Source organism: Callorhinchus milii, unplaced genomic scaffold (genome assembly GCF_018977255.1).
Source record: "Callorhinchus milii isolate IMCB2004 unplaced genomic scaffold, IMCB_Cmil_1.0 Scaffold3, whole genome shotgun sequence".
NCBI classification, from domain to species: Eukaryota; Metazoa; Chordata; class Chondrichthyes; order Chimaeriformes; family Callorhinchidae; genus Callorhinchus; species Callorhinchus milii.
This window is the reverse complement of record NW_024704744.1, coordinates 26,744,862-26,889,040: the sequence shown is the minus strand read 5'-3', so window position 1 is coordinate 26,889,040 and position 144,179 is coordinate 26,744,862. Positions and strand designations below refer to the sequence as shown.

Sequence of the window (144,179 nt, the reverse complement as noted above, 5' to 3'; positions counted from 1 at the left end):
GTTGTTCAGCTCTGACCTCCTTCCTTTAATGTTATTGAGACTGTATAACTTGCAAAAGTAAAAGACAGAGCAACTTCAGGGAATAATTTCAGGCCACCAGTTCACATTACATGTGAGCAGAAATTAATTTGGTCTGGCACTTACTAATAAAATTACAATTGTTAAAAAGAACAAGGGCTGTCTATATTCTTGTGATTTACCAGAGACTTTCTAGTAGAACTTTTCTACGAGACACTAGTCGCTTTCCAGTAAAACCTTTTTTTTTCGAGAGCAACTAACTCACAAAACATTGCACAATAATCACGTTTGTCTATGAGGATGAAACTTCAGTGCTTTCAAGTGCAATGAGTGTACTTGTAGCCAACTGTGACAACCATTGCAAGGTCCCACAAACAGGTACGAATGAATGACCAATTTATCGGAAAAATTGTTGACCAGGATATTGAGGAAAACTCCCTTCTCCTTTTCAAATAATGTCATGGCATCTTTAAGTTCACCTTTACAGACCTCAGTTAACATATCATTCATGAGATACAACCTCCAAAAACACAACACTCCCCCACCACTGTAATGGAGGGTCATCTTGGACTATGTCTTCAAATTCAGTTAACGTGGCTTGAACCCACACCCTTCTGACCTGGAAGGGAGAGATGGTGGGAACTCTGCCCTCAATTGCCCTCAATGAGTCAATTGCTTCAGAAGAAGTAAAAACTGGAGGGAGAACACAAACTTTGCTTGAGATAATAATAGAATACCTTTATCAAACTTTGCATAGACCATAAAACCGTTTGTATCCATCTCTTCTCATCACTATAGGGAAATAAAATGTCATCCTACCTACACTTTATAAAGTATTTTCCTCCTGACAATAAGACAACTCTGGTGCACTGAAATGAAAAGAACTGTAGAATTACTCGACATTTTAAAGAATATTACTTCAGTGGTTTGCGCTACCTCATAAGAAGCAATTTGTTGATTTAATAGATGCTTAAAACTAATTAAATTCATATGGCTCTTAAAAATGTAATGAGGCACAGCACTATGCATCCTATCGAATGTCTGTCTACCTACCTGAAAACAGTCTTTTCACCTTATATGGTCAAGGCATCACTACAGCTCTGAAGATCTAAAAATAAGACCCCTGTTTCACAAAATCATCTTTAAACGATTGTACTGAGCAACACCCCAGGTTGTGTTATGCAGCTGAGGCTTTTGGTTGATTCCTATGTTCAATTGTACTTGTAAATAATGTAGAAAGGAATGCCACTTATTTAAAAAGATATAAGCATCTTACCATAGTCCAGCTTTGTGGTTGAGAAACCAGTTTGTGTAAATTTACATTATTTTTCTTTTAGATTTGTATAATTATTTTGAAGATTACTTTAATGGTGTTTGATTATAAACTGGAAGACCCAACGCTTGCCTAGGGCTTATGTTATATCACAGGGGAGAGGTTTAGCAATCTAGCAGGGTCCTCCGAGGAAAGGGATAACAAGACCTGATACAAGCACAATGTCCGAAGACAAGGCATAATATCCGAGGACTCATTGGTTATGGGATTGTTTGCAGATCAGACACACCACCTCCTGGAAAGGTAACATCCTGTAGATGGGAGGATTTTTTTTTGGTCAGCTAGGTGTCTGACACATGCAGAAACCCATCAACATGCTTAAGAATATTCAAACCAAGTTACGTTTTCCATGCATCCCACCTACACATGGAAATCCCAGAGATAGATTGTTGGAATGGAATGTGCAATCTCCCTGAAGGGACACATCCTGTTTACCTAATTCTGGAAAATAAATTAGGGGCAGGTTGGCAAGAGACAAGGCTTGGGGTCCCAGAGTGTGCATTGGGGTACTGTTGGAGTCTAACTAGGTAAAACATTCCCACTTCTTGTCCAGCTAAGACCACCTTATCCATTAGGGCTTTGGCTTGTGGGGTTAAAGGGGAACTGAATGGAAGAATCCCTACCCTTTGTAACTGGTCTGCCCTTCCAGGTCCTGCTGATGAACCAGGCTGATTTTTCTATCATGAGAAGTGCCCTGAAATACTACGGACCTGTTTGGCTCAGGAACCGGACTACCGAGACTGCCACAAAGGACTGACTCAATTCTGATATTCCATTGCCAAACATGTGATGGAAACATAGAAGCAGTAGTAGGCCATTCAGGCCCTCAAGCCTGTTCTGCCATTCTATACAATCATAGCTGATCTGCACCTCAACTCCAATTACCCACCCTTGCCCCATATTCCTTAATACTCTGACCTAACAAATGTCTCTCCAGCTCAGTCTTGAAAATTTGAATGGGTCCAGCATCCACAGCCTTTTGGAGGAGAGAGTTCCAGCTTTCCAATACCTTTGGGTGAAAAACTGCCTCCTGAATTCATTCCTAAATGGCCTAGCTCTAATTTTTAGATTATAGCCCTTTGCTCTGGTTTTCCTTACAGAGGAAATAGTTTCCCTGTAGACTATTGAATCCCTTTATTATTTTAAAAACCTCAATGAGATCAACAACAACAAAATTACGTTTCTATAGCGCCTTTCACATCAGGGGGACGTCCCAAGGCTTTGAAATCACCCCTCAACCTTTTAAACTCAAGGGAATAGAGACTAAGTTTATGCAACTTGTCCTCATAATTTAACCCTTTAAGTTCTGGTATCATTTTGATGAATCTGCACTGAGCCAATATATCCTTCCTGAGGTCCAATGCCTAAAACTAAAGCAGTACTCCAAAGGGGTCTGACCAAGGCACTATATAGTTGAAGTATCACCATTTAGAAAATTTCTTTAGAAATATTTTTTAGAAATGTTTCTAACTATTTAGAAAATATTCTGTTTTGATATTTGAACATATTGGAGCCAGGTCAACTGCCCTAATTATCTACTATCCCACCCACCCCCAGAGGATAAAACATAATAATAACAATGCAACACCCCCCAGCACTGCATTGGAATGTCATCTTAGACTATGTGATTCCTAGTCCTGATGTGGGGCTTGAACCAGAGGTGAGAGTACTACTACTGCTCCAGGCTGTCACTAGTTGGTCATTTGGCATGGATTTGAGCCCTCACTAGGTTGATGGCTGGTACAAGATATGAGGAGGGCAAATATAAAGAGAAAAAAATGAAGTGGATCATTTCATTTTTGAAAACATCCTGGTGTGCATTTTTTTAATGCATTTTTTTTATCCTGCTTCTATCTAGTGCTCTAGGGATATATCCATACAGTTCAAAAATAATTTTACCTCAAATGGTGTTTCTTCTGAGAGATTGAGATGCAAATTCAATACTTTACTCTGCTAATGTGAAGTTCTTTCTGGTATATTACCTTTCAGACCAAAGGAAGATGTAATCAAGACCACAGGGAGTGTGCAAAACACTTTGCTCACACAGAAAATAAAGCAATCCATATAACCGTACTCCCCCTTAAATGGAAAGATATGAGTCTAGGGACACAAGGGATTTGGTATGGGCGAAAATAACAAAAAGAGTTTTGTCAGTTTTATCTCCAGTGGATGTTAAACATGACTAGGCAGTTTTAAACAACACAAACAATAGCTTCAACAACAAATTGTATTTATAGAGTGCCTTTCACGTCAGGAGGATGTCCCAAGGTGCTGGACAGTAAAGGGTTTTCAATTGAACTGGGTGTGGAATCAAGGTGGGAAGGTGATCAAATGCACAAAGTGGAAGAACTTGAGATGGGCCTTGAAGGAGGTAAGGGAAGGGCCGAGGTGGAATGCCATCCCAGAGGGTGGGGCAAAAAGGTTTAAAAGACAGTTAACCACATCTGTTGGATCATTTCAATCAAACAACGTGAACAAACTAGGCCTGAAACTAAATTGCAATCTGACCCAATCTGAAGGTGTAGTAAGATGTTGCTCCTGAGGATCACGATAGTTCAATACTTTGTGTCGTACACATGCTTAGATGTGAAGGAGTAAAAACACATTTAAAATCATTACTCTGAGGAGCAAGTTTATATTGTTAATAAATAAAATTTGAAGTGAAATCAGAAACCATTTCTTATCACGTGGAGAGCTGTGAGAAGGTCAAATGTACTCCCCAGAAGCCCAGAGAAGCAGAATCAATTGGTATGGAAAAAAGGAAGATAAAATAGAAAGTTAGAAAGTAAGGGGAAATGTGATTAATGGATCTGTCATGATCTAATAAACAGTCAAAAAAGGCTTAACAGTAATGAGAGAAAAATAATGTAACTGGAGCTCAATTTGGCCTGAGGTACTGGTAACTGAGGAAAATCTGTAGGTGTAATAAGATGCGGTTCTTTCATGTAGTGTGGAAGCTTGAGTATTGCCCTCCTTTTACATTAAACCTGGGCTTTACACTTCAATTAACAGTCTCACGTATAGTATTTGGGTGGAAATTTCTGATGTATGATAATTTGTGATAATTTCCGGAGGATTTCTGCAATGCAGGAAAGATGTTAAAAAAGTTATATAATTTAAATCACGAGTAAAGTAAAGGACAGAGTTTTTTTATTAAAACCATTTAACTTTGTACATTACATAAAGCTGGTGTCAGATTGGTCACGTTGAATGTTTATCTTACCCTATGTCGTCAGCTGGTAATCAAAGAGCACAAATACTATTGAAGGGGTTCCTTTTATCTACGTTTAATATTAAAGAACATAACAAATCTCTGGGCCTCACCCTTACCTGGTATATACAATCTAGAAAAGATGATTGTCAATTGGAACTTGGGATTGGCAGTAGAAACCCTATTATAAAGAAAAATCTCCACCTTCGGTCTGGATTCAGGAGCTCAGTTGAATGGAGTTAAATAAGAGAATAATATTAAGTGCCAAGCAGATCCTGATTTCACCATTGTCACAGCTTGCTCGCCACCCGTATTCTTACCCACACTAAACTCCGTAACCCTTCACACCAGTCCTCGCCAGTGGCTCTCTATTGCAGATTGGATCGATTTCAAGGTCCTCTCACTCGTCCATAAATCCCTTCATGCCCTGGCACCTCCTTACCTTTCTGACCTGTTTTCTCCCCACTTCACTACTTGCTGCCTCCGCTCAGCTGGTTCCAGCCTCCTGATTGTCCCTCGTCCCTTCCGCCCCACCATCGATGGCTGTGCTTTCAGCTGCTACTTCCCGAAACTTTGGAACTCTCTCCCCCAGACCCTCCACCTTCCCACTTCCCCTCTTTTAGATCACAACTGAAGACCTTCTTCTTCAATAGTGCTTACAGTCACCTCCTCCCACCCCTGGCCCGCGTGTAAGACGCTATATAAATGCAAGGTGTTGTTGTTGTAGAAAGTTGAAATTCCAGGTTGTTCCTCATAGCCTGGGCCAATAGAAAAGTGCGGCCACAAGTTTTCCATGGAATCCCCTACATACGCCCTCCTCCGCTACAAATTTGTCCACAGTTTGCTGGCCCCCAAGCCTCTCATGCTGTTTGCTCGACACTGCTACTGTGGTCCGAGCGACTCCGGTTGTGTATGCGCGGTGCGGGGAGTGTTTGGATCGTGGAAGCGGCGTGAGCGGGAAATTGGCTTCACCCAGCGCCCACATGAACTGAGCTCCTGCGACCAATTCTTGGTAAGTGCTGTACTAATAAATTTAACATTTTTAGTATTTTAAACATAATTACATTTTCAGGAAATATATGCCTATAGTTTTAATCCGGGCTGTTTCACAAAATGAGTCTCTCAATAGCACCAATCAGACCTCCGCAATTTTCTGCAGCGCCAAGCAAAAAGCCCCACAATATTTGGCAAATATACCCACAATTTTCTATTGGCCCAGCTCACAGCACAACCCTCTATAATAGTAGATTTGTGAAATTTTTATAGGCAAGGTGATATATCACAAGAGGCTGCATACGATGTGGGTTTGTGGTGCCGTGGGAGGAATAATCATTGTCTTTAATGAAAGTGTTTCATCAAATAGAAATGTTATAAACAGAAATGCGCATGTATAGGTGGCATGCATCTGTGGAACTCTCAGACTGATTTGGATAAGCATGGGTTTCTGCATGTGTCAGACACCCGGCAAACCAAAAAAAGATGTTGGTAGGGTTAACAACAACAACAACAAAATTACATCTGTATAGCGCCTTTCACGTCGGGAGGACGTTCCAAGGTGCTGGACAGACAGAGTTACGGACCCGAGCTGGGGGTTGGGGTGGTGGAGGGTGGAGGGCAGGGGGGGAAGCAGGGAGATCGAAAGCACGGTCGAAGAAGAGGGTCTTGAAGTGGGTCTTCAAGGTGGCAAGGGAGGGGGCAAGATGGAGGGACTGTGGGATGGAGTTCCAGAAGGTGGGTACGGAGTGGCGGAAGGCCCGCCCGTCAATGGTGGGGCTAGCAAGGCGGAGGCCATGAAGCAGGCCGGAGCCCGCTGAGCGGAGGGAACGAATGGGGTGGTTCAGGAGGTTGGAGAGGTAGGAGGGAGCAAGACCATGGAGGGCTTTGAAGGTGAGGACCAGGTTCTTGAACTGTATCCTCTGTGTGATGGGAAGCCAGTTGAGTTGGAAAAGAATAGGGGTGATATGGTCGCAGAGCCTAGTGTGGGAGAGGACACGGGCTGCAGAGTTCTGGATGATCTGCAGCCTGTGGAGGGAGGAGTTGGGGAGGCCGACAAGCAGTGAGTTTGCGCAGTTGAGCCTCGATGTAATGAAAGCATGTATGAGGGTTTCGGCGACCTGTGGGGTGAGACAGTGTCGGAGCCAGGGTAAGTTGCGGAGGTGGGGGAAGGCAGAACGGGTCATGGCACAGGTGTGGGGTAGAAAGGATAGTTGAGGGTCAAACAAGACCCCAAGGTTCCGGACTGGCTTAGCAAGGTGGAGTGTGCAACCATGGATGGTGATGCTGTCAGCGCCTGAGGTGAGGAGGTGCTGACGGGAGTCAATCAGGAGAGCCTCGGTCTTGTTGACGTTCAACTGAAGAAAGTTAGCTCTCATCCAGGACTTGATGTCTGACAGACATTCTGTTGGGACAGCAGTGGTCCTGGAGTCGAGGGTAGAGGCAGAGAGGTAGAGTTGGGTGTTATCTGCACACATGTGGAAATTGACCCCATATCTGCGGATGATGTCGCCAAGAGGGAGCATATAGATATTGAAGAGGAGGGAACCAAGGACAGAGCCCTGAGGAACGTCGCACGAGACGGTGCGGGGCCTAGAGAGGTACAATCTGAACCAATCAAGGACAGCGCCGTGGAGGTTGAGGTGAGAGAAGAGGCGGTGGATGAGGATAGAGTGGTCGACTGTGCCGAAAGCAGCAGAGAGGTCAAGGAGGATGAGGAGGCAGAGGGAGCCCAGGTCGCAGATGGACAGAATGCCATTTGTCACTTTGACCAGGGCGGTTTCTGTGCTGTGGTCGGCACAGAAACCCGATTGGAGGGGTTTGAGAGGGAGTAGTGGGAGAGGAAGGAGCAAATCTGAGAAGCAACAATTCATTCCAGGACCTTGGAGAAGAAAGGGAGGTTGGAAATGGGGCGGTAGTTAGGGAGTAGAGAAGGGTCCAGGGAGCGTTTCTTAAGGATAGGAATGATGACAGCGTTTTTTAAATGGATGGGAACAGTAGCAACAACAACAACAACAACAACAAGATTCCATTTATAAAGCGCCTTTCACGTCAGGAGGACGTCCCAAGGCGCTGCACAGTTGGGTCATGACCCGAGCAGGGGGGAAATGGTCAGGGTGAGGGGAGGGGAGGGAGCGAGGAGGGGGGAAATGGTCAGGGTGAGGGGAGGCATGGGAGGGAGCGAGAAGGGGGAAGAGAGTTGAGAGGGGAGCTGAAGGCTCGGTCAAAGAGAAAGGTTTTGAGACCGGCCTTGAAGGAGGAGAGGGAGGAAGCAAGGCGAAGGCACTGGGGGATAGAGTTCCAGAGCCTCGGGGCTGAGAGGCTGAAGGCCCGGCCACCGATGGTAGGGCGATTGGGGCGGGGTACGTGGAGCAGACTGGAGCCGGAGGAACGGAGGGTACGGGCAGGTAGGTAGGGGGATAGTAGGTTGGAGAGGTAGGAGGGAGCAAGGCCGTGAATGGCCTTGTAGGTGAGGATGAGGATCTTGAAATCAATCCTCTGGGGGATGGGGAGCCAGTGGAGGCGAGCGAGGGTGGGAGTGATGTGGTCCCGAAGCCTGGTGCGGGACAGTACACGAGCTGCAGAGTTCTGAATGACCTGCAGCTTGTGGAGGGAGGTGGCGGGAAGGCCGGCGAGGAGAGAGTTCCCATAGTCCAGCCTTGAGGTGACAAAGGCGTGAACCAGGGTTTCAGCAGCGTGAGGGGTGAGGTAATGGCGTAGTCTGGCGATGTTCCGGAGGTGATGGAAGGCGGTGCCAGTTGTGGTGCGGATGTGAGGGAGAAAGGACAGCTCAGGGTCGAACAAAACGCCGAGGTTCCTGACTGGCTTTGAGAGGTGGAGAGTGCAGCCTTGGATGCTGATGGTGTCGGCGCCTGAGGTGCGGAGGCGCTAAAGCGAACCAATCAGGAGGGCCTCGGTTTTTCGCACGTTGAGCTGAAGAAAGTTGTCTCTCGTCCAGGACTCGATGTCGGACAGGCAGTCTGTCAGGACATCGGTGGTCGTGGAGTTGAGAGTAGAGGAGGAAAGGTAGAGTTGGGTGTCATCCGCATACATGTGGAAGTTAACTCCATGTCTGCGGATGATGTCACCAAGGGGGAGCATGTAGAGGGTGAAGAGGAGGGGACCGAGGACAGAGCCCTGAGGGACACCACATGAGACAGTACGGGGGGTGGAGGAGAAGCCATTCGTCGAGACAAAGTGAAGACGGTGAGAAAGGTACGACCTAAACCATTCAAGGACAGTGCCTTGAAGGTTGAGGTGGGAGGACAAGCGGTGGAGTAGGATAGCGTGGTCGACCGTATCGAATGCTGCCGATAGGTCGAGGAGGACGAGGAGGCAGAGGGAGCTCTGGTCACAGATGGTCAGGATATCATTGGTGACCTTGACCAGGGCAGTTTCTGTGCTATGGGCAGCACGGAAACCTGACTGAAGGGGTTCGAAAAGAGAATGGGTGGAAAGGAAAGAGCGCAGTTGGGAGGCGACAACTCTTTCCAGGACCTTGGAGAGAAAGGGGAGGTTGGAGATGGGCCGGTAGCTTGATAGCTGCGACGCATCAAGGGAGGGTTTTTTCAGGGTGGGCGTGATGGTGGCAGTTTTTAATGGAATGGGGACAGAGCCAGAGGAGAGGGACAGGTTGATGATGTCGGTGATATGTGGGGCAAGAAAGTGGAGCTGGGAGATAAGGAGTGGAGTGGGGATGGGGTCAAGGGAGCAGGTGGTTGGTTTTAGGGATAGGATGAGTTTCGTGACAGAGGGTGGGGAAACGGGTACAAAGTGAGTAGGGGAGGATGGGTAGCAGTCGGAGTGTGGGAGTGAGGGGGTGGGGGTTGGTGGATGTTGGAGGGGAAGTGACCGCGGAGCGAATTCCCTTGATTTTGGATTCAAGGAAATCCAGCATTTCCTCGCAGTGAAGGTTGGAGGAGATGACCTGCGCGGGGTGGCGGGGGGGACGGAGGAGTCGGGTTGTGGTGGAAAAGAGTAGCCTGGGGTTGTTCTTCGCCTCCAGGATTATCCTGGAGTAGAAGGACTACTTGGCCGAGGCTAGAGTGGAGCGGTAAATTTTGAGGAGGTCCAGCCAGATTTGTCGGTGGACCGTTAGGCCAGATTTGACACAGGTGCGTTCAGCAGCCCGCACCTGGCTTTTCAGTGAGCAGAGGTGAGCGGAGCAGAGGACAGGGAGAGGTTTACGATGTCAGTGAGTAGAGGGGCAATGAGGTGGAGCTGGGAGATAAGGAGAGAGGTAGGAATGGGGTTGAGGGAGCAGGTGATGGGTTTCATGGGATTTATTTCTAAGTACAAATAATGAGAGTATTGGAACTGGATTGCATGCCGGTCTATTAAAAACAATAGCAGTGGTAAGCTTTCCTTGTTTCATTAATTCAAAGCCTGTCTTTGAAATGTGAATATTTTGTTTTACTGCTAGAAGTAGTAATTAAACTGACTATGGGGTAGACCAATGGTCGCCAACTTTTATGGTCGGCCAACAGAATAAATTTTCTTGATTGAATATTTCTTGAAGTATGCCATACATCAAGAAATATTCAGTCAAGTAAAACATGAAAACACACTACCGATTGAACATGCACTTACCTAGACTGGTGCGTCATCAACTAATAACCCTGAATCTTTTTTAATTTAAAAAAAATTTGGTCACTCAATCCATGACTTTTTGTAGGACACTGCTGTGCCCAATTGGCCTCCGTGTTTCGTCCACAAAATATGCACAAAACAATCGATTCACTTTACAGTATATTCTATGAAGCGCCTTGAGACGTCTCAAAGATGTAATAAGTTGCTATATCAAATGCAAGGATTATTATTATTATTTGGAATCATCTAAACTTCTAAAGTTGAAACTGCACTGTGGCTAAATTCCAATAGCACAGATTGGATCTTAAATATACATTAAGCACTCCAGGACACTACCCGAGTTAAGGGTGCTATATAAATACAAGTCGTTGTTCTTGTACATAATTGCATACAAGGTGTCAGCCTGGTAGCTTTAGTGCCTCTAAGTCATAAAATTGTGGGTTCACAACCCACGTGAGGACTTTGAACTCATAGTCTAAATTGACACATCAATGGAATGCTGGAGTGGAGGTGTTTTGCTTTGAATGAGACAGTAAATTAAGGTCCTGTCTGCCTGTTCATGTTGTCATCAACTATCTCATGACACTATTTGAAAGAGAAGGCAGTTTCTCCCAGTGTTTTGACTAGCAGTCCCCAACGTAAGATTGATCATTCACTTCATGGCGGTCTATGAAAATCTGGCAGATTCTTAAATCTATCCTTAATCTGGGAGCACATTGGCTGAAATGTTTGCCTACAAATACATAGTCACTACACTGGAACTCTATCCTGCAATCTCTCCACCTCACCCCCTTTCTTGCCTTTTTCAAGTTCCATCTCAAGACCTTCCTCTACAATCGTGCTTTTGGCCACCCTCCTACTCCCACCTGCCCCCTCCACACACCCCCACCCCGCCATCCACCCACCCTCCACCCTCCTGATCCCAACTCCCAGCTCGGGTCTAAAAAACCTTGACTGTCCAGCACCCTGGGATGTCTTTCGGATGCGAAGGGCACTATACAAGGATAATTTGTTATTTAAAGGAAACTGACAAACTTGAGACATTTCAACATGATAAGGCACAATATCAAATGCAAGATTGTTTATTATTATATAAAAATCTAATTATAACATGCAGATTACCACTGTTAGAAAAAGAAAACTTGAACTATCCCCTGGATAAGCTTGGACAGTCTATTTTGATGCTCCAAAATGATCTCCGGGCTTTTCAGACAGGTCTGAGTCCTACCATTATATCCTTATTCAGAATTTATGAAAAGGAGTGGTTCAAAAGACACAATGTTTCTTAAATAGCAAACTGGAATGTATTTAAGAATGCCAAGAAATTAACAGGATGATATTGAAATCTAATAGCACAATGCAGCTTGGAATAGGGTCAACTGGTAACATAAAAAAATCAATTGTTTTTTGTTTAGCAACATAAAGCACTAGGCCAAAAAGTCGGACACAGGTTACTTTGGATTCAATTGTTGGCCTGATTGACGGCTCTATAGCTGAAGTCTGGAATGCTAATTAAAGGCAGCGGCAGGATGAAAAGAAGCTGACAGGAGGGGGCACAGTGCAGCAACTGATCTGATTCATTGGACATGATAATGCCATTTTAGTCTGAAATCAGCTCACAGCAATTTCTATAAGATTTAGTGATATCAGCTACTAGTCGGAACTCTGTAAAGTAACAACTGAAAGATGAAAGTGACATTGTGAACAGCCTGAATCAGGATGGATTTTTTGAATTGAGAAAATCTTGCTATAGGGGTGTCATTGAGAGTGCAGAGGTAGCACAATAAGCAGAAAAGTGGAGTATTATATATTACAGTGTGAGTTGACCTTGTAGCGTTATTGTAACTGATCTCTTGGCATTTATAATTGTACATTGTACAGACACTGTGTAATTACCTCCAAATATCCATCTGAAATGCATGTTGCACTGATCGCATTTCCTGTTACACATAACACTTAATAATTACCTTTGTCAACCTTTGTAATTCTGGTTCATAAAGCATGTCGTGTGACGATCAGCCAACACTAAGTACTCCTATAGCTTGAAAGGCTCTCGAGTCATGAGGAGTGGCTACAGAGACAAGGAACGTTCACACTAAAGCACAGGAAGCTCGGGATGTTCTTATTCAAATCCTAAAAGTACACAAATAAACTCAACGCCGCCAGTGGGGTGAAAATTCAGACTTTTCCTAAAAGATTTGGAACCTGAAATTCAAGGTTGTGTTTGATATAGCTCCTAGAATGTCAAATATTTTAAAGTGTTTTTTCACATTCATCACTATTATTGTATATTTTTCAGGTGAACATGGCAGCTGATTTATTATAGCAATGACACACAAACAACTATGAAGGGAATGATCAATTTATCTGGAAGATTGCTAATCAGAACGCCAGCAGAAACTCCCCTCTCTTTTTAGAGAATGTCATGTGTTCCTTAATGTCATTAAGGACCCAATGGACAACATCTCTTACAAACTTGCACTCTCCCAGTATTGCATTGGAGTGCCAGACTGTGAGCTAAAAGTTCTCAAAGTGGGTCTTAAAACCACAACCTTCTAATCTATTTGTGAGACTGCTACCAAATGAGCTCAGCTGACACTAAATTAAGACTGAATGGAAGACTCTTATTCAAAATGTTACAATTTTTCTTGGCAAATGCAGCAGCAACTTTGTGCACAAAACGTTCCCATAAAGAGCCACAGGGTGAATGATCTGTTTGCCCTGAATACCAGGAGAAACTCTCTTTTTTCGAATAGTGACATTGGATTTTTAACATCCAACTGAACAACATCTCATTATGTGCTGAATCAATTTATTTTGGTTTGAAACACTATCAGCTAGTCCAGCTTGTGTTGTTCTCCAGGGCTTTACTTTAGCTGCTTGTCTTCCTTACGCAATTTATCTCATCTTCACTCTGAGGCCCCCATGGTGTCAGAGTTGTAAAACAAAAAAAAATTGCGTTACTTGTGGTCACGGGACAAAGGGGTGCATCATCATATGGCAGAGGTATGCTTTGTAATAAATGCTAAAGAAGGCAATCCAACCTTGTGCCTTTTTGAGAAACCAGAATCTCCTTGAAGGAACAGAACCAATTTATTTTTAAATTGCTGAGCAAGCTGCTCAAAATGAAACCATTAAAAAAGTGAATGCTCCTTGCGGACTAATGGAATTACCTTGGCCTATAATATATTGCTGTGCAGCACTAGGAAATGTGCCATGATGCACTGGGAAAGCTGTAAAAAGCATCTACTTAAAACAACTAGTTGGCAAGGTACTCATCTGTTAGTCTGGCTGAGGGTTCTCCAAGCACAAGGCTCCTAGTTGCACAAAATATATTTTATTTTTGAACAACTGCATTGTCAATAATGTTAGCACTGAATATTTAGATCGTGATTTATTGATTATTAAATGCCTTATAATTTAGATAAAATGGCCATATATCACAAGGCATGTTGCATTTAACAACCATTCATTTATTGTAGATCTCAGATACGGGAGAGCGCCAATGGTCTTGTTAGGCATTCTTATAAACAAGGAAGATCATTTCTTTCTTACAATTGCTAATCAAATTTATTTCTAAATTCCACACAGAATAGGGGATATAGATGATGACATAGGAAAGTGGAATTCGTGGTTTATGGGACATCTGTTTAGACTGAGGTTTCCTGTAATTGTCCCAAAGAGAGATTTCTGCTCTGTTCATTCACTGTAATTTTTTTTTTTGTATGGGGTCTGGGCTATTGGGCTCCATTTGGTAAGTCTAATGAATTTGCTGCTTGTGCAAATTTATGTTATAAATAAAATATCAATTATGTACATGTATCTTCCAGCCCCATAGGTGAGACTAAAACTGAGTTGGGAAGTAGATTTGCAGTGAAAAGGGAAATCAGCTGCAGGGAGGGAGAGCAGTGACCTGTATTTCACTGACATTCTGCACCCCAGAAGCTGAGTTGGCCTCACAATGTTTTTTTCTCTCTCCAAACCCCCTAACTTAAAAGTGACATTGGATTTGAATCTCTACAATTTCAAGGTTAATGGCAAATTGTCCGTTTCCCATGCAGATGGTAGATATTAGTCACAACACTCATAAGGAAACTCTGCCAGATTCCCAGATATGCTATTTAGCTGTACAGCACAACTGTTAAACAGCAGGGAAAATGTACTATTTCATTAAGATTTGTTTATGGGTACTGTAGTGCTTAGGATTACAGACAATCCTACAAGCAGAGTGAGAGATAGAGAAAGTGACAGTCAGAGAGAGATAATCAGAGAGAGAAAGACATGGAATGATAAAGACTCAGCAAGAAAAAGATTCAAAGGCATAGATATTATAGAGACACCATAACTCCTGTTATAATAAGTTTTTGTGAGCTCTGTGATCAATTTAGTGATGACAACAGGTTTTTTACTGTACTTGTCCAGTGAGAGCTCAAACCTATATTTATCAGATGTCTAATGAGCGACATAATATTATCCTTTTGGGAGGATGAGGTGTATACGGTGTATATCTGAGGTCGCGTGGGGAGGAGCTGGGTGTTTGGGTCCGAAGAGAAATTCCTAACATAGGAAGTGTGCGCCTGTGTTAACATTCAAAGCTGGGCTCAGTCATCCCTTCCTGAACCTCATGGAACCTTTTACTGGACCCAGTGCCTCCTTCCATTTGGCCCTTTGTATTAGATGTTAAACCGAGGTCTAAATTGCCTGCTCAGGTAAATATTAAAGATCCCATACAACCATTCGAAAAGAGAAAAATAATAATCCTTGCATTTGATACAGCACCTAATCACATTGTAAGGACATCTCAAAGTGCTTCACAGGATATACTGTAAAGGGTGTTGACTGTATTTTGTGGGTGAAACGTAGCAGCCAATTTGGGCACTGCAATGTCCCCCAAACAGCCATGGAGCGGGTGACCTATTTTTTATCTGGGGGATTGTTGACTAACATAGGACACCGGAAGAAACTCCCTTCTCTTTTTGAATAGTACCATGGGATCGTTAACATCCCCTGAATAGCAGATAGGACCTAGGTTTAACATCTCATCCGAAGGACAGCACCTCCAACAATACAACACACCCCCAGGACTGCATTGCACTATCAGTTGTGATCACTATGTGATTTCATGTCCCAACGTGGAGGTTGAACCTAAAATCTTCTGACTTATAGGTAAGAGTGCTACCATGCACCAGGCTGATACACAAGAGAGTTTTTTCCAGTGTTCCTGGACAATCCCCCCAAAAAATGATCAGTCACTTCATTGCTGTTTGTAGGGCATTGCTGTGTCCAAACTGGCTGTCATAATCTTCTACAAAGCACACTTTACAGTAACTCCTGTGAAGTAATTTGCAATGTCTTCCCAAAGAAAAGATGTTTTATCAAGTGCAAGGAGTATTATTATAACGTATGGAGATTTAAGGATTTATTTGGCTAAATTCCAACAGCAACCTCAACATAAATTCTACCAATCTATTCCTATGCATTGTGACGATAGCAAAATGTTGGACAAATTTTCTTACTCCACACACCTTTGTTTACTTAGCAGTAAGTAGGAACACAGTTATTAGTCGATTGGCAGATCACTTTTCAGGGTAATAATGCCTTAAAAAATTATATATATAAATAAATAATTTGATCACTCAATCTACGACTGTTTGTGGGACACTGCTGTGCGTAATTGGCTGGCATGTTTTGCCCACAAAATATACAGTCAATTCACTTTGAGATGTCTCGAAGAAGTGATAAGACCCTATATCAAATGCAAGGATTATTATTATTATTGTTATTATTATTATTATTATAGGCAAGTGACTTTGTCATTTCCATCCTCCCCATGGTATACTCTTTTTTAAACTCAAATAACACAGCATCAAACATTTTTGCCTGGAATCTGTTCCGCATATGCACTCTGTTGCAAAATCCTTTCCAGCCTATCAACAATGCATCTACCTCAATGCATCAAATAGTAATTTATGAAGAAGGCCATAACTCAATGCTAAAAAGTGATAACAACTCTCTCGTTTTGGCATTCAGCACATTATTTCACACGGATATGGATTTTTTTTCATCATCCATGTTGACGTGAGCAGCAGAGTAATTTATAGATTCCTGTAAGTGAGAGTGAAATTAAGTTTAGTGCCAAGCAAATATACAAATAAAAAGTGAAGTTTTATTATGACATGTCGTTGAGCCGCTGACAAGAAAATACCACCATTATCTTGTGTTGTTTGGTTTAACGTCTAATGGGTAACATGGGTCAAGCGCTCCGAGACGCTACCCCTGTGAAGGGCGCTACATAAATGTAAGTTGTTGTTGTTAAGACAATAATGGCTAAATATAGGAACAAATTGGCTGGGCGAATTTCAATGGTTAATCCTGCTTTAAGATGTATTTCTTTGATTGCAATTTCTATGATTTCCCCCACCCCCTCACTCCTCAGCTCATACCTTCTCTCCTAGCTTGGGTGCCCTGCCAGCTGTGTGAATTTGGGACTCAGAGACTACATTTGCCCGCAAAACACATATAGTCACATCACTTTACAGTATATCCTATGAAGCGCTTTGAGACGTCTCAAGGACATGATAAGATGCTATATCAAATACAAGAATTATTATTATTGTATTATTACAATAATAATGGGACAAATGTCCTGGACAAATGTCCTGGCAACATGAATAAATAGGGAGGTAGACAGGGCTTTAAACTACTAAGGGGGGGGGGGGTAAATTCAATTCAATCACATGTAATCCATAACAATTAAAATTAGGACTGATGAAAGTGGGAGAGCAGATTAACCAGGGAGATGAGCAAAGGGTGTCAAACGGGGAAAGGAAGCCCAGGGATAGGGTACTGGTGAATAGGACTAATAGCCCGAAGTCAGAATTAAAGGTGCTATATCTGAATGCGCGAAGCATTCAAAACAAGATAGATGAGCTAAATGCACAAGTAGAAACAAACAGGTATGATCTGGTCGCCATCACCGAGACGTGGTTACAGGGAGATCAAGGGTGGGAGCTAAATATTCCAGGGTACGTGGTGTATAGGAATGATAGGCAATGTGGTAAACGAGGAGGGATGTGGCCCTGCTAATAAAGGATGGGATAAAAACAGTAGAGAGAAAAGATTTTAAATCAGAAAAGCAGGAAGTCGAGTCAGTATGGGTAGAGGTACGAAACAACAAGGGGCAGAAAACTCTAGTGGGAGTAGTTTATAGACCCCCGAATAGCAATCACAGTATCTCTCAAGGTATAAATCATGAAATTAGCAGAGCATGTAGTAAAGGAAAAACATTAATTGTGGGTGATTTTAATCTGCACATAGATTGGGACAACCAAATTGGGAAAAGTATGATAGAACAAGAGTTTATAGAATATATTAGGGATAACTATCTAGATCAGTATGCCGAGGAGCCAACCAGGGAACAGGCCATTTTAGACCTTGTTTTGTGCAATGAAGCAGGGCTGGTCAGGAAACTGGAAATTAAGGCTCCTCCAGGGCAAAGTGATCATAATATGATGGCATTTAGCATTAAGTTAGAGAGAGAAATAGTTAAGTTCGAAGCAAAAGTTTCAAATTTAAGTAGAGCCAATTTTGCTGGTATGAGAGAGGATTTAGCCAAAATAAACTGGGAAATTAGACTTAAGGATTTGACAGTAGACCAGCAATGGCAGACGTTTAAGGAGATAGTGCAAAATTCCCAGCGAGCACGTATTCCTTTGAGGAATAAGAATGCCACGGGAAAGGTGGCCCAACCGTGGCTAACTAGAGCAGTTAGGGAAAGTATAAAGTTAAAGGAAGAAGCCTATAAAACAGCTAAGATGAGTAGTAAACCCGAGGATTGGGAGAACTTTAGGGATCAACAAAGGAGAACCAAAAAAGTGATTAGGAGGGAGAAAATGGAATATGAGGGCAAACTAGCAAAGAACATAAAGACAGACTGTAAGAGTTTTTATAAATATATAAAGAGGAAGAGGCTGTCAAGGGTAAATGTGGGTCCGCTACAGGCAGAGACGGGGGGAATTATAGTAGGGGACAAAGACATGGCAGAGTCATTAAACAAGTACTTTGCTACTGTCTTCACCTTAGAAGACACTGAAAACCTACCAAGAATAGAGGGGAACCAAGAAGAAAATGTTAGCGAGCAACTTGGAGGAATTAATATTAGTAAAGAAATGGTTTTAGGTAAATTATCGGGTCTTAAAACTGATAAATCTCCTGGACCTGATGGCCTACATCCTAGGGTTTTAAAAGAGATGGCTGCTGAGATAGTGGATGGCTTTTCTTTGATCTTCCAAAATTCTCTGAATTCTGGAACGGTTCCCATTGATTGGAAGATTGCAAACGTGACACCACTATTTAAGAAGGGTGGGAGAGAAAAGATGGGAACTATAGACCAGTTAGTCTGACATCAGTGGTAGGGAAAATTCTTGAGTCCTTAATTAAGGATGTCGTTATGGGATTCCTGGAAGACCATAACAAGATTAGGCAGAGTCAACATGGCTTTACAAAAGGGAAGTCATGCTTAACTAATCTTTTAGAGTTTTTTGAAGATGTATCTAGCAGGTTAGATAGGGGGAACCAGTAGATGTAGTATATTTAGATTTTAAAAAGGCAATTGAAAAGTGCCACACAAAAGGCACAAGGTTAAGGCCCACAGGATTAATGGGAACATATTAGCATAGATTGAAGAGTGGCTAACGGGTAGAAAACAGAGAGTAGGGATAAACGGGTCATTCTCGAATTGGCAGGATGTGACTAGTGGAGTGCCACAAGGATCAGTGCTTGGGCCTCAGCTATTTACAATTTACATCAATGATCTAGACGAGGACATTGAATGTAACATATCTAAATTCGCGGATGACACTGAACTAGGTAGGAGAGTAAACTCTGAGGATGATGCAAAAAGATTGCAACGGGATATAGATAGGCCAGGGGAGTGGGCGAGTAGGTGGCAGATGGAATTTAATGTGGGGAAGTGTGAAGTTATTCACCTAGGTAGAAAAATAGAAAAACAGATTATTTTCTAGAGGGGGAGAGATTAGATAGTGTTAGTGTGCAGAGGGATTTGGGTGTTCTTGTACACCAGTCTCAAAAAGTTAGTTTGCTGGTGCAGCAAGCAACTAAGAAGGTGAACGGCATGTTAGCGTTCATTGCAAAAGGTTTAGAGTACAAGAATAGGGAAGTCTTGCTGCAACTGTACAGGGCCTTGGTGAGACCACACCTCGAGGGGGTGCAGTGTAGATTCACTCGGTTAGTTCCTGGGATGAGAGGACTAAACTAATAGGATAGGCTGAATAAACTAGGGCTATATTCTCTGGAGTACAGAAGAATTAGGGGAGATCTTATTGAAACATATAAGATTCTTAAAGGGCTGGATAAAGTAGACATTGAGGGTCTGTTTCCCTGGTAGGAGAATCTATAACCAGGGGTCACAGTCTTAAAATTAAGGGTTAGCCTTTTAGAACATAGTTGAGAAAACATTTCTTCACTCAGAATTTATTAAATTCACTACCCAGAAGGCTGTAGATGCTCAGTCCTTGAACATCTTCAAGGCTGAGACTGATAGATTTTTTAAAAACAGAGGAATTAGGGGACATGGGGATAGGGCAGGTAATTAGAGTTAGGTCAGAAGATCAGCCATGATCTTATCGAATGGCGGGGCAGGCTCGAGGGGCCGAATGGCCTACTCCTGCTCCTAATTCGTATGTTCTTATGTTCTTATATTATATTGAGGAATCCCATTATGAAATGCCATTCATTCATTGAATTTAATTGAATTTCAGCCATCTATCAGATCAGAGACATAGGAAGGTGCTAGGGCACGAAGGGATTTCTGTGTGATGACGAGAACCTTGAAGTCAATATGTTCAGGGAGCCAGTGGAGCCTGGCAAGAATTGGATGGGTGTGCGGAGTTTGGTTTGGGAGCCCCTCTGACAATAGACAAATGCAGCTGTGGGAGTGAATTATATGAGGGCAAATAGTACACCAAAACCAGACCACATGTGTGTATTAGTGAGGCAGCCATGTATGTCGTAGAGGACATTTGTGAAACAATGGCTGTCAGTCAGCTCCTGTCATTGCAGGAAATGTTATCTCGGAAGCGGTGCCTGAGTGTGTACACACGGTTCAAGCCGTGTGAAGGTCATGGGAAGAGATATGAAAAATTATATGATTTTATTTATATTTTGATATATATACGTGGAAGATAGTATTTAAGTGTAATTTATATTGTATAAGATTGACAGAAAAGTACCAAGCTCAATTACCATCTTCATAGAAGCAATTAATTGTCCCAAATAACTGTAATACTTATAAATTGTCTATAAAGTACAATAACCTGTTGTTTGGCCGATGATACGAAGCATGCCTCCACTACAGAATTCAAAGCAACAGCGGGGGTAGCTCTTATGGGAGAGGCATTCAAACTAAGAGCTCAGTAACCGATTGATTATTTAATCAGCTAAAGTGGCACATAATGATAATGTGTGTAGGAAAACTGAAACAGGTCACTCGAGGAATAGATGGCTGACTTCTTTACTTTATGCCATATTGCCCAGTAATCATGTGGTCAGTGCTCTTGGCCCAGTGAATATGTATGGGACTCCAGCTTCAAAATAAAGGGATCATGCATTAAATTGGCTACTTGCCATTCCCATGCATATGAGATTTTAATTGTAACCACAAAGAATTTGGGTTATTAATAGAGTGACGGCCTTCACAATGATAAAATGACAGGAGGTCACATAGAGGACAACCAGCCGTCACATGGGAATAATTTATTACACCTTATCATTCAACAAGCAGTAACAAGGCCAGTGGGTTTAAAAGAAACATTTACAAACGTGTTTAGAAGTTTTTTTATACTAGCTCCAGAATATTGATCATGATATAAAAAAAAATTACAAATAAGTATGTGCAAATAAATATCAGTTAAAAAGTGCCTCATCATTATCGTTGAGACATCCCGAAGCGCTTAATGGGATTTTTTAGTGAAGTGCAGTAATTGTGCATTTGCGGCCAAATGTGGCAGCCAGTTTGCACACAACAATATCCCACAAATGGCCATGAAATGAGTGACCAAAATACAATAAATCAAGGGAAGTATTTTTATAATTATTTGAGGTATGGTAGTATGCACTTAGACATAATCACAAAAGTATAATCATAGGTGCTAGTTTTTCATGCTTACAGTATAATAATATATCTTCCTGCCCTTTCACTCATTCCCTAACCATTTCTATTCAATCTATGGCAGCTGATCTCCAATGTGATTCACTTCCAGATTGCTCAACTCAAATTCCATTTACACTGTAAAGTCACGAATGAGCCAATCAGTTAAGGTACACGTCATTTTTGAAAGCAGTGTTACACGACTTGAGAGGAAAAGAAAGTGGGTAGATATAAAATGATCCATTATTTCCAGGGGTGGGAAAAATTCAAAAGGAATCTAACCATGAAACTGATCCAAGGGAGTCATTAATATTGTCTGAAGGGAACAATTTGAACTTGTGAGACAGAACCACTGGAGCAATATAGAAGTAGCTGGATTTTTAAGAGTATTCTAGGGATCAGTGTCTGTAGTTAGTGGTGTAATCACTGAGAGTACCCTGGGGAGTGGTGAGGACGTGGGTGGAATTAGTGAAACTGATTCTCTTATAAATTAGCAAAACATGATCCTTTGTACTTATCTTTTAAAGTTGGCAGTACAGTTGCCAATGGTTACTAAATTTAGGCAGTGCGCCATTCGTGAGGCTGCTCACTGCAATGGGAGTTTTATCTCTCAATCTCAAAAGTGTTTTTAATTTCAGAAGATGAAGGGAATTGCAGGCTGAGAACTGCAGAACGTTAAATGCAGAGAGAGCAAAAATCCAGGAAAGAAAGAAATAAAGGCAATGGAAAGGAAATAAAATCGTCACTGACCAACCAAGGAAATGAGAAAAGAAATTGATAGGAGAGTGAATTAAGACTGGAAGATGAATTAAATTGAATGAATGAAAGGGAGAAAAAAATACAGGACAGCATACAGCATGGCATAAAATAAAAAGAGTGAACGTGGATCCAATATGTGGCATTTTTTTAATGGGGTTCCTTATAATAATAATCCTTGCATTTGATATAGCACCTCATCACATCTTCTAGACATCGCAAAGCACCTCACAGAATATACTGTAAAGTGAATTGACTGTATATTTCGTGGGCGAAACAAGATATATTCTTTAATAAAGTCGCAGAGTCCCAAATAGATAATCCTTCCGGTAACTAGAAATGTGCTACTCTGATCCAGGGGAATGTCACTCTGAAATACCTTGAAGTAGATCAGGGTGGCTTAATTACCATAATTGACAGATTGCTAGGATTATTTTCTTTGGAACAGAGAAGGTTAAGAGGAGACATTATAGAAGTTTTCAAAATTATGAGGGGATTCGATAGGGTGAACAAGGAGAAACTATTTCCTCTGGCGGGTGAGTTGATAACTCGAGTGCACCGATTTAAAATAGTTGTTAAAAGAAACAGAAGGGAGCCGAGGAGAATGTTTTTCACACAGCGAATTGTTCAGATCTGGAATGCATTGCCTAAAAGTGTGGTGAAAGCCAATTCGATAACAACTTTTAAAAGAGGAATACAACAACAACAACAAAATTACATTTATAGAGCACCTTTCATGTCGGGAGGACATCCCAAAGCGCTGAACAGTCAGGTGTTGGGGCCCAAGCATGGGGGAGGGGTGGTGTAGGGGTGAGGGAAGGCAGAGAGGTGAGAGGGCGACCAAAAGGCACGGTTGAAGAGAAGAATCTTGAGATCGATCTTGAAGGAGGTAAGGGAGAAACGGTAACGGAGGGAGCGGGCAGGTTGGTAGGGAGTCAGCGGGTCAGAGAGGTAGGAGGGGGCAAGGCCATGGATGGCCTTGAAAGTGAGGACGAGGATCTTGAATTCGATCCTCTGGGAATGGGGAGCCAATGGAGTCGGGCGAGGGTCGGAGTGATGGGGTCACGGAGCCTGGTGCGCAAAAGTACACGAGTTGCAGAGCTTTGGACGATCTGCAGCTTGTGAAGGGAAGAGTTGGGAAGGCCGATGAGGAAGGAGTTTCCGTAATCGAGCCTTGATGTGATGAATGCATGGATAAGGTTTCGGCAGCTTGAGGGGTGAGGCAGTAGTGGAGTCTGGCAATGTTGCGGAGTTGGTGGTAGGCAGTGCTGGTCATGGTGTGGATGTGGGGGAGAAAGGACAGTTCAGGGTCAAACAAGACACTCCTGACTGGCTTAGTGAGGTTGAAGGTGCAACCGTGGAGGCTGATGCTGCCAGCGCCTGAGGTGCAGAGGTGCTCGAGGTGCGGAGGCGCTGGTGCGAGCCACTCAGGAGGGCCTCGGTCTTTCTGACTTTGAGTTGGAGAAAGTTATCCCTCAGCCAGGAAGGACTTGATGTTGGACAAGCAGTCGGTCAGGATGCCAGTAATCCTGGAGTTGAGGGTGGAGGCAGAGAGGTAGAGTTGGGTGTCATCCACATGGAAATTTACCCCATGTCTGCAGATGATGTCACCGAGGGGGAGCATGTAGAGGGTGAAGAGGATGAGACTGAGGACAGAGCCCTGAGGAACACCGTACGAGATGGTGCGGGGGCTGGAGGAGAAGCCGTTTGCTGCGACGAAGTAGAGACGGTGTTAAAGGTAGGAACTGAACCAGTCAAGGACAGAACCTTGAAGGTTGAGGTGGGAGGAGAGGCGGTGGAGGAGGATTGAGTGGTGCATAGTGTCAAAGGCAGCGGAGAGATCGAGGAGGACGAGGAAACAGAGGGATCCCTGGTCACACAAGGTCAGGATGTCTTTTGTGACCTTGACCAGAGCAGATTCTGGGCTGTAGATAATTATTTAGGGAGGACAAATTTGCAGGGCTATAGGGTGGGAGAAGGAAATGGGATTGATTTGTATAGCTCTTTTCAAAGAGTCGACACAGACACGATGGACCGAATGGCCTTCTTCTGTGCTGTATAATTCTATGATTCTATGATAATGCACTTTCTCTTACTGGTCAGATCTCTATCTGGGACTTGGAGTTTGGGAGGTGAATTATGTGATGAGATAGTTATCACAGATAATAATTATTGGAATAGATAATGGGAAAGACATTATATGAATGTAAAAGTAAATTGTAATGTGTAATTATCACATCACTGAAAAGCATGATTTAAATTTGTTATTGAGGAGTAAATTCCCAACTTTAACACAAAGGGATGTCCCTAAGCCGGTTGAATTCTTCTCTGGTCATCGTCTGTGCTGTTACCATGATCACTACATCACTAAGATGTATCCATCATGGACAACGTCATGTTGTTTAATTGTGCAAACATTCATAGATCAATTTGCTGGGTGTATGATAATGATATTCACCTCATTCCAACTAATAACATCCGATTTGCAGTTCAACTCCCCTTTCCTGCCTAAACAAGTAAAGGTTTAAAGTATGAGTTATCAATATTTAAAGGAACATCACTACGTGGAAAAAACTATCACTCCACATAGTTTATAAGTTTAGGACCTTCAGAAAATATAAACAGCTCTCAAAAATCTACTGCTTGTCGTTCATAGACAAATTAAGCATATTATACCCATAGACTCTAAAGAAGATGAATGAGAATAATAATGATAATTCTTATATTTGATATAGCGGCTTTCACGTCAGGACCTCTCCAAGTGCTTCATATGATATACTATACTGTAAAGTGCAACAACAACAACAAGATTCCATTTATAAAGCGCCTTTCACGTCAGGAGGACGTCCCAAGGCGCTGCACAGTTGGGTCATGACCCGAGCAGGGGGGAAATGGTCAGGGTGAGGGGAGGGGAGGGAGCGAGGAGTGGGGAAATGGTCAGGGTGAGGGGAGGGATGGGAGGGAGCGAGAAGGGGGAAGAGAGTCGAGAGGGGAGCTGAAGGCTCGGTCAAAGAGAAAGGTTTTGAGACCGGCCTTGAAGGAGGAGAGGCAGGAAGCAAGGCGAAGGCACTGGGGGATAGAGTTCCAGAGCCTCGGGGCTGAGAGGCTGAAGGCCCGACCACCAATGGTAGGGCGATTGGGGCGGGGGACATGGAGCAGACCGGAGCCGGAGGAACGGAGGGTACGGGCAGGTAGGTAGGGGGATAGTAGGTTGGAGAGGTAGGAGGGAGCAAGGCCGTGAATGGCCTTGTAGGTGAGGATGAGGATCTTGAAATCAATCCTCTGGGGGATGGGGAGCCAGTGGAGGCGAGCGAGGGTGGGAGTGATGTGGTCCCGAAGCCTGGTGCGGGACAGTACACGAGCTGCAGAGTTCTGAATGACCTGCAGCTTGTGGAGGGAGGTGGCGGGAAGGCCGGCGAGGAGAGAGTTCCCATAGTCCAGCCTTGAGGTGACAAAGGCGTGGACCAGGGTTTCAGCAGCGTGAGGGGTGAGGTAATGGCGTAGTCTGGCGATGTTCCGGAGGTGATGGAAGGCGGTGCCAGTTGTGGTGCGGATGTGAGGGAGAAAGGACAGCTCAGGGTCGAACAAAACGCCGAGGTTCCTGACTGGCTTTGAGAGGTGGAGAGTGCAGCCTTGGATGCTGATGGTGTCGGCGCCTGAGGTGCGGAGGCGCTGACGCGAACCAATCAGGAGGGCCTCGGTTTTTCGCACGTTGAGCTGAAGAAAGTTGTCTCTCGTCCAGGACTCGATGTCGGACAGGCAGGCTGTCAGGACATCGGTGGTCGTGGAGTTGAGAGTAGAGGAGGAAAGGTAGAGTTGGGTGTCATCCGCATACATGTGGAAGTTAACTCCATGTCTGCGGATGATGTCACCACAGGGGGAGCATATAGAGGGTGAAGAGGAGGGGACCGAGGACAGAGCCCTGAGGGACTCCACATGAGACAGTACGGGGGGTGGAGGAGAAGCCATTCGTCGAGACAAAGTGAAGACGGTGAGAAAGGTACGAACTAAACCACTCAAGGACAGTGCCTTGAAGGTTGAGGTGGGAGGACAAGCAGTGGAGGAGGATAGTGTGGTCGACCGTATCGAATGCTGCCGATAGGTCGAGGAGAACGAGGAGACAGAGGGAGCCCTGGTCACAGATGGTCAGGATATCATTGGTGATCTTGACCAGGGCAGTTTCTGTGCTATGGGCAGCACGGAAACCTGACTGAAGGGATTCGAAAAGAGAATGGGTGGAAAGGAAAGAGCGCAGTTGGGAGGCGACAACTCTTTCCAGGACCTTGGAGAGAAAGGGGAGGTTGGAGATGGGCCGGTAGCTTGATAGCTGCGACGCATCAAGGGAGGGTTTTTTCAGGGTGGGCGTGATGGTGGCAGTTTTTAAGGGAATGGGGACAGAGCCAGAGGAGAGGGACAGGTTGATGATGTCGGTGATATGTGGGGCAAGAAAGTGGAGCTGGGAGATAAGGAGTGGAGTGGGGATGGGGTCAAGGGAGCAGGTGGTTGGTTTTAGGGATAGGATGAGTTTCGTGACAGAGGGTGGGGAAACGGGTACAAAAGTGAGTAGGGGAGGATGGGTAGCAGTCGGAGTGTGGGAGTGAGGGGGTGGGGGGTTGGTGGATGTTGGAGGGGAAGTGACCGCGGAGCGAATTTCCTTGATCTTGGATTCAAGGAAATCCAGCATCTCCTCGCAGTGAAGGTTGACTATGTGAAGGTGAAGGTGCAGTGACTATGTGTTTAATGGGCAAATATGGCGGTCAATTTGCACACAGCAATATCCCACAAAATGACTACTACCTTCAGAGCAAGCCTAGATTTGATACAGTGGGAACTAGATATTGACCCAAACAATCCAGACAACCATGAGATGGTATCAAGATCCATGGCTAACTTATCCATATCATTGGGATACCAACTATTGTACTGGACTACTGAGTATTGGTGCATGGAAGAGTTCCTATACACTGATTCAACTGTTAAGTATCTCAAAGTGATTCGCAGGATTTTACTGTACAGTATTTGTAAGCAAATTAATTTGTAGGCTAATGTTCCAGCAAAGAACAGCCTAACATTTGGGGCTTTGGTTTACAGGGTAAACAGTGAAAAAAAATCCCTGTCCCAGTGATTTGCTTCTAGATATCTTGCTAAAGAACAGGCTGGCTGGTCGGTCATCAACAGGGGAATTCTCTTAAAACTGTAACATTTCTTTAAAATTGGAAAATAGTGATTTCACTTCATAAATGTCAATGTTCTCCACTGACTGCTTGTGTCTATCTGAAAGATGTCAAGCTGAAATTTTTGTCAGTCCATCCTGCAGGCTGATTGACCTCTACACTATTTTCCAGTCACTAATAATATCCATCATCAGTTGTTTTTTCTGCACTGAGGTTGTCTAATTAAGCTGAAAGGTCAAATAAGGTTTGCCATTTTGTCTGAGATTTCAGTGCTACAAGGCTCATCAAGTGCATAATATTTCATATAGACCTTTGTATTCGTTGAATTTATAACTGGAGTAGGAGGGAATTATTTTCAAGTACTATCTGCTATTACCATTGCCTTGATCATTCTACAAAGATACGATGTGTGTATATAACTGGATTTATACTATATAATGGATTTCTCATTAATGGCACAAAGCATCAAAATAGCTACAACTAGCTGCAATAGTAATTTTACCCGTCCTGCGGTCTCATATACAGACCTACTATTGTTTTTCATGACACATTAAGCCACATCAGAATTTCACTATATCATTTTCAATAAACCCCCACATACAAATCACCATAACCTTCCCTTTTAACAAGAATGCAAAAATGTTCATAGTGAAAAGGTATTAATTGTATCAGGTACAATAGTAATGACATAAAAGCAGCAGGCAGCAAAGCGCCAGTAAAGGCATTTGGCTCATTAACCCACTTCTTTCGCAAATGCACAAAACTAAATTTCAGCCCACCATCTCAATCGCTTCAGCAAAAGTTCTGGATAGGTTTCTATGGAAATTTCCTCCTTCTTCTCTTGCCACCTCCTAATCATGGGCGATTTAAGCCTGGATTGTTACCCATGTTGCCAATTGCCTCTGATTCCTCATCCAACTCCCATTTCCTCAGTGTTATCCTTCTCATTAACTCTCTCGCCTATATTCATTGCACAGCCTCTTCATTCTGTCCTCTTGTGCAATTCGATGACATCTGCGGCGATCTCACATCACAGAAACACTGACTATCAACCGTTCTATAACACAATGATAATGAAAGATAAAGGCTTGAAGGGGATAAGATAGGGGAGGAGGATTGAATGAACAGTTTTCTCTGAGAGCCGGTGCAGATTTCATTGGCCGGAGGGACTCCTTTTGTACTGTAAATTTCTAGGATTCTTTGATTCTAACCCAATACAATAAGGCTGTAATTTAATGGACTCAAACCACTGCATTATAACAGTGTGTGCACTCTCATTATGCTTTCATGCTCCCTCGCTATCACACTTTTGACTTTTGACTGCAATCTGAGAATTTAATTTATAAAACCAAAGTAACAAAAGTTTATTAAAGAATGCATATCATTGCGCCTTTATCCACTCTGTAATTTTATGCTCAGAATTACATTTAAGTACTATTGTTTCCTTTGTGAGGCGCCTTTGTAAAACCTGACATTATTGCCACTGTTTATCCTCTGTAATCATAGTTGGTTCCCTTTGTGTTCATCTCTGAAGGCGGAATAATTCATTGTTTTCCACACCAATTATAATGAAAATCCTCACTGTCTGTTTTTTTACATTGAACTGAAGACGAGAGCCTAGGGAAGGATGCATTCAGGTTCTTGAATTGAGCTATTGAAAACTCTAAGACTACAGGATACCACATGGAGATGGAATCTATTGTTTTGTGGATGTGCTGCCTTGATACACTCTAATTATGAATGACAATGCTTTGATGCACAGAATGCTGTATACTGTATTATCTGGTCTGGTCGACGTGCTCTTTCATGCTGGTGCATAAATATGAATGAGATATAATATATTTTCAAAAAATTTTTTGGTTGTGGGATACAGAACTTGGTTATAATAATAATTGGTTAGATAATAATGATATCATAACTTGGTTCAAGGTCTCCAGACAAAATGGACTAAGACTTGATGGTTTTTGGAGCACTGCTGCCAACTAATAGATTAACGACAGGCAGCAGTAATTTTAACACTTTTGCAGCAATTCTGCAGCAAAGCAGAAAGTGTGAAGGCAGTATTCTGTTGACCTGCAAGTAGACTATTTTAGTGCAAAAGTTGGGCAGCTGGAAGAGAGTGGCAGCTGCACAAAATAGACGGTGAATGGGGTCAACAACAACAACAACAACAACATGATTGCATTTATAGAGCGCCTTTCACGTTGGGAGGACGTCCCAAGGAGCTGGACAGTTGGGTTGGGACCCGAGCAGGGGGGAAATGGTCAGGGTGAGGGGAGAAAAGGGAGGGAGCGAGGAGGGGGTAGAGGGTCGAGAGGGGAGCTGAAGGCACGGTTGAAGAGTCCTGTAGCTCAGTGGTTAGAGCACTCGCTTTGCAAGTGAGAGACCTGAGTTCAATTCCAGGCAGAGGGCGAAACCTTGGGCAAGTTTCCTTACTCCACACGCCTAATAATAATCCCTCCCAAACCAAAAACAATAATAAATTGGTCATTTTCAATCTACGATTGTTTGTGGGACATTGCTGTGCGCAATTGGCTGCCGCGTTCGCCCACAAATATATACAGTCAATTCACTTTACAGTGTGTTCTGTGAAGCGCTTTGGGACGTCCTCCCGACGTGAAAAACGCTATATCAAATGCAAGGATTATTATTATTATTATTAAGAGTCCACAGTGCAACTGTGTTATAATCTGAATTTGTCCTATGACGAAACTGTGCTGCATTAATGATATATTAATAATAAGCCTTGCATTTGATGTAGCACCTTATCACATTGTTGACACAACTCAAAGCGCTTCACAAAATATATTGTAAAGTGAATTGACTTTGTATTTTGTGGACGAAACACGGCAGCCAACTAAGCACAGCAATGTCCCACAAACTGTCATGGATTGAGTGACCATTTTTTTGAGGGATTATTATCCCTGGAAAGCAATCTGCCAATTGATTAAGAAATAGATTCCTGTTTACTGCTGGGTAAACAGAGGCTTATAGAGTAAGGAAATGTCCCGCCTGGGTCCTCGCGCTTGTGAGGCAAGTGCGTTAATCACTATTCTACAGGACTCCAATATAACAGATGCTCCACAGTGTGTCACTCACAACTTGCCACCTCCTGGGACACTGATCCAGGGAAGCCCTCCCCAAAAGGAACGCTGGCCAAGCATCATCAGCTTTCTGGTTTCTTGATTAAAAATTCTCATTACTTAATCCTACAAAATTTCCACTGATATTTCTAATCAATCTTACGTCTGTTCATTTTGAAAGTTGGTAACACATTTTGTTAAAAAACATTTTTTTTTGCCTTAAAAGTGATACAAACGCTAAAAATGGGATCTGGAAGAAAATGAACAGACTGAATATGTGGAGCCTTCCTTGGGATGAGGTTAGCAATTCTCAAATGAGACTGGACTCATTGAAGAGGTATGGAGTGTTAGGATTATGGGTTAATGAGATATGCCAGTCTTACTTAAGTAAATCAGGTACATGGTTTTACTGTCTTGTAAATGACCAACACATTATTCTATCCATTGGTTTTCATTCTTTAAAATACAAAGAGAAAATATCAACTATCAAGGAAAAAATAAAGAATGTACAGTCTTAAGAGAAGTCTTGGCCCTTCACTGTTAAGTTGAATTCCTGCATTTTGTTTACTGTTACAAATCACGGAAATCTCTCAGTGATAACAAATAAACAGCAGATAAATCATATATTCATGTTTACCTCCCATCGTAAAAATAGATTCACCTTAAACAGACTTGAAAGATTATTTTAGCTCAAAATGATTCTGATTTTATACCAGACATTTTTATGAATTTGATTTGAAAACATTTGAAAGTCAAAATAGGACAAATGCATAAAATGTAATTGTGCATTTTATACCATATGTTTGAATAAGCTATTTTAAACAATATATTTAAATCTGAATATAAAGTGCACAAATAGTTAAGACCATTTCTTAGTGATTTGGTCCTGTTTTTATTTGATTTGTGCAACTCATTGATTTCATTTTACTCCTTGTTTAAGTACTGACATCTCATTTAATTGAAAGTTAATGATTCTGGCAGAAATTAATTATAACTCCCAGAATTTGCTTAACTCTGAGAGTGTTGTATATAGTTGCTTCACTGTGCGACCTGGAACCTTGAAGCCAACTATTGATGTGCTTTTGTAGAGTTTGTTACAAGGGAACTACATAACACTGATGACTTTAACTCAGAACCTGTTCATGTCAATAACAATTGGTCTATATTATAATACATAAATAAATATTTGTGAGTAACTGCGCAATGCATAAAGAAAAGATTAATACAACACAACGGTAAATCTTAAAACGACTCATACATTGTACTGACATTTTAAATCACCTTCTTCAGCTGAGTTCTTGCCATATTTAGACAATTTAACCAAGAACCTTATCTGGTACAAAGGGTTAGAATGCTGTCGTTTTACCTTTCAGACTTGGCTGCACATTTGTGATGAAGCCTCTGTTCCTTGGCAGTCTGAAGTGAGACACTATAAATCTATATTTAAATTTGATCGAAATTCAGACAGGCACTTTGAGAAATGGAAACGCCACACTTCTGAGGTATACAGCCAGCATTCTGAAGGTTGATGTTAGGCACAAAACAATCTTATTTATAGGGGGCAGCTTGAAATTAAATCTAGTTTCGCTGTTCCTGACCTGGGACTGGGCAATGCTATCGATGAATGTATACTAGGAAAATATCCCATTTCCCATTGCTGTCATCACCAATCATATCAATGAAGAGAAATTTTCACTCTCTCAAACTTCAGAAAAAGGGCAGAGAAATTGAAGTTAAAAGTCTTTCATTGTTAGGTGAAGTTTATTCCACCTACAACAAACTTTTTTTGTAGTTCTTTCCTGAACATTGTGACAAAAACCATAAGCCTTATTTTTAGATTATTACAAGAGGTAACAAACCCTAGATTTCTGTCAAAAAGCCATCAAACATGTTATGATACTATATTGTAATTTTTCTTCTTTTTTTAACGGATAAGCATTCCTTAAGTTTATCTACCTCAATTTTCTAGACTGAATAAACAAGACTGACCTTGAAATAGATTATTGGCTGTATAAAGGAAAATTCAACAAATGCCAGAGTAATTGAATAAAATTTTAGATCCTTGTGCTCCTATGAGTCATACAACATTGCACACACTCATTCAAATACAGTTGATGGTATAATGTATCCCTTAACCTTCATTAAGGGATGGTGGTGGCTTAGTTCATATTATTAATACCCAGTGTGAAACTAAGCCACACAGAGCTGGAAGAATTTGAGTTCGATCCAAGGTCTCTGCTGAGCTAACTGATCAGCAGAAGAAATTGCATAACTGATCTCAGCACCACTGGATTAGGGCTGGGAAAAATCACCTAGGTTCCTCTCAGCACTATCCAGAACATCTGCTGGAAAGATGCATATGAGGATATCAAGCAAGGATACTGTTGTGCTCACCTATGATTCCTTCCACAATTGAAAAACCTGCCAACATTCACTGTCTAAATCCAGAGAGAGTACATTAAAAGGAATCTTCTATATGCATTAATAGAAATACATTAGATGTTTCTTACATGGGCTCTACAGCACTGAAACAGGCCAATTGGTCTAATTATTCCATACCGGTGTTTAAACTCCACCTATGTCTCCATGCCTTACCCAGGTGTCTCCTTCCCCAACCAGACTCCATACGCCTTCAGTCCCCCCTCTCTCTCTTGTATGCAAGAGTAATTCCATTTATATAAAAGTGGTGTTGCACCATGTGTGGCTTGTCTCTTGAAGTATTAAACTCAGGAGTGATTCTCCAAGAATAATAATAATAATCCTTGCATTTGATATAGCGCTTTTCACGTCGGGTGGACGTTCCAAAGCGCTTCACAGAACACACTGTAAAGTGAATTGACTGTATATTTGTGGGCGAACGCGGCAGCCAATTGTGCACAGCAATGTCCCACAAACAGTCGTAGATTGAAAATGACCAATTTATTATTATTTGGGGTTTTTGGTAATCAAAAAGGTGATTGGAATGTTGGCCTTTACCTGAAGGGGCCTGGAATATAAAGGGGAGGAAATGATGCTTCAGCTGTAGAGAGCGTTAGTTTGGAGACTGCGTTCAGTTTTGGGCACCACACCTCAGGGAAGATATATTGGCCCTGGAGGGGGTGCAGCGCAGGTTCACCAGAATGTTACCAGGTCTAAAAGGGTTAAGTTACGAGGAAAGGCTGTGTAAACTTGGATTGTAATCCCTTGTGTTTAGAAGATTGAGGGATGATTTGATTGAGGTATTTAAGATGATAAAGGGATTTGATAGGGTAGATACAGAGAAACCATTTTCTCTGGTGGGGGAATCCAAATCAAGGGGCATAGTCTTAAAATTAGAACCAGGCCATTTAAGAGTGAAATCAGGAAGCATTTTTTCACTCAAAGTGTGGTAGAAATCTGGAATTCTCTCCTTCAAAAGGCCGTGGATGCTGGATCCATCCACATCTTCAAGAGTGAGGTTGATAGGTTTTTGGTAAGTTAGGGTATTAAGGGATATGGGGAGAAAGCAGGAAATTGGAATTGAAAGCATTAGTTGAGGTACAGATCAGCCATGATCTAATTAAATGGCGGAACAGGCTCGAAAGGCTGAACTGCCTCCTTCTGTTCCTATGTTCCTAGGAGTACAGTGCTGTTATGGCTAGTATTTATATCTATTGAAACACAAGCTACTTGCTCTTCTGCGCAAGTGACTTCCTAGGAATTCAATTGTATTTGATAAAGATTATATTTATACAAGGAGACAAGAGAGATTTGGAAGGAAAAAGGCTCTGCAACCTATTTGATCTCATTCATGTACACTAATAACCTTACACCCTCCCATTACAACATTTTAAAGTGTCTTAAATGATTCCGGTGCCTTGGTATCTATTTCCCTTCCTGGTAACTAATTCCCATTGTTAATCTTTTTTTTGAGTTGTCAGTTGGGCTCAGTTGATAGCACTGTCTCTCCTGGGTCACAAGGTTTGTGGTTTCATGTCTAAGGTAACACTCCAGTGTAGTGCTGTGGGAGTACTGCATTGTCGGAGACGCAATCGTTAGATGAGCTGCTAACCCAAGGCTCTATCTACCTTCTCAGATGGAAGTTAAATATCCAATGACATCATTTGAAAAAAGATGGAAGTTTCTTTCAGTATCCTGGTGAACAATCCTCAAATTAAATTTATGTAATAATTAATACTTTGATTATTTGATACAGTGCCTTTCACGTTGAGAGGATGTATCAAATCGCTTCACAGTATTTACTGTAAAGTGTAGTGACTGTGCATTTTGTAGTACACATAAAAATTAAACTCCAAAATTCTTTTAAAATGTACATTTTATTAAGTTTGTAAAGCTGTATAAAACAATTTGAAATGAATACTTATGATATGTTTTAGTTACAATAGTTGCACATTGTCCTCACCTCAGGTGCTTACAATCCCTCCAATGTATACCACAATTTACATTTATATGCACCTTTACATCGGGAGTACACCTCAAAGCACTTCACACAACTGACTAGCAACCTGAGCTGAGGTGGGGGACAACTGAGGAGTGAATGGGGTAAGATGGCTGATAATAAATATTAATTTGCTATATAATGGTAACAATATTACATGTACTAATTTTAATATTAAAATCATTTTAACACATAAAGAAGTGTCTCTAGAGAAGATCCTTCTGAAATACCTTATTTAATTTCACTTCATGACAGTGTTCTGCTAGAACTGACTTGTCAAGATCAATACGTGTTATAGATTTGAACATTGAAGCAATTTACTATAGGGATTAAGTTTATTTTGGGAATAAGTTTGCTGATAAGATGCAATGTTACTACACTTTAGGGTAAATTCTGTCAAGCGCATGAAGAAGTCCTCCTGAACTGAAAGGTGTTATAATCTAATAATGCTTCATTATCTGCCAGCTAATTTAGTGTCTTTTTATCAACATTATTGAGGGCATTTGAAATATTTTCCTATTTAAGGTATCTTATGACTGGAGTAAACACTCCCAGGATAGGCGTAGAACAAGCTCAGTGCTGAGCATAGCTCTCTTTTCACCGTCCCTAACAACCTCAACCTTACAACCCGCAGGACTTGTGTGATAATTCTCAAACCAATATGAAAGTGCCTGCACCAGTTGGAATGTGTCTATTTCCAAATTAGGCATAGCTTTGGTCTGTATACCTATACCAATGAGAAGCAGGGTAAGATAGTCCAAATCCATTTCATAAAATTGCTTTGCAACCACCAGAAATGTTCTTGACACCACTGCTCTGGGTTCATTTCAGAACAATCTCTCTGACTCCACCCCTCCCCTTGTCCAAGGTACGTTTAAAAATATATGGGTTTCACTACTCTTTTTATCATCTTTCCCTCACACATCTCCTCTCAACTCCCACCTCCAACTCAGGTGCCCATCCAGCATTGTTAAGCGCTTTGAGCTTTCATGTCCTCCTGAATGTAAACTGTATTGTATTGTAATCATAGAGGTGGAAAGGATGCATGCTAACTCACTGCTAGCAAATTTGGAAGAGTGAGTAAACAAGGGTAAGTAATGGATTACTTTTGTTTGATTTCTATAACAAAACATTCTGGTCTCGATAATTTATTACATATTTTACTCAATATCAGAAAATATAAATAGTTTGTTGTGCCTGTGATACAGGCAAATCCTTTGAATGCTCAGAAAATAAATTAAAGCCCCATTTGTACAATTTCTATTAATGCATTTTATTGTACTATTCCATGCCACACTGCGATATATACATGCTTAGACTACATAACTCAGCAACCATTAAATTCTATATTCAAGCTGTAATTTGCTGCATCTATTAAAACTGCAGGTTTATGAACCTGAGAAAATAGACTTTTCTTTGGATGAAGACCCACAATATTGGATTTGCTCTATTCTAATTTTTTGGAAAAAATTAGATGGGAAATTTCACAAAACAATATTACATTATTTCATCATGACTATCCATGCCTGTTGTTACAGAACAGAAAGCCATTACCTTCTGCTCAATTGTATCCAAATTATTCATTAGTCATGCCTGTAGGTTTCTCACACGATCATCAGTTACCTTCATTCTCATTTAAAAAAAATAATTTTCACTTCACTGGGAGTATATCATATATTTTTATTTAATATGTATTTATTTGAAAAACAGAAAAAGACAAAAAATGTGAGCTACCCAAGCTTCAGATGATAAACAGATTTAATCCCCATCTTCCAAATTACAACTTTTAATCTTTCTTATCAAAATGTCTCTGTTGTTATGAAATTATTTCACAGTCCTGCCTGTGATTTGGGATTAGTAAATACATGAAACAGATGCCCAACAAATTAATTGTACTAACTGGCCTAATTTCTTTGAAAAATGGGATACATATTGTGAGAAAGGTATTGAAGAATATAAGGATAAGGTACAGGTTGAGACTAACACCTACCCCAAGGGACATAACAGGTCCTGTGCTGTTGGCAAAGGAATGGTTGGGGCAAGGTGTCTTTGTAGAGAAGAAAATCGGTGTTTAAAGCCCTAATGGATGAATATTCTGGAGTTTTTGATTGATCCAGGAAGTGTCCACACATAAGATTCCTACAGAAGTAAAGTGAAGCCTTTGCAAGCAAAGGGAGAAGATCATCTCTCTGGAGGCATCAGGTTTAGTTTCAACAAAAAATAAAGTTTTAAAAAGCATCTGATGCAGTGTAAACCAAAACATGTCACAACTGCTGACATGGAAGCATGGGAACCCAGTCTTTTATAGCGAGCTATTCAAGGAAATTGAGCTTGTCAAAAAACTCCCTAGTGAAGCAATAGTGCCTCTAAATAGTTGGAGTCAACAGGAGCCTAGATTCTAACGACACCTGCCTATTAATATTTCATAAACATGTTGAAGTACAAAAAAGTAATACAAGGATTCCCACAGGCTCCAACACTAAATACATTTTTGCCCGATTGTATTGCTATCTCAAGAATATTTTTCCTCACTCTTTCTGTGATGAAAGCATTGTTTACTCCTTTTTGCAATTTACAAGGGGACATTTCCACAGATGTTAGTCTCTTTCCACATATTTGAACTCAGTAGGATTTATCTAGTGGAGCTTATCCTGTCCTCACCTAGAATCCACTCACCTGCACTCACAGCAGATCTTTCTGAATGTGCCAGAGTGACTTCCCTGTTTCTTCAGTTCCTCCTGGGATGGGATTGAGTGGCCGACAAAAATAGTTGCGGTAACAAAAGTAACAAGAGTAGTCAGAGCCTGGGCCTAGGGTGAAATCAGGGAGATGCTCCAGGAGTGAACTCAATTAACTTTTTTCACTCTTTCCTTTCCATGTTTGAGACTACGTATCACTAGATAGTAATCAGGAGCAGGATCTCATTTATTTTCTCCACTAACTTAAAGCCAATTCTAGCGTTCTTATTGCCACACTAATTAACTCAGCACACGCAGGGACTCTTCCAGGCTACACAGCTCAGCTGCTCACTGGATAAATTCATCAGTGGAGTGATCATACTGGTTTGAGCATTATACACATTTCCTATTTTTTTTTAAAAATCAACATATTGCAAAGAAACCATCAAAATAAATTTTGCATCATGTCAGAGTGATTCCTTATGACAGGAATAATAATAATAATAATAATAATAATAATCCTTGTATTTTATATAGGGCCTTATCACGTCTTCGAGACATCTCAAAGCGCTTCACGAAATATACTGTAAAGTGAATTGACTGTATATTTTCTTAGCAAAACGGGGCAGACAATTGTGTACAGCAGTGTCCCGCAAACAGTCGTGGATTGAGTGACCAATTTTGTTTTAAGAAATCATTAACCCCAGAAAAGTGATCCGCCAATCAACTAGCAACCGGGTTCCTACTTACTGCTAGGTAAACAGAAGCATGTGGAGTAAGGAAACATTTTGCTCTGCTGGGAAACGAATCATGGTCTCTCGCTTGCAAAGCGAGTGCTCTAACCACTGAGCTACAGGACTCCACATACTTGTAGATTAGCACTGGTTCACGCATGCATACCCAAAATAAAAATGAAAAGCTTCCCTAAGTATTCGCCTGCAAAATATACAGTGAAACCACTTTACAGTATATCATGTGAAGCACTTGGAGATGTCTTAACAATGTGATAAGATGCTATATCAAATACAAGCCTTATTGTTGTTATGTAGCCCAAACTCCCAGAAAGCCATAGGAAGTATCCAATGTGTGTCCCATTAGATCAATTTCATCGCTTATCTGAGAGAGTTTAAAATTCACTGCTGTATTTTAGTGGAATCTTAGAAAAGGCAGAGTTCAAATTGTTCTGGATTTCATCAAATCATTCCATTCACTAGTGCAACTTCTACCTTTGCTGAACAAATCTTTCATTAAAAAATTTTCTCCAATTTTCTCCCCCTGTCCCTCTCCCTGCAGTTTTGAAGTTGACAAAGCCACAATCCCAAAGGAATGGCACTCACCATCCACTAACCCACTGTCTGGTATTCACTGTCTCAAGTACTCTTCAAATGTGAGACTTTAAGAGTGACTGTGAATGGGCTATCTGACTGAGGAGGACATCGAAACTCAGTTCAATTCACATTTGGCTTTTATTTGATAACCATTCACAAACATATACCGTCCAGTGAAAAGGGGTGAGAGAATCTTGTCCACCTTTTTCCTTTTCTTAGTCTGCAAACAATGAAGCCAATTGTCCTCCTACCAGTTGCTTTGTTATTGGCTTATCAAAGATCAGGGACCAAACTTGAGCTCTTCCTGGACTCAGTGCATTTAACCACATCATGAGGATTATATTCATTCTCAGTAAGAATAGCAATTTTGTTCACTTATGATGTTGGAATGATAGCTTACTAAAACAACTTCCTGACCTAAACAAGGCTTCTTCTCACTCTTCAGCCAGCTCACAATTTGCTTTTCAAATTGTTTATTTCTGAGGCATTGTCATAGCTGATGTGGTGCTGTAACCTTGCTGTGCAACATTTGAAATACTAAGCTTCTGCATTTCTTGTCACTGTGCAAAAAAACACATCTGCTTGGGGTCTAAATTTCTGGTTGGGCTACCTTTCCAGGTTTGGGAATAATTGAAAATTGAGATTATCGTAGAATTATACAGCACTGAAGGAGGCCATTCGACCCACTGTGTCTGTGCCGGACAACTCCATGTTTTGGCACTGAACCTCTGTACAGTCACCTACAATAAGTATTTGTATGGTGTTGTAAGCAAGATATATTTTGAACATATTGAAGAATATGAACAATGTACAAAATATAATGGAAAATATTCATTTTGATAAGCATTGCTTATGGAAGATAAACAAGGTATTTGGGTGCTTAAACTTCATTGGAAAAATAAAGCACATTTTTGTGTGTTTGATCCAAGTTGAAATATAATTGGGATATCTGTGTTTAATTAATGAAATATTGCAAGTGGGGTATTCTTAAATTGTGGGTAAAAATTCCATTTAGAGTTAACTGCATTGCTTTTGGTAATGTCGTCCACTAAAAGAATTTTAAAAAGATTTTTGAAAGGGGGTATTAAATAAATGAATAATTTGTTCACTCAATCCATGATGGTTGTGGGGCATTGCTGTGCGCAATTGGCTGCCACGTTTCGTCCAGAAAATATCTTGGGTCAATTCACTGTACAGTATATTCTGTGAAGCACTTTGAGACGTCTCGAAGACATGGTAAAGTGCTATATCAAATACAAGGATTATTATTATTATTTGCCATTATAATTATTCATTGCTTTTGATCTGTGCATTACACTGAATGGAACTTTAGATGAATGGGACTTTGACTTTCAGCATTCTGAAAAAGGAGGCCTGTTATACAATAGAAAAATACAAAGGAAGTACATCAGACACGTGTGAGATCTAATGACTGTACATAGACAGATAAAATAAACTACACTTTAATTCAGTTTGAAGATGGTACATGCATCTAGGAGTCTATTCAGCCCTTTTATGAACCTGCCACCTCCAAAGTACACTGCTCTCTTGGTTGACCTTACTATCATTTTATAATCAAAAAATACATTTCAAAAGGCACAATACATTCACCATAACTTTTTCAAAACAGATTATTGTTAAAATATGGAAGACTGGAGACATTTGATATGCACTATTCAAAGCAATCTTCAATAATAAAGATCTCCATTTAAACAAAAAAAATTAATATCACGTAAGCTACGATCACATGTAGTTGATCAGATGAGAGAATGGAGAATGCTACAGATTTCAGAGTGGGATATGGTACACGCTTTAAATGTGTGGCATCTAGAGGAAATTCATGTCACTCACAGACGCATGTTTTCGTTATGCCTCACTAACATGTGGCACTCCATTTACACCAGGTTAATTGTTCCAACAGATGTCAACTCAGGCAGAGAAACTCCTTTATGAAGCAATGAGCCCAGTTCTAGTGAGCTTCTGGTATTCAATGGAGTGTGGATATCTGACAGACGGACTGGGATTGGGGGGAGGGCATCTCTGGTTACTATATTCAGGAGAATTTCTGTGAAAATTAGTCAGAGAGAAACTTTGTCTCAATTTACTAAGTAAGGGAAGAAATAATCATAAAGGGGCATCACATGGTGGCAAAGCCCCTGTGGGATTGCAAATGCACAATGCAGTGTGGTGAATTGTGTGAAGTCCACTGTGCCACTTGCACATGGTATCATTGAGAGGAAATCTACACTGTTTACTCTTCTCCTGCCGCAAACAGTAAAGCAGATTCGTCAAATCATTTTTCACGATGGCAGTATGTTTTTACCAAACGATTGGTAGAAATCTTTTATCAGTAAACCTATGTGTAGAGGAAAACACACAGTGCTTACGTTGGTTACCGAAGACACAGATGAAGCATTATTTTTCATTGCGAAACCTAAGCAAAGGGCCAAGATCCGGTGTGAAGGATGCTATAATGGTTAGGAATGGAGATTAGATCAATTGAGGTTTGGAAAGTTGCTTCCAAGCTTGAGTTCAAGGTATGCTGATCATACTGGTGGGGTGCTTCTGTCGTTAGTTACAGTAATGGGTCAATGACTCATAGTTCATGGTTGAAGGAAACTAGTTTGCATGTGATTTCAATAACAAAGTAGTCTTCACAACAAGGAAAAGTATTTTAGGGGAGCCATGCTAGGTGAAACTGTTTATTTGTGGAGTCCTGTAGCTCAGTGGATAAAGCACTCGCTTTGCAAGTGAGAGACCTGAGTTCAATTCCAGGCAGGGCGAAACCTTGGGCAAGTTTCCTTACTCCACACGCCTAATAATAATCCCTCCAAAACCAAAAACAATAATAAAATTGGTCATTTTCAATCTACAACTGTTTGTGGGACATTGCTGTGCGCAATTGGCTGCCGCGTTCGCCCACACATATACAGTCAATTCACTTTACTGTGTGTTCTGTGAAGCGCTTTGGGACGTCGTCCTGATGTGAAAAGCGCTATATCAAATGCAAGGATTATTATTATTATTATTATTTATCAGCCTATAGGACCATTTCATCTTAAAATGTACAATCGTGCAAAATTGGGGAATATTCTTAAATGTAATCTTATTTTGGAAGTCAGTCTTCCACAATTCTCAAAAGTGAACCGATTCCAAAATTAAAATTGAATTTTAGAAGTCTTCACAATTTTGCATGATTTTAATTTTAAATTTTAAGACAAGATAGTTTTAAGATTAAGACTAGATGAAATTTGGTGTTTAGAAAGACTAGTGTCTAGTTGTCAAATGTCACCAGCAGAAGCCTGAGAGCCTCCTTGGTCAGAGAGTGATGCAAAGTGCAAGCAAACCTGAGAGAAAGGAAAGAGAGAGAAGTGTTTAATCTTCTATTATCTTCTATAGGAATAAAACAACAATGTCTGTCTACGCTTCAAGAAGGATCTCAATAACCGATTGACGTAGAGGCATGATTTATACCTCATCGGAAAGGTCTTGCAACTGGGAGTGACATGGGCATATTTGTTTTTGTGTATCTCTTATTGTTCATGAGTTATTTTCAGTTTTGCATTTTTCACTGCAGTGACATCTGATGGCCGCTGAGTCAAAGTGGCGCTGTGGCATTGTGCATCATAGCGCACCTACTGAAGTTACACAACTGCAGTTGTACCTAGTGGCCGCGCCAGCTAACCATGGTACTGTGGCATCCTGCGTCACAGAGCACGTACATAACCAAGTGGCGGGAACAAAATAAAGAACACAGACAAAACTAAGTTGCAGCAACAACAACAAAATTACATTTTCAAAGCGCCGAGTCCTCCCACTCAGTCCTTCCAAAAGGAATCCTCCCAGGTGAGCGTAAAGATGAAATGTCTGTCTGTGTACCAATCTACATTCCATATTGGATCCTACAGGTACAGCTAGCAACTTATAATAATAAAAAAAATGTGCCAATTCCCACTCAACATTGCTCTTGACCACAAACACAGCGTTTCATGAAATGATTTGGCAGACAATGTATTTCACACATCCTGTCCCTCTCTCTCCACCCCCCTCCCCCCCCTCACCGCTTACTTTGCAAGTAAATGAAACACAAATAAATTCATTCTCTACTACTTCTGCTTAGAACAGCATTTGATCATTTAAAAAACTTCATTGACTTTTCTCTAAAACCAAAAATTCAGAAGGAAATAACATTGTTCCCAGTCAATTCTGCTGTTTACAGTCATGTTATTAAGCAGTTTTATAATGAATATGTAAATAAGGGGTAGTGAGTACACATGAAATCAGGAACATTAAATCTCTGAATAAAGACTCTGATTGCTCAGTATTACCACTCGGTCAGGAATAGTATCACAAGTCAATACAACGGGATAAGCATAATTGTAATTCAAACCTTATTTTATTTGGACTGAACTGATAGTTATGAAACTGACATTTTTAGAGTAGAAATTAAATTCTATGTACATGTGTTGAAATGTCGATAACAATTGAAAAGGAAGCTGGAATACTGAGCCATGTCAGTATCAGGCAAACATGGTTTATTCGATGGGGTTTGGCATATTAGTATGTCCTCTGAACAGTTTGTTACAAATCAGACAATTGCAATGTGATTCCTTGGAGTAATACTGACATCTTTGTGAAATCTCCTCTTGATCATCCCCCTAATGCTCACTTGGTTAACTAGTTCACAAGTTCACTGCAAAGTCCCAATGTTGGAATTAGAACTGATTTATCAGCTGAGATTTTTTTCATTTTTCTTTCAAATGTTGAGCCCTAAGAGAGACCCTCCTGCTTGTTGCACTTTGGCGAAGCAAAGGACAGATCCAAGCACGGGAGCACCAACAAATGGTAACTTGACCTAAATGGAGTGGATTGCCCTTAAATGTGCCTCTGATTAAGGCCCTCACCAAAGCCACACGTTGAGTCCAAGTACTTCTCCATCCTTGGACTTGGGATAGAATCTGCACTGGTCATCTGTGATGGCCCTTTTTGTGCCAAATAATGAATCCTTACATGCACGACTTCAGACTCCATGCAGATGCCTCTTGGGGAGAAAGCCTTGACAATGACATGCTTTCAGGCATAAAGAACTGACGTTGGTAATGCAAAGTATGGATCCATCCAGTTTAAACAATGTTCTTTCGGTCTGCTGAATTCTTCTTCCATCTACAGCCGGCTTACTGCATCAGTCAAACTTCAATGATATTAATGGCTGGTGTGTTATTTTGGAACTGAAAATAAAAAACATAACATTTAAATCAAACCACCAAAAGGAGCTAACAAATCACAGCTAATCATCATTATTTGTCAGTGAAATTATCTTGATCAAAATGTGCAGTAAGATATCAGCTAAACTTTAAGGGAATCCTGTGTTTGTGAGCCTCTGAGTGTATGGGTCACTCAATCTATGACTGTTTGTGGGACGCTGCTGCGCCAATTGGTTCCCGCTTTCCGCTCACAAAATATACAGTCACTACATTTCACAGTAGATTTTGTGTATCTATGTCTCTGTGCTACCATTTTCATTCTAACACCTTGCACAAAGTACAGATGATGAATGATTGAGAGGTGACACACTCAAATAATCTGATTCTGATCTGAACAAAGTAGGAAAAAGTAAATGTAATTTAAGTAGTTGGCCCAATTTGGTTTCCCAAACTTAAGATCAATAGTGCTCAGACTAGCACAGAATGGTTCAGTAATAACCTTTAATAGGCATAACCGACTCTTCAGTCTCTGGTAGCATCAACCTCCATGGTTGCACACTACAACTCACCAAGCCAGTTAGGAACCTAGATGTCTTGTTCGACCCTCAACTGTCTTTTCTTCCCCACATCCAAGCCATGACCCGCTCTGCCTTCCCTCACCTCCGTAACATCGCCTGACTACGCCACTACCTCACCCCTCAGGCCGCTGAAACTCTTGTTCATGCCTTCATCACCTCCAGGCTCGACTATGCAAATGCCCTGCTTGTCGGCCTTCCCAACTCCTCCCTCCACAGGCTGCAGATAATCCAGAACTCTGCAGCCCGTGTTCTCTCCCGCACCAAACTCCATGACCCCATCTCCCCCATTCTCGCCCGACTCCATTGGCTCCCTATCCTTCGGAGGATCCAGTTCAAGATCCTGGTCCTCACCTACAAAGCTCTCCATGGCTTTGTCCCACCCTACTTCTGTGAACTCCTAACCCCCTACCAACCCACCCGCTCCTTCCGCTCAGCCAGGTCCAGCCTGCTACATGTCCCCCGACCCACCCGCCCCACCATTTCCGGGAGAGCCTTCAGCCACTCTGCCCGCAAACTTTGGAATTCCATTCCCCAATCACTCTATCTCGCCCCCTCCTTAGCCTCCTTCAAGTCCTGCCTCAAAACCCTCCTCTTTGACCATGCCATCGGTCACCCCCCTTCCCCTCCCTTCCTTTCTCCCCCACTGACCCCAGCTCAGGTCTGAAATGCTGTACACTGTCCAGCGCCTTGGGACGTCCTCCCGACGTGAAAGGCGCTATACAAATGTAATCTTGTTGTTGTTCAATACACTCGGGTAGTTCCTGAATCAGAAAACGTCTCCTGCATCAAGTATTCTATTTGACTACCATAAAGGGTCTATCATTAGAAGATGACACAGAATGGTAAGTTGCAGAGCATTTGCTTTGGGGGGGTCTGATCCAAATGTAATTGTTCAATGAGCTTTGAACAAGAAGTAAAAGGCTAGCAAATTTAGTGTTTGGGGATAAGTGAGGCCTATATTACTTGTTGGAACCACATTGAGTGGGTGGTAAAGGTGAGCAATTTGTTATTAACCTAGTGATAACTCATTGAATTTGGAACTGATTTGCAACCCCTTTTTAATCCAGTGACAATGCCAAACTATTTATGATTAGCATTTATATGGATCAGATTTTAAATGAGACCAGTAACCTGGCCATATAAATTACCCTTTCCTTAACCCTGAGGATTTCAGAATTAAATTATGCCATGATTTCTTTAATTCTAAAACACAAAGTGCATATTGTTATTCAGTAGTTAATGTTGATTTGAACTTTCTCTGGCCTTCTCTGACCATATTGAACTAAAGGGAAAACGCACATTTTTCCTCACCATAGTCTTTTCCTTTTTGTTTATACAAGTCTTATGCACATTCTTGTACATAACTATAGTTGCTTTAACCCTCAGCTCCCACTCTCCACGCCAATGCCGAGCCAGAATCATCAAGCGCTTTGGGATATTCTCCCGATGTGAAAGGCGCTGTATAAGTATAAATTGTATTGTATTGTGTCACCTCAGAAGTATCACTCTTGCTCTTTACAGCAACAACAACTTGCACTTATGTTGTGGCTTTCATTTAGGTTAACTTATCAAATAATATTTTAATCTATAAGTACAACCTACAATAATAATTCTCACATTTGATATAGTGCCTTATCATGGCATCAAAATGCTTTACAGATTTTACCCAAAGTGATTGTGTATTTGCAGGCAAACACAGCAGCCAATTTGCACACAAAGGTACAGCAAACAGCCATAAAGTGAATGACCCATTTTATCTGGGGGATTATTGGCCAGGACAGTGGGAGAAACTCTATATTCTGTTTTCAAATGGTATCATGGGACTTTTAATCTTCCCTTGAACAGGTAGATGGAATTCAGTTTAATGTTTCTTCTGAAGGATGGCATCTCCAGTAATACAGCACTCAGAGTCTGACCCAGAGGCAAGAGTACTACTAAGTGATTCAGGCTGACATACATTTTCAAGCAATGAAAAACAGCTTTACTGCTCAGGGGCATATCTCAATCTGAGCTAGGCCAGTACAGGATGAATAAATCTAGAGATATTGTATTTATCAGTTGCAAATAGCAAAAGAGGAATTATTCAATCTTTTATATAGAAGTGTTGATGGTGAAACCTTATGGGATACAATATATATTTTGGGACATGACATGTGCCTGCCAAGATGGTGGAAGGTAAACTGGATGACATTGGTCTTCTTTCTCCTAGAATATTCTTATGTTCTTATGTAACCTAGTTTTTTGAAACGCAGTTAAGTACATTGATAAAACTGCATGGCTTATGTTAACCTCTGGGATTTGCTTGCTCACCTTACTGCGCAGTAGTCCTCCGGTTGGACGCTCAGGAGTGCTGTGTTCTGACGACGGCTTGGCCTTCTCTTTGTTGTTGTTTGAATCATTATCTTTAATTATATCATACTGTCTACAGAAGAGAGCTATGACTGCTGAAATATACAAAGAGAGAACACCTTCAGTGATTTGTGCCAACAAAGCATTTGTAAACCAAACATTTGTAAGCCAACAGGAATATGAATAATCATCATCATCTGTGTCTGGAATACAATGCCTATAACATCAAACTGTCTCAAAGGACTTCACAGGTAATTGTTTTTCAGTGTAGTGACTGTATTTATAACTAAATGTAGCAGCCAATTTCTGCACAGTAATGTCCTACAAACAACAAATTGCATATATCTAGTGCCTTTCAGATCGGGATGACGTCCCAAGGCAAACAGCCAGGAGGTAAATGATTAACATAATCCCACTTTCAATGAAATCAATAAAGTTTATAAATTTAATTTAGAATTTTTAAAATGGTCTAATGATCATCTGGTGACATTGGATCCATATTAATATCTTTCGATAGGCATGAATATGTCAACTAGAACCAAATACGTTTACCGACCAAAAAAGTCCATTTGGCCCATCACGTCTGTGCTGGCTCTTTGAATGGACAATCCATTCAGTCCCATTTACCTCCCTTTTTCCCATACCCCTACAAATTATTCCTTATTAGATGTCTATCTAATTCCTCCTTTACAAGATCACAGATTGTTTTGAATGAAGAAGATCCTTCATCCCATCCAATCTCAGCAAGAACACCCACTCTACTGTTCCCCCATTACAGCATCAAGCTGCTTTTTTATAAGCCAAGTAACCCGGCCTCAACCATCTTTCTTGGCAACCTGTTCCAGTCATTGATTACGTTCTGAGTAAAGAAAAATGTCTGGGTATCTATCCTGAAATTGCCCTTAAACCTATGGCGTCTTGTTCTACTGTGTTGGTGCATCCTAAAGGATTGATCTGAGTTTATTTTTTCAATCCTATTTACAATGTTATACACCTCTCTCCTTTGAGTCACCTTCTCTCAACACAGAAGAGCCCCAGCTTGTCTAATCAGAGCTCTGAGATGCTACTTTGCATGAAGGGCATAACCAGTGTCTGGCTAGTGGGGCCTCAGCTCCCCCCAAATCCAACTTTTTCTCCAGTTTTGGCTGATAGGATGTTGAAGCCATAGCGGGGCGCTGCTCTCTGTGATGTGTAACGGAACGTCAATGAGTGGGAGTTGGATCCATTGCTGGGACACACACACACATATACAAACAGATAGTCACACACTCCACAGTCTTCAGGGAAAATGTCAGGATGTATGAGGAGTTTGCGTCTCAGCTCAGCCTTCCCCACCCACCAAAGAGAATATTTTCACCCGCTGCTTATGGTGAAGGGTAATGCAAGTTGTTGTAATGGTTGCTTATGACTCGCACTGGCACCAAAGGGCACAGTAACACATTCCCTTTCACCGAATGATCTAGCTTTGTATAGTGGAGATTGTATGGTGGAGATACTTGAAGATAGGCTTTAATTACGATGCCCCTCAGCCCTGCTCTCTACCAATACTTTCTCACTGATTGGCAAATTGGAATTGGTCAGTGACTTCTCTAAACAAAACAGCCAATGAAGGATCCTGATCTCAGTTACACAAATCTTCAACATGGACCATGTTTCCAATTAGACTATGTTAGCCCATAGACATTGGTGCTTTTACTGAATGAGGATTTCTAAAAGTAGTTACACAACAAGAAAAAGATTAAACAATTGAAATTTTGCAGGCAGGAGAGGTGACAGGTTATTAAATAATAATCCTTTATTCTATTTCACAGGATTTACTGTGAAATAGAATGACTGTGAATTTTAGGCGAATGTGGGAGTCCAATTTTGCACAGCAGTATCCCACAAAAGGCAAGGAAGTGAATGACCAATTTTACTTAGGAGATTGTTGACCAGGACACTGGGAGAAACTCCCTTCTCTTTTCGTATGGTTGCATGGGATCTTTAATAGCCACTTGAGCAGGCAGATTAGACCTCGGTTTAACGTCTCATCCAAAGGATTGATGAGATTATCAGCATCAAACACTTGCAAAAATCCTGCTACTACGATCACACATTAAATATTGGCTTGCAAGGTTTTCAGGGGCTAAATGGAAAGAATCACTGCTTCCAGTGAGTTTCTGTGAGGTTCAGGAAAGGATGACTAGCATTGAAAGGTATCTTTAACGTCCACTTGTACAGCAGACAGGATTTTGGTTTAATGTCTCATTTGAAGGATGGCACCTCTGTCAACGCAACACACCCTCAGTGCTTCATTGAAGTGTCAACTTAGACAATGTCCTGATGTGGGGCTTCAACCCATAACCTTCTAACTCGGAGGCAAGAGTGCTACCAACTGACCCCGGTTGACACATAGGAGGGAATATGACGTTTTTAAAATTACAAATTATCTTCATAGGGTAAAGATAGAAAGTATAATTTGCCCTGATTGACATGTTAGTAATTACAGAGAATAAATTGAAAATTATCAGGAGGAGAAAAAGGGAGGGTTGGAAGAATCTTTTTTACACAGAGGGTTGTAGTTTGTGCCTTACTACAAATGGCCGCTGATACTGGATCCATAGCAACATTTAAAAGATAAAAGAATAAATTTGCTAGGGAAATATTAATGGGAATGGGAATAAAACAGGGGAATAGGATTAGAGCAGACAGCTCCATTGGGGGAGGTAATATCAGCATGGGCACAGCAAGACGAATGGCTTCCTTCTGTGCTATAGACTCTCTTTGGTTCTAAATTACTAATTGAGTCATGGAATACAGAACTTTCAAATTATAACCTGGAGGGGGAATTCTTTTTTAAAAAGGATATGATTCTGCTGACGAACGGTGATAGCATCATACATTTTGAATTTATGTGCTAATTCATGGTCTGTCAAACAACTGTTTCTCAGCTATACCTCATCTAATGGAAACTGACAGAATGAAAGAAACAGCCATGTTACCTATCTGGCAGGAGTAAGAAAACAGCCTTAGGTCCTCTCACTCAATTTACAGGGACAGCTTCTACTGAAATCAAAGGGACCTTCTGGCAAGTTGTACCATGGCAGCCTTATTAAGTGTACTAAGTCGACACCTTTATCAATTTGTGGATCTGGAATGAGGTTGTACTGTACCTATTGCATTACTTGCTTTTTGCTCTGGGTTAAAACAGCTTGTTTCCAAGTGCAAAAACATTTGATTGTTAGGTGGGATGTTTGTTTAAAATCATTGGTTAAGATAAACAATTGGATTACAATCCTGTACATTCCACATCTGCCCCATGAGTTGTGGGCCCTTATACAGCCTCTCAGGATGATTAGGCAAAGGGGTGACTTTGTATAACAATTGGCAGCAAAAACACTGATCACTATCTCTTCCTTAGTCAAAGAACCCGAGCCTTGAAATTTCACTTGGACTTTGTCTAGAAATTTTAAATTACGCAGAATTGTACAAAATGCTCCAACTCAGTTTTAATTTGAAAGCTAGAACTGAGAACACCTAGCTTCCAAATTATTACCAGTTATGATTGCATTTGATATAGCACCTTATCACACTGTCAAAATATTTCAAAGTGCTTCACAGGTGTTACTGTAAAGTGGTGTGAATGCACATTTTTTAGTCAATTTGCATACAGCAATGTCCCACAAACAGCTATGAAGCAAATGATCAATTTTATTTGGGGAATTGTTATCCAGGATACCTAGCAAAACTCCCTTCACTTCTTGAATAGTGCCATGGGACCTTTAACATCAGCTGAAATGGCAGACAGGGCCTCAGCTTAAGGTCGTATCTGAAGGACAGTACCTCCACCAATACAGCAGTCCCCCAGTCCAGACTGGTGAGCTCAAAGTCAAGATATGGGGCTTGAACCCATAACCTTCTGACTCAGAGACAAGAGTGCTACCAACTAAGCCAACTGTATCTAGATTTCCTATATTTTTTTAGTATTTTCACAGTGCTCAGAATTTGGCAGATTATTAAAAAATTTTAAGCCAATTCTCTGAAAGTTTTTTTTAATAATTACAGGTAACTGAATTCAGCAATTTGCCAATTTCTAGACACTTTGAAATGCTAAGAAAATAGTAAATAAATCTAGATCTAGGGTGGAATTAATCCCTGTCATAACTTCTAACGTTATAATTTTGGTCCTCAATATATTTCACCATTCCTTTATTTTATGCTACTGTTATTTCTTTATTTTATGCTACCTTGCATTATTTATATTTCTGATATGCAAATTATGTGGAAGAAGATTTAACTGTCCAGAAGCACTGACATGAATGTAACATTTGTGAGAGAATTTACATTGTTTGGTAAAGTTGCCAAACATTGTGATGTGGACTTACAAAGGAATTTGTATACAAATATGTTATACAACATGTTCTATCTAACTTAACCAACCAGTGATATTTCATCTCTGATGATCAGGTAACCAGACAACCAAATATAGCACAAAGACACAAGAGAGGTGTAAAGAAATCCACTAGGCCCATTTGATTTCCTATTTGCAGAATCCCACTCTTCAATCTTCCAGTTACAGCATCAAGCTGATTCTTAAATGAATTCAAGGTCCTGGAACAGAACAGGTTGTATGCTGAATAGGTTACCAAGAAGGATGGCCTCAACCATCCTTCTTGGTAACCTATTCAGCATACAACCTGTTCTACGTACAGGCAATTGACAAGTTGTGAGGGTCACATAGGTGGGTGTAAAGTATGTGTTGTTGGCAAGTATTAGTGAATGGTGTGTTCCACATTATTAATGCGAACTATAAAAGGAAATGTGCTCACGAAGAAAGTACGATTCACTGCAACAACAACAATCTTTTTTCAGATAAACAAATGTCCTTCTTTCTGCTTCTCATCTCATTTCTTCATGATCATAAAAGCTTTGGTAGCGATAAAAACAACTGTTATCTAAGAGTCAGCTGAACAAAACCCATCGCGAGCACCAGAGCATACCTTTGTGAGAATGGATGACTCAGCCCTGCTGATTAAAATTAAGTATTGTGTATTGTTATTCAAAACATCTACTGACCAAGAAAAAAGATGAAAGGTACCATTTCTAGTACTAAAAAAGGAATTTGGTATCATAAGCACAATTTGTCAAAATGGCAAAAGCAATATCAGTCCCATTCTGTACAAATTATTAATTTTGGAGTGATTGTTCAGTATAGTTGGGCAGACAAATGACATTAATTCAAAGAATATTTTAAGATTAATTACTTAAAATATATATATTCTTAGCAGCAAGAAACCTGATTTATACTCTCCATTGTACATCACATCACTGCTTAGTGCCTTTGCAGAACACCCAAAGGGCATGAATTCAGAAGATAGTTTCACCATTAGTTTTTAATGTCTCTATACTGCTTCAATAATAATAACAATATCTAGCATTTCAGAACATCAAGAATTCAGCAAATTATTAAAATCAGTCGTAACTTTGAAACTGGTTTTGTAGACTTCTTCAAATAAACTTACTGAAAAACAGCTTCAAAATGAAGGCACAAATAGCACAAAACTACACTCAGGTGGAATTTCTCTCCAGGGATGCATTTAGGAATACCACAATTTTGACTTGTACACTAAAAATGCAATTTGTTTTTTAAATGACGTTTTTATTCTGCAGTCTCTCCATTTTCTTGTTCTCTGCCCTATTATTTTAATTCACATTAATTTTCCCTATATATATAAAACATTTCTTGCATTCGATATAGTGCCTTATTAGGTCGTTGAAATGTCTCAGAGCACTTCACAGAATTTACCGTAAAGTAAACTATCACTATCTATTTTGAAAGCATACACCTATATTAGTTTTCCTGTTAGTTTTATAATTCTATCCAATCTTTCCTAATATTTTCCCCCAAAACTATTACCTCTGAACTCTTTTATTTTATTTTGTCGGAAAAATTGTCACCATTCTGCATTATTCTGGTTTGATAAACTGATTGTCAGCAATTTTATTTTGATCAGTCTGATCAGTCTGGCACATGCGGAAACCCATCAGCATGTTTAAGAGTATCCAAACAAGACTGAGAATTGACATAGATATGTCAACTACACATGAAAATTCCCCTGTGTCTTGAATGGAATGCCAGCTCTCTCCTTGGAGGGATGCATCTTGCATTCCTAACCTGGAAAGTATTAGGTGGTAGTTGTCAAGAGCCAAGGCTTGGGGACTTCAGGGTATGTGTTTAGGTACTGTTGGAGTTTAAGTAGCTAAAACTAGGTAGCTTGCCAGTGAAAGCACTGTCTGGCCAGCCTCCGACTTCCAGTGAGCACTCACTGGCCCATTGAACTTGCTGTCCTGGGCATTGAAGCATTTCAGTATTGCTTCCTGGCCTAAGTCTCAAAAGAAATTCTGACAGTATGAATGTAATGCCTGATGCCACATTTTCCACCCGGAGAAGTCCTGTCTTATCTCTCATGTTCAGAAAGGCATTTGTGTTGTTGCAAACTGTCATTGGTTTATATCTGTACTCACTGCTATGGGAATAACCCAGGATTTAGCAGCCATTCCAACCAAACATTGCAGTGCAAAACCACAAATTAATGTTTACCAGGTCTACGAACACCAATGCACAATATTCCTATTAGCTTTGAGCTAATGCACACAACAAAAGTAATCATCAAATTCTGTTTGTATATTTAAACCTGAGTTAGGAGTGTATTATAACCAGTTGACTTTGATGTGATTAAGATTGACCTGCTAAAATTTCATTGCCATATGCAGTTTACTCAGTAAAAGACCAAGGGGTCAAATATGGATTGAGTAACCAGTGCTTGCTCATGTTGCCTGCAGAAGGATCTTATGAAGAATTAAATGGGATATCAGATTTATCAGTTTAATTTACGAAGCATAAAATCAGAAGGGAAATAAGGTTCAAAATTGACTGCTATAAATGTAATCAATAGCATACTGCAATTTTATGAGTTCCAATCAGCTCAAATGCTTATCATTTATTTTTAATATTTTCCCATCTTTAAGAATCATTTTTATAAAATAACCTTTATCATCTTGTAGTTTTACGATTAAGGAATCAATCACTTAATCCAGCTGATTCAGTCTCACTCCACCTAGACACCAATCAAATGGAGTGATGTGTCTGTCACCAATCCGCCCCTAATGCATAAATCGAGCCCTAGTGGGCTAGGCAGAAATAAGCTCCACTTGAAAAAAATCAATGTAAGATTTTCTAAAGAGATGTTTTTATATTTTGATTTACCGTCTTCATTTTGTTTCCACAAACGGCTTTTCCTCCAGCCCCCACACTGTCTCGTGTGGTGTGCCTCAGGGCTCTGTCCTCGGTCCCCTCCTCTTCACCCTCTACATGCTCCCCCTTGGTGACATCAACCGCAGACATGGGGTTAACTTCCACATGTATGCGGATGACACACAACTCTTCCTTTCCTCCTCTACCCTCAACTCCACGACCACCGATGTCCTGACAGACTGCCTGTCCGACATCGAGTCCTGGATGAGAGACAACTTTCTTCAGCTCAACGTGCGCAAAACCGAGGCCCTCCTGATTGGCTCACGTCAGCGCCTCCGCACCTCAGGCGCTGACAGCATCAGCATCCAAGGCTGCACTCTCCACCTCTCAAAGCCAGTCAGGAACCTCGGCGTTCTGTTCGACCCTGAGCTGTCCTTTCTTCCTCATATCCGCACCACAACTGGCACCGCCTTCCATCACCTCCGAAACATCGCCAGACTACGGCACTACCTCACCCCTCACACTGCTGAAACTCTGGTCCACGCCTTTATCACTTCAAGGCTAGACTATGGGAACTCTCTCCTCGTCGGCCTTCCAGGCACCTCCCTCCACAAGCTGCAGGTCATTCAGAACTCTGCAGCTCGTGTACTGTCCCACACCAGGCTTCGGGACCACATCACTCCCACCCTCGCTCGCCTCCACTGGCTCCCCATCCCCCAGAGGATCGAATTCAAGATCCTCAGTCTCACCTACAAGGCCATTCACGGCCTTGCTCCCTCCAACCTCTCTGACCTACTATCCCCCTACTTACCTGCTCGTACCCTCCGTTCTTCTGGCTCCGGTCTGCTCCACATCCCCCGCCCCAACCGCCCTACCATCGATGGCCGGGCCTTCAGCCTCTCAACCCCTAGGCTCTGGAACTCCATTCCCCCAGTACCTTTGCCTTGCTTCCTCCCTTTCCTCCTTCAAGGCCGGTCTCAAGACCTTTCTCTTTGACCGTGCCTTCAGCTCCCCTCTCGAGTCTCTACCCCTCCTCGCTCCCTCCCTTCCCTCCCCTCACCCTGACCATTTCCCCCTTGCTCGGGTCCTGACCCAACTGTCCAGCGCCTTGGGACGTCCTCCCGACATGAAAGTCGCTCTATAAATGGAATCTTGTTGTTGTTGTAGGTTTAATACCAGCAAAAATGCCAAATAGATCAAAGAGCAAAACAAAAAATGACAAGATTCCTGTGTTAAAATACTAGGGTGAAACATCGCTGTGGATGTGACAATTATCATGAATGGGAATTTTAACATGTCACAAATTGCACCGCACCTTGGGATAAAATAAACTATTAGAAAAATACTGAAGATGCGGGTGTGATGCCTCATTTGCACCCTCAGTGGGACTTCTTTAATCCTTTATGGTACTGGCTGTCAGCCAAGCAGACCTTTGAAATATCCTAGATTGAAACTATTGCATCACAACTCGTAAATACAAGAATACTACTCTACATAGATTACTAATACAAAAACATTGGAAAAATAGGAAAGCTGGAAAAATAAATACAGTTAAAGGTGAGAACTTGAAAAAGCCAAACAATTCTGATGTTTTATATGTTGTAGAAATTCTATTCATTCATGGATGCAAACAATTACTCACATAGAATATATTTGCATTATTTTTAGAAGAATTCAGAAATTATTCCATATAAACAAACAACATGAATCACATTCTTCTGTCTCTAAAACAAATGGAAATTAAATTCTAGTCTTAATTTACAGGGGCAATAATTTTTTTTTATGATTAGCCTGGTGTCTGACACGCCAAAACCCATCACCATGATTAATCTCAAAGTGCTTCAACATTTTTTTATTGTGAAGTGTAGTGACTGTGTACATTGTAGATGAACGGGGCAGCCAATTTGCACACACAGCCATAAACTGATCAATTTTATTTAGGTGGTTGTTAGGCTCCAGGAGGACTCCAGGAGAAATCCCTTTCTCTTTTCAAATAGCGCCCTGGGATTTTTAACGTCCACCTGAACAGGTAGACGGGACCTCAATTTAATGTCTCATCTTTAGGTCGGCATCTCCAACAATGCAGCACACCCCTGAAATTGCTTTACATTGCCAACCTAGACTTTGTGAATTCAAATTCCTGACATGGGATTTGAACCCACAACTTTCTGACTCTGAGGTGCAAATACTACCAACTGAACCAGGCTTTCTATGAAAATGAACGGCCACAAAATTGTTCCAGCAGTTGAACTGAATAAACAGCCTGCTGTACGATTCTGTCCTGGAATAGAAACGTTTCCCTCCAAATCTCGAGTGTCTCCATGAAAAATTAAATGTAATAATAATAATAATAATCCTTGCATTCGATATAGCAAATGATATAAATATAATATAATTTGATATAAATGTAATGATCATAATCACATTTTTAATCACAGCTCCCTAAATAAAATGTTTACACTCAGCATTCAATTAACTCACTCCAGCTGCATAATTCACTGAAACAAGCCCTGAGTGGGGATTGACAGGGCCACACACAAATTAATACTTAATCCCTTTTCTAAGACATGTTCTAGATTGTGGCAGGCGACCTCTGGGGAGATGAGATACAAAACCTGTGAAATAATGAGGAACATTAAAGGGCATTCAGACATTTATTACTCCTCTGAATTATATAATAGAAACTTTCCGAGATACATTACATAAATGAAATTCAGCAGGAGAAAGGCCACTGAAGATGACTCATTAGATCCATCTTCATTCAGTAACCCAGCTATTAGACGGTTCCCCCCATGCTCATCCTCAGTGTATTTAGATCTTTGTACAGAGATACCCCTGCTCAAGAGCTTCCTTCCTTGGTGCTATTTATACTATATTTTTGGTAAAGAATCCAAAGTCGGTTCTTTAGACCAGAGACTCTTATTTTTTTCCCCCCCTGAGATTCCCTAATATGATTGTGCAGAAGCCGTTCATATCTTTTAATAGATCTTGCAATAATGGCTCCAAAACTTTATTACGTGTATTAGCCCAGACCCACATTTTGCTTTATTGTGGTGTCCAGCATTATTCCATTAAAAAGCATTACTAATGGGAATGGGATGAATTTAACACAATAACCCCACCTCTTCCCATACAAATTAGCAGTGTTTAATAGAGCATTGAATGGTCCAAACCAAGCTCTTTCATACATTTTATTTTTCACTGACGCCCACACAAGAATGAGGTTCACCTCTCTTGTTTCATTAAAATTCAGCACACTGTAACCATTACGCACCAGTGTTGACTATTGACTGATTCTTTTTTTAAAAAAACAAGAGGATGAGGGCAATGGAATGTACATTCTCATCTTGTCCAGCTAAGACTGGACTAGTCGGGGTAGCAGAAGCTGAGTAGGAAGGATCCCAGCTCCCAGATTCTGGTGTGCTCTTCCAAGTCTGGTTGATGCTGGCTGGTCTGATATGCGCAATGCCTTGGAGTACTGCAGATCTGCCTAGCTCAGAAATCAGGCTGCCACACCAACAGACTGTCAAAGAGAATGGATTCAATTTCAGCTATTGTATTACCATTACAACAACAACTTGCATTTATATAGAGTCCCTCACACAGGGTAGCGTCCCAGAACGCTTGACGGTAGGGGATCACGATGACGAGCCGGGAGTAGGGAGAGGTGACCGTAGGCACGGTCAAAGTGGAAGGGTCTTCAGGCGTGACCTGAAGATGTGGAAAGAAGGGCACGGCGGAAAGATAGAGAGGAAAAGAGTTCCAAAGTTTTGGGGCATAGTGGCTGAAAGTGCGGCCACCAATTCGCAAAGGAAACATTGAATTTCTACAAATTTTCAGCTAACAGAACCAACCCTGGGATAATTCACTGAATAGGTATAACTTAATGTGAGCCAAGATTCTTCTTATAGCATTCCACCCACCGTTATTAAGTCCGAAGGTTTGAATAAGAACTGTAGCACCCGTATAATCTATGGTCCTACACTGAAATGCACAGATTTTTTATTTTACCTGTATTTAATAAAATCGGGCTAGGTTCTGATAAGCAACTGTAAACATTTTCCATCATAGAAATTCAGTTTACTTGTAAACATTTTTTGTATTGTGAAAGTATTCTGAAATTATTCTTTATGTTGTTTTTGTCTTTGATTTCGTACTAATTAGCAGATACTGAAAAAAAGACAAATATATTTCATAGTTAGGTAGTTCAATATGCCTTGCAAACATTACTTGACAAGGTCTGCTGAGATCTGTTTGTCCCTTAAGTCAAAAATGCAGTATTCAGAACTTGGATTTTCAAATTGTGACTGCTGCAGGTAACTGGATGTGTTGTCCTGGAGAAACTTTGCTCTGACTCAATCATCTTTCAAGAACACATTTGAGCAAAGTTCCCAAGATTTGTCATGGCACATATTTGTTTACCTGCAGAAGAATCTATTAGTGACTATGAGTCACTATTTGCAGCTCCATGGAACAAACACTCTATTTGCAATCCTTGTGTTTCAAGCATAAACGACACATTGACTTTGTGCGTTGGTTCTTCAGCACTGGATATAGGATGCACCAAGAGTTTTCCTAACATTGACTATGCCTTCAGGAACAAGACAAAGTGTGGAAGCCAGTGGTTCTCACTGAGAGAAGGATGGAGGGGGGTGGGAGGGAGAGAAAATAAGAGAAGAAAAAACATCAACAATTCAGTTTGTGGCTCTCTCACACCACACAAAGGCATGGCTTAAGAGTACCATTTGTAGAGTCCTGCCAGCAAAGCACCAGAATATTCTCAATAAGTACAGACTGAGAAAGATAGCTTCAAAATGAGACTCGAAAAAGAATAGATGCTTGTGTCCTTTTCTATAAAACGTTACAGGTACAAAAATTGATCACAAAACATCACTGGTTATTTGTAGGAAATTTGCCTGACAGCAAACATAAGTTATAAAGTTTCAAACTATATGTTTTCTTTTTTGAAGTAAATGAAAAATGAAAGCCTTTAAACTTAAAGATGTTGGTCAGGTTGACAGCGTCTTGACCCAAAGGACACACGCCAGCATGCCAGTAAACAAAAGACAGAAGTAATAGTTTGAGATATTATGTGTGTAACTGACAGCACACAGCAGCTACTCACCTGCCCACATGATCAGAACCACCACGATAATGATCATCTCTCCTGTCTGCAGCGGCATATTCCTGTTCATTTCCTGCACCGTTGGGTCATCTGCAGCAAAGACAAAGGCAAATTACTTAGCAGCCATTCAATGAGAGGAGGAATGAGGAAGACATGTTTTTCATTCATTTCAACCAGTGGTAACACTAAAAGGGTGGAAAATATGACACTTGATATGATAATTGATATTGGTATTGCGGTATTAACACAGCAATGGAATTTCGTTCCTGATATTCGCCCATTCGATAACTGGCCAATGAACACCTCACCCTTGAATTTATCAAAAAGGTTGGGCTTAAAGACACTTGTGGAAGACAATGACAGGTCTGCAGCTTCATTGACCTGCTGTGTGTGTGCTGAGACAAAGTAGAACAGGCTACCAAATACTGGCTTCACTCCTGTTAAATAATGGCATTCTGTGAAACCAGAGGTGAAGTGATGTGATAGTACATATATGACCTGGACACTGTTGATAGCTCAGTCAGTAAGAAGAGGAGAGGTACAGATTAGAGACTCAGTTTTGATGTGTGTCATTGCTGAGTTAGCAGGGGTTCTAAGTTGGCATTAGGATCTCTGGGGTAGAGGGGAAATGATTAGGGAATGTTCCCTACTCCTGATTACTTCTTGGTGTCTGTGCTGGAAATTGTGCAGATGTGAACATCCAGATTTGGGCTGACTGTGATGACTCCATAATCAAAACACCTGCTAACAAAAGGTATCTGCCTTTTAAACATAACTTCCTTCAGCCTTCTCTCTTCTACCTCCCTGGTTCTTACCAAGCTTAGATATCCACTCTATTTCTGTAAAGCGTTTGAGAGGTTACCTGAAGTAAAAGGCACTATATCAGTGCAGGTTTTATTTCAAAGATTCATGGGGAAACAACATGGAAAACAAGTCTCTCAAATGGTTACAATTTATGCAGAGTAATTTCTGGCTTGCAAGCAGACCACACATTTCTAATGGAACAACTTTAAGTCTCGAATGAAACAGCAAATCAACCTAAAAGGCTGTTAATTGCTGAGTTAATGCCCTTTAATCCCTCGATGTTATCAGAAAAAAAACATCCTTTTTACAAAGGGCTGTTCCTATGGTGACAGTGTGCCTTTTGAAGCCAACGATTTCTGATGGAAACAATCTTACTTTTATTTAATTGTGTGCGTGGTACAAAAGATGACTCGTTTGATGAGAGCGCCCAATTGTAACCCTCTTGCCAGAATAGCTAGTTCATGCCCACGTTGACACTTAATGCCCACACTTAACCCATCATGTCAATTTTTCTGATGAGAATTCCTCCTGGTTCCAGAACAGTACCATTTTTAGTTCCATGACTCACTGCAAACTAAATTTATATCCAATAACATTCCAAAGTAAACTGAATTGAAAATCTTTGCCATGTGTAATACTTACTTTGTAATAACCAATTTGGAATAATGTCCCTTTGCAGTTCTAAATGTTAGTTTGGCTCAGTTAGTAGCACTCTTGTTTCTGTGCAAAAGTTTGTGGTTTTGCATGTTGGAGAAGCTGCCCATCAGGTGAGCTGCTAAACTGGTCAGTCTGACGGTTCTGGTGAATATTTTGGATCTGCTTTTTTGAAGAAATACAGGAACCTCTGTCCACAGAACCATAATTAATGATTTCATCGAGCTCTCAGGAAGGGTGGTTGAGGCTTGGACACTAGATTTATTTAAAAAAAAGCTCAATATTGTGCTAGGAGATGGTAGGGTGCGAATTCTGGACATCAGATGGACCAATGGGCCACCTACATCCGAATGACTCTTTTGCTCACTATTTCTCGGACATCAAAAATGACCTCAATAGAGATTACCTAGTTATTCATCTATCTCATTTCTGTTTTTGAAATGTTGTTACTAGAAATAATCGGCCAGGCTTGACTGCATATCAACTGTCACTGGTTAATTATTTATGTCAAGTACATAAATAATTATTTGAGATGTTCCATTGTGATAATGCGCCACATCACATGTACACTATTGCCATTAATAATGGGAACCATTTTGTCATATTAAAGAGACATTAGGGTCTACATGGTGCTCTACCTGGGTCTCACCTCTGTGCCGATCGGCAAAACCACCTCAGTCAAAGTATTTTTCTCCATGGAAAGCCCTGTATGTCCCACAGACTCGCAAGACATCAATGGGTAGAATTTCCACCTGCGCCTGGATTTACTCTATTAACGTAGCATTTTAGAGTTCAATGGATTTGTCAAATTCTTAAATACATTGTTTAATTTTGAAGTGTTTTTACTGTACATTACTAACAGAATCTAACCTTTCTGTAACTTTTAACTTTAAGAACTTAATGGGTAAAACTGAATTCTGCCAAAACCAAATTCTGCACACTCCGAAATGCTATGTTAAATCTAGATCCAAATGGAATTTTACCCTGCAGTTGCAAGCCTAAACCTTGCAAGTCTGCATGATCTTGCAGGACCTTTTCAGTAGCAGACACAAAACACAGGAAACAGCAAGACAATTGTGGAGGATAAGGAATTATACTTTTCAGAGGAGTCACGGGTCAAACGTGTTACATTTATATCTGAGCAACTCAGCATAATGAGCACTATTACCAATCTTATGGTCAATAGCTGCTTTTGGACACTCAATGGAAAGTGTCCACCTACGTGCTCCTCAGCATGTAGATTGGTCTCAAGAATAGAAGAATTCCATCAGTATCTTCTCCAGATTTTCTACCAAAATGGACATTTCAGCAAAGGAACTTATATAGCACCAAATTGCACTTATATAGTGCCCTCCATGCAGGGGAGCATCTCAGAGCACCTGACTCCGAGCCAGGGGTGGGGGGGAGGTGGCCGTAAGCATGGTCGAAAAGGAAGGTTTTCAGGGGGGACTTGAAAAAGGGGAGAGGGGGGGCAAGGCAGAGGGATTGAGGGAGAGTGTTCCAGAGTTTTGGGGCATAGTAGTTGAATGCACGACCTCCAATGGTGGAGCGGAGGGCACGAGGGACAAGCAAAAGGCTGGTGCCAGTCGAGCGGACGCGCTGTGTGGTGGATTGTGGAGTGAGGAGGTCGGAGATGCAGGGAGGTGCCAGGAAGTGAATGGATTTAAACACGAGAGTGAGGATCTTCATAGAATCATAGAATTATACAGCACAGAAGGAGTTCATACGGCCCATCGTGTCTGTGCCATTTCTTTCAAAAGAGCTATACAATTCAATCTCACTCTCCCACTCTCTCCCCATAGCCCTGCAAACTTAAAATAAAAGAACTTGACCATTGCTTTTGAGGCAATAACCATGGAACATCTTAATCTAAAGTCATTCACACTTCAGCATGAAAAACAATAATCTTCTAGATGCACACGGTGCCACTTATGTTGCAAACTGTGACTTGTTCTCTTTTTGATTTAAATACTGTCACAATAATATTGTGCTGTTAGTACGACCATGGGGCAACTTATGAGGATCATAGACACCTAATTCCAAGTAAGATAGGTAAAACTTGGAAATGTCTTTTCATTTCATGTTTTAACTTACCATTGGTGTTACATTAATATGCAGGAAACAAAAAATTATTAATTTCATGGTTCAACCTGTACTATAGAGATCAAAAGAGAATTTTTTTTTATATAGATCAAACAACAACAAGATTCCATTTACAGAGCGCCTTTCACGTCGGGAGGACGACCCAAGGCGCTGGACAGTTGGGTCAGGACCCGAGCAGGGGGGAAATGGTCAGGGTCAGGGAGGGAAGGGAGGGAGCGAGGAGGGGGTAGAGAGTCGAGAGGGGAGCTGAAGGCACGGTCAAAGAGAAAGGTCTTGAGACCGGCCTTGAAGGAGGAAAGGGAGGAGGCGGCAAAGGCACTGGGGGATGGAGTTCCAGAGCCTAGGGGCTGAGAGGCTGAAGGCCCGGCCACCGATGGTAGGGCGGTTGGGGCGGAGGATGTGGAACAGACCGGAGCCAGAGGAACAGGTACGGGCAGGTAGGTAGGGGTATAGTAGGTCAGAGAGGTAGGAGGGAGCGAGGCCGTGAATGGCTTTGTAGGTGAGGATGAGGATCTTGAATTCAAAATGTTCCAAATTGTTTTTACTCTATTTTTCTCAAATATATTCAACAATTTTCCAGGAAAACTCAGGAACCATTTTACACATCTAAAGTTTTTTTTTAAAAAATAGAGTGAGGTACTGATCAGCCATTATCTAATAAAATGGCAGAACAGGCTTGAGGTCCTGAACGACCTTCTCCTATTCCTTTGTTCCTATATATATGTCTTAAAAACAGCTGTAAAGTGAATGAACAGTTGATCTGGAGAATAATAATCCTTTCATTTGATATAGCGCTTTTCATGTCTTCTCGAAATCTCAAAGCGCTTCACAGAATAGACTGTAAAGTGAATTGACTGTATATTTGTGGGCGAAACACGGCAGCCAATTGCGCGCAGCAGTGTCCCACAAACAGTCGTGGATTGAAAATGACCAATTTATTATTGTTTTGTTTTGGAGGGATTATTATTAGGCGTGTGGAGTAAGGATACTTGCCCAAGGTGTCGCCCTGCCAGGAATTGAATCCAGGTGTCTCGCTTGGAAGGCAAGTGCTCTAACCACTGAGCTACAGGACTCCACAGAAATAATAGAAGTAACTTCCTCCCAAGTTAACTGTATGAATTACAAAAAGTGATCCAACAAACTTCAAAACTTAAAACTTAGCTTATTGAAAGTTCTCTATAATTATTCCTTTGTAACAGAAAATTGATCAGGACAACAATAGTTGATTTTACTTTCTGTGACTGGCTATTATTTATTTAAAGGCATAATGATACACTGCACTAGCAGGTCATTTCTGGTTATCCAGTTAATGTGGAAAGTCAAACAAGAAAAAAATGACTTCCTGAGTTGATTCAGGCCATGACAGATCGGTATCCTTAATCTGATTCTGCTGGCATAGCCGGTTCCATTTTATTTCCACAGATCTATTATTAAGCGTAGAAAACTAAGCACAGAGCTCCCTGGCTTCTATTAATCTTCCCAACTTTCTGTTAAATATTGACATATTTTCCAGAGGTGATTCGTGTTCAGTTTCCTCTTATATCATGGATCCGACTGAGAATCTATTTCTATTAACGTTTCTATTTCTATTAATGTATCAAATCTATTTTTATTAATATTTTCTGAAAGAAAATAGCTGCTGTTAACACTGAGTCTGTAAGGCTTCAGTATAGTTAAATCCATGATGTAGAAAGTCAAAAGGCGATGTTTGTTTTAGAAGGTATGGTGGTGACACAAAATGGACCTGCATATGATGGCAAAGCATTGCTACTTAAAACAACCCAACAAAAATACATTTGTATACCACCTTTCACGTCAGCAGCACATCCCAAGGCGCCTGGACAGTCAGTGTTTTGGATCCGAGCTGGGGATCGGGATTGAGACAGGTGGAAGGCAGGGGGGGAAGGAGGGTGATTGAAAGCACGGTTGAAGAGGAGGGACTTGAGATGGGTCTTGAAGGAGGCAAGGGAGGGGACGAGGTGGAGGGACTGCGAGATGCAGTTCCAGTGGGTGGGGGCAGAGTGGTAGAAGGCCCGTCCACCAATGGTGGGGAAGGCAAGACAGGGGATGTGAAGCAGGCCAGAGCATGCTGAGCGGAGGGGGCGGGTTGGATGGTAGGGGGATAGGAGGTTGCAGCAGTAGGGAGGAGCAAGGCCATGGAGCACTTTGAAGATGAGGACCTGGATCTTGAACTATATCCTCTGTGTGATGGGAAGCCAATGGAGTCGGGTGAGGATGGGGGTGATAGGGTCACGGAGCCTGGTGTGGGAGAGGACATAGGCTGCAGAGTTCTGGATCATCTACAGCCTTTGGAGGGAAGAGTTGGGGAAGCCGACAAGCAAGAAATTTGCAATAGTCAAGCCTAGATGTTATGAATGCGCGTATGAGGGATTCAGCGGACTGCAGTATAAGAAAGTGGTGGAGCAGGGTGACGTTCCGGAGGTGGGGGAAGACAGAGCGGATCATGGCACAAATGTGGGGTAGAAAGGATAGTTGAGAGTCAAACAAGACCTGGATGGCCTTGAAAGTGAAGACGGGGATCGTAAATTTGATCCTCTGAGGGATGGGGAACCAGTGGAGTTGGACGAGGGTGGGAGTGATGGGGTCATGGAGCCTGGTGTGCGAGAGTACACGAGCTGCAGAGTTTTGGATGATCTGCAGCTTGTGAAGGGAAGAGTTGGGAAGGCCGATGAGGAGGGAGTTTCCATAATCGAGCCTTGATGTGACAAATGCGTGGGTGAGGGTGAGGGAGTGGCGGAGTCTGGCAATGTTGCAGAGGTGGTGGTAGGCAGTGCCAGTCATGGCACAGATGTGGGGGAGAAAAGACAGTTCATGGTCAAACAAGACATCCAGGTTCCTGACTGGCTAAGTGAGGTTGAGTGTGCAGCCTTGGAGACGGATGCTGCCAGCGCCCGAGGTGAGGAGGCGCTGGCGCGAGCCAATCGGGAGGGCCTCGGTCTTGCTGACGTTGAGTTGGAGAAAGTTGTCCCTCGTCCAGGACTTGATGTCGGACAGGCAGTCGGTCAGGATGTCAGTAGTCTTGGAGTTGAGGGTGGAGGCAGAGAGATAAAGTTGGGTGTCATCGGCATACATATGGAAATTTACCCCATGTTTGCGGATGATGTCACCAAGGGGGAGCATGTAGAGGGTGAAGAGGAGGGGACCGAGGACAGAGCCCTGAGGAACACCGCATGAGACAGTGCGGGGGCTGGAGGAGAAGCTGTTTGCAGAGAAGAAGGGGAGGTGGTGTTAAAGGTAGAACCTAAACCAGTCGAAGACAGAACCTTGAAGGTTGAGGTGGGAGGAGAGATGGTGGAGGAGGATTGAATGGTCCACTGTGTCAAAGGTGGTGGAGAGATCGAAGAGGCAGTGGGGGCTCTGGTCACACATGGTCAGGATGTCATTTGTGACCTTGACCGGAACAGTTTCCGTGCTGTACACAGCACAGAAACCCAATTGGAGGGGTTCATGGAGGGAGTGGGAGGAGAGAAAAAAGCGAAGCTGGGAGATAATGTCTCTCTCAAGGATCTTAGACAGAAACGGGAGGTGGGAGATGGGTCGGTAGCTGGATTGCTGATGGGTCAAGGGAAAGTTTCTTCAAGGTGGGGGTATAGTGGTTGTTTTGAGGGGAAGGAATCGTGCCAGATGACAGGGAGAGGTTGATGATGTCGGCGAGTAGTAGGGCAAGGAGCACATAGATATTGAAGCAAAGGGGACCAAGGATAAAGAATAAAACTCCTTTTCTGTTCATCTTAGTCCATAATTGCCATTTGCATTTGTTGTGTTTCAACAGAATTGCATTGACGAAATGAAAACCCCCAAAGGCAGAAGCTTCATGTGACCATTTGCAACTGCCCATTAAAAGGGAGGTGTGGTATGTGTATACGGCTTTTTGCATGATGGGAGTGCCCAGTGTCAATTGGCAATAGGGAGCAGCATGTATCAAAATTACCAACACAATACTGTATCTAGGCAATGGAAAAGACTGATAGGACAACATTTTGTAACAACAATATGTAATATCTGCTGTGAGGGGACAAATTCAATAGACCATCTCTGCTGTATGTCTGCTGATCCACAGTGGAACCAAGCTGCCGCTCAAAAAAGGGTGAGAGAAAACCTGAGGGGTAGCCATGATCATGTTACTCTCATATGCCTTTTAGTGGCATGTGCAGCAGAGCTTTTTTTTTGGTCAGCCGGGTATCTGACACATGAATAATACGCATTACCATGTCCAGGAGTATCCAGATTAGACTGAAAGTTCATATATGTATCCCACTGAGGCATGACATTTCCCTGTGTGGAATGGAGTGTGCACTCTCTCCCTGGAGGGATGCACTCTGCTTATTTAAGCGACACAGACTGTATAAGAGGCAGTTTCAGATGAAGGAAAACCAGTGTGTTAGGTTGTTACTCAGGTTCTACGCAGCATTTTTGGACAGTTACTAAAAGTGGTCAGGTCAGCCACTCCATCCCACCATCCTCTGTAACCTGCTCTCCATAACCTTCCTTTCTCAATTTATTTTTAACTCCAGCCTTAACACCTATTTCTTCAACAGCATCCATAGCCACCTCTCTCTTCCCCATTCCATTACTTGGCACCCAGCTTTATCATTGTTAAGAGGTGTTATCCTATGCGAAGGGAGGTATATAAATGCAAGTTGCTATAGTTGTTGCTCATGTTGTACAGCCGTAGCTCATGTGATGCTGGGAAATGTGCTGTATAAATGTAATTTTGTTGTTTTTGTTCTCGGTCCTTATAGAAGATTCGACAGATTCAGGATAAAAAACATATTCTCGCATGACTTCCTTGATAAATTGAATATATCTTTACCAAAATATACACACTTAATGTGTTTTCCTTTCAGTATTTACATCCCAGTAGGGCCAGATTTAACATCATGCATGGATGACAGAAGCAGAAATCAATTTGATGCCTTGTCAAACCATAGTAATGCAAACCAAAATAACAGGGAAATTGTTATTATTAACAATAATTAAAAATACTTTCATAAATTCAGACACAGAAAATAGGCAATTAAATAATTGAAATGTGGGGGTAATAGGAACCTTCTTTCCAAATTATAATTGAAGAGATGTTAAAATAAGTACAATGAAAGTAGGCTCTGATTTAAGGCAATGACATTGGATTCTAATTGTTGGATAATTTTGATTTTGTTGTTGCTTTTGATTGATAAAGTTTGATAAAGATGGAATTCCCCATACACTAAAACAAAATGGTCTCTGAAGTGATTGTGCAGAGCAGTGATATACCAATCCTCTCTGCTTTGTCAATGTGCGAGTTTGTGCCTAGGATTCCTCATGGTGCGCTGGGGATTTAGATACCTGCCCAGAAGTTGGCAGAAAAACTCAGAAGACAAATGCTCCCAAGCAATATTTGGCTTTTTGTAGCATTACTCTAAAGGGCAACATTGCCAGAGGCTTCGGACTCTGTCATGTGCTTCCTTTTCTTCCCTTGGCTGGGATGCCCTATTGAGATTAGTTCATTAATCTTTTGCAGAGGTGTTAACAGCTTCAAAACTGCTGAAATAATAAACAAAACTGTTGTTGGATAATGCCATTATGGTATTGCAGGCAATAACACAGTATAAAATGAGAAAAGGTCATTTGGTCGAACAAGCCTACTCCATCAAAGCCTACCCCGATATAAATGCCCCTTCACTCACTTTACTTCCTGGGAGAAAGCTCTGTGTAGATATTTCCTTAACAACATGGGATAAAGAAAGCAAATGTAAAAAAGCATATTCTACCAGAGATATGAAGTTGTACCGTCCTTTTCCAGTGAATGTTAAAGAGAAGCAAATTTCTCCAAAATTTGAAATTTGGATTAATTCATAATTTACTTCACAGTTTTTGTTGGGATCTCGCTGGTACAAATGGTACACAGTTGCTAGCAAAGTCTGTCACAACCCTGGACAATTATTACTTCTGAAGCCGTTTTGGTAAGACTATGAAAATACAAGTTCATTCATTTAATAACACAGACATGGATGGTATTTGCGGTATGGCACTTGCTCATCTTAGTCTGGACAGGATTCATATTGATAAGCACAGCATTTAACATGGATACAAATTACAATTAAGAAAGACACCTTCTTCTGACAAAGAAAATATCTAGAATATCTATATACAGTATTTTACACATATACATCAGAGAAAAATAATTTTTTAACTTATCTTTTACAAAAAGTACTGTTGTTTAGTCTGCATAATTCACTCAATGAATACAAAAATCACTTTGTGTTTAGCTTTTCCACCCATAATGATAAAATGCACTTTGCTTAATGGTTTCAAGAGTGGGATTCTATGAATCAAGGGTATGGGTTAACTATCAGTGATAAAAGCACTGTTAATAGAAACACACACAAAAAAATGCTGTTGTGCTGACTTGTTTTTATCAGGTGTTATTATTAAAACACATTTGATGGACATTTACTCCACTAAAGATTTTGAAATTAAATTTAATATTCGGATCAAACATACATGCAATGCCCATGTTAACATTGAAATGTTTCAACTGCTGCCTCATACAGAACTTACAAACCGGCACGTTTGTAGCATATTGCAAGAACTATGAATGACCTTTTCATTTTGTGTCCTCTAAACAGCCAGGTAAAAGCATGATCTGGACTGCTGCATAATATTATTTTATTAACCAATTTGTGTTCATCGATCTCAATAAGGATGAGGACCAAACAGATCCCTGATGCTAAGTTTCACTCCATTTCCAACATTTTGAATTCACAGGTCCATAGGAATGTACAGGGTTGGAAGAGAATTGGTCATACGATTGGTCTGGATGGAGAAGGTCCTTTATCCCATCTAATCTAAATTGCAATAGCAACCTATAGCTTGAAAAATACCATGTGCTACCTATCATTTATTTTCCAAAACAGCACACCTGGGAGTCCAAGTGATTATTCTGAACACATCAGTCAAATCCTTAGTCATCGCACTATCAAGGAGAGATCATGTGTGCATATCTCTAAGAAAATGATGTTGCCCATGTTCTGAAGCTAGATGTTTTGCATGCATGTTCCTATTTTTTCTTAAATATTATATTTTAAATTGCTGGAGATGAGACATGGTGATTCACCAGTTTGATTCATGAACTTTGGAGGGCCATCTGCTGGCTTTGTTCAGGGAAAACCCTAAATGACTCAGGCTATTTCATATAGACAAAAGTAGCTACTGTATTATGAATGTGCTTTAAACAAATAAAAATTACATCTACACTAACTTCAGTCAAATAGCCAGTGGTAGTTAATTATGTTGTTTCACAGACATGAAGGCCATGTGTAAGTTACATGGTTTCAACTAAAGTATATGGGTGAGAATGCTTTTTGGACTTGCATATTAAAATCCCAAGTTTGTATTTGAAAGACTCAGTTTCAGTTCCTTTGACAATGAACTTGAATGTGTTCTCTTCATCCTCAATAGCATTTCCAACTGAAAATGCTACTAAGGATGAAGAAACATTTGAAAAGTTCTGTCTACTGAATTCAAAATATAATGCAACTGGAAAGGAAAAGAATGCAGAAGGGAAATGAAGTTCTGGATTCCATGCTGAATATAAAGTTACTTTGATCCAAAGCAATTCAAAATATATTATGAGATAGCAAGTGGTGAAGTCTAACTTCAACACGCACCTCCCATTTGTGAATTCAGGATACAAGAGGATACAGGAGGTTTGTCTTGTTCCGTGTTCTAGATCTCTGTGTATATGGTAATTCCAGTTATATTTAGTCGGAAAGTCATAACAGTAAGTAAAGCAGTTATCCTGAACTCAGACTGCTTCAATGAAATTCTGGAAGCAACAAATCTATATAGTTATGCATTAGTATCTTATGTAGCTGTATTGAAGTGCTGCCCAATCCAAATCTCTTTCATCCTGAGAGAATTTATGTGGTTTAAAAATCTTGACATCGTTCAATATGTTACACTAATAGCCGTGGCGCAAAAAGTTCCTAAAATAGAATGAAAGTCCTACACATGCTGTCCTGGGATTCAGATGGTGGTTATAAATCACGGAGCCTTGCTTCTGTGATTGTGACGTGCTGCAAATATTTCAATCATGTTATTGCTCCAGGCTTTGTATTAACTCTCTAGGATCAATACGGCTGTTGGATGTCATTTCTGGTGAGTTAGCAGGCAAATTAACTTAAAGGGCTAGACTTTCCATCAGATGGCACAATGCCTACAACTACACATCACTGAGATTCTTGTCTATTTTTAACCCACGTGTCTGCTTTCATACATGGATTTCACCTGTCCTCATTGCCTGAGGCCTCTGTTTCACAATTCAAATGGTATTTAAGAACCATGTGGAGTTCTGTAGCTTCGTGGCTAGAGCACTTGCCTCACGAGCAAGAGGACCTGGGATCGATTCCCAATCATTTTAGTCCCATTTATTTTCCCTTTCCTTTCCCCATAGCCCTGTAGTTTACTCCTTTTTCAGTATTTGTCTAGTTTCCTTTTGGAAGCCAATATGGATTGTGCCTTACCCTACACTCCTGGCAGAGCATTTCATATCCTAACTACTCCATACTTGAAAATATTTCTCCTAACCTCACCATTTGATTGTTTGCTAACTGTCTTTCCGACATGAAGAGCACTATACAAGTGTAATTTGTTGCTGTATCATAAATTGATCCCCAATAGTCACTGACTCCCTTTTCACTCTGTTAAAATCTCTCATGATTCCAAAATAAAAAATCACAGTTCCTTGAGTCTCTGTTCATAGCCTAAACCAATAAATCTCCTCTGCACCTATTCTGTCGTCGTCACGTCTTTCCAAAAGTGGGGTGACAAATACTCAACAGAATATTCTAACTGAGGTCTAACTAATGATTTTTATTGCTTTTATATAGAGAATGAGCTAAATGGTTGGGGATGAAGATTTTAGTTCAATTGTTCTAACCTGGTCTGCATTTAGCAGCTGTCCCAGATCTCCTGTCCTTCCTTTAACCTCCAATAGATTAAAAAGGCTACTAATTGTGAAGGTAACTTTTGCAATTAAACATGGATTTCACACCTCCGGAAGAGTTTTTATTGATTTCTGATTCGCAACAATGAAATAGGAGTGGGCGGGAAACAAACTTTCTGTGGCGACAATTGTTTTTTTTCCTTGCTATTTTTCTCCCTCTCCTCCTCTAAAAGCATTTGAGTACTTTTCCGTTCTAATGGGGCACAAATCCCTGGACGCTTTTTATAAGTGAGTTTTGACAGTGAGTTATCAGCAACCTATTCAGTTATAGTGCTATGTAATCCTGCACTTACCCAGACACCATTAGAGCTTCTGGATAGAACCCAGGGTGAGATTCATGACACATTTACAATTCTTTATCTCTAAGTTATGTTGTAGAATCCAACAACGTTCAGTGCAACGGCAGCTAGACACTGTACTACAATACCAAATGATATAACAAGGTTTTCCAGATTTGGCTGGTTTTGCTTTTGGGCCGTGCATGGTTTGATTTTTGCTGTGTTTTCTCAGTAGCTGGCAACTAAAAGGTGACATTTGCTTTATGCTTATGCCACTCATAGCAGTCCTGACCCACTTAAAGAAAAAGTTCCTTTGGTGAGCTCCCCGATGCAATTTTGTAGCCATCTTATCTGGCTTTAGCCTAGCTGTACAGCTGTTCCTGCTCGCTCCAACCAGACACAAAATCTCACTCACAGGCATAAACCAGCTTCTTTATTCATTGTGCTCAGCTTGTTCCACTTATACTTGTTAGAGAATTATTTGAGGAGGACATGTTTGCAAAGCCATGGGGAAAGACCAGGGGCGTGGGATTGATTTGGATTGATTTTCAAACAGGTGGCACAGAAATGATGGGCCGAATGGCCTCCTTCTGTGCTGTATAATTCGATGATTCTATGTTCTATGGTTACTGATTGCCCCCTTGCAAAATAAACAGTTGTTTACCTCGCACAAGAACCCTTTGGCAATAATGCAGATCATTCCTTACTTACACTATTACCTTGTTCACCCACAGAAGGAATATTGGAAAGGAAGAGGTTTCATATTTATGAGCTTCATAAGAAGCAAATTGGATTTAACTCCACGGTCTCATCTAATAGTTAAAGTAGCAGAGAGTAAAGCTCTGGGAATTTGTATAGCTTGTAAATTAGATTATCACTCCAGAAATTTAATCTCTTATCTAATACAGAGAGTATTGAGATGCTTAATGGTTTCTGCATCTGACGTTGCTGAGGAGGTTGTTTGTTTTCTCATTAAGCATAAAAGCCATCTGAAGTAGGAGTGGATGCTATCATCTATCACTTGTAAGTACAAGATTGTGTGCCATAAAAGCACAACAATGCTTCATGCTTGAAGGGGGCTTTGCTGTAAATATTTAGATATACACTGCCTTCACCAACCTTGGTCGTGATACTCTCTTTTGATGTGGTGCACATTTAGATTCACCTCACACTGCGGATTCTGGAATGCTTTCTATAATAATAAAACTGGTTAATTCAGTCACGTCGAGAGGATATTATCTTATTGATTTGTACGATGGTTTTCCTGCCATGCTGTGCCCCACATTTGACATGGGTGGCTGGTACAGGCATTTATAATTTTTTAAATAAATGAATTTTGTTTGTGCTGACCTAAAACATGTGATTTGAAATCAATCTGTAATGCATAGGGCTGTTATCCTGTTACAGATATTTTCGGATGTACACATGAGGCTGATTAATACCTCTCAGGAACGTTCCCCCAGAATAGTCCTGTGCTCAGTGTATTATTCTCTGACTCCATCAGGAAACGGTTAATATGTGAGCAGGAATCGGTTTTTGGTCTCCAACAATCCCCCCTCAAAATAAAATTGGTCACTAACTCCATGGCTGTCTGTGAGACATTGTCTGTTTGACATCAAGCCCTGGACAAGAGCCAACTTCCTCCAGCTCAATGTTGGCAAGACACAGGCCCTCCTGCTTGGCTCTCAGCAGTGCCTCCTCACCTCAGCCGCTGACACTATCACCATTCACGGCTGCACTCTTCACCTCACCGAGTCAATCTGAATCCTCTGTGTCCTTTTCGACCCTCAGCTGGTCCTTCAAACCCTACATTCATGCAGTGACCCATTCCACCTTTTCACACCTCCGCAACATTGCCCGCCTCCGTCACTGCCTCTCACCGCAGACCCTGATTAACACTTTCATTGTGTCCCGGCTTGACTATGCCAGCTACCTGCTCACTGGACTTCCCAATTCTTCCCTCCACAACCTGCAGATTATTCAGAACTCTGTAGCTCGCATGCTCTCTCACACCAGGCTCCGGGAACCTATCACCCCAGTTCTTGCCCGGCTTCACTGGCTCCCCATCCCTCGGAGAATTGAGTACAAAACCCTCGTTCTTACCTTCAAGGCCCTCCACGATCTTACTCTGCCTACCTCTCCGACCGCATAACTCCATATTTAACCTTGTCCGCTCCCTCCACTCGGTGGACACTGATCTGCTACAGGTTCCCCGCACTCCACGCTGTATCGTTGCTGGTCGGGCATTCAGCATCTCTGCCCCCACACTCTGGAACTCTATCCTGCAATCCCTCCATCTCACCCCCTCTCTTGCTTCCTTCGAGTCTGAAGACCTTCCTCTTCGATTGTGCCTTTGGCCACCCTCCCAACCCTTGCCCTCCTCCCCTTCTGACCCCAACTCCCAGCTCGGGTCCAAAACCCCTGACTGTCCAGCGCCCTTTCAGACGTGAAGGGTGCTATACAAGTGTAATTTTTTGTTGTTGCTGTGCACAACTGGCTGCCACATTTTACCCAAAAAATACATAGTCAATCCACTTTACATTATATCCTGTGAAGCCCTTTGCGACAGCTCAATGACATGTTAAGGTACTGTATCAAATGCAAGGATTATTATTATATCAAGTGCAAGGTTTATTATATTTATCCATATCTTGGCAATATGCATCATTTCACGGGACATGTGAGATCCCAATCACATGCAGCTATTCGCTGACACTAACAAAACAACAAACAAAACCAAAAATGCATTTGTTCACATTTGTATAGCGCCTTTCACATCGGGAGGATGTCCCAAAATGCTGGAGGACATAGAGCTGCAAAGGATAATTTCAGATACCAAGAAAGTTTTCTTTATCCAAACCAATCTTGTGAACTTGTGAAAATTTAGGAGAGAAAAAATGGCAAAGTGAAGAAATTATAGATTATCCTTGAGTTTGTAGAATTATATTTGTTGCTAATATGTAATAGAATAGTGCTTTCTTCATTAATATTCTTCAAATTCAGATATCAACTTTTATTTGGCCTTAACCCTAATGTACAAACCAACAGGCAGGGTCTGCATTAGTTTAATAGCTAAGATATATACTGTGGGTGTTTACAAACCAGGAAAAGTAAGAGACTGTTTAGCCCATACATCCAGTAGGAACCCAGTTGTTAGTCGATTGGCGGATTGCTTTCCCGGGGGTAATAATCCCTTCAAAAACAAAAAAAAAAAAATTTGGTCGCTCAATCCACGACTGTTTGTGGGACACAGGTGTGCCCAATTGGCTGCCATGTTTTGCCCACAAAATATACAGTCAATTTCCTTTACAGTATATTCTTTGAAGAGCTTTGAGACATCTCAAAGACACGATAAGGCTATCAAATGCAAGAATGATTATTATTATTATTATTATTATTATTATTATCCAGCTGGATCATCTCTCACAGATATGTGAGCCACAGCTCAAGCTGCTCTGTCTTGCCTAGAGGAGACTGTCACATGTGACACAGTAGATGCATGATAAGCAGTTTAGAGAAGGGCCAAAAGCAGTTATGGAAAATAAATATACAGTTCCTTCAAACTGCAGCTTTGTAAAAGAACTTTCATTTTAAACATAAAAAATAAGATTTTGTTTAATAGGATGTGATACGATAAAATGATCTTTCAAAAGTAAAAGTAAAAGTAACTTTAAATAAGATGATACAATGATTTCAAGACCTTTAAATAAATTTGGTATTATAATCATAGAAATTACAAGAAGCTACTCGGCTCAGAAGCCTAAATAGTGCTAGATCATACTCTTGAGCCAACTATTTCAATTTCAATTCCTTGCTCTTTATTTTTACCTTTCTGTATTCTTTCTCTTTACATGTCTATCCAATTCCCTCATTTACATTTGGTCTCTCTCTCAATAGTGGCACATTGCAATGCATTTCACATTCCCATAACTTTCTGCGTGAAAGACATTTTGTCCAGTATCCAACTTGCACCTTGCCAAAGCATTGAATGAACAAAGCTATTTTAGTTGAGCAAAGTACTGCAATAATCCACATGATTTGTCAATGGCAGACAGTTTTTTTAGAGCAGCTATCAAACCATAGATGTATAGACTACTATGGAAGCACTAATTTTGGTGTGGTTCATGAAAAATCCTCTTTGAAAGATATATTTTTGTCAAATTATTGTCATTTTGGAGAGTGTACTGGGTCTCTGCCAAATGTATCGGACATAGAGCTGTGACCTATTTCACTTACTTTTCTAGACAGTCTCCTCATTAAAACTGACAGTGTTACCCAGTGATAACCTTGGGCAGAATGAGAAAGCACATTTTATTCAACGGGCTGGCAACTGAGCATTTTTAAAAAATATATTTTTATTAATGAACAACGCAAATATACTTCAATTGCAAAGATGCATTGTTCATCAAAACAGAAAAATTACCTAAATTAGTATTATACACACAGGGACCTAGCCACAGTAAGGACATAAAATTAGCATGACATTTGGCATATCTATAAAGAGCAAAGTTGTATATTTCAGTCTGTATTTTAGAATAACTTTTTTGTACTCATCAAAACGATGCGTATCAGTGGAACATAATAGATTTCTTTATATTTCAGACACTTATCAATGTCAGCACCAACCATTGAGGTGTAAGATAATAATGACAATAATCCTTGCATTTGATATCATGCATTATCATGTTGAAACGTCTCAAAGCGCTTCACAAGACCTTTACTGTAAAGTACAGTGACTGTGCATTTGAAGGTGTATGTGGCAAACCATTTGCTCAACACAATGTCCCCCAAATACCCATGACATGTGAATGATCAAATTTATTTGTAGAATTGTTGGCCAGGACACTCTCTTCTCTTTGTGAATAATGGCATTGGATCTTTAACGTCCACATTTCAGGCAAACAGGAGATCAGTTCTCGGACCACTGGAGCTATTTAATCTAATCCCAATCTGGTACACAATCACCTGGTCTTTCCCCATATCTTTTAGTATTATTTTTCCCACAATTATTTATCTGATTTGCTCTTAATTTCTGCTATTAACAGCAATTAATATGCATGCTGCTATGTTTCCTACCAACCAAGTACTTGGAACTGTAATAACACAAATTCTCACTTCAAGGCTGTAGTCATAGCTGCTTCTGAAGACAGCAGATATTGATTGCAGCAAGAGGGAAATGCCTCCACTAATATAATGGTATCTTACTTCTATGCTGCAACTCAGATCTCGTATCAATGGGAAACTCATTTAATTCACTCCAAGGTCATACACTGAGTCATACTTTCTATTGTCTGGAATTTTTTCTCACACGAATGTAGCTAGAAACCAAGTGCGTTAAATGAGGATAAAACATTTTATTTTCTTCCGTGTTCCCTGCACCAACCAAGGAGCTGTGGTCCTGAGAAAAGCTTACACTGAATTAGTTTGGAGGAGGTTTTCAAAGAGAGGCCGAGAAATCTCCCTATGTGGAATTTACTAAAATTGTCTTTGACAAACAAAAAAACATTGCCCTTAATTCAGGCTAAATTCAATAATTCCTTGAACGTGCGAATACACCTTCTTAATATATGACTGCCTGCAACTGTCAAGCACTCTGGCACACTACCCTGTGTGAGGCGCTATATAAATGCAAGTTGTTGCTTAGAGGATTAATAAAAGCATCATAGGGAGGAATTCTGGCAGTATGTCCCTGAAATGGGATTTTTAGAATTGAGGATGAGTGAAATAGATACCTTGCAATCCTACCACTGGATACAGTGTTAACTCATGTATCGTAGTGAATTTCTGGTATTTATTGATTGCCAAGCTCAGAGCAAAGAAACTAGTTATTGTTTAGAACTCGGTGAGTTTAATCAGAAAAAAATCCTCACAGCTCATCATTTAAATCATTGTCCATCCAGTTTGGACCACCCTACCTGTTAGTGCTTTGGTTTGCAGAGTTTACAGGAGGGGTCAAGTGGTAAAAAGCCTTGCCCCCAATAACTCGTCTGCCCCCCTAAGTCCTGTTATGAACTCGGGTGCCTGGTCTGTCTTCAAAAAATTTGCGAATCTGTGTCTAATACTTTTTGGAATAAGTTAAACAGGGTGTGTCCCTCAGGGGAGAGAGTACACATTCAATTCCAGACATATGGAATTTTGCCCACAAATATAGTCAATTCACTTTACAGTGTACTCTGTGAAGCGCTTTGAGACATCTGGAAAATGTGTAAAGCGCTATATCAAATGCAAGGATTATTATTATTATTATGTGGGAAATTTCCATGCATAGGTAGCTTACATACATGAAACTCTCAGCTAGGTTTGGACATTCTTAAGCATGGCTATTGGTTTCCACATGTGTCAAACACTCTGGGCCACAAAAAAAAAGTCATTTTAGAAGAAATGTAGGAAAAGAGACCATCTCCTGAGAAGGTTGAGTTGCGTTCATTGGAAAATGCCAGAGATTCATGGTGCTGTATCTCAGCTGAGGGGAATCAGATAACAGAATTCAGCACATGATGTTTTGGAAAAGCACTAAACATAATTCATATTAATTGGAACACAATTTATAGGAAGCACCAGCCCCTTCAGTAAAGGCTGGAAAGGTTAGCTAATGTGATATTTCTGGTACTCTTAGTGTGTAAGAGAGATAATAAATCATTTATAGGCTTAAAAGGCAAATCAATTCAAATGAAAACAAGTTTGAATTTCAGAATTTTCTGGTCCAATCCTCTCTAAGTTCATAATATTGTAACAGTAAGAGGGTAATAATAATAATTCTTGCATTTATCCTGTTGTTGAGACATCTCAAAGCATTTCACAGCATATACTGTGAAGTGGATTGACTGTATATTTTGTGGGCGAAACAGGTAGTCAGGGAAGACATTAAAACCCTGAAAGATTCAAAGGGGACTGAGAAAGAGAATGAATAGAAGATAACAAACATTAAATGACTCCTTCCTGTAGGTTTTTAAACAACATCTTGCAATTATATACAAAACGCAAAAGACTGCAGATGCTTGAAATCTGAAACAAAAATAGAAGTCGTTGGGAACACTCAGCAGGTCAGGCAGCATTCATGGAGAAAGGAAAGTGAGTCAACGTTTCGGGTCCATGACCCTTCATCAGAACTGGGGCATGTTGGGAGGGAGAGGCTTTTAACGGCTAACAACATCAACAGCAACTTGGATTTATATAGCACCCTTCACGCCGGATGGCGTCCCAGAGCACTTCACAATAAGCCGGGGGGAGGGGGAAGAAGATGACCAAAAACGTGGTCGAAAAGAAAGGTCTTCAGTCGAGACCTGAAAATAGGAAGAGAGGGGGCGAGGCGAAGGGAGTGAGGAAGGGAGTTCCAGAGCCTCGGGGTGTAGTGGCTGAAGGCACGGCTGCCGATGGTGGAGCGGAGGATTCGGGGGACAAGGAGGAGGCCAGACCCGGTGGAGCGAAACACAGGGGATGATGGCTTAAACAGGTGTTAATAATGTAAAACAAATGGGAGGGGGGCGGAAATTGCAACAAAATAGGCAGACCAGAGAGATAAAAGGTGTGTCTGGGACCCAGATGATGTGGTAATGGTCACAAAAGAGGGGGAGGAGGAAGGTGAGCTGTTATGACCTGAAATTGTTGAACAATATTGAGGCCAGAGGGCTGTAAGGTCCCTAGCAGATAAATTAGATGTTGTTCCTCGAGCTTGCGCTGTGGCTCATTGGAACAGTGTAGGAGACCATGGATGGAGAGGTCAGTGGGCAAGTGAGAGGGAGAGTTGAAGTGCAGAATAGTGCCACAGTGGTGTCCCACTGCTGATTTTCCAAATATTTTCTTGTTACTCAGCCACAATAAATTTTGTTATATATCCTTTGTGACATAAATTCAGTGACATAAGCAATGGCTGTCATGAGCATGAGCCAAATTGAACAAAATCTATCAATGTTGAAGTCGATGTATTTTAATTAATTAGTGTTATTGAAAGACCTTGTGATGGAGTTGATAGGGATAATTAGTTCCATTGATTGGTGAGTTAGTGACTCGGGGTCATCAATTTAACGTAGTTCGCAATGTAGGAAAGGATAGATTTGAAGGATTCTTTCACATACAAAGTTGTTTTGGATGTGTAATGCAGTGGTAGAGGCAGAATCGATATTAATTTTCAAGAGGAAACTAGATAGATATCTAAAGAGGTATAATCTTAAAGGAGAAAAAACAAATAAATGGGACTGAATGGTTTGCTCTTCAAAGATTCAACAAGCTGATTGGATCTATGAAAAACAGTGCATTTCTTAAATTGTTACCCCATCAGTGAAACATGCACACCACATTCTTGCATACTTCCTCACCATACAAGTACACAAAGTAGACCCAGTGTTACTTGAGAAGAATCCGTTCTAGCCTCAGGTAATATCTGACGATCATTGATTAAATTGTAACTTCATAGTGAGCAAATCAAACAAGACAATTAAAAATGTCAACGCGGGTGGCTGTCTCAACCATATATTTATTCAAGTGACTGAAAGATGGTACAGTATTTGTCCTCTATAAATACTGAACTGGATGTAGGCCTCCTATGTTCAGTTAAGCTCCCCCAATATTACCGATATCAAGCAAGCTCACTCTACAGTTGTAAACCTTTAAAATCCACCCCCCACCCATCCATGGTGCATATTAAATGTGGGAAAGCATCACTGAATAATAATCCTTGCATTTGACAAAGTGTCTTATTACGTCTTTGAGACTGATGTATTAGTTCACACTGAGCTGATATCAATCACTATCAGAAATGCCTTATAGTAGTTTAGGTATGAGTCATGATGCTGATCTGATTGTTCCCATTCTTATCAACGTGCTTGGTAAATTCTGCCTTTCTGGTTGCCTAAGGACCCATTCGATTGATGCAATGAACATTCACTTTGATTCATTCAAGCTGTGATGGGAGGAAAGATACTTTCTAACTGCTCAACAGTCAACATGCAGAAGAAATGTTCCTGCTTCCACCCCTTGAGGGTCAAAGAATAAATTAAAAAAGCTACCAAGCCCAACCTGAATAGACTGTAAAGGGAATGCTGTTACCATGCTGGAGTAATATGTGAGCTTAAATATAACTGTGCTACAGTCATACTTTCAGAGTATCACACAAGCATATTTTTAAATTGATTCTCAAAATATTTTAGCAAAGAGATACGAGGGACAAGCAGACCGAAAAGTGCCCGAGGACACATTGTAAGCAGACCATGAGACAGTAAACATCTTCAGTTCTGTGGGGGCAGCCATGAATTAGGAATTTCCTTGCTCTGGATCATCGAACAGCATACATCTCAGTAAAATGAAGGTTCACAAAGATCCCAAACAGCATACAAAACAATTGGCATAGAACAAAAAATAGTGGATTTAAACAAAGTATCTGTACTTTGCTGTGTAGTTCATTCCCTATACTTAATCCAACTCTAAAGGGCAGATCCACAAATTGGACAAAAAATGTCTCTTGCCACTCCGTGAAGCAATTTTTTAAAAAAAATTCTATTTGCACATTGTAAAATCAAAATTGCTGCATTCAGTGGAAAAATGACTTATCATTCCATTTACTAACCCTTGCATTATATCACTGACGTATGGTATGTATAACTGTGTACAATTAAATTGTAGTCAATATATAAGATTTGAAATGGGATTGCAAACATGAAGCCAGAATAATATATTCAGATACACCAAGACAGCGGAAAAAAAAGTAACAAGTATCAAGTTGCAAAGGGCAATTTTGGGACAGGCATCAGGAAGTGTTTCTAGATCAGGCTGGGGGGGCACAGATTTGGTGCTGGCCAGTGTGCAGGACAGATGAGCACCCAAAGGCAGGAGAACATTTAGGAAACAATGATCAGGTTTACTATCAAAGTGGATAAAGGATTCCAGCTCAAGGTAACATCTTGATGATGAAATAACAGTTCATGACTATCATTTTTCAGAAGTCCATAGGTATGGGGATTGCCATAGAGGGCTAGAGAGTGGGAATTGAACTCAACTGATCAGACTGACACTTATAATTCAAAAGATAAGGATATAAAGTGTAGAATACATTGAAATGTGAATTGTATTGAATTTGTAATATTGGTGTTGGCTGGTTCTTGCCAACACCATTGTGATCCTGAAATTAAAATAACAGTAATAATAATAATAATAAAATGGGAAAGGCTAATGAGCATTCTTAAATTAGTTTGTGAACTTGTTCAAAGAAAATAAGAAAAGAAATTAAGCAAGTATAACAGAACTGCTAAACTAATTAACACAAGGAACACATTGCAAAACATAACAATTTTTACCCTGTTCAAATCTTACCATAATCAGATAAGATGTCAGCAAAATGAAAACCAAACAAAGCATGATACACTGAGAATTATGTTAGGTGAAAGATTGCACTTTGTGTTTTTCTAATAGATTACTTCAACTAATCTAATGGTCCACCTGATAATGTCAGGCAAGATGAAAATAGTGTGATCCATTAAATCTTTTCTAAGTAGGTTAAACCTTGACATTACTATGGAAAACAGATTCATTCCTGTGCAAAGTGACTGGGAACAATTTGATACTTTAGAATGTATAAATAAGACATTTGGGGCTATTTCACACTAAAAGTAGTGATCTTCTTCCTGCTGCTTTACATTGGGAATTCCCTTTAGCAATCAACATAGACTTCTTTCTTGAACAGAATAATGTTAACCATTATCCAATTTAGCTTATATATTTCTTTTTCTAGTGTTAGTAGCCAAGGAGCCTCATCAAAGTGCTGTGCTCTGACCAACCTCTGGAATGTGCCCCAAGCACCAGATCAGTCCAAGTTGACTTGACTCCCAACACTAGCACAATTCTCAGACAAATCTGAAGGATGCATGAATCATTCAGAGCTGTAAATGAGGCATTAATTACATGAAGGCATAAAACAATATCAAACAGAAGATCAAACACATTCCAGTTAACTGTGTGGCTGCTTGAACACTTCAACTACTGCTTCAGAAGTAATTCCAGGAATAGGAATTTTAGTTTATGGGGTAAGCTGTGTAACTCAAGGTATTTAAAGGAAAAATACAAGATATAATTTATGTGGAAACTAATAAGTATAAGGTCTCAAGTCGGTTAAGCTCATTGCCACTAACACTTGATCTTGTGTTCAGTTCATACTGCATACCAGTTAAAATGCTAAAAGGTATGATAATTTTGTAAAAGCTATTACAGTACATTACGTATGTATATTGTGGAATGCCATAAATAGTGGTTGTATAAATATACATAAATCAGGGAGAGTTTCTGAGTTAGAAGGCTGTTGGATCAAGTCCCTCATTGAGCTCATAGTCTAGGCTGATACTGAAATTGCCCATTACAACCTTAAACCTGTGCTCTCTTGTTTTGCTGCCTTGGCATATCTGAAAGTATTCTTCTTGGTTTCCTTTCTCAATCCCATTTAAAGCTGGATATAGCTCTATGAGAGCCATTAAGAGATGCCTCTTTTCAGGCATTAGGAATCCTATCTCATTTAATTGTTCTTCATAGCTCATTACTCTAACCCTGGTGATCATCTTTGTTGTTCTCCGCACTACCTCTAGAACCTTGTCAAGATAACCAGAACTGTATGTGTATTCTAGGTGTGATCTTTGCAGAGTATTATGGAGCTTGAACATAATTTCTTTAGATCTGTATTCAACTGAGTTGGCAATACAGTCCAGCATTCCTATGTCTTGTGTTTTTTGCTGTGTCCTACTGTTTTGACATGAGCAATGAATCAACTAGATCTCTTTCAGCTATCCCCTTGGCAAGCTCTGTCTTATCCATAGAGTACATGTGCCTCCCTATTTTGCTACCTATATGCAGTATCTTACATTTATATGTAATGAACATCATTTGCTAACTTAACAGGATACCAAAATAAAATAAAACTTTCAGCTACTGCCAAAGAGAGCAGTGCTAATTGCCATCAGCACCTGTTGTTTGAGTGGATGTATAAATGTCCTTAAGACAGTCAGCGTTAGGTTGAGTTTGATCACTCATACTAGACTGAACGTTTCAATGTAATGAAGACTTCACCTCAGGGGTGAAGAAAAATGGGCTTTCAGACTAAGCAAAGAGTGGCACTGAAGTGCTGAAATTGTGGCAACGCACCAGGCTTGCCACCCTCCACTTTTATAGTGGCTGGAGACAGAATGAGAGAAAAGGCTTCTGAAGGGGAAGATGGTGGTGAAGTGCAATTCATCCAGCAACAGACAGACATGTTACAAGAAGATTCACTTCCTTGTTCTTCCCTGTGCTGAAGGCAAAACCCATGAGTTATAGAACACCTCATCCACTAACCAGCCAAATCATCCCACTCATGCAGATGTTTTACTCAAAGGATGCATAGTCCAGAATTCTATGAAGTCAAATTGAAATTCAGCAGTTTTAATTTGTGCCTCACTTTTAAAGCTATTACAATATAAATTACAATTCTTCTTCACAAGCCTGCCTGCATTATCAAGCTGTTCCTTTGCTTGATACAGAATATGAAGAGGAAGAATTAGCAGGAATACATGAGGGAAAAGGGAAGTACATAAGTGAAAAAGGAATAAAGGCAAATGGGATAGGGGATTAGGAGTGGAGGTTCATGTGGTATATAAACAGAAAGAAGAAGAGATTTTCTTATGAAGATCAGCAATAATAACTCAAAGTATGGTAAGACTGTCCTAGTTTCATAGCATTATTACAACAAAATTCTTAACCATAGAAACAATTGAATGATTAAAACAAATGCAAGTCTTTCAAAGCTATTTAGTTTGCATCACCTCTGTACTTTTATAATGATGCTGGTGATTAGCAACTTAATCATCAGGGGGAGGTGAAATTCTGCCAGCATTATGTAAACATTTTTCTTAGCATTTTAGAGTGTGCAAATTTGAGACAATTCTTAACTTCAGTCTCAACTTTGAATCCTGTTTTCCGTAAGAACTGCATACTTGAAAATGCTACGAAAAAAGTCCAGGTCTAGACTCCGGTAAAATTTCTTCCCATTTTATTTTCGGTCAACTGACTGTCTGACACACACAGAATCTGATCATGCTTATGTCTCCAAACCAAACTATAGTGAACCCTTGATTTACTGGACTCCATGTATTCAGAACTCCAACCTAACCAGTCCTGACATTGGATACTGTACTAGATATTCCACCCATTACATCCGATAGCTGGAGTTTAAGTGACCTGAGAGTTCCACTTCTGGGTATTCTTTCCATTTGTCTGTACAGAGTATGCATCACTACCCGGAAGGAAACACTCTGCTCACCTATTCCCTAAGTTTAGGCAGGTTGGGAGGTGGAATGTTTTGTCAAGTAACAACAACAACAACAAGATTCCATTTATAGAGCGCCTTTCACGTCAGGAGGACGTCCCAAGGCGCTGCACAGTTGGGTCATGACCCGAGCAGGGGGGAAATGGTCAGGGTGAGGGGAGGGAAGGGAGGGAGAGAGGAGGGGGGAAATGGTCAGGGTGAGGGGAGGGAAGGGAGGGAGCGAGGAGGAGGAAGAGAGTCGAGAGGGGAGCTGAAGGCACGGTCAAAGAGAAAGGTTTTGAGACCGGCCTTGAAGGAGGAAAGGGAGGAAGCAAGGCGAAGGCACTGGGGGATGGAGTTCCAGAGCCTCGGGGCTGAGAGGCTGAAGGCCCGACCACCGATAGTAGGGCGGTTGGGGCGGGGGACGTGGAGCAGACCGGAGCCAGAGGAACGGAGGGTACGGGCAGGTAGGTAGGGGGATAGTAGGTTGGAGAGGTAGGAGGGAGCAAGGCCGTGAATGGCCTTGTAGGTGAGGATGAGGATCTTGAAATCAATCCTCTGGGGGATGGGGAGCCAGTGGAGGCGAGCGAGGGTAGGAGTGATGTGGTCCCGAAGCCTGGTGCGGGACAGTACACGAGCTGCAGAGTTCTGAATGACCTGCAGCTTGTGGAGGGAGGTGCGGGAAGGCCGGCGAGGAGAGAGTTCCCATAGTCCAGCCTTGAGGTGACAAAGGCGTGAACCAGGGTTTCAGCAGCGTGAGGGGTGAGGTAGTGCCGTAATCTGGCGATATTCCGGAGGTGATGGAAGGCGGTGCCAGTTGTGGTGCGGATGTGAGGGAGAAAGGACAGCTCAGGGTCGAACAAAACGCCGAGGTTCCTGACTGGCTTTGAGAGGTGGAGAGTGCAGCCTTGGATGCTGATGGTGTCAGCGCCTGAGGTGCGGAGGCGCTGACGTGAGCCAATCAGGAGGGCCTCGGTTTTTTGCACGTTGAGCTGAAGAAAGTTGTCTCTCGTCCAGGACTCGATGTCGGACAGGCAGGCTGTCAGGACATCGGTGGTCGTGGAGTTGAGAGTAGAGGAGGAAAGGTAGAGTTGGGTGTCATCCGCATACATGTGGAAGTTAACCCCATGTTTGCGGATGATGTCACCAAGGGGGAGCATACAGAGGGTGAAGAGGAGGGGACCGAGGACAGAGCCCTGAGGGACACCACATGAGACAGTACGGGGGGTGGAGGAGAAGCCATTCGTTGAGACGAAGTGAAGACGGTGGGAAAGGTAAGAGCTAAACCATTCAAGGTGGTAGTAAGGTGGTAGAGGCAGAGTCCATTGTAGGTTTGAATAGGGAAATAGACAGGTATGTGAAAGATAAAGGCTTGAAGGGATATGGGAATAGGTCGAGACAGTGGGATTAATTGAACACCTTGCTTTGAGAGCAGTACAGACTCAATGCGCTGAATTGCCTCTTTGTGCAATTTAAATTTCTATAATTGTATGATAACACCCTAGAGTGTATATTGGGGTACCAAATGGAGTTTAACCAGCTAAATCTGCACAGTTTACCATTACAGACCACAGGTAAGATTCCTGCTGTTTATGTAGCTAGGACCAGCAGCAGGATAAAGGCTGCATTGTTGGATGCACTCATAGATTGACAAGGCAGGGCATCATGTCACTGGGTGTGGTACAAGCCCAGAATAAATAACAGAACTTACCTTTGTTTGAGCTGTTTGAAGGCACCCAATCAGTTTCTTTTAAGGTTCTGAACTGGACCCGGTTGCTAGCCCGGCTCTCCCCATTCAGACCAATGGACTGAACTTGGATGACATATTCTGTATCTTCCTCTAAATCCCACAGCACACATGCCCGGTTTGTGGTGTTCACTTCTCGGATCGACCTTTGCATCTGCCCGTCTTTCCTCTGCATCAAATAACATAATAAAAAATGAAAGCGGGATTAATAAGTGATCAGAGTTATAGAGCATTCTTTTGGCATAACAATCATCAGTTGTCATTTTTTCAGTGGCACAATCTACTAAAACCCATGGGCATTCATAGCAGAAATTAACGTGGCTTTTCAAGAGCTCCGCTCCTGGAGGACAAAGTTTGTTTATCAAGCCTGGCAAGAAATACAATACACTGGAGGTGCAAAACTTCAACCTATTTATAGCTTGCAAGACCATTTTGTCTTGTAATGTAAAGATCCCCACAATGGTGATTTTTTTTTTAAAAAAGTCTTAATTTGGAAGGCTTTAAGAGAATTGAGAAAAAACGGATTCCAAATTGTGAATCCCGTGTGAAGGATGTTATATAAATACAAGTTGCTGTCTCAAGAAAGATGTTTTAGAGATGTATATATAAAATTTTAATTGAATTGAGAAAGTAAACCCAGAACAATACTTTCAGACGCCCCAAGAAAGCAGAACAAGAAGAAAAGGGGATCACAAATGGTGATTCAGTGCAGACACCAAGAAGTGTTATCCAGAGGGGAATTAACAATTTGCACAGGTTGCCAGGAAGGGTGATTAAGACCAGAATGCTGGACTTATTTTTAAAAAAACAGCTTATTGTTGTGTTAGAAAGATGGGGATTGTGGGTAAGACTGAATGGGTCAAAGGGTTTTCTTCATCCCAACCTCTCTTATGATCTTGTAATAACAATAAATCCAGCTTTAATGAACAGCTCTCATTGTTTTCACATAAAAAGTAGCAAGGACACTACCAAATGAATATTAGCTTGCTAATAGCATAGTGAGACAAATAACAATCACTGGCCCACTTACTATAAATGGTGGAATTATAGCTATGAAATTGAGATCTCTTCTCTCGTGTGAACATTCCCAGCTTCATTTTTATTAAGACAGCCAAATGACCTCACCTCCACAATCCCCAGCAGTACACACAACAAGGGCAAACTAACTGCAACTGTACACTGTTGAATTAATCAATCTTATTCTCTCAACAGTGATTTGCTAAATTGCATTGTGCCTAATTGCTTAGTTAAATATTAAAACATACCTCAAGTATTAATTCCATGCAGAGCAGAAATTGTAAGCATTGATGTTTTTAAAACAATGTGATGTGGTTGTTTTAGATTTACCTGTTACTGGAACCCTTTGCAAAAATTGCAGTACAGTGAAATTCAGTTAATTGAATAGTTCACTTCATTGAATTGAATTTAGAAACTCCAAACCATTTGCACGCCTAATCTAAGAATATAGATTGGTCAATTGAATTTTGGATGTACGAATAATTTGGTTTAGTGAATAATTTTCCCCGTGACCATTCATAAACCAACAAATATACACGAGTCTGGGCAAAGAACAATCCCAAATCACTATTTTCTGCAGCACAGCACAGCCATCAGCATCCTCTCCTGCTTCCTCCTCCCATCACCTCAGTCCCAGAGAGGTTGCTGGTGATTGATAAGTTGGCCACATGCGAGTAAGGACGGAATTGACTTTTGGAGGAGAGCGCTTCGAGTTCTGGTCCGATTGAAAGCTGTGCAGCTTGAGCTCACAGAGATGAGTCTCCTCTTATGTTTAGTCCGGATATATGAATAGTTCAGATTATTGAATAATTACTGCTGTCAAATTGAGTATTCAATTTTAACAGAATGTCACTGTATTTCTGAACAGGATTTTTTTTTAAGAAAACTGGATCAATTAGGGGATTCCTAATTGGAAATCTTTCTCAATGAGCAACATTCAAATGCAATCTACTTCCAGAGCTAAATTACAATAATTATAATCCTTGCATTTTGACATAACTCCTTATCTCATTGTCGAGATGTTCCAAAGCACTTCACAGGATTTTTACTGTACAGTGTAATGACTGTGTGTTTGTAGGCAAATGTGGCTGCTAATTTGTGCACAGCAATGTAAGACAAACATTCATAAAGTGAATGACCAATTTTATCTGTCCCACCTGTTTAAGAGAATTGGGTGTTAGGAAATGACGCATATTAGACCTCAATCTTTTAAAGTTCATTCATCCAACTTTTTGAGCTGCGTTAGTCACCATTTTATACACAATCTGTGTATAAAATGTGTATGAGATCATTAAATCATCCACAAGACAAGAACATAAAGCTGTGACACTGCGGTTGACAGATCTTCCAGGAAGTGTTGATAAATTGGATGAATTCTCTTTGTTTCAAGGTGGCAAATGGTTCAGAATTTACTAATACTGTAGATTAAAAAGCCAAGGAAGAAATTTTCCAATTGGTGCACAGTGGGGCTTAGTGCCAGACAAAATTAGTCATGGTCTCCACCGCAGCTATTTCCAGTGCACGCTGCAGGGAGCCTAGTTTAAGATTGCATTTCTCATTGGCATCTTACTGCTGTGTTCACACCTGAAATGAGATCCCACATCAGCAGGCAGAGGAAGAAAGTACATAGACTCAGCAGGTATGGATGAACCAATGCAATTTTGTTGTAAAAAAACAATCTTCAAAGTCTCCCTAAATTACAAAAATCCTTAAGATATTGCCTTGGTGTCTAGATATAAACAAGACTCAGTTGCTTGAAAAAGAGGAACAGCATTTTAAAAACAAATACCAACCATGTTTAGGCTTCCTGCCTGCTTGGTTTATGCATATTTCTGATTCCCCCAACTTTATTTAACACTCCTCCCCACCACTACCACAACATAATGGGCTCATATCAATGATATCTCATAAACATTCACATGTTTCCATGGGAAAAAGGGAACTCAGCAACAACAACAACAAAATTACATTTACAAAGCGCCTTTCACGTTGGGAGGTCGTCCCAAGACGCTGGATAGACAGAGTTATGGACCCGAGTTGGGGGTCGGGATCAGGGAGGGTGGAGTGCAGGGGGAGAAGCAGGGAAACTCAGGCAAGGGCTTTGCCTAGGCATAGTCTAGGCCGATATTCCAGTATAGTACTGTGGATAAACACGGCATTGTCAGAGGTGCCGCCCTTTTGTTATTATTAATAATCCTTGCATTTGATATTGTGCCTTGCCTATCACGTAAGAAGTCCATCTCAAGGCACTTCACAGGATTTACTGTAAATAGTCATGGCTGTATACTTTGTAGGCACGCATTAAACATCAATGGATGAGACACTGAACCATATATTGGCTGGTACCACTAAAAGCACTAATTACAAAAAGAAGAAAACATGTTTTGGAGATAAAGTGGCACTGGACTATTGTAATAATAGAGGAAACAATGCCAACAATATAAGCATTGTTATTAAAAATAATATCAACCACCACTTTCAAATGAGGAGTTAGAAGATATGATGGTAGATTGCAAAAAGTAGGGTTCTAAAAGGAGGGATAAATAAAGAGTCCAAATGAAAGTAAGTGTAAAGTCTCTCCATTCGGTTTGAGTTAAAGTTTATGCTGTTAGTTTACATGTGTGTGTTAGTTTGAGCCAGTGCCCATTTTGTCATTTACTTTCAATCTATAATCCATGATCCCCATGCTTTCTAATTCAATCTGATTGTCCCAAGTGAGTTGAGATTATTGTCTGGGAATGAGATGAAGCAGATCTGGTAAAAGTCTTGAAAACAAACATAAAGATCCTTGTTCTGATAGAAATAAAAAAGTCTTTCTAGGTACATATCTAATATTATAATACCTGCATTTGATATTAGCAACTTTCATGTCAGGAAGACATCACAAAGTGCTTTACGGAATTATTCTGTAAGGTACAATGATTGTGTATTTTTGTAGACAAACATGGCAGCTAATCCGCACACAACAATACCCCACAAACAGCCATGAAGTGAATTACCAATTTTACTTAGAGAATTATTAGCCAGGATGTTACTTTCAAATAGGGTCATGGGATCTTTAACGTCCATCTGAAGAGGCAGATAGGACCTTGGTTTAATGTCTCATTGGACAACATCTCCTATAAGGTGCTCCTCCAGCACTGTATAGCAGTGTCAGTCTCGACTGTAAGTTCAAAGTCCCAATGTGGGTTTCGAACACATAACCATTCACCTCAGAAGTGAGAGTGCTACCAACTGAGCCAGGCCAGTACCTGTAATATTACAAGAAACTAAAATCTATTTCAGATTTAAGTCATCTGAAGACAATAAAATTCCTAAGACGACAGTTAGGGTGGCTTCTTGCTTTGAATGGTTTTATACCTGACACAATGTAAACATACACTCTTGAGCAGTGCATTGTATTTCACATATTCTGACTTTAACAGTTTTGTAATTCATGTACAACAACCTGCATTTATATAGTACACTTCAAACAGGCAGGTATTGTCTTGTCTTCATTACATCGAGGCTCGACTATGCAAACTCACTGCTTGTCGGCTTCCCCAACATCTCCCTCCACAGGCTGCAGATCATGCAGAACTCTGCAGACCGTGTCCTCTCCCGCACTAGACTCTGCGACCCTATGACCCCCATCCTTGCCCAACTCCACCGGCTTCCCATCACACAGAGAATGCAGTTCAAGATCCTGGTCCTCACCTTCAAAGTCCTCCACGGTCTTGCTACCCTCTACCTCTCCGACCTCCTAACCCCTACCGCCCTGTTCCCTCCCTCCGCTCAGCGGGCTCCGGCCTGCTTCACATCTCCCGCCTTGCTTACCCCGCTATCAGCGGAGGGACCTTCCGCCACTCTGTACCCACTCTCTGGAACTCCATCACGCAGTCCCTCCATCTCATCCCCTCCCTCGCCACCTTAAAGACCCACCGCAAGATCCTCCTCTTCGACCGTACTTTCGATCTCCCTGCTTCCCCCCTTGCCCTCCCCACTCCCCCATCCCAACCCTCAGCTCAAGTCTGTGACTCTGTCTGTCCAGTGCCTTGGGACGTCCTCCCAACGTGAAAGGCGCTATACAAATGTTGGTGTTGGAACATTTAACATTGCAGTGGTTTGACGTTGAAACGGAAAGGGAGGGGAAGTGACCGATGGTATGGTGGAAGATAAAAGTCTTTAGGTGTCATTTAAAGATGGGCAAAGAGGGGACAAGATGGAGGGATTGAGGCAAGGAGTTTCAGAGATTCGGAGCATCATGACTGAACCAATTGTTGAACAGAGGAGACAAAGGACGTACAGAAGACCCGAGCCAAGCAAGCGGACAGAATACGATGAGTACATTATTTAAGTGCATAATACTTTGACAGTGATATTTTGTGAAGCACTTAGAGACATTTCAATGTAAGAAAGTACTATAATTATGCAATTTCTTTCTTTACCTGATGTTATCTTAGAATGTATATACGCCCACTGTAGAGAAGAATGTTTTAAACAGTAAGTGAACTTTCATTTTCAAACTTTCGGGTTAAAAACATCCTTTGGATATTTAGAAATTGGGGCAAGATTGTGGGGGCATTTGAAAGTAACGATGAGGATCTTGAAGTTGAATCATTGGGGGTTAGAGAGACAGATGAGCTTGAGAAGATGAGGTGATGGGCTTGGACCAGTAAGGTGCATGAAACGGTGACACTAGAAGTAACCTGATAACTGGATGTCGTGGCTTACTCCTTGGCTACCAAAGAAGCTGCTGTGAATGCATTCATGCGGATTGAATGCAGAAGCACTGCTTGATCAAGAAGGGAACAACATCAGGGTTGAGTCATCTCTTGACCATTCAGATTTCTGCAGTCCACATTCTCTGCCACATGGGCTCTGTGAGCCCATCTCCCTAAATTTTGATGTGAAAATGCTTAAGTTTTGTGCAAAAGATGACAAGCTAGCTTCTTCCTTGATAATTTATTTGAGATTTTTTATCCCCCTTTCTAACTCTTTCAGGTCTCCCCTGACAACAAGCATTCTGCGGAGGAAAGTGCTGCCAGATGGCATGATTCCAGGTTTCAAATCCACTTTTGAATTGTGCTAAAAGGTTAGAATGGTAACTCGCTCTTAATCCTACATAAGATAAGCAGGATCACTAATACCAGCTCTGATATCAGGGAAGATTTGAATTTACTATGTTGCACTGGAACACCCCAGATAATGCCTGCTTCAAACAGCTTTTTTCTACGTCCACTGATATTTCTGGCCACAATTGCTTTCTATCGATAATATGCATGACCTGGGTCCTGTGGAAGAGGACATGTCATCACTGAAGGAATTTTTTAAACTGAGAAATAAAACACAATACAAATTTACATTGATAGAGTGCCTGGAGAGGACCTCCCAAAGAGCTTGTCACTGTTGGCCGGGCTCCTAAATTGGGGGTGCGTACTAAGGGAATAGAGATGGAAAAGATGATTGAAGCATGGTCAAAGCATTATGTCTTCAGGTAGGCCTTAAATGAAATGAGGGAGGAAGGTAGTTTGAGGGAGTCCGGGATGGAGTACCATCAGAGAGTGGGCAGATAGGGCGGGTGATGTGAAGTAGGCGGGAGCTCGCCGAGCGAATGGAGCAGCCGGGTGGGAAGGGTTGAAGAAGGTCACAGAGGTGGGATGGAGCAAGACTGTGGCGGGATTTAAAAATGAGAATGAGGATCTTGAATTCAGGGTTGGGGAATGGAACTGAATGAGGATGATAGGAGAGGGCACAGGTTGCAGATTTCTGGGTAGTTTGCAGCTTGGTAGGGAAGAGCTGGGGAGAATGATTCCTACACTTTACAGTATATTCTGTGAAGCGTTTTGGGATGTCTCAACAACATGATAAGGTGCTATATCAAATGCAAGAATTATTATTATTATTAAAGGACAGAACTAGTCACTTTTATTTGGTTTTGATGAGCTATGTGTCTGATACATACGGAAACCCATCACCATGCTTAAGAGTATCCAAACCAAATCGAGAGCTCCACATATGTATGCCACCAACACATGGAAATTTCCTGTGTCTAGAATGGAATACTCACTCTCTGCAAGGAAAGATGCACCCTACATATCTAATTCCAGAAGGTATTAGTCATAAGTTGGCGAGAGCCAAGGATTAGGGACCCTAGTATGGGCACTGGAATACTGCTCAATTTAAGCATTTAAAACAGCATAGTTGTCATTGAGAGCACTGTCTGGCAAGTGTCCAGCTTTAGGACTGTGACTTGCATGGTGACAAGAGCTGAGAGGGAAGAATCCCTACTCTCAGTGACTGATCTACCCATCCAAGTGCTGTTGATGAGCCAGGCTGGTTAGTCTGTCATCAGCAGTGCCCTGGAGTATTGTGGATCCATCTGGCCCACAAACCAGTCAACCGAAAACCCCATAGAGAGTTGACTCAATACTGATATTCCATTGCCAAGCATGTCACCTTGGAACCAGTTCAGTTCCTAGCATACCTCACTTACCTCCCCCCAAAGAGGATAATTCACCTATGCTGACAAGGACTCCATGTGGTCTTTCTCCCACACACGGAGCAAAACCAGCAACTATTAAATTGGATTCAAAGTACAGAACATTGTGCAAAGGGGGAAGGTAAGTAAATTTGCATGTACGTGCAATTGGCCATGACTCTGTGCTCAGAATTGTGCTTAGAGGGGAAATTAGGGTCTCAACAATCTTCATGCATTTCTTCTACATTTTGTCAGTTTCCTCAAAGCGTGAATTATGCATGAATTTAAGTTATATTATGTCATTATAGAAAATGAATATGCATTCTTCTACGCGAAAATAACAAGGTCTACTGCTCAATAAGTGTTGCATAAGCCATTAAACTTCCCAGTGCTGTGTTTGTATAATTCCTTATATATTGACCACTGTGAATGCCACAGTTGTATGGCAGCAACAATTCCACTATTTAATGAACACTCATAGTCTGGACCATAACACTTGGGATTGTTATTGTTCAGAAGTGGTTTGAGCTATTCGGCCAATGATTTCAAAGGCAAAACATTACTTGCTGATAAAAGAGGAGCTGGTGACAGAGTGTGCCAGCATTCTGTGAACAGAAGCCAAGAAGTGAAATGAGATTGAGAGACATTACCAGTTGCGATATGGCATAGCCGATGATAACATCTCCTTCAGGTACATCCCAGGACACAGTCGCTGAGTTGGCCTTCAAATGACTGATGGTGACATTGACAGGAGCTGGCGGTCTATCGGCTGAAAAAGACAGAGATCAATTGTGGACTTTAGACTTTTTATTCCCATTTTCTCATTTAATCATTTACACACCTAGCAATTACTTATCTCAGTGTGCAGTGAGGTGCTGATACGTTCATTCATCATCAGTAAATGCAATAAGCTTAGATGGTTTTCTGATCATTAGCATGATATGAATAGACACAGTTTATTTGAAAGAAATTCCTTCTTTTTTGAGTGCTAATCTGCACCATTGCAGTTCTCTACTTATGTGAGCTGGAAAAGTGGAATGGACTGAGTGCAGATCAGCATTGCTAGATCAGCATTGCTGATGAATGCTTCACGCCAATGAATGGTACATTGCACTATTGCACTGATGTGTACACTACACTACTATACTCAATTTTTAGGATCCTCTTGGAAATATTATCAGTGAAATGAAGATTTTGTTAAACCACAGTTGCATCTAACTGCTTCTCAAGAACACTAAAGATCCACTGCTACATTTGCAAGTTCACAGGGTTTTAAAAATGCTGGTCACACTCGCCTAATGATTCAGAAGCAGTCAATTTGACTTTAATTGAAAAGCAGTTTTGAGGTATTTTTATCTATGTTTCACAGTTTCACACAGAGTTCCATCGATTAATTTAACTTTACAGACACTGATTGAAAGATGACCTTGATTGAACATTATTTCTATTTATTCTTTCAATTATACATAACAGACTATAAAGTATGATTTTTCTCCTCTGGACATGTGGTTCTGTGGGTCCTGGCTGTCCTCCAACATCCGATTCATGATTTGGGAGCATAAACTGTGTGTGCCAATATACTATATGATGTGGGGGGGAGGAAAGGATATCACTGATGATATCAGCATACAAAACCCAAACCAAATATTGGGAAGCAAAATAGCCCACAGAATTATAATTTTTGCCCATTGTTTTAGTGAATATGGTTGCGAATCTCTGATTTCTAATGCAGACCGGAAATTGCAATTATCACAGTAATGTCCTGTTTGCAAACTACTACATTATTAACTCTATTTTGGCAGAGTACCATGGACACCCAGCATGTGAATAGTGCAATCCTTTGGGAAAAGTGAAAAAGATGTGCACTGGGTCATTGGGAATCCTTACTTTTCGGGAGGAAGCAGAATAATATATTAATGAAGAATAGCGATTACAACGTCAATAGCAAGAGCAATTTATGATCCACTTCTATGCTGCTTCCAAGGTTTCTCATGGCAAAATACAGTCCAGAATTTAATAGTGCTACCTGTTATTTATCAATTGTTAGATTCCATCTCCAAAGTCAGCATCGGGAAAGATTCATAGGATAGATGCTGGAAGTGGAAACTAACTGAAACTTGCAACTGAGATGGCCCAGTACTCCGATCTATATGGTGATTGTTGCATTGTAATGGATTCCCAAAACATACCAAGACGGGATTGAATTCTCAAAATCAGTTATATGCAGTATGTGTCATTTTGAATCAACCTAATAACTAAAATAGATGTGCTGCAGTAAAAAAATAATCCAAATACAGCAACATTGACTGCCAAATCTAAAAGAGTATTGGCAATTTCTGAAATGTGTGCTCCACAAAGTATATTTCACATCATGAAAGAAATATAGGGATTTTGAAAAGATTGAACTGCAGTGATATTTTGTAAGTCATCATTGGAAATGGCAGCAGACTTTAATGTTAGATTTTTCAATCTGATTTAGCAACTTATATACACCTCTGTGATCCCTCTAAGACATTTCTTTCTGAGGCAAAAAAAAAACCCTGAATGAGTCATGAACTTCATCCAAGCAAAAAAATTGAGAAGATGGAAAAAGAGAAAAATGATAAGAAATTTCCTGTCTCTAGGCACAATAAATGTACTTCACCCAACATGGAATAGGCGATATAGTAAAATCCTGAAAAATCAACCCTGGCTTTGGTTTAACTTATCACTACCACTTAAGTCATCATGCTGTCTATATATCAGCCACATTTATTTAGGTATTTATACATATGGCTAACTTACCACTACTGATACTTTGTCACTGAGCCCGTTTTCCTTGGAGTGATGGGTTATCAGGAGTTTATTGTATAATAAACCAGCTCATATACTCACTATACTTTGCTACATTCCCTGACCCTCTTGAGCTGAATATTCCTTTCCCTGATACTCTCCCAGATAAAGATGCTGGTCCCTGCTGTGTTTTCTGAAAACTGCCTCTCCACAATCCTGTTACTAGTCTTTCTTCTATTACCAGGTCTGATTGGGAAGCAGTTCAGACTAATGGGGAATGAGCTATCATTTCATTAAAGGTCAGATTGCAGTTAGAGAAAGCTGATAAAATAGCAAACAGGTTTCATATACAGAGCCATCAGATTTCATCATCTCCAAAGTCACTTGGAACCCAAGGGAAAAGGTGCAAAGTGAGGGAATAAGGAGAGTGAGCCAATCTTTAACTAAAAGTCACTAATGTTATCCCAGCCAAAACAGCAGCTTCTTCTCTGTGCCATTAACACCAGCTCAAAACATAATCATTCTAACTATGAAATGCTGCTGATGCAGATTAGTTGTCAATATAAAAACATAGCTTTGATTTCTATTCAATTACATTTTGGGAAGTGCTTTGAGACATTTTTATTATGTGAAAGGAATTGGCTCAATTAGAAACACTTTGGGTCAGAACGCTGGGGGTTTAAGCCCCAGATCGGGACTTTGTTTAACATCGAGGCTGATACTCTGGCATAGTGTTGGATTAGTCCAGCATTGTCCTTTGGATGCGACATTAAACCAAGGCCCCATCAGCTTGCTCAGATGGATGGAAAGAATCAATGGCAACAGAAGAGAGTTTCTCCCAGTGTTGTGGCCGCAAATTTCCCAGGTAAAAAAAAATTCAGCTTGAGGTTGTGTTCGCCGACAAATATAGCCACTTACACTTTCCATTAAAATCTGTGAAGCAGTTTGAAATGTGATAAGGCACTATAATTAATGCATGCATTATCATTAATAATAAATACAAATTATTATTATTGACCTGCAGTATTATAAGAAGCATAAATCATATTCAAGGTTCCTCAGTTGATCAAGGTGAACAAAAACTGCAGAAGTGTACAAGTTGATTGCCAGGGTTCTTGTATTTGGACATACTGTGTACAGTCTAATATCTTAATACACTGAGATGAATCTTTGTTTATCAAAGGGTTCCTTTTTTAATCAAATTATGTTTTGTTCATATACAAAGCATATCAGATGACATGGCATCAGGTGGTAAAAAGGCACAAGATCTGAAATGTAAACAATTATTTATGCAGAGGGTGGTGAGGATGTGGAACTCACTGTTAGAAGCTGTGGTTTAAGTGAAAACCAATATTTTAAATAAGAGAAAACTCTATCCATACATGAGGGAGAAGTGAATATAGAGGTAAAGGTGAGGGGAAAAAGGAGCACAGACGTTTTCAGCCAAATTGCCGTGTTGTAATGTTCTAGGTAAATTTATGTAAAAATCAGATTATTTTTACTACTCTTAATACACTATGGTATATGATCAGCTTAAATGACATGTTTTACTGTTTGAAACCTCAATTGTCTTCATTTCTGATGGATGGAGAAGTGGATGAAGTCAATCAATTTCCAATGGATAAGTCATGTCCTGTCAAAATCTTGCTATCATAGCTGTGTCTGCTAGAAAGGTTTAAGCTGTTTCTACTCAGTGTAAAAATGTGTGATCGCAGCTTCTGACAGGGTTAGATTGGGATGAAAATCTTCTTGACTTGTAGAGGATATACTGGGACTTAATATGAAAACAAGAGACAGCTGAAAGCCACAAATACATTGCAAGTGTAGGGTTATTCAGTGCATTAAGTTAATAATTGTCACATGTGCAACTTTGCCTGACTGATTTTTAGAACCGCAGTGGGGACAATACAAAGCTCATACTGGTGATTTGAATTCCAATGAATTTGAAAAGCAAGCCATAAGCAGAAAATCATACATGGTTGAGTAAACATTTCCTTGACAACCATATGCATTGGATTGATAAACACTGGGAGCTAAAACGACCAATAAATCAAACCCCTCTGGGGCATCCTGACAAGAGCTCACAGTGCTTGGTAGGTACTGTGACTCCCATCTCACTGAAGTCCCTGGTAAGACAACCATATCAACTGGGAGTTACTGACACCTTGGGTCTTAAAATATTTCTCCCCATGCACTGGTCTACAATCCTTCAGCACACAAATTGGCTGCCTCATTTCTCCCTACAGTTACTATACTTAAAAGTAATTAAGACATTTTGAGACATTTCAACATGATAAGGACATCCCTCCCGATGTGAAGGGCACTGTGCATATATATGTGTATACTATATATACACTGTTTCCTGTTTATTTAATGGAGAAGAATCAAACTGTAATGCTTATCCAACAAGACTGCCTGAGATCATATATACCACAGGGGGCACAGAGAACATAAAAACTTTTGAGGGCAGTAAAAGGTCAATAAGATGGAAATGATTAATATCAGTCCACCAATGCACCTTTTCCTCAAATCATAAACCCTTTCTCTCACCTAGTTACATTTAATATAGAGTCTTAACACACCAGGATATCTCACACACTGAGATTGAATTGCTTTGATTGTTGTTATCAAACATGGAGAAATTCCACCTGAGTTTAGATTTACTCTATTTATGTAGCATTTTGGAGAGTCCAGAATTTGACTAATTCAATTGTCACTTTGAAATTGCTTTTACTTGTTCTTTGTTCTCCTTCTGTTTGTTTATGTTCTTAATATAGATACAACATGAGCACACAAGAAAGGCACCGCACATATATTTTGGTATGTATTTTTATTCATAGCTCTCCTTTCCTAACAAAAAGAATGGGGCTTTGAAATTTATAGCAAGAGAGAGTTGCACAACATTGAACATCTTATCCTTTCATTGCAGCCTCTTTGAGATATAGACATCAGGTGTTGCTCTTTATAGGATACATTGATTTGCAAATGCCATAGGATTCATTTGCAATTCTCTTTGAAATATGTTTATGTCCTTTCAAAAAAATAATAAAATTGCAAACAAAAAACAATCACAACAACAACAACTTGGATTTATATAGCACCCTCCACGCCGGACGGCGTCTCACTGAAACTGAAAAAAACCCTCTAATAGTATTGATAATAGAATGGTTTGTATGTCTTGGAGTCAATATCCCTTTTGACCCTCATCCTCATGACTTGCATGTTAAATTGGTATCTGCATTTCTGATAGTCAACAAAAGATGAAGATTATACTGTATTTCAGATCACCATCCACTGATCGCTGTCCAACATTCACACAATAGAGAAATTAAGCTGTCGTGCCCCAAAGCCTCCCACTCTATTCTTTTACACAATTCTGCTTTATTTCGTATTTATATTAGCATAGATTATGCAGCTGGACGTCAATTCCCGTGTGGAAATTAAAATTCATCCAATGGAGCTATGATTGATGTGAGAACTGAAATACAGATTGCATTTCGCAACTGAAATCCACTGTACTATGTAATCCATAGAAATGTCCTATTTGTTCTCTGATTTAGCTTTCTTTAAAGATGGAATCTCCAAAATTCAGAATTATCACACACAAACACACACATATATATATATACACACACACAGAGTAATGATGATACCTCATTTGTTAGATCACTAAATCTACCAATACATTTTGATTTTCTCCATTTTAACAAGGCCTTAGCAAGCTATATTAGCCTTGTACCTCCTGAACTCTCAGCTGAATTTGACACTATTGACTACTCCATTCTCCTCCAGTATTTCTCCTCCAGTTTTCAGTGTTGCCTGTCCCAGTCGTGTTCAAATCTATTCACTCCCTGGCACCTCCCTACCTCTCCGACCTCCTCACTCCCCAATCCATCACCAGGTACCTCCGCTCGACTGGCACCGGCCTTCTATTTGTCCCTTGCACCATCCGCTCCACCATTGGAGGTTGCGCTTTCAGCCACTACGCCCCCAAACTGTGGAATACTCTCCCTCAATCCCTCTGCCTTGCCTCCTCTCTACCCTTCCTTTTTGACTGTGCTTACGGCCACTTCCCTCCACCCCCGGCTCGGAGTCAGGCTCCGCCACTGTTAAGCTCTCTGAGATGCTAACCTACGTGGAGGGCGCTGTATAAGTGCAAGTTGTTGTTGTTGTTGGATCATCACTATGTCTCCTCCAATAGCTTTTCCTCCTGTCCCTGAACATTGAAGTCGAGCACTCCTCAGGGCTGTATCCCAGGAGGTCCTCTCCTGTTTCTCATCTATATGCTCCCCTTTGGTGACAACACCTACAGTCCATGGGATCCACTTCGACATCATTCGCAAAATATAGTCCGTTCACTTTACAGTATAATCGGTAAAGTGCTTTGAGACATCTCAACGACATGATAAGACGCAGATGAATTTCAATGTGGAGAAATGTGAGGTAATGCATTTTGAAAGAAAGAATGAGGGGAGGCAATATAGGCTGGTAATACAATCTTAAGGGGGGGTGAAGGAACAGAGAGACCTGGGGATTCAGGTAAATGAATCCTTGAAGGTGTTAGGATAGGTAGATAAGCTGTAAAAAGGGCATATGGGATACTAGGTTTTATAAATAGGGGCATAGTGTACAAGAGTCAGGAGGCTATGATTAACCTATATAAAACACAGGTAAGGCCTCAGTTAGAATACTGACCCTGTTCTGGGCACCACACTATAGGAAGGATGTTAAGGCATTGGAAAGGGTGCAGAGGAGATTTACGAGGATGGTACCAGGAATGAGGGACCTTGATTATGAGGAAAGGCTAGAGAGGCTGGGATTATTCTCATTGGAGCAGAGAAGGTTACGAGGAGACCTAATAGACATTTTCAAAATCATGAGGGGATTTGATAGGTTAGAAAGGGAAAAACTGTTTCCACTGGTGGGTGTGTTGGTGACTCCAGGTCACAGATTTAAAATAGTTACTAAAAGAAGCAGAGGGGAGGTGAGAAGAAATTTTTCACGCAGCAAGTTGTTCGAATCTGGAATGCATTGCCCGAAAGGGTGGTGGAGGCCTATTCAATAACAACTTTTAAAAACGTGGTGGATGGGTATTTGAGGAGGACGGGTTTGCAGGGTTATGGGGAAAGGGCTGGGGAGTGGGATTAACATTACATTGCTCTTTTCAATGAGCCGGCACAGACTCAATGGGCCGAATGGCCTCTTTTTGTGTTGTACTATGATTCTATGATTCTACTCTATATCAAATGCAAGGATTATTATTATTACAGGGATGGTATCCAGCTCTTTCTGATTCCCCTTTGACTCCAGGACCACTGATGTTCAGACAGACAGCCTACCAGACATCAAATCCTGGCCAAGCCTGAACTCTCTCTAAATCAGCATCAAGAAAACTGAGACCATCCTGTTCAGCTCCCATCAGAAGCTCCTCACCTCAGTGAGGTTGCTCATTACGACTCACAGAGACTATGTGGAATCTTGATGTTTTGTTCAGCTCTCCCAACACAGCTGAAATCTTCAACCCTGCCTTTGCCACCTCCAGATTCAATGTGACCAGCTTCACTAACTCCACCTCCAACAAGCTCCAAACTTCCACAGCCTTATCTTTTCCCGTACCCAGGCTCTGCACACCTATCACCCCATCCTTGCTCCCTATCCCCAAAAGGAACTTAAGCACAAATTGACTTTATTTGACTTAAGCAATTTGTACTTAACTTTAAATGCCTCCATAGCCTTGACCCAGCCTTCCAAAGCAATTTAATGTGACCATACTCCTCCCTAGCTGCTCTCTCTTCTCCATCAACTCTGATCCGCCACACTGCCTGCTCCACTCTACCATCAGAGGGTGAATCTTCAGCCAGTTTGCTAAATCGTTCCAAACATGCCTTCCTAAACCCTTCCTCCTCGCCTTGTCTCACCCACTCCCTCTCAGCTTTCAAATTCATCCGTAAACTCATCTCATTGACTATATTCCTGGCCACCACCCCTATCCCTCAGGTTTCCTGGGTGAATAATCTGTTAATGAAATCTCCCAACAACTGCAATGGTGAGTCTATAAAGACAACTAAAGAGTGCTCCAGTGGTGGATCATCTGTGTGGCCACTGGTAAAGGTCTTTAAGCTATAAACAGCATTTTCTCCCAGGGAAATCCCTAGAGTTACCAGATCTTGGTTCAGGCACCTCGTTGGAGCTGAGTCTCATAAGTATGGGTCACGCGTATGGTATTCCCTGGAGAAAACATGATTCACAAAATAGAGGCGACTAATAGTGACTGTGTAGTTTTACACCACTAAAGCACTCTAAGACTTATTGTGGCTTCAATTAGAGCTAACAGCAATATCAAACTCTTTGCAATCCCAATTTAGTACAATAATGTTACAGCAATGTTACTGCAGTCCTAAAAAGAGCGACTGTTCAAATTAATCATGGAGAATTGTTCCTTAGCTTCAAGACAGATTGTCAAGACAGGGGCTGCTGCTTTGTAAGATCCAATTTAAGATGGCAGCTCATACTGATTGCAAAGGCGGCATCAAGGAGGTGGTGGCACTAGATTATAATATGTGATGTGCAAGTGTATCTAACCAAATGCCAATGATGTGAATTCAAGTGTCAGATGAAATCTTGGAAGATCAGGGAATTGACTGTGCTCAAGGGCCCTCAGGACTTGGCTCTTAATGTTAAAAAGCCTCCTCACCACTGCCAAATCCCTGTTCAACACTAACAAGCATCCATGCCCTTATGGAGAAGACCACAAAATGTTTACAATTGCTAAGGTGAGAAAGAAAATTACAGGTAGCAGCTCCAATGCCAATGTTCACAAGGAAGTGATTGAAATGGGTTGATAAGGATATAAATTGGCGTTTCAATTTGTTTCCGGAGATAATATTCCGTCAAGAATTTTTTAAAAATAATAATTTGGTCACTCAATCCACGGCTGTTTGTGGGACACTGCTGTGCACAATTGGCTACCGAGTTTCGCCCACAAATATACAGTCAATTCACTTTACAGTATAGTCTGTGAAGCACTTTGAGAAGTCTAGAAGACTTGAAAAGCGCTATATCAAATACAAGGATTATATTATTATCAAAGAAAGTCTGCACTCTCCAAAACATGCAACCATCCTTGTCTCAGGGTCAAGTGCTGTCAAGGTAAAGTGCCAACAGCACTTGCTGACAGGACTCTAGAGTGAACAGCGTTTATTGTAAAGCTGTTGCTTGTCATAAGACAAGGAGGACCATTGTGAACTTACCAACTCTGAGAACCACAATATTTTCACTGCTAAATGACCTCGGCTTGGCAGTTACATAAAGCAGAGCTCTGAGCTTTGTAACTCTGTACTGAAATGGTGAAAGACAATCCTGACTGTGCACAAATAATGATAGTTATGGTTATTAAAAAATCTAATGGTCTTAAAATTAACAATGTACTTGTTCTGCAGAACTTCTAGATGCTACTCTTGGAGGAATTGAAGACTGATCTGAGTGCAGTTTTTAACTCATATTTTTGTATAAAGGCTAAATTTGGAAGAAAAGTTTTAGGATGAGACAGTATCAGTAGATTTCATGGGAAACAAAGATTTACAAAGAATGTACAGCATTGAAACAGACCACTTGGCCCACACCGTCTGTGCTGGTGTTATTATTCCACATTAGTCTTGACCCATTTCCACAGTGTGCCCTCCCATACCCTTCTCCTCCCCTCTCCCTCAAGTGAAAGTCTAGTTTCCTCTTGAATGCATCTGTACTATATGATTGAACCATTACTTCAGGCAGTGAGTTTCACAGTCTCACTACTCTCTGGGTGAAATAGTTCCTCCTGAATTCTCTTTTAGATGTCCCTAGTCACTATCTTATATTTGTGTCCCCCACTGGTAGAATCAGCCTATTTATGGTAACATCGTCAAACCCTTACCCTTGAGACTACTAAATATTTTGTACCAAGAAAATTATTTCTTAATTGACCATTTAACTATAACATAGACATGGTTACATTCTTATAGCAGCCTTATATTGTCCAGCGCACTAGTTCGTACTCCCAAAGTGAAGATCACCATACAAATGTAATTTGTTGCTGTTGTCATGCGGTTTGAGTGTGTTAAGTGTGCATTTCACCATTGCAAACAATGAATTAATTCTTGCATTACAGATCCCACAGTAATTTCTTGCCATTAATGTTTTTGTAAGAAACCTACAAAAAGAATTAGCTTAAATTTAAAATAGACGTCCAAAGACAGTCCCCCCTCACCCCCCCCACCCCTCCCCCCACCACCCCACCTGCCACACCAATAATATTGAGAAGATTAAATGTAAACTACAGGGAAAATATTATCTGCATCCAGCTGCTAAAAGGAGCAAAATAAAAGTCCATTAATATTTAAATATAAAATTGGAGCTTTTCCACCCTCGAAAGCTATTCTGTCACATCCTGGGAGCAGGGATTTTGTAAGTAGCCTGTGATTTTGTTTTTGATTACATCACCAAGCTAGGTCAAACGGAAGGCTGCTGTCCTCCCTCGCACTTACACTCGCATATGCAATACTGCTTCACAGACACGTGTCTACCTCTCCTTCACATACAACCAAAATAGTAGCTCAGCCCATTCATACCATCAACTTGTTAAGTGGGTGCGTAAGGTTGTTTAAAAATCTTTCACCAAGACTTTTAAAGTCTTTAAATTTGCTTTTTGTTTTATTTTTAACTGGAGCTTTTGGGGGATTTTTACAAATATTGGCAAGAAGGTATTGTGAATGTAGTTTCAACAACAAGATACTATATCAAATTCAAGAATGATTATTATTATAATAACAGGTTGTTTATTGCACATTAGAGAATGTTGACTTTGTAAATCATGCTCATCTCCTGTTCACAATTTGTCACCTTAATATCCATGATAAATCCAGATCTAATCTGGAATTAAATAATATAACAAAATAATAATCCTTGCATTTAATATAGCGCTTTTCATGTCTTCAAGACGTCTAAAGGCGCGTTACAGAATATATTGTAAAATGAATTGACTGTATATTTGTGGGCGAAACGCAGCAGCCAATTGCGCACAGCAGAGTCCCACAAGCAGTCGTGCACTGAAGTGAAAAAATTTATTATTTCTTTTAAATAGTTTGACACTCAAAAGAGTGGGCGTTGTAGAAACCATGGGGGTGGTGTTGGGGTGGGGGGGGGGGGGTCGGGTGTTGGGGACAAGGGGGAGGAAGAGGACACAGCAAAGCAGCTGTTGGTTATCTTGAGAAGTCCAGGACTTCTTTGCATTAGAGAGGATCGAGAATGCTTGAAGGGCTGCGTGGAGGAGAAGTGGTGATGAGTAATGAAGACAGGAGGTTGGGATTATTTTTGACCTCCAGGATGCAGTTTTGAGCTTTGTGAGAGAGATGCAGTAAGGTAGCATTATAAAAGTGCTATGTTGATGGCTCTTAGTTTTATTGTTTAATGGGGCAGAGATGTACTTATCTCTGTACTGAAAGAGCTCGAACTAAGTGCTATTGGACAAGAGGCTCAGACTTGTGAGAGATGCTGTTAGACTATTTTCCATAATCAGAAAAAAATGTTTTGAAGGAATACAGGGAAAAATGTTCAGAAAAAGAAAAGGACTTTTTTGAGTGCTGAAAGCCAAAAAGAATTGCAACAGGAACACACAGTATCTGGCTACGAATGTATATTCCAAGCCTCTCTCCGATTGTTGAGACTATTTTTAAGATGAAAGAATTGTGTTACTGATTAGTAAGAGCGTTATGATGATCAGAAACCTTTTTGTACCTTCTGAAGTTAGAGTGCATCAGAAAAAGACTAGAGAAGGCGAGGAAAGCATTTAGTTTCCCCATAGCCTAAGTTCCTTTACTGGACCTGCTCATAGAAGATGAAAAGAAAATACCTTTGAGTGCAAATATTAATCATTCACTGAAAGTGAAATACTAGGAAATATCTTGACAGCATTTGACGACAGAACTTATTCTGATCTTGGAGAGATCAGTGGGTAGTGAGCCAGAATTTCCCACCTTAACTTCAAAAGGGCATTGATATGTAGAAAAGGCTTCTGAGCAGACCGAGAATCATTCCAGAACTTTGATCTCCTGTGTTATATGAATTAACTGAGCTTGGTTCATTGCCGTATGAGTTGGAGAAAAGGAAGAATAAAAGGAAAAGAAAGCTATCTGTGGAGCAGAAATGGACATGATTGAATAGTAAAGATATGGTAAGGGACAGAGAGTGCAGAGTTTTTCTTGATTACCTTGGAGGGGAATCGGGGAACCAGAATTTTTCCTCAAGGTTCTTCATCATAATTCAGTATGTTTACAAATCTGTCTCTTCCTTCATGGTCTTCAAACCACAACCTTTCAGCTAGTGATCATAGTTAGTGTTATTTAAAACTAATTTGCATTTATCTGGTCTAAATAACAATTAGATAACTGCTTTATAAAGCAGTGGATGCTGGCAATATCATACAAAGATTATACACTCAATCATTTGAACCATTCTAAATGGTCACTAAACCTATGATAAATGCAAACATTTTAAATGACAGATCAAATCAATTTAAGGTTTATTTATTAATATCTGCTTCCTTTCAGTTGAAATTAGTGAAATAATTTGCATTTTGTAACATTAAAACAGAACTTTGTTAATGCAGTTTACCCTATTCAGTGAGACAGAACATACATTTGTGAGATTTTAACAGATTTCTTAATACAAATCCTGAGGTCTTCCGATTTCAAAACAAACAATATTCCAAATGATGAGACACACGATAATTTACAATTTCTTATGAAGATCTATCTCAAATTATACCCAATTCTTATCGCTTTTTTCCACCTCCGTCACATTGCCTGCTTCGTGCATACCTCACAACCAAAGCAGACAAAACCTTCATCCACGTCTTCGTCACTTCCTAGCTGGACTATTCCAATGCCCTCCTCACTGGTCGCCCCAGTTCCACCATACACAAAATTCAACTAATTCAAAACTCCACTACGCTATGCCTCTGGTCACCTCACATTTCCTATTCAACATCCATTTTGGGGTTTGTTTTGTTTTGAGCCATTGCGTCCCAGTGAAAAGTATTATAGAATTGCAAATTCAGATTTTGTGGCTGAAATTCATATTTGCTATATAAGAAAGTTTGAAATATTCACATTACACTGATAATCTGAAATCCATTTAATCATAATTATGTCTGCCCTCTGCAAGTAATTTGTATATATCTTTTATACAATGTACAATCAGAAATAGAAATGCAAAATGGTCAAATGTAATTGCAACAACTTAAATTTCACAATTACTCGCTGCAACCTATGTTTTAAAAGAATGTTGTCTTCAAAGCAAATGTCGAATGATTGAATAGTGCAACAATATGGATCAGATTTTTGTAAGCGATCGCCAAGCGATTGGCGTTGTGCTCAGAAATGCTACCCTGTGCGAGGGGCACTGTATAAATGCAAGTTTACTCATACGGCAATACAAAATATTGCTGTGATACAAATGCAGATGTGCTTTATTTTATGCTACTATGACATTTATAATAATAATCTTTGTATGAGATATAGCACCTGATCACATTATTGAAACGTCTCAAAGTGCTTCACAGAATATATTGTAAAGTGAATTGACTGTATATTTTGTGGACAAAACGCGGCAGCCAAGTGCACAAAGTAGTGTCCCACAAACAGTCATGGATTGAGTATCCAAATTATTATTATTTTTAAGGGTTTATTACCCCTGGAAAGCGATCCACCATTTGAATAACAACTTGATTCCTACGTATTGAATAACAACTTGATTCCTAGGTAAACAGAGGCATGTGGAGTAAAGAAACTTGCCTAAGGTTTGGCCTTGCCTAAGAATCAAACTTGGGGCTTCTCACTTGCGAGTCGAACAAACTAACCAATACAGATATATGCCATAAATTATTCCTAGAATCAGTTCTCTTATTCAAAATGGAAAAATGTTTTGAAATTGAAGTATAAATTGAGCATGGCGTTACATGGTGCTTTTGTCATCCAACACTTAATGTGGTGTCCTGTAGCTCAGTGGTTAGAGCACTCGCCTTGCAAGAGAGAGACTTGGGTTTGATTCCCGGCAGGGCAAAACCTTGGGCAAGTTTTCTTACTCCACACGCTTAACAATAATCCTTCAAGAAAAAAAAAAAAATTTGGTCACTCAATCTACGACTGTTTGTGGGACACTGCACCTCTGCTCAAATGGCCCCAGCCTCCTGCTCATCCTCGCACCCTCCGCCCCACTATCGGAGGTCGCACTTTCAGCCACTACGCCCCAAAACTCTGGAACACTTTCCCTCAATCCCTCTGCCTTGCCCCCCCCCCCCCCACCCTTTCATGTCCTGCCTGAAAACTTTCCTCTTCGACCGTGCTTACGGCCACCTCCCCCCTCTCCCTGGCTCGGAGTCACGCTCTGAGATGCTACCCTGCGTGGAAGGCGCTATATAGTGCAAGTTGTTGTTGTTGTAGATGATGTATTGTCTGTTGGGGACAAGTAGTCTTAGATTGAATGGTGGAAGGGTAAAGATCTAAGCATATTGTGGAGCTGTACATGATACATGATAGCCTTTGTAGGACAAAAAGTATTTAAACAGAACTTTCCCTCAAGAGTTGAAATGTGCTGGATAGAGTCTGTCATATGGTATTTTGTGGGTCTGAAGAAACAATAGACTTGAATGGTCCATTTCCTTTAAGCATCAAAGCTTGGGGTACAACTAATTCCAGAGTCAACAGCAGCAACAATATAGATACTGCAAATGTCACACCTTGAATTTGTCAGCTTCAGCCACAAATATATTAATTAAATCCTGAAGGGTTGCCCTATAGATTCAAGATTATTCTATAAAATAAATGCACAATTAACAAGAACTGGAATTGATATATATTTAATCCCCCCTTTTTAATTTGTTTTCTCTTTATGTTATCTACCACCTCTTTCGTACACTACATCGTAGTTAAGGAGTAACTGAGAAGACTTGTTTCCGACATTTTCTTCCCTCCAACCAAAGAAAATCAAGGCCGAAACCCCACATTGCATTCTCCAGCAAAGCGCCACTTCAAGAAGCAACTTCTCATTCGGCCGTGACAAAACTAAATGTCACGGATTTTATCATTGTTCATTCATGGCATAAATCACTCAAATGTTGTAGACTCAGCAATGTTGCATTATTGGTAATCTCCATTTAGTTCTATTTCAGTATCCAGTAAGGAGTACAATTTTTTTTAATGTAACTTCCTCCGTCCATTAGAAGAACCTGTTCTGTTAAGAAGGGAGATGTTGCTCTCATTGCAATTTCTGCAATTGGAACTTTCTGCTTGACATTGCACAGTCAAGCAGAAAGTTAAGGACCTCATTTCTTACCTTTTGAAAGTGTTAATCTATCCAAATAGGATATTTTAATAGCTAGTTCACCAATCATAAAGTCTATATACTTCCAGTCAAATGTCACAGTCCAAAAGCACTCTCAACTATTTCCATTATCAGAAAAATAAATCAGCAATTTTTTTTAAAAATTGGATTCTTCAAACAATTTTTTCTAAGCAATGCTCATATACCCATTTCACTCCCAGCATTATAGTGATGTGTAGTGGGAAGCCCTATTTATACTTGCTGCACTATATCGGAAACCAGGATTGAAAGCCTTGGAAGCCACGCAAAAGGAGATTAGCAAAGGGACATGTTATAAATACCTTTAAAGCATAAGTCATATAAGGATTGCACAATTCAGCTGAAAGGTACAGCGCTTAACTTTATGGTTAAAACATTTATTTGCCTCGATCAACATTAAGGTAGTTTGAGCCCTAGAAGACAGTTTGGTCCAAGGCTGACATGAGATGAGATTTTAGTTTCCCTGTTAATGCACAGAAGATACCATTTCTATTAGGCTAATAGAGTAGTTCAGTCAAGAGTGAAGCCTTAACCAGAGCACGGTGACTGAGTAAGGTTATGGCCATGAGATATTTGGACCTCAGTATCCTCTATTGAATAATACAGCAACAATAACTTGCCTGTATATAGCTCCTTCACACAGGTTAGTGTCTTGATAAGACTAAAACAAGATTTTAATGTAAAGCGAGAAAAGTTTCAGTTGGAAAAATTTGGGAGTGAATTTAAAAATTTGCCAAAATTCTGCTTGGATAGGTTTAAAATTGAGCTTTTTAAAATTGAGTGGAGCGGTCCACTCCAATTTGAATAGTAGTAGAATTCAACACACAATATGAATCAACTACATCATTCTGCGCAATCAATCACCTGTCCAAAAAAATGGGTGTCAAAAATTATAGCTAGTGCTACAGGATAAGCATTTTTTGCTGTGCTTTTAGTCCAGCAGTTTTGGCTACCAACATCCTTGGAGAATTTCCTAGGTACAGAACACATGTTGCCAATCAAATACATGGGAAACATTCTATGAACACTCACAATTAGGGCTATAGAATTCCAGGGCTTCAGGTTACGAAAACATGGAACACACTACCCCAGAAGATCATGGAGGTAGAATTAATCATAATAATCCTCGCATTTGATATAGAGTCCTTTCGGAGGATGTCTCAAAATGTTTCATAGGATTTTATTATGTGGTTCTGTGATTATGTATTTGTAGGTGAATGTGGCAGCCCATTTGTGCACAGCAATGTCCTACAAACAGTCATGAGGCGAATGAACACATTTATTTTGGGGGAGATTGTTGGCCAGGATACCGGGAGAAATTCCCTTTGTTCTTTAATCGGATCGGATTAAGGATCTTTAATATCCACCAGAATGGGACTTCAGTTTAACACTGCATCCAAAGGACGGCACTTCCAACTCTGCAGCACACCCTCAACATTGCATTGAGTGTCAGCCTCGACTATACGAGTTCCAAGTCCTGACATGGGACTTGACCCATAACTGACTCAAAGCTACCAACTGAGCCAGACTGATACACAATGACCTGACACTGGAGGAATAACGAAGAAAAATATACTATTTTATCTCAACAACTGGTAAATATTAAAGGTGAGTCAAATATCAATACTGAGGATAAAGTTAATCTAAGATGAAGGGATTGTTGTTCATGTTTCAGTAGGTTTAGGGCATTTATGGTTGGAGTCCTGTAGCTCAGTGGTTAGAGCACTCAACTCGCAAGTGAGAAACCTGGGTTCAATCCCGGCAGGGCGAAACCTTGGACAAGTTTCCTTACTCCACACCCCTGATAATAATCCCTCAAGAAAAAAACAATAATAATTTGGTCACTGAATCTACGACTGTTTGTGGGACACTGCTGTGAGCAATTGACTGCGGCGTTTCGCCCACAAAATATACAGTCAATTCACTTTACAGTATGTTTTATGAAGTGCTTTGGACGTCTGAATTACATCATTATGTTGCTGATTTGCTCTGATTGTGGAAAGCCCCATTAATTGGGCTCAGCAAAATGTCCTTAGCTTTCCAGCACTCAGGTCATCAACCTATCTTCAAATTTATTACCTGAGTGGATTGAGTTCAAGATCCTCATTCTCACCTTTGAGTCCCTCCATGAAAGGGCCATCTCTATTACAGGAGAACTGGATGCTGACCCCAGTGGAGTGGGCCCTCAGTGTCTTGAGGTAATTCGGAATACAGCAGAGTTAAAGATTCACAGTGGTGTGTTGAGCAGATAGATTAAAGTCAATCTGCTTATCCTGCTCTATTCAGCCCATCTGCATACAATGCTGCCACCTCAACATGCCAATGTGTATCGGGGCATTCCCAATGCAGAGAAATAAGATGGCCTGTTCCCCAGGGCTGTGGGAATATTGTGGCAATGAAGGACCATAGCATCTGCTTCTTACATCTGGCATCTATTGTTGAAGTCCCTCCCATCTGTTTGCTTTACATCCAACAAAACCACTTAAGACACAGTTATCCATCAATACTTCTACAAACTACTGTATTTTACATCCTAAACATAAAATAAATATCAATTCAGTTTAAAATTTGATTCTTCAAGATTATTTACTCCTCTGGAGCATTAGTATGAGTTTGCTTTACGAAGGGTTTAGAGTGCAGAAAATAATTTGATTGTAAGCAATTTTCATTCCTGACATTTCGTTCTTGTTCTGTCATGCTACTTATTCTGTCTGTCAAAATACAGTCAGTATATATTCCTTTTCAGTTACAATAGTGCTTTGTAATATGCATTTTAAAACGGATCTGCAAAAAAAACCAAAGTGTTTGGGTAAAGTTCCAATGGCTGGAAGATAATGGAAAAATCTCTGCTGGATACGTCCCACTTTTTTAATATAATAATAATCCTTGCATTTGATATCACATTGTCAAAACGTTTCAAAGCACCTTACAGTATTTACTGTAAAGAGTCGTGTGTACATATGCAGGCAAATTCGGTAGCCACAAACAGCCATTCCTTATAGTAAGAGAAAATTAAAGATTCAGAAAGAGAAGCAAAAAGAATCTCAGTCAGAGTAAGAGAGGCAGTGAAAATTTAACTTAATTTACCTATTTTTATTTCAATTCCCCCCTCTCCAATTGTATCCCTTTTTAAACACCAATAGACTCAGAATCTTCCCCTTCCCCAATACCCATTTTATCATTTTGTAAATAACTAACTTTAATGGTCTTTATCTGTGTGTCACGAAGGCGAATAACAGTTGTAGATCTGCGTGTTTGATCCCAACTGAGATGAGGTTGATTCAAATTCATAATAGAATTAATGGGGATTTGAACAAACAAAGATTGTTTTCCCCCCATAAATCAAATTGGAGCCTGAAAAATAAAACACCTTGGAAATATTTTTGGAAGGTGAGGAAATAACATGAAATATATGTTTCAAAGCTCAAAACTATGGTCACTTCAGCTGCAAATAATTAATGCCACTATTTGTATATTCTTATAGATCATTATTTTTGACACAGCTCAGGAGGATATTTATTAATTGTTAATAGTTTCCTTCATGTAAATGGTTACATAAGGTAATATTTCAAGTCAGCATATTTTATCAGAACCCAATAAAACACTGCAGTATCTATAGCTTTTTGTGATTAATATAAACTCTGCATTTGCAACAATGCAAAATACAACAGAAAATCTCCTTGAGATGTGCCATGTCAGTGCTAACAAACTGAGCACTAGCATACAGACAATTAGTTAAAAGTTTTTGTCCTCCCTTTGGTGACATCACCAGCATGCACAATAGATACATACTAGATATTAATTTACTTCTGCAAACACTTTCTGAATATCCTTAGTGCGGTTACAAGCAGTGTTTCTGAAACACAATGATATTGGATCAATAGATACCTGCCTTTGCTTTTCTTTTATTCAGCGCGTAGACATTTTCAGTGTACCTAACTGGCAAGCTTACCAAACCATCATTTCCAACTGTTCTTAGTATTAGTTTGGCTGCTTTCTGGATAGTTCAGTCAGATAACGAAAACCTCTGGTGAATCCTCATGTATATGCAGAAGTGCCTCTTTAGAACAGATGTCACTGCATATCAACAACAACAACAACAACAAGATTCCATTTATTGAGCGCCTTTCACGTCGGGAGGACGTCCCAAGGCCCTGTACAGTTGGGTCGGGACCCGAGCAGGGGGGAAATGGTCAGGGTGAGGGGAGGGAAGGGAGGGAGCGAGGAGGGGGTAGAGAGTCGAGAGGGGAGCTGAAGGCACAGTCAAAGAGAAAGGTCTTGAGACCGGCCTTGAAGGAGGAAAGGGAGGAGGCGGCGAAGGCACTGGGGGATAGAGTTCCAGAGTTTAGGGGCTGAGAGGCTGAAGGCCCGGCCACCGATGGTAGAGCAGTTGGGGCGGGGGATGTAGAGCAGACTGGAGCCAGAGGAACAGAGGGTACGGGCAGGTAGGTAGGGGGATAGTAGGTCGGAGAGGTAGGAGGGAGCAAGGCCGTGAATGGCCTTGTAGGTGAGGATGAAGATCTTGAAATCGATCCTCTGGGGGATGGGGAGCGTTGATACTGGTTTTGATTTCTAATGTTTCAAAGAGTATTTTGATAAATAGTTACATGACACAAGTTCTTCCCATACCAAGTAGCTGTAGCAACACTCGCTGATCCTGATTCCTTTTTGAATTGTGTGCATTGTAAACAATGTCTTGTCATTGTTTATAATGCATAGCTACATTTGGTTTCCTTATATTAACAACAACAAATTACATTTGTACAGCACCTTTCACATCATCAACCTGATGTGGCTCGGAGAACAGAGCAGCTCACAGCATCCTGATTGTGAAACGTAGTAACATTAATTTAACCCAAGGCAAATTCTCTTTAATTTCTGTCAACATTCCTATCGAAAGCCGGATTGGAGTTTAAACTGTTTATTCCAACAGATTCCCTTCTATTGTGCTCACTTGGAAGAGGAAAAGGCAAAGCATGTGTAGGAGAGAAGACATTGCACAATATTTTCAGTTGAACAATATCTCATAACCAAACCCGTTTTGACTCAAAACAGTTAACACTTGTGAGCAGCAAAAGCACTGCTCAGTAATGTTGGCATCCATTGGATGGTGACCATATAGCATCACAGACACAATGAGATAAATGGTCACCTCTGCACTATAAACTTGCTCCCAATCCCATCCATTCCCCCTAGCTTGGGTGCACATCTAGCATTCTGAAGCACTTTGGGACCTGCTCCCAACATAAAAGACGTTCTATTGTATTATACTGTATAAATGGTCTTTGTTTCAATGTTTTACATTTGGTAACAGTGGTGGCCTGTCAGAGGAGTTTAAAGGCTAAGCCTCCCTTACTTTGTTTAGATCGGTATCTCAAATTCCTGACCCTTTCAGGTGTGACAGCTGAAAAACTGGACATCCAGTTAATAATGCATGTGTGAAGTTGCTAGGTTACCAGGGATGCATCCTTAGTAACCTTGCCTGCATGAACACATCTGAGATGTTTTGCTGGGTAGAATAAAGATAATGGTTATCTACATGCAGAGATACGTATGAACAGTGTTAGCATCATGGAAAGAGATGGAATAGACAGGGATAGAGAAAGTCACAGAAAAAAAGTTAGATTCAGAGAGAGAGAGAGAGAGGAGAGACACAAAGAGAAAGCCAGCAATAGAGGCTATTCTCAAAAGGGTTTGATTTTGCACATGACTTGATATTCAGAATCAGAAATGTATACAAAAAGGCTAATGGGATCTTGGCCTGTATCTCAAGAGGTCTGGAATATAAAGGAGAGGAAACACTGCTTCTACTACTTAGAGCCTTGGTCAGACCACATCTGTAGTACTGGGTTCAGTTTGGGTACTGCACTCAGGAAGGATATATTGACTCTGGAGGGGGTGCACCGCAGATTCACCATAATAATAATAAGCCTTGCATTTGATATAGAGCCTATTCTCACGTCTTCGAGACATCTCAAAGTGCTTCACAGAATATACTGTAAAGTGAATTGACTGTATTCTTTTTGTGTGGATGAAATGCGGCAGCCAATTGTTCATAGCAGTGCCCCACAAACAGTCATGGATTGAGTGACCAATTTCTTTTTTTTAAGGCATTATTACCCCAAGAAAAGCGATCCACCAATCGACTAACAGCCGGGTTTCTACGTACTTCTGGGTAAACAGAGGCGTGTGGAGTAAGGAAACTTGCCCAACATTTCGCCTGCCGGGAATAGAACCCAGGTTCTCACTGAGCTAGTGGTTAGCATGCTCCAGGACTGATACCAAGGTTTAAGGAGTTAAATTATGAGGGCAGATTGCATAAACTTCGTCTCTATTCCCTTGAGTTTAGAAGGTTGAGCGGTGATCTTGTTGAAGTTTTCAATATAGTAAAGGGATTCGATAGGGTAGATACAGAGAAACTATTTCCTCTGGTGGGGGAATCCAGAACAAGGGGGCATAATTTTAAAATTAGAGCAGGGCCATTTAGGAGTGAAATCAGGAGGCAGTTTTTCACCCAAAGGGTAGTGGAAATCTGGAAGACTGTCCCCCAAAAGACTGTGGATGCTGGATCCATTCACATTTTCAAGACTGAGGTGGATAGATTTTTGTTAGGTCAGGGTATTAAGGGATATGGGACGAGGGCTGGTAACTGGACTTGGGTACAGATCAGCCATGATCTTATAGAGTGGCTGAATGGCTACTCCTGTTTCTATGCTTCTATCTTTCCAAGATTTTTGTTCAGATTTCTGCTCTGAAACTGCTCCAAACTATAATTGTCTTAACAGTTATTTTTTCTATATGGGTGAGCTATTGGATGCATGAAGAATAAATATTTTGCCCTACATGCTTGGCTAGAATGAACTTGTATTTTTATACCATTTTATCACTTTGAAATGTCTCAAAACACATTGCAGTGAATACAATCTTGTCAAATACAGTGACTGTTTTTTGTAGGCAAACTCATAAGAATGCACACATATTATTCAAGAATATGCTTGAAATGTGTTTTTTTTAAATAATTAATTACTCTATCCTCAAATTGTGAGAGCAGGCTGTTGTGGACTCATTTCCTTTATACTTTCAATTCAGAGATCAGATTCACTTTATGTACTGCCATGCTCAGAGAAACTTTTAATTCCAAGCAGATTCCCCTGCTTAGATAATTATTTGGGGAGAGCGCGAGAGAGTGCGATTGAATTGTATAGCTCTTTTCAAAGAGCCAGCACAGACACGATGGGCTGAATGGACTCCTTCTGTGCTGTATAATTCTATGATTCTAAGCAATAGTCTTAGATAATGTATTGCTCACCTATATATACATGCTGTTAATTTCTTAAATTTTCAGATAATTATTTATGTGAAGAGTGAAAGACAATAAATAAATATAGGAATCTAATCAGAGATATGAGGAGGAAATATTTAAGGCTATTGGGGAAATGATGGCTGACCAGTATCTGTCTGTGCTGTGAATGTTCTATGAATACATTACTTGTGGCAGTAAAGAAAGCAACAGGTCACAGCCCTGAGTCCACATAACTCAAATTATCTCCCTCAGTGGTCGGATGATTATACCAGTTGAAGGTGAATAAATCATTTCATATTCAATCAAGTTTGCAGCAAAACTTGAGGATTTACATATTGTACTTTACAATATTATTCTAAGGGAACACATCATGATATTTTACTCTAATGCGTATAGCAACTCTAATGCGTAACTCTAATTTACTCTTGTATATTCATTTGTTCCTAGCACCAGCTGGCCTAACACTCAGCATAAGGTTGAGTGGCTTCCTGGTCAAGTCTGCCGTCTTTTCAATTTTTCTATGCCTGAAAAACATTGAAAAGGTGCCAGGTCCAACTAGAGACATACAGAAAGAAACAAAATCTATTTCTCCTGCAATTTTAATTGAAATCCCTTTTTTTTAATCTTTAAACAAAGCTTCCTCCCTCCTTCACCCTAATTTCCCATAACAACAGAACAGAGATTAGAAACTCAGCAGTGTTAGGATTTCAGCCAGCGTCCTTCCACAGCTATGATATGATACAGTGTGCTACTTGACGCTCACTAAGAGCTTTCATTTAAAACCAAATATACTGCATTTGTGTGGGGGGGTAGTGTGTCAGATATCCATTTTCTCAATGAAACGTAAGGCATTCTTCTGGTAAAACAAACAATAACGCATGCAACGGCAAAAAAATCTTGCATTTGATACAGTGCCATATCATGTTGTCGAAACTTCTCAATCACTTCACGGGATTATCTGTAATGTTTAGTGACTGTATTTGTAGGCGACTAAAATGAGAAAGAACCAGAAAAGGAGATAACAAAATCCTGCTATTCATATGTTTAGGATTTATATAAAACCAGAAGTGACCAATCAAGTCGACAGCACTATCAGCAGACTTTTTAAAATGCTGAGGTACAACTTTTGCCCATTTGCCATGATAATGTTGTGCTAAAATGCTGACAATGGCCACATTTTTATTTGGGATTTAATAGGATATCGTTTTGACACCATCTTTGACAGTAATGCATTTATTATTCTATTTTTTTTTCAATTCAATTTGTTTTTGGAGGATTGATGTGTTTATTGAAGGAGTGGATGTCAGTGCCTTTTCCAGTTTTGTCATATCTCTGCACATAGCAGATGCAACACACAACAGATATTTTTGTGGTTTTGGTAATCCTTTGTCAAATTTGACTAACATTTAAAAGGAAATTCAATAAGTATTGAAGAGAAACAACAGTGAAAGACCAGGGAATTTAGATTTGTATGCCCAGCTCCAGTGGAGGAGTTAGCAGCAGTATAGGCTCAGTGGTCTGTGTGATCCTATGAAAACAAAAACATCCTTTAACAATCTGAATGAAAATCCTATTGCATGGAAGCTCACATACTACCTGACACACACAGATACTGAATGGACACATAGACACACTTGATTCACAAATTAAGTGGTTTATTAATTCAGAGGAGACTTCAGTGACACTCCAGCAAACTTAGGAGGGATGGACAATACTAACAAGCTTGGACGTATGCAGTTCACTATTGAACCATCTACATCTTACAATTCACATTCACACATGGTTCCCATCCCCCTCAGGTACCAACCAGCTACAACATGGTCTCTCAGTCACTGCAATCAACGGCCATGTGGCTACATGCAGCAATTCCTTTATTCTCTTTGGTCACATCAGGTTAGATATTTCCATTCGCAGCGTAAAAGAGACTGATCTCACTTCTAATTTCAAATTGTTGGATAAAGCTCATGGTAATAGGACTGAAACAAAAATGTTATTATGAAGAACAATCAGGCTCTATGTAATTAGCACAGTCACCAAGATTTCTGCTTTAATTATTTTTAATGTAATTTTATTTGAATAAGGGCCAACCAATTGAAATTTGTGCATTGTTTTATCTCTTTAAGTGCTGGTGCTCCCCCCACTCCCACCTCATATGAATTGGTGACCCCCTTTTTTTCCATGAAAATCCCGAGCCAGGTGAAAGGCCTCATGGAGTTATGAGGATAGATTGAGCAATTTAAGCCTATATTCTCTAGAATATAGAAGAATGAGAGATGATCTTATAGAAACCTATACGATTATTAAGGAGCACGACAGAATAGATAGTGGGAGACTTTTTCCCCTGGTTAGAGAAACTATAACCAGGGGTCAAAGTCTTAAAATTAGGGGTAAGCCCTTTCGCAGTGAGTTAAGAAAAACCTTCTTCACTCAGAGGTTACTGAATTTATGGAATTCTCTACCCCAAAGGGCTGTAGATGCTCAGTCCATGAACATATTCAAGACTGAGATTGATAGATTTCTTGTGGATAAAGGGATTAAGGGATATGGGGATAAGGCAGGTAGGTGGAGTTGGAATAGATCAGCCATGATCTTATTGAATGGCAGGGCAGGCTCGAGGGCTGAATGGTCTACTGCTGCTCCTAATTCTTATGTTCTTATGTTCTAGTAGGGTATTCATCAAAGGCACTCATACTGGTGAGTCTTTCTCACTGGGAAAATAAAGATTCAGTCAGTCAAAATGACCACTTTGTCTCTTTCTTAAATACCACTCTTAACAGGGAAGCGGCACCAACTGTGTCCACACATATTGATATGCAGCAGTTTGCTTGTGTCTGTATTTCTCACTCAGCTCCACTGGCTACCCAGAGCAGAGAGTTGAAAATCCTCGTCCTTGCCTTCAAAGCTCTCCACGGCCTTGCTCCTCTCTACCTCTGTGACCTGCTAACTCCATATCGACCTATCCACTCCCTCAGCTCAGCAGGCTCCGGCCTGCTCTGCATCCCCGCCATCAGCGGTCGAGCCTTCAGTCTCTCTGCCTCCACCCATTAGAGCTCCATCCCGAAGTCCCTTCACCTTGCTCCCTCCCTTGCCTCCTTCAAGGCACATCTCAAGACGCTCCTCTTCAATCAAGCTTTCAGCTCTACTCCTACCCTCGCTGCCCTTTTTCTTGAGGTATTATTGTCAGGCGTGTGGAGTAAGGAAACTTGCCCAAGGTTTCACCCTGCCAGGAATCAAACCCAGGTCTCTCGCTTGCAAGGTGAGTGCTCTAACCACTGAGCTACAGGACTCCTTACACAGGTATTACATAGAAACAGGAGTAGGCTATTCAGACCCTCGAGCATATTCTGCCATTTTATAAGATCATGGTTGATCTTAATTCAAGTCCAGTTACCCGCCCTTGCCCCATATCCCTTGATACCCTGACCTAACAAGCATCTATTATCTCAGTCTTGAAAATGTGAATGGATTGGAGGAGAGTTCCAGATTTTCACTACGCTTTGCATGAAAAACTACTTCCTAATTTCACTCCAAGAAAGCTCTAATTTTAATATGATGCCCTCTTGATTCTGTATTCCCCCACCAGAGGAAATAGTTTCTCTGTATCTACCCTATCAAATCCCTTTATTATTTAAAAAAAACTTCACTCAGATCACCCCTCAACCTTCGAAACTTGCATGTGAAATAACTGTCTCAAAGTTCTTCATAAATATAAATGAAGTGAATGCTGTCATATAAGCAAACATGGCAACTAGCCTGCACTAGTAATGCCCCAGACAAAAATGAGATGAGCAGCCAATTATTTTGAAGTTGAGAATACATTTGTTTAGGGAAGGAATATAAAGCAGGTAAACTGGGAGGAAGATGCCCCTTTTTTTGCAATAATAATGGCAGGGCAAACTTTTACGTACTCCTGAATTAAAATCAGATAGAACCTAATTGATAACATAATCATTCATACATGAGGGAGAAAGGAATCAAAGGATGATTAGAAGGGTGGAGGCTCATGTGGAACATAAACACTGGAAGGGTCTAATTGGGCTGAATGGTCTTCTTCCATGCTGTACAGTCTACACAATTCAATGCAATCAGAGAATGAAAAAATATGAAATTGTACTTTGTGTATAAAGTTATGTCGGCAAATGTATGGCACAAGTAATACAGCAATTACTACTATTGCTGGAAACTAGTCAAGTGTGAATTACTAAAATAATAATAAGAAGAATAATCCTTGCATTTGATATAGTGCTTTTCATGTCTTCAGCCTCTCAGCCCCTAGGCTCTGGAACTCTATCCCCCAGTGCCTTCGCCTTGCTTCCTCCCTTTCCTCCTTCAAGGCCAGTCTCAAGACCTTTCTCTTTGACCGTGCCTTCAGCTCCCCTCTCAACTCTCTACCCCCTCCTCGCTCCCTCCCTTCCCTCCCCTCACCCTGACCATTTCCCCCCTGCTCGGGTCCTGACCCAACTGTACAGCGCCTTGGGATGTCCTCCCGACGTGAAAGGCGCTCTATAAATGGAATCTTGTTGTTCTAGACATCTCAAAGCGCTTCACAGAATATACTGCAAAGTGAATTAACTGTATATTTGTGGTCAAAACTTGGCAGCCAATTGCACACAGCAGTGTCCCACAAACAGTCATGGATTGAAAATTACCAATTTATTATTGTTTTTGTTTTTTGGAGGGATCATTATTAGGCGTGTGGAGTAAGGAAAGTGGTGGTAGGATGTAAGACATGTCCCTCTATTCACATGATGTGTGTTCCACAGTTAATCAGAGCACACATAATGCCTAACATATTCATAGGACACAGCAATGCACAGTCTAACAAGGTCAATCTACAGAATGCATGAACCTTCCTCTATTAATAGATGTCTGTTTTGCATGACTCAATCAGTGCAACCTACAGAGACGTCTGGATTCACAGCCCTGAGCGCTGCAGGACTGAATCAGTACAACATATAAAATGCATGACTTTCCATCTATTCATAGGTTCCAGTACTGAACAACCCAATCAATACAGCATATCCCCCTATTAACAAATCAAAGTACTATACAATCTGAGGCCCAAAATACCCCATGGTCTTAGCCTTAAGCATATTGCCTAAAAAGTTAAGATTGTGCTTAATTTGAAATTTGGAAATGTGGAAAACTAGCTTCCAAATAAAGATTAAGACTTTTGTGAAGAATTTTTCTAAAATTCTGCATAAACTTAAATATAAGCCAACACCAGAGGAATGATATAGTGAAGACACTGTGTAAATCTAAATTACATAGTGGAGTCCTGTAGCTCAGTGGTTAGAGCTCTTGCCTCGCAAGCGAAAGGACCTGTGTTTGATTCCTGGGGAGGGCAAAATATTAGGCAAGTTTCTTTACTCCACATTCCTCTGCTTACCTAGCAGTAAGCAGGAACCTGGTGTTAATCAATTGTCAGATTGCTTTTCCACAGGTAATAATCCCTTAAAAAATGTTACTCAAGAGTCACTTGTGGGACACCGTTGTCCGCAATTGGCTATTGAATTTCACACACCAATATACCTTCAATTCACTTTACAGTATATTCTGCGAAGCACATTGAGACATTTTGAAGACTAGATAAGCGCTATTTCTAATGCAAGGATTATTATTATTATTACATTGTATTATAATTTCACGCTTCAGGACAGTACACTGCACAATGGGTCACTGTACACAATAAACTCTGAAGAAAATGGACTTACATTATGTTTTGATGATTTTATTTCATCTCAAATCTCTAATAAGTTATTAGATACACAGAGCTGACACCATCATCTGTTAATATGATGTTGAGCAATACATCCCATCTTTTAAGTGAAACAATGAAAAATCTGGTGCATTGAATACTACTGACAAATAAATTGTTGGGAAGAACTTCTTCCGGTACTTACTGGAAGAAGGTACTTTACATGAGACCAAGAAGGGCTTGAAAGAACACAAAACTGGACAGTGAAGCAGCTACTAAAATGTACTTAGAGCTTCAATTGCATCGTAACTACATTTGAACTTGGATATTCGATGTGTTGGTCTGCTGCAGATTTTCTTCGTTTCTGGAAGAAGTGAACTGGATCACCTATAAATAAGCAGTCAATACACTTTACAGTAAATCTTGTGAAATGTTGAGACATTCTGTTGATCTGAAAAGGTACTATATGAAATACAAGGATTATTATTATTTTCTTCTACATTAAGCAAATTAAATCTTCCCGAATTCATTAAATCATACTGCAATAAACAATTTTTGGGTTTTGATATAACCCTTTCAGATGCGGAGGATTTCTCAAAGCACTTCACAGGATTTTTAGTGTATAGTGATTGTATTTTGTAGGCAAATTCAACAGCAAATTTGTGCACAGCGATCCAACACAAACAGCTATGTGAACAACCAATTTTTAAAACCTGGGGGATTGTTGGCCAAGACACCAGGAGAAATTCTCTTTTTTAAATAGTACCTTGGAATCTTTAACCTTCACCTGAACAGGCAGACAGGACCTCAGTTTAACATCTCATCTGAAACACGGCACCTCCAACAACGCAATGCTCCCCCAATTCTGTGTTGGAGTGTCAGCCTAGACAGTGATTTCAACCTAATTCAGCCTTGACTGTCAGTAATGTGGATCCAGAGACACCACTGTAAGGTTCACAAACGTACATTGGCAAAATTCCAAACTAAAAAGGAAGCATTTACCATCCGTGCTATACTCTCTGCAAGGTGCATGCATGCATAGCTCACACGAACTGATGTCGCAGTGGTCATTTTAGCTAAATAGTCCATTATGGTTGTGTTTACAGACCTGAAACAGGGTGTTATAACAGGGTTCTTCTGCATAGAATATTGACATTTTAACTAGATCTCTAACTGGATAAGACGACTGAATGTGATATGTTTTTTTTCAAAGTTAGTGATTAGAATTTATTGGGAATGTGCCAAATCTGAATAAGAATTCTAGTACAGGAATATTAAGCATTTTCCTGAGTATAGCATATGGACAAGCAGAATAACTCATTATTTAGACTCATGAATTTATATTATTCACACAAAGATATTTATTGTAAGAATTGATTTGGGTTATAAATAATTGATACTGATATTGTAACTATGAATAATGATATTGTAACTACGGATTCTCACTATACTCAGAAGAAAATAACTTGATGTTTGTTCCTTTACAGACCCTTATCACATCAAAACATCTGCAATTCAAGTAATAATAATAATCCTTGCATTTGATATAGCGCTTTTCATGACCTCTGGAATGTCCCAAAGCGCTTCACAGAATATACTGTAAAGTGAATTGACTGTATATTTGTGGGCGAAACGCGGCAGCCAATTGTGCACAGCAGTGTTCCACAAACAGTTGTGGATTGAAGTGACCAATTTATTATTGGGGTTTTTTCTTGAGGGATTATTATCAGGCGTGTAGAATAAAGAAACTTGCCCAAGGTTTCACCCTGCCTGTATTTGAACCCAGGTCTCTCGCTTGTGGGACAAGTGCTTTAACCCCTGAGCTACAGGACTCCATAAAGTAGCGACTACAGTGCAGTGACTGTGTAGTGCATTATGTAGGCACATTTGCTTCTGGATTAGAAGGGCATGGATTCAAGTCACGGATCAGGATTATAATCAAGACTATTTTAGTAATACAAGGTTTTAGTTGAAAATTTGAAATGGTACAAGTTGGTTGTACACTTATTCTGCATGTAGCTCACATCATTTAAGTCGGACTTTGGAGTTGGCAGAGCTTTTAATTGGTGCAAATGATTGGTTTCTTCACACTAATTTGGGAACACCAGAGGAGCTTATTTCAAATTGTTTTACTCAGTGCATTACCAGGGATCTTTTAAACACGGAATGGGACACCCACATTTGCCGGTAAAGCCTCTTTGGACTTGTATGACTTGCAAAACGTTTTTGCACAAATACTATAGCTAGTACAGATTTCAACACTTCAGAAAAGATACAGTATGATAGTTAGATTCACAGCATGGAATCCCAATAATAAAAACACAGTGGGGGATCTAGCACTTTCTGCCTTCAAGCTCTAAGTGACAGCTCTATGTTTATCCGGCAAGGCAGAGTGTCTATACTGGACCATTCAACATTGAGCATGCAGCTGCTTTTATGACACAGATGGGTTTTAGTGAGTAATAATACTCTTTATCATGTGAAAGAATGGAGCTAGCACTATGTCACCTATGAGATGCTGAGTGGTTTCAATGCTCACTGTCTGAACTTCATTTGTGCAGTGCAGGTCCATTAACTGATGATTCAAATATCTATGCAGCAGGCTATACTGTAATGGGCTACAAACTGGAGTTTTGTCTCAGGTGATTGACTGGTATTGTTAAACTCTGCATTTACACAGCAGTCTACACATATTGTTTGTTATAATATTCTTATACTTTTTATAGCACGAGTCAGGAGATCATCAGAAACCATACAAAATAAATCTGTCACACACACGCGCAGATAATAAATCAGGGAAGGAATTACATCACAATCTAGCAGAACTTGTTAGAAAATAAAATCAGCCAAATCTGTAAGGAAATAACGCTAATTCCTCTAACCAGATATCAGACTGTTTTATTATTATTCGTTCGTTATTCCCCAATATCCCGATGGGTCAGACCAAAGGCCGGTACAATCAACAGATCTTATAACAGATTAACACCACTATAGATATCTCGAATTCAACAGCACACAAGCTTGATTCTTCATGCTTTCAGTCTTCTTGCTTACAGCTTTCAATCTTCCATCTGATATCCTCAGTCTTAGTGGTTCTAGCTCTCAGTCTTCCATCTCCCGTACCCTTGTCTCCGCAGCCCGGGATGGCTCCATCTCCCGTATCCTTGCCTCCGCGACCCGGGACAGCCCCATCTCCCGTATCCTTGTCTTCACGACCCGAGACGGCCCCGTTCACAAAGTTAACGGAACTCTTATACCAATGTTCATTCAATCATGGTGCGGACATTAGATCACCTGGTCGAAATCATGCTGGGTGTACGTGAGCACCTCATGGGGTGTACGTGCCTCAGCACACATACACATTGTCCTTAATTGTCTAAGATAGAGGATTGATCAGTTTAGGGCTGTATCTGGTGCTCATTATTTTGTGGTATAGGATCATTAGTACATTCCTTTTAAGTGACTGGTTATTCCTTATCAGTATCCCGGGATGGTACCAAGGTCCTCCAGTTTAAACAATTTGCTCATTAGTTGTTATTCTTGAGGGTTGCCTTCTGTTGCTTGGCAGGCCCTGTCAGAATCTAGCGACTTATTGCTCAGTCGAGATCCTGTGTCGACTAGTACCTTGGACCATTACCTCTGTGGGCTTGTTGTCATTTACTGATAAGAGGTGACCCCCTGCCCTTTTCCAAAGCTGTGCGTTATTCTTTCAAAAACAGAGAAAACCAGATGAGTCCTATCCCATGACTATCAGTCCAGTTGCCCCCACACTTAACTTAAAAGTTAACCCGTTCGCAACATCTATTGTGATTCTAACATTATACAAAAAGTGTATATTCTAACAAACTGTTCAGTAATTCTGATTTCTGTTCTTCCTCCAAAATATAGAAGACTTTACTGAAGACTTGTCATTTTGGAATGGTCATGGAATCAGTGTCTACGATTGGCATGAACTGCCTCACCTGGCTTCTGCTGAATTGTTCCTCTTGTTGAAAGCATGGATGTAACTGGGAACTCAATGCACGGGGAACTGTGTGTGCTTACCCTGACCAATTCTATGTATACATTATTATACAAATAACATCCATATATGTTGTCCCTAATTGTAGGGGACATCACATAGCTGTCAGCAGGTTCATGTAGAAATCTTTACAGCTAAATATTCCCATTGAAAAATGCATTTAGTCCTTATTATTTCTGTTGGTTCCAAGTCAAACAGGCTATGTACTAGCTAATAAAACCCATTGAAAATTATACTTATTTATGTGGCTTTCATGAGAGTGACAAATAGGAGTTCACATGAGTCAGTTGCCAATCTTTGACCTATGAAATCAGCATCCTGTGCATTGGATGCTCTAAGTTTATTGCTTATGCTGTATATAGATATGACCAGTTACCAGCCTAAACTGGATGTGATGTTTTGATGAACAAAACCAAATCTCAAGCCTAATTTTTCACCCAAAATACCTGTTCTTGGTTACTGACTTCCCAAAAAAATAGAGGGATTAAGGGATATGGGGATAGTGCAGGTAATTAGAGTTAGGTCTGAAGATCAGCCATGATCTTATCAAATGGTGGGGCAGGCTCGAGGGGCCGACTGGCCTACTCCTGCTCCTAATTCTTATGTTCTTATGTCTTCTGGGCACACTTTTTAACGTGATAGGAAATATGGGATGTGTAGGAATAAACATTTTTTTTTAAATTGTGGTACTTTCCCATCTTCTACAGTATTATTGTTTCTAATTTAATTTCCTTTTAGGAGAATGCCTTCTGTCTCTTTCAGATATTGTCAATTCATAAGATGCTTCTTACAGATATTATCACTTAGAACCATAGACATTTACAACATGGAAGATGGCCATTCAGCCCATTGTATCTGTGTTGGTTCTTTTAAAGAACAATCCTTTCAGTCCTATTTACCTGCACTTTCCTTTCATCCCCAGAGTAGGTTTAGTGTAACCAGATAAACCACTGAGGGGTCTAATGTAGCATGAGCATGTTAAAAACAATGATTCCCCCTCCTCACATTGAATAAACAGACTTAGGCTAACCTACACACACATTGTGAACACTCCTGAATCATACAGTGATCACTGGAGTCATGGCTCAAATTAAACATGATGTCAGACAACATATTGACATGAGTTATACCTGCCCTCTTCACACTCTTCCTTCCCCATCCCTCACAATCTGCCAAGTCTTAACTCTCTTTCTCATCCTATTAACCTTGCAAGCCAAAGACCTAACAGCCAGGGTGGTCCTAGTTGGACAAACAGTGGGAGATTTGCCAGGCAGTGCAAGCTAAGTGATTTTAGATGGTTAAACTCCAGCAGTATTCCAACACACACTCCTGGTTCCCCAAACCTTGGCTTTTGCTAACATGTGCCTAATACTCTCCGGATTTTGTAAGTAGGATACAGAAGTGGGATGGATAGAGATCTCTGTTTGGTTTGGATACTGTTAAGCATGGCGATAGGTTTCTGCAAGTATCAGACACCTGGCTCATCAAAAACAAATTCTCAGCCATTTTCATATCTCACCTCTCCTCGTTGTATGTACTGTACTCATTTGTGTCCACGTCTCCGAATTTATTGTTATTGCAAACGTCTCTCCATTTTTGCTGGACTGGTTGTTTCTCTACTTTCAGAGAGGAATCCTGTTTTTGAAACCCTTTCCTTCCCCTTGTCACTCTCAACACTGTCACTTTTCCTCCCATGTATATCCAATCCTCTCATCAATCTCACCCTATTCCAAAATGTCACTTTGTCTTCTAGCCATGAAACTTTTTTGGGGTGTCCCATTTTCCTTGTGCTGGCGCCTTATTCTCACATCATTCCACACTAACTTTCCTCAGGAAAAATCTGACAAAGTTTACTTAAGACACTGGCTTGCTTAGTCGCTGGCTGTGAACACTCAGCAGCTGGAATAGTTTTAGGTGTCAATTGTGCCAACTCTCTTGAGCCCATTTATATGTTAACTCCCATCCTTTTGACACTGTGTCATTGCATGGATCATTGGTCCTATCTCTCCCCCCCACACCTTCTCTGGATCTCTACCCTTATCCTTCTCAATCGCTCGATTGCCCTCCGGTTTAAACTGCAGCCCATGTTACAGCGGACACCGATGATGGAGGAGCTCTACAATTCGCTCTGAAACGGCGCATTTTACGCGAAAGTCGGGCATCGCGTTTTTTTTAAAAAAAAGAGCACCAGCTTTTTGCAATGGATTCAACTGTGTGCCACACTTCGCCTTAACTGCAACCGACCTCACCTGTATCCCCCCCTCCCCCCCTCCCCCACTCCCCCCCCGTTTGGGATCTTACTGCATTTCACAAAACAGTGATCATGAACTTGCTCGGATCTCTCTCTCTCTCTCTCCCTCCCTCCCTCCCTCCCTCCCTCCCCACTCGCCCGCGACCACTCGCACTCACTGGTGCGGAGTGTCGATCATCATCGCTCTGGTGCCTCTGCAGCCAAAGTTACACATAAAAAAGGAGTGTGTGTGTGTGTGTGGGGGGGGGGGGGGGTCCGACTGACCTGTCGCCTTGTGAATTGAGAAGGAAACAACCAGGATGGGTGGGTGGGGGGGTGGGTGGGTGGTGGGTGGGGGGGGTGCAATATATAAAAAAAAATAGCACTTACTTGCCGTCGCCGGGCGGAAATCGCAGGTGAACAACACCAGCATTGCGGAGTTCAGGTAAAGGGCCATTCCGTCCGGTGCAGAGCGGACACACGCGATGCGTCCACAGCCTCCGAATACAACACATGAAACCGAGCCCCGGGCGCCGGGGCTGTGCAGCGACTCCCAGGACCAGACGGCGATCAGTCTACCGTTTCTTTATCTGCCATCGGATCCCACCGATCCCGAATCGGGAGGGCGTCGGGGATCAAACTGCGGCCATCGGGAATGAGCCGATGAAAGTTGTCTGGGGCTGAATTGAATACGATTCTATTTTGTGTGTGTGTGTGTGTGTGGTGTGTGGGGGGGGGGGGGGTTGTGGGGATAAATGAATCCCTCGGGATCGGTCTCACCGTCTCGCATCCGATCGCTCCTCTGCAAGTCGGATTCTGGGATGGAGCAGGAACATCAGGAACATCAGCCCCGCACCTGCACCCAGTCAGTGATGGCCCCAGGACTGACCCCCCCCACCCCCACCTCCACCCCACCCCCAGCCTTGTGGGTCACACAGTTATATCAGTTGGGGTTTTTTTTTTCTCTCTCTCTCTCTCTCTGGACTCCGGGATGGGATGGGATGGGGGAGGAATAAAATAAAATAAAATAAAATAAAAATCTGTCTGGCGGGTAGCGAGGCAGGTCTCCCAGCTGAGAGCCTGAGGTTGCCTGTGATGTGGAAGCAGTGGGTGAGGGTTGTGGTGGGGGAGAGTCCGCCTGCAGATGGCACTGATTGGTTTGTGAAGCCCGGAGTCCTCGGCGGCTCCACTCACCACTGAACGTGGGCTGAGCTGACACTGTGGGTTTGGTCGGTGCCACCGCAGGACAAGGATCTGGAGTAGCTGCTCACTTGGGTGAGGGGACGACCACTGCAGAGGGCAGATAGAGCCATAGCTTTCATCTGCCAAGTGTGTCTGCAAATGCAGATGCACTGATCGCAGCTCTCAACCATATTTAAACCCTTTCCCTCCCAGATCCGTTTGCGTCCGGCATCAGCAGCGATATCTAAAATGATAACGGACCACCTCTTGCAGAAAGGGGCAACTTTTTTTCTTTCCCCCCAACCCCCCCTCCCGGAATAGCCTCACTTTTCAAAATGTAATGGCAATTTGATTTCAAAAGGTTTCTCGATTGGTGAATTGTCTGCAGTGCTTCTCGGTGAGGTGGCAAACATAGGAGAGTAATGTTCTGACTGCAACACTAAATACATCTGCAACAATTTGTTATATATATATATATATATGTGTGTATATATATAAAATGGGTTGTTGCCAATGTCACGGAACAATATCTGAATAGAGTGTGACTCTTGCAAACTTTGATAGCCGATCGTCAGGAGAACTCTTCATTCTAGGGTACTGATATCTGACCATCACCTTCTAAGTATGTGATAGTGATATGATAACCCACCTCCCTCCCCCCCTCCCTCCCTCCCTCCCTCCTTCCCGAAACCCAAACAAGACGGAAATTGGCTGAATCTGTCTGGTTTGTTTTTTTATAACTGCAGTAATCCTATTGCCTTTGCAAGATGTGTTGGATATAATCATTGCCCTCGTAATGCAATGATCTGTTGAGACCCATTCCTATCCCACTGTATCAGCACAGTAGTCCATTACTGGCTCGGTAATAACATTTTGCACCCAGTATAAAGGTGGCAAAGGTGCGGTGAGTCACTGACAAGAGGAAGGGGAATTTGACAAGGGAGCGAGTTATTTCCACGTGCATTTCAGCAACACCTACCAGCCAGTCCCAGACACTGGTGGAGATCAAAGTCATTTTTAGAATGGTTCATCCTTGCTCTCAGGTTGGAACCATGACACTTGGGGATGCTGTTCCTTACCCTCCTGGTAAGTGTATTTAGAAACATATAAAGGATAACTTTTTTTTAAAGTAACATTTAATTATGATACATTTCATTGTAGGTTACGATGAGTAAGCAGAGATCTATAGCAGTGCAAGGGAATCGTTAAGCAATGAAGTCGTTGGCTGATAACTGCAATGCACTGCATTAGTGGTGTGGTATAGAACTGAAGGTGCGAAAGGTGGACGTGGTGAAAGGACATCAGTTACCAAACGCTGGGAAAGTGGAAGGTTTGGGATATGATTATTGACCTGCAAATATCCAATCAATAGGATGCTATTAGCAGCAAGATTAATAATACACTAGAAAGCAACGCAAAACCATGTGACAGTAAATCAAAACCAGTTAGTCTAACGCTACATAGATCATTGCTGTGGCCATACTTGAAATATTGTGTGCATATTTGAGCAGCACCTTCCACTGAAAGGCAAACAGAAGGTAAATACAAAAGCTGCATAGTTGCTGGTCAGAGCTCCCTACCAGCCATTCTAGTCACAGTCATAACAAGAATGTTATTGCCCTTGAGAGGGTACAAAGACCAGCAATCGAGATGATTTTTAGTATAAAGAATTTCAATTCTGAGCAAATGTTAAGAAAAGTGGATTTGTTTACTTCAGAACAGTGGAAACGTCACTGAAAAGATGATAACCTAATTTAAGGTTCCCAGATTTTGAAAGACATTGATAAAGATGTTCTCTATGGTAAGGGTTTGAATACAATTCTATCTTTCAATCCAGGTGGGTATTAAAGATCTCATGGCACTCTTCAACAAGAGAAGGGGTTTCTCCCGCTCTCCTGACCAACAATCCCCCAAATAAACTTGGTCACGCACTCTGTGGCTGTTTGTGGGCCATTATTATCCACAAATTGGATGCCCAGCTTACCAACAAAATACACATAGTTACACCACTTTACATTATATGCTGTAAAGCTCTTTGCGATGGCTCGATGATGTGATAAAGTGTGATATCAAATGTAAGGATTATTATTATTATTATGATTCGTCTACAAAATATAGTCACTGCATTTTAGGGTATATCCTGCAAAGCACTTTGAGACATTAGATGGGTAACGTAGCTGTAATTGAGACGTTCAGAAGACGTGAAAAGCGTTATATCAAATGCAAGGATTTTTTAAATAATTTTATCATTTATTCCTAATTATAAATTATTTTATAATTTATACTGAATTATAAACTAACAACCTTCAAAATATTTGAATCACATTTGTTTTGTTTAAACTGTCATTTTAGTTTTTTAATAATATTCCTTGCATTTTATATAGTGCCGTGTCAGATTGAAATGTCTCGAAGTGCTTCACAATGTATTTGTAGGTGAATGTGGCAGTTTTGTTACAGAGCAATGTCCGTCAAATAGCTGGGAGGTGAATGATTTACTGCAGGATTGTTGGTCAGAGCTCTAGGACAGACTCATTTCGAATGCTGTCATAGATTCTTTTACTCGACCTGAACAGGCAAACAAAACCTCGGTTTAATGTTTCATTTGAAGGATGGCATTGCTGACAATGCAGCACTCCTGCAACACTGCACGGAAGGGCCAGCCTGACAATGAGCTCAAAGACCCCAACATAGGACTTGAACCCAAAGCCTTCTGCCCCAGAAGCAAGAGTGCTACCAACTGATCCAACCAGACACCTATCTTTCTTTTGAATCTAGATTTTCTATATTTCTGTATTTTACCCATTCATAATTTTTTCATCTTCATTTTTATCTCGTTTTTATAATACAAGATGTAAATCTGACCTAGTTTGTAAACTTCTTGCCTCTGCATCAACATATTATAGGTCAACGGTATTCGGAATTAAACACTATTAATTTCTTTCCCTGCTTGTTTTTTTTTAAGATTCCACAAGACTATTTGAGAAGAGAAGGAAGTTTCTCCCAGTGTTCTGTAAAATAATCTAAGCCATAACTATTTAAATAAATTGGTTGTTTATATCATGGCTAGTTGTAGGACATTACTGGGTACAAATTTATTGCTGTGTCTCCCTTCAAATAAGCAGTCACTTGACAACAATTATTGTACCTTGAAATGTTTCGATGTCATAACTGTTTTGTCAATTGCAAAGCTTATTCTCCCTTCAGTGCCAGACAATCCTACCTTTGTGCTATTTTCTCTCGGGATCCTGTAAAGAATTACATTTGCATTGTCTGCCTGCCTTTATACTTCCCACATTTAGGAGTTCTGTAGCTCAATGTTTAGAGCATTCGCCTCGCAAGCGAGAGACGTGGGTTCGATTCCCGGCAGGGCGAAACCTTGGGTAAGTTTCCTTACTCCACACGCCTGATAATAATCCCTCAAGAAAAAAAAGCAAAAATAATTTGGTCACTCAATCTACGAATGTTTGTCACACTGTGTGCAATTGGTTGCCGCGTTTCACCCACAAAATATACAGTTAATTGACTTTACAGTATATTCTATGAAGTGCTTTGAGACATCTAGAAGATGTGAAAAGCGCTATGTCAAATGCAAGGATTAATTATTATTATATTATTTATCTCTGTCACCTGATCAGTCTTGCTTTATGACTCATGGCTTGAAGAGCATTGCTGCTGCCAAAAAGCTTTTTCCACATACTCTTAGTTAATCTCAGAATATAAAAAAGTGCATGACAGCCAAAGACCTTAGAACCAGTAAACCTGCCAATATTAATTATTCTCAACCCCAGGAATCATTCTAGTTCCCTCTTGAATGTAATTACGCTGTTTGTTTGATGGCTTTCCTGGTATCTTATTCTGCAAGTAGATTACTCTTTGTCCAATATTTGCAATATTCATTGTGTTATTGCGATATCTACTTCGTAACTAAGCCAATTTACAAAACTCACAAAATTAAAAAAATGGAAATAAAATTGACGAGAAAAAGGCCTTTTGCTGCTTGAAGCTGCCATCATAATGAAAAATTGCCCAAATCAGTCTTATCATTTTCCTAATCTGTAAAATTGATAATAATAATAATCCTTGCATTAGATATAGCACCTCATCTTTTCATTGAGACATCTCAAAGTGCTTCAAAGGATATACTGTGAAGTGGATTAACTGTGTGTTTTGTGAGTGAAACACGACAGCAAGTTGTGCACAGCAATGTCCCATAAACAGCCAAAGAGTGGGTGACCAATTTATTTGGGGGATTGCTGGCCAGGCCACCAGGAGAAACTCCCTTCTCCTTTCGAATAGTGAGATGGGATCATTGACATCCACCTGATCAGGTAGATGGGACCTCTGTTTAATGTCTCATCTGAAGGTTATAGAAACATAGAAACAGGAGTAGAACATTCAGCCCCTTGAGCCTGTTCTGCCATTCTATCATGGCTGATCTGTACCTCAAGTCCAATTACCCATCCTTGCCCCGTATCCCTGACATAAGAAATAGGATGGCACCTCCAACAATGCAACACTCCCCGAGCACTGCATTGATCAGCTTAGACTATGTGATTCCAAACCTATTTGAACCTATAACCTTCTGACTCAGAGACAAGAATACAACCACTTTAAAGAATACAATTTCTTTCCTCATGATTTGAATTCCTAAGACCAGGTACGATCTTGGTCACCCAACTTTGTATCCTTTCAAGGGTATTAATCTAATTCATAAGATTTGATGAACACAATTGGATTGGATATTTCAGATAAAGGTTGACAACAGCTTCTGTAGCAATGATATAATATTCGTTTGATTTGTACTCTTATCTCTCTGCTACTACATACCAGTACAACAAATTAGCTGCATATATTTTATTAGAAAACAATGGGCTAATAGTTTAATCAATTTTATCCACAAAAGCCTCTGTTTTTCATTCCTTAGCAATACACAGTACAACTGATCCATTTAACACATATTCCCACTTCAGTTCTCTTGTTCCCCATACTAATTATTTCACTCTATTCTATATTGACCCACATCTTCCTTTTCTAAACATAGCCACACAAAAGATTAAAATCCTTTTGAGTCTAACAATATTCTTCTTCAGTATTTTCTCTGCCTCCTATGTTGGTATAATCCACAAATTTGCAGATTTTGCATCGAATACCTCGATTTAGTTGCTAAATATGCTAATAATTTGTATTGGGCTGGTTCAGTTGGTGGTACTCTTGCCTCTCAGTTAGAAGTTGATGAGTTCAACCTCATGTTGGGACTTTGAACTCACATAGACTGGGTTGACACTCCAGTGCATTGGTGGGGGCAAACTGCATTATTGAAGATGCATTAAACTGAGGTCCCATCTGTCTGTTCAGGTGGACATCAAAGATCTCATGGCGTCACTCAAAAAAGAAGGGAATTTTTCCCAATGTCCTAGCCAACAATTGCCCCCCAAGTAAAAATTGATTATTCACTTCATTACTGTTTACAGGATATTGCTGTCTGCAAATTGGCTGCTGCATTTGCCAACAAAGTAGACAGTAAAACAATTTATAGGATATAGTAGAAGGTGTCCTTCTAATGTGACAGGAACATAAGGATTATTGTATTGTTAAAACATTCCCATATGGTAGTGCTTTCTAGCTTGAAAACTTCTTGCTGTTTGAAGCCTCCACAGTAAACAATTTGTCCAGATCGGTCTTGGTATCCATTTCCTAACCTTGAAAATTGATGTCACCATAGTTATTACTACCTTCTTTTCTGTGTTATAGTGGATTTTCTATCACACATTATCCCATACCCCCTATTAATTAAGGGAAACTATATAAAATTGAAATAGTGATTGTCTCGTCTGTATTTCTGCTCCACATCAGCTTCATTATTGGAAAGTTGGATTTTAGTAATGTCTTATTTGTTACATTTTAGTGTGTCAATTATTTTTTTCCAATTGTCTTTCCACCTTGGCACATGCTTTGCTCCTACGACAACAACAACAACAACTTGCATTTATATAGCACCTCTCACACATTGTCCCAGATGGCTTGACAGTGGTGGAGCACAACACCAAGCCGGGGGTAGGGGTGAGGTGACCATAGGCACGGTGGAAGAGGAAGGTCTTCAGGTGTGACATGAAGATAGGGAAGGTGTGAGTAAGGTGGAGGGATAAAGGAAGAGTGTTCCAGAATTTTGGGGCATAGTGGCTGAAAGCATGACCACCGATGTTGAAACGGAGAGCTCAAGGGACATACAGGAGGCCGGAGACCCAGGAGTCGAGTACCCAGCCTCCTCTTATTGACGTGTGGCTCCATGGATGCAGGTTACCCGCCTGTACCCCACCCACATGAGTTTGTGTGTGAGCCCTGACACTGAGTGTTAGAAGACCACTTGACTGTAGAAGATGTCACAGCCAAGCCTTGACCTATCACATCCCACTGTCACACGCAGCTATGGTTAATAGAGGGTAGTGGAGAGAGCAGAAAAACTGGTTGGTTTTCCCCTCCCTAACTTGGGAAGGTCGGAGTCATTTAGCCTCCTCATTAAACCCTTACTGAGGCCAATATGCTGTACCTTTACCCACTACCTCATCAGAGCTACCCTGGATTTCAGTAATCACAACAGAAACAGATTTGTTTTAGTCAATTTGAATACCAACATTGACCAATTAGAACAACAATAACAGCTCAAAACTAGAGAAAATTCCAATGCCACAGTTAAATAGATTAGCCATTACTTTTGTTCACTGAATGGATTGTCACACTCACTGTAAAGCTGTGTACCCTTACACGATTAAAAGTTATGCACGCTCACAGCTCATTTCAGTGTTACAGAAAGACAAAAGATGTGGTGAATCCTTCAATGTAAATACAATAAATCATATTCCACTCCAAAAAATGTCAAAATATCTCTGATGTTCTGAACCACAACAGAAATGATAACTTTGTTAAGTCTGGTTTGTATATAACAACAACTTGCATTTTTATAGTGGCCTTCATATGGAGCAGCTTTGGGACATAAAGTGTTTTGGCAAGGCTGGAATCTGGCAGGGAATGCCACCTCCTTGAAAGATAAACATTATTAATCAGGTATTCAAATATATTCAGGATGAATGCAACCAATGTGAAACTGATGAGCTAATTCATATTTCTAATTCATATTTCATATTAACTATTAGTATAAATTCCAAATGAAAAAATGCTTTAGATTTTCTGTGAAGCAACGTAATGAAGCAGATTTTAATGTAATGTTTATGTGTTAGATGCTGATCTGGAGCAATTTAAACTGTCAGTTCAAGAAGCCCATTCACTAGAACCACATCAAACCCAGATGAGACAAAAATATTCAACTGTAGTGTGAACTATAATAAATCATTTTGAATTCAATTATAAATGCCTTCCCATTAATGCATAAGGCTTTAGCTTTCCCAGTTTTGAAATATGGAGTTCACAAGTGATCTTGATGAAGTACTGCAGTTGATATGCTGCATGTTCTTATTTAACAAAGGATATACAGTGGCAAATAGTGGATTATTTAATTTACTCAGTGAGCTAAGATGTATGTATAAGGGGGGGAGGTAAAAACATAGTAAAGTATAATCTACCACAGTTAAACTTGAGATCAACAAAAGCAAGAGAGCAGATTAACAAGGGAGAAGAGCAAAGTGTGTCAAGCAGGGAAAGGAAGTACAGTGATAGAGTGCTGGTGAATAGGGTTAAGTCAGAATTAAGGGCGCTATATCTGAATGCATGAAGCATTCGTAACAAGATAGATGAATTAGTTGCACAAATAGAGACAAACCGGTATGATCTAGTAGCCATCACCTAGACATGGTTACAGGGTGATCAGGGATGGGAAACGAATATTCCCGGCTACGTGGTATATAGGAAAGATAGGCGATGTGGTAAACGAGGAGGGGGAGTGGCCCTGCTAATAAAGGATGGGATAAAAACAGTAGAGAGGAAAGATTTTAAATCTGAAAAGCAAGATGTAGAGTCAGTATGGGTAGAGATACGTAACTTCAAGGGGCAGAAAACTATAGTGGGAGTAGTTTATAGACCCCCAAACAGTGGTCAAAGTATCGCTCAAGGTATAAATCAAGAGATTAGTGGAGCATGTAGCAAAGGAAAGACACTAATTGTGGGTGATTTTAACCTGCACATAGACTGGGACAACCAAATTGGGAAAGGTAACATAGAAGAGGAGTTTATAGAATGTATTAGAGATAATTTTCTAGATCAATATGCTGAGGAGCCGACCAGGGAACAAGCCATATTAGACCTTGTTTTGTGTAATGAAACAGGGTTGATCAGCAAACTGGAACTTAAGGCTCCTCTAGGGCAAAGCGATCATAATATGATGGAATTTAGTGTTAAGTTAGAGAGGAAAGTAGTTAAGTCTGAAGCAAAAGTCTTCAATTTAAATCGAGCCAACTTTGCTGGTATGAGAGAGGATTTAGCAAGAATAAACTGGGAGACTAAACTTAAAGATTTGACGGTAGACCAGCAATGGCAGACATTCAAGGAGATAGTGCAAAATTCCCAACGAGCACATATTCCTTTGAGGAATAAGAATGCCATGGGAAAGGTGGGGCAGGCATGGCTAACTAGAGCAGTTAGGGAAAGTATCAAATCGAAAGAAAAAGCCTATGAAACAGCGAAGATGAACCCGATTATTGGGAGAACTTCAGGGAACAACAGAGGAGGACCAAAAAATTGATCAAGAGGGAGAAAATAGATTACGAGGGCAAACTAGCAAAGAACATAAAAACAGACTCCAAGAGTTTTTACAAATATATAAAGAGGAAAAGGCTAGCGAGGGTGAATGTGGGTCCATTACAGGCAGAGACCGGAGGAATTATAATAGGGGACAAAGACATGGCAGAGTCATTAAACAAGTATTTTTCTACAGTCTTCACCGTAGAAGACACTGGAAACATACCAAAAATAGAGGACCAAGAAGACAATGTTAGCGAGCAACTTAGGGAGATTAACATTAGTAAAGAGATGGTTCTAGGTAAATTGTCGGGTCTTAAAACCGATAAATCCCCTGGACCGGATGGCCTGCATCCGAGAGTTTTAAAGGAGGTGGCTACTGAGATAGTGGATGGCATGTCTATAATCTTCCAAAAGTCTGTGGATACTGGAAAAGTTCCCATTGATTGGAAGATTGCAAACGTAACTCCACTATTTAAGAAGGGTGGGAGAGAAAATAGGGAAAACTATAGACCAGTTAGTTTGACGTCAGTTGTAGGGAAAATTCTTGAGTCCTTAATAAAAGACGTAGTTATGGGATACCTGGAAGACCATAAAAAGATTAGGCAGAGTCAACATGGCTTTACAAAAGGGAAGTCATGCTTGACTAACCTTTTAGAATTTTTTGAGGATGTATCCAGCAGGTTGGATAAGGGGGAACCAGTAGATGTGGTATATTTGGATTTTAGGAAGGCATTTGACAAGGTGCCACACAAAAGGCTGTTACTCAAGATCAAGGCCCACGGGATTAATGGGAAAATATTAACATGGATAGAAGAGTGGCTATCGGGTAGAAAGCAGAGAGTAGTGAAAAACGGATCATTCTTGAATTGGCAGGATGTAACTAATGGAGTGCCACAAGGATCAGTGCTTGGGCCTCAGCTATTTACCATTTACATCAATGATCTGGACATTCGCGGATGATACTAAACTGGGTAGCAGAGTGAGTTCTCAGGATGATGCAAAAAGATTGCAACAAGATATAGATCAGCGAAGGGAGTGGGCAAGTAGGTGGCAGATGGAATTCAATGTTAGCAAGTGTGAAATTATTCACCTTGGTAGCAAGAATAAAAGGACAGATTATTTTCTGGAAGGGGAGAAGTTAGATAGTGTTAGTATTCAAAGGAATTTGGGTGTCCTTGTACACCAGTCCCAAAAAGTTAGTTTGCAGGTGCAGCAAGCAACTAAGAAGGCGAACGGCATGTTAGCGTTCATTTCGAAAGGTTTAGAATATAAGAGTAGGGAAGTCTTGCTGCAACTGTATAGGGCTTTGGTGAGACGGCACCTAGAGTATTGTGTGCAGTTTTGGTCTCCTTATTTAAAAAAGGACATACTTGCCCTAGAGGGGGTGCAGCGTAGATTCACTCGGTTAGTTCCTGGGATGAGGGGACTGACCTATGAGGATAGGCTGAATAAACTAGGGCTGTATTCTCTAGAGTACAGAAGAATTAGGGGGGATCTTATTGAAACTTATAAGATTCTTAAAGGGCTGGATAAAGTAGACACAGAGGGACTGTTTCCCCTGGTAGGAGAATCTATAACCAGGGGTCACAGTCTTAAAATTAAGGGTCAGCCTTTTAGAACAGAGTTGAGGAAACATTTCTTCACTCAGAGGGTAGTGAACTTATGGAATTCACTACCCCAGATGGCTGTGGATGCTCAGTCCTTGAACATTTTCAAGGCTGAGACTGATAGATTCTTGAAAAATAGAGGGATTAGGGGATATGGGGATAGGGCAGGTAATCAGAGTTAGGTGAGAAGATCAGCCATGATCTTATTGAATGGCGGACCAGGCACGAAGGGCCGAATGGCCTACTCCTGCTCCTAATTCTTATAATAATAATAATAATAATCCTTGCATTTGATATAGCGCTTTTCACGTCGGGAGGACGTCCCAAAGCGCTTCACAGAATATACTGTAAAGTGAATTGATTGTATATTTGTGGGCGAACGCGGCAGCCAATTGCGCACAGCAATGTCCCACAAACAGTCGTGGATTGAAAATTACCAATTTATTATTGTTTTTGGTTTTGGAGGGATTATTATTAGGCTCTTTGTGGAGTAAGGAAACTTGCCCAAGGTTTTGCCCTGCCTGGAAATGAACTCAGGTCTCAGGTTATGTTCTTATGTTCTTATGTATTAAACTTTTCAATGATTATCTTCACACATAGAATAGGATGTGTATTTAATATTATGCAATTGTGTTATTTAGCATTATGTAGGGATATTACAAAAGTAAAGTAATAACATTAACTCGCATTCAATGTGTATTCAGGATCTCGGCTCATTTAACAAAAACAGTTTGATGCAGTTGTGTGTTAGAAAATAAAATCTTCTTTTCGAGTTTCAATCAAACACAACCACTGTTTGCAACCAGAGTAGTGTTTATTAAACTCCAGGATCCGTCCAAGTTCCCGATGGGCATGGGCAAGTAAGCACAATCAATCAATTTACTAACAGAACAATACTACCGCGTAATTCCTCCTCGTGGTCGTCTACTTCTGTCTTCTAGCTCTCAGTCTTCCATCCACGGTAGGTACTGTCCTGGGCGCGCGTCGATTTTGGTCTGGCACGGTGTCTTAAGCTTGTGTCCATCCAATCATGGTGCGGACATTAGATCACCTGGCCAAAATCATGCTGGGTTCACGTGAGCACCTCATGGGGTGTACGTGCCTCACACACATACACATTGTCCTTAATTGTCTAAGATATCAGCCCGGGATGGCTCCATCTCCCGTATCCTTGTCTCCGCGACCCGGGACAGCCCCATCTCCCGTATCCTTGTCTTCACGACCCGAGACGGCCCCGTTCACAAAGTTAACGGAACTCTTATACCAATGTTCATTCAATCATGGTGCGGACATTAGATCACCTGGTCGAAATCATGCTGGGTGTACGTGAGCACCTCATGGGGTGTACGTGCATCAACACACATACACATTGTCCTTAATTGTCTAAGATAGAGGATTGATCAGTTTAGGGCTGTATCTGGTGCTCATTATTTTGTGGTGTGGGATCATTAGTACATTCCTTTTAAGTGACTGGTTATTCCTTATCAGTATCCCGGGATGGTACCAAGGTCCTCCAGTTTAAACAACTTGCTCATTAGTTGCTATTCTTGAGAGTTGCCTTCTGTCGGTTGGCAGGCCCTGTCAGAATCTAGCGACTTATTGCTCAGTCGAGATCCCGTGTCGACTGGTACCTTGGACCGTTACCTCTGTGGCTTGTTGTCATTTACTGATAAGAGGTGACCCTCTGCCCCTGTCCATTATTCTTTCAAAAACAGAGAAAACCAGATGTGTCCTATCCCATGACTGTCAGTCCAGTTGTCCCCCACACTTAACTTAAAAGTTAACCCATTCACAATATCTATTGTGATTCTAGCAGTATACAAAAAGTGTATATTCTAACATGTGGAATGACAGAAGGATAGGTAGCCTGGAAGGATGAGATTAAATGAGCCAAAGGATCTTCTTCTTCCGTACTGATTTTGGAATTTAAATTAATTTACTGAAACTGGATTAAAATATTATTAATTCTTTTGAAATTAAAGTCTATTCTGCTATATTTCCCAAGTTTATCTAGCAATACGTAGGAACTCCTTTGTTAGTCGAATGGCAGATCACTTTTCCAGTGGTAATAATTCCCTTCTTTAAAAAAAATTGGTCACTTCAATCCATGACGTTTTGTAGGACACCGGTGTTCGCAATTGGCTGTTGCGTTTTGCCCACAAAATATACAGTCAATTCACTTTACACTATATTCTGTGAAGCGCTTTGAGATATCTCGAAGACATGATAAGGCACTAGATCAAATGCAAGGATTATTATTATTATTATTAAGTGAAAATAATTTGGGGAATCTCTTCCAAACCAAAATCTAAACCACAATATTTCCTATATAATATGTTGACAGTTGCACTGAATTAGCAGTTTCACAATGCTATTATGGTAGTTACAATGTAGCTGGGATGGGAATTAGAACCTTTGGTAAATGATGCTTTCTGAAGCTCATTTCAAGGCCCATTTGCTGAGAAGTGCAGAAAAACTGGTTGCTTATCCATTCCAGGAGGGTGATGCTAATGTTGTATAAGAAAGATAAAAATACCTTCCTTTCCGGAGCATCAATATCCTTAATTTTCAGCTGAAAAAAACATATAAATGAAGAACATTTACTTTGGAAATACTCAATATGTTTTATTTTAAATAAGCCTATTTCACTGAAATGTTTACCAAACTATATTTTGCTTTGTGCTAAATATTTTATTCCATCCATTGATCTATTT

At 40.7% G+C, this 144,179-nt stretch overlaps 1 protein-coding gene across 1 annotated transcript; it reads right to left on the bottom strand.

Annotated features, from left to right (window-relative positions):
* Window positions 1-43,146: 43,146 nt before the first annotated feature.
* Window positions 43,147-130,442, bottom strand: fndc4b (fibronectin type III domain containing 4b). Its single transcript, XM_042332806.1, has 6 exons — window positions 130,376-130,442; window positions 95,217-95,335; window positions 87,054-87,258; window positions 59,239-59,328; window positions 46,841-46,974; window positions 43,147-43,976 (listed from the first exon to the last, which is right to left on the bottom strand). Exons 1-6 carry the CDS (start codon window positions 130,440-130,442, stop codon window positions 43,935-43,937), a joined length of 657 nt encoding a protein of 218 aa, XP_042188740.1. The 3' UTR covers window positions 43,147-43,934.
* Between the last annotated feature and the right edge of the window lie 13,737 nt (window positions 130,443-144,179).

What these genes read in the sequence shown, in the direction of transcription:
- fndc4b (XM_042332806.1), bottom strand. Translation starts at nt 130,442, where the DNA reads ATGGCCCTTTACCTGAACTCCGCAATGCTGGTGTTGTTCACCTGCGAT. An exon ending in TTTCCGCCCGGCGACGGCAA is followed by an intron (nt 95,336 to 130,375) that starts GTAAGTGCTATT and finishes TGTCTTTTTCAG; the next exon opens with CCGATAGACCGCCAGCTCCT. An exon ending in GAGGACTACTGCGCAGTAAG is followed by an intron (nt 43,977 to 46,840) that starts GTGAGCAAGCAA and finishes TTTTATTTTCAG; the next exon opens with TTCCAAAATAACACACCAGC.